Genomic DNA, 140,753 nt, shown 5'->3' on the forward strand with positions numbered 1-140,753 from the left:
TTTAGAATGAGATGAACAGGCCAGATCATCTTGGCCTCAATCAGGAAATCTTTTTTTGCCTTCTGTTCAAGATCTGCTCATCAATTTAACATTCAAGAAAAATAAATTGGTTAAGGGAAGTGATTGTCCCACTCCGATCTGCACTGGTGCAGCCTCACCTCAAGCACTGTGTGCAGGTTTGGGCACCATAGCATAAGAAGGACATAAAACTGTTAGAGAATGTCCAAGGAGCATAACAAATGTGGTGAAGGCTTTAGAGGGCAAGGTAGAGGGCAAGGAGAGGCTGAGGTCACTTGGTTTGTTTGGCACAGAGCAGAGTAGGCTGAGGGGAGGCCTCATGGCAGCCTGCAGCTCCCTCACGAGGGCAGCGAAGGCGCAGGCACTGAGCTCTGCTCTCTGGGGACAGCGACAGGACCCGAGGGAACGGCATGGAGCTGGGACAGGGGAGGGTCAGGCTGGGGGTTAGGGAGAGGTTCTGCACCCAGAGGTGGTCGGGCACTGGCACAGACTCCTCAGGGCAGTGGTCACAGCACCAAGCCTGCTGGAGGTGTTTGGACAGCACTCTAAAATACAGTTTGATTTTTGTGTGGTCCTGTGTGGAGCCAGGATGATGATCTCTCAATGATCCTCATGGGTCCCCTCCAACTCAGGATATTCTGTGATTCTGTGATTCTAATTAATAAATTCCACATGCTTGTTATCAAAAAATACCCTGAACTTAGACTTTGCATGTATTTTTGGTGTTAATATCTACCATGAATGTAATTGTTCTGGAAAATCTTGCTAGGGTATCAATAAAGAAAAAATGAAACAATATAATACAGAGAAAATGGTGGAGTTCTGATCCTGTAAAGTGTTAAAGTAGATCTAGAAAACTAGTTTTAGGTAGTAAACTTCAAAGCAAGTGTTCTGAGGAGCAACCAAGGGAACCGGGGCTGTTTAGTATGAAGAAGGGGAGCCTGAGAGGAGATGCCATCACACTCTACAAATACCTGAAAGGAGGCTGCAGTGTTTATCTCTTCTGTTAGGTGACAACTGATAGGATGCAAGGAAATGGCCTGAAGTTACACCAGGAGAGGCTTAGTTTGGACATATGATATTGGGAGTGTGCTATGGGCCACATGATTAAGAAGATCAAGCAAATGCAAACCTATATCGACAGATGGAAGCAGCCTCGCACTCACAAGCCCGGGTCCTTCATGGGGGACTTCAGCCACCCAGATTCCTGTTGGAGGGACAGCATGGCAGGGCATAAGCAATCCAGGAGACGAGACTCCACAACCTCTCTGGGCAACCTGTCCCAGTGCTCTGTCACCCTCACAGCAAAGAAGTGCCCCCTCATATTGAAATGGAACCTCCTTTGCTTCAGTTTGTGCCCATTGTCTCTTGTTCTGTTGCTGGGAACAACTGAAAAAAGCCTCGTTCCATCCTCTTGACACCTTCCCCTCAGATATTCATATACACTGATGAGGTCTCTGCTTAGTTCTCTTTTCCAAGCTAAAAAGGCCCGGTTCTCTCAGCCTGTCCTCATACAACAGGTGCTCTAGTCCCCTAATCACTTTTGTAGCCCTAATTTGTAAATTGCCTGTAGGAAGCTTCTTCTGTACTTCAGAAGTAATTTGAGACCCTCGAATGGGCAGTGAGCCCCCCAGGGACACAAGAGCACAATCTCTGATGGTGCTGCAGGACAGTATTCCTGTCTGAATAGGGCCTTGTCTCCTTTCACTGCAGAAGCTACAGCTGCCTCACCTGGGGAAGTATAACTGAGTACCTAAATTGAAACCATTAACATGTATGGAGGTAAAGGAGTGCCCTGATTTTCATGGACACAAGGAAAAAACTCATGTTTGGAAGTTTTGCATTAGTAATTGGGTTGCACAATTAGATTCTAACACTCTCTGGTCTGGAAGATGCCACCTTCCTCCAGGATTCCTCCTTAATCAGACCTCACACTGAACAGCAGACAGATCAGGTAGCACAGCTCACATCTGTGCTAGGTGATGGAGAACCCCAAGTGTGAATCGTGAAGAATCGAGTAGCTTCTGGCCTGGCCTCCACAGCATTTATTTAGAAGCCTTTCCACTCTTTGGCTTGTTGATGTGTCCGGGCCTAGGACAACTGCTCTCCCTGAAATGTTTCAGCCCTAGGGCCCAGACCAGGACAAGCAGCCGTGCTTTGGGCGCTACTGAGGGAACACCGACGGGGCCAGGAGCCCCCCCCGAGACCCTCCCGCCCCGCGACTGCGCCGTGCGGTGCCGGGCGTTCTCCGCGCCCCGTGACGCGGCGGGGAGGGGCCTCGCGCCCATTGGCGGCCGGCGGCGGCGGAGGAGCAGAGCCCGGCGGCAGCCTCGGCAGCGGCGGAGCGGAGCGGGGCAGGGCAGGGCAGGGCGCGGCGCGGCGCTCGCAGGCCGGCAGGATGCTGGAGATCCAGCTGGACGATGGCGGCGTGGGGGGGTACCCGGGCGACGACTACTGCTCGGGCTCGGTGATGTCGGAGCGGGTGTCGGGCCTGGCCAACAGCATCTACCGCGAGTTCGAGCGGCTCATCCACTGCTACGACGAGGAGGTGGTGAAGGAGCTGATGCCGCTGGTGGTGACGGTGCTGGAGAACCTGGACTCGGTGCTGACCGACAACCAGGAGCACGAGGTGGAGCTGGAGCTACTGCGGGAGGACAACGAGCAGCTCCTCACGCAGTACGAGCGCGAGAAGGCGCTGCGCAAGCAGGCCGAGGAGGTGAGCGCGGCCCCGCCGAGCCCCCCCCCCCCCGCCGGGCTCGGCCTAACGGGCCCGGCCCAGCCCCGCCCCGCGCCGCCTCCTCGGCGCCCCCCGGCCCCCGCTCGGCCCCGCCGCCGGGCATCCAGCGCCCAGCGGGGGCCTCCCCCCGGGGGGCGGCGCTCGAGGGCGGGCCGGGGGTCCCGGGGGGCCTCCCGTGAGGCGGCGGCCGGCGGGGCCGCGCATCCTCGGAGGGGGGAGGCCGGGGCCGTGAGGGGGAGCGGGGCGCTTCTAGAAGGGCCGGCGGGGCCCGGCCGGGGAGAGCGCGGCCCCCTGGGCCCCGGTGGTGCCGGGCAGCGCCGCCAGCCCGCCCGGGGGGGGCCCCCTGCCCCCTGCCTCCTGCGGGAGCGGCCATCGCCCCGCCGCCGGCTGCGCGCACAGCCGGGCTCTTTTTCCCCTGCATCACCGTGCGCCTGGAGCCAAGCGGGCAGGGACGGGGGCTGCCCAGCCGCCCGCTCGGAAGGGGGAAGGAGAATGAATCAGAAATAGCTGCGGCGCTGTCAGTTTGAAGAATGCACTCTACAGCACCGGCAGCAAATAGGTGGCTTGAAATTTCGTACTAGTTTGTGGTTTAAAAAAAATTATTCTTGTTAATTTCTTGAGCCATGTCAAGCTGATGTGAAAATGGTGGCCTGCCTCACTGTAGCAGTCTAGTGCAGACAAACATCCCTTTCAATGCCAGCAGTAAGCTGTTTGGAGCAAAAATTATATTTAAAGATCTGATTTTTGAAACTCTTTTTTTTTTTTTTTTCCAAAACCATACATTGGGAAACAATAGTTTTCCGAGTTAGAGTCTGCAGTTCCCTGGAGCACAGGTTTACCTCCTGTGAGCACTGCGCTCATCTGGGCCAGGGGATGGCCAAGTGGATGGTGGGGAGAACAACCCTGCCGATGGAAGGTGACAGATCCTTGGTCTGCAGAGACTTTGGCATAGGCGCAAAAGAGAGGGGAGATGACTTGCACTGTCTCCCCTCGCTACACATGTGCCTGTCTCTGCCGAAATCAAGAGCATCTTGTTGGCCATAAATGAGGTCTGCCAGCCTGAGGTGTGCTATTTAGCCTGCTAAAGTAATAGTAATTGGCTGTGAGATGGGTTAAAGCACTGTTGGTAGAAAAAGTCCATCGCCTGCCATATCATTTACACTTCTCCAAAAAACTAGTTGCAAAGTCATCTTTTGCCATCTTTTAAACTGCAAGCAAAAGATTTAAACTTCAGTAGTCATCATTATGAATCATATTCTGATTTGCTGAGAGGTAATTAATGAAATAGCTTCTGAACTCCGGAACTGTAAAACACTGTAAAAGTGTTTTTGTTCCTTAATAATGACTTGCAAGAATCTTGCTAACATAAAGATGAGGGGGGCACCAATGGTCCGTTACTAATGCCAAAGACTAGAATCAGGCAAATAAAGTTTTACTCCTTATTTTAATTATGTATTAATGGTCTGATATTTTAATTAATAAAATCAATAAACAATCTTTACAGTTCTTATGAAAGCATGTAAGGATTTAAAAGTGACGGAGTACTTGGAACTTGACTTATTAAATATTCCACAGAGCCAGTATTTTGCTGCTTCTGAGAAACAAAAATGTTTGAAAGCCCAGTATTTATTGGATGAAGGGGGGAGGGAATGGGACTTCAGATGGGAAATGGAACAGCACATTTGGGATGATCTTGCATCTTTGGACTTGGGTAGATTTCTACTCTCAAGCATCTCTCTAGCGTTTTCTTCATGTGTTCCAAGTCCCTGGAAAAAAATGAAGTGACAACAGTTGCAGTCCCTGCAAGCGATGCTCAGGAACCAGAGCAGAATGCCATTTGCCAAGATTTAAAAAGTATTCCGTCATTCTTATGCACAGTTGAACTGAAGTGGGCAAAAGTGTCTGCAAAGAGACTTTTTAACAAAACAAAAACAGACAAACAAAAAAAAACAGCGAATAGATAATGTACTTCTTATGAGAACAAGTGAGTGTTCTCCTACGTTATCCCTGCACATTCCAGTGCCTAAAGGGGGCTACAGGAAAGCTGTGGAGGGACTCTGTCAGGGATCGTAGCAATAGGACAAGGGGTGCTGGCTTTAAAAGGGGGTAGGTTTAGATTGGATATGAGGAAGTAATTATTCACTCAGAGAGTGGAGAGCCACTGGGGCAGGTTGCCCAGAGATGTGGTTGCCCCACACATGGCATCGTTCAGGGACGGGCTGGATGGGGCTTTGGGCAACCTGGTCTGGCGGGAGGTGCCCCTGCCCATGGCAGGGGGTTGGAGCTGGGTGATCTTTAAGGTCCCTTCCAACCCAAACCATTTTGTAAGTCTGTGAGTCTTTTTTAATATTTTTTTTTTTTGCGACGAAGTTTATGTGAGCAGTGTGAGGCAGTTACCCCAATAACTCACATGGTGCTAACCACTTTCAGCAATATTTGGGGAAAACAGAAAGGCTCAGTATCTTTTTCTTGTGAAAATCATTTGGCGTTTCTCCAAAAGGCCTTTGAAGGCCCTACCTGCAGAAGAGGCTGGCAGAGCAGGGCTGCCGCTAAGCCATGTGGAGCGTTTAGCGTGTGGGACTGGGCACACATGGGTTTGGCTCCTCTCTGCCCTTACAGGGCTCCCATCCAGTCTCAGCAAATGTTGCTTGCCTGGTGTCTGGTCAGGAAGGGGCTGAGTTCCAACAGGGACAAGGAAGGGTCTAGGAGACACCAGCAAAGAAAACACAAGGAAAACAAGTTTTAATGAGTCCATCATTAATGAGACATTCTGTGTTATGTAAACCTCTTTTCTCTGTGCCCTAAGTATGGTCTTCTGCAGAGATTCACAGTCGTATGCGGAGTGTAACTCTTAGATGACTGGGCAAGTGTTAATGCACGTAAAAGCTTCCACAGCCTGTAAGATGTGAAGTGCAGGGTTGGTCGTGGTACATCAGCGTTGCTTCCTGGAGTGCAGAAGAGTGATGGGGATCTCTGTCAGGTGTGGCGCTGGTCTGCAGGCATCTCATTGCATGAAAACCGCTTCCAGTGTGATTTTACGTACTGCACGGGAAAGGTAGTGGCAGTCCAGGTGAACAAAGAGTGAGTTAGGAGCAAAGCCAATTAACGATTTGCAGCATGAGTTAATCTTCGTTAGAATTTTTTAAATGAATGTTCATTTGCCATGCACGTATGCGTGGTGTAAAAAGAAGTCCCTGGTGCTGCTTAGTAGGTCTGACCCCCTAATAAATGGCTTTTGTAGTTAGTGCTCTGCACAGGGGCACTCCGGTGCCTGGGAGCATTGGAAAATGGTTAAAGAAACCTTGGTCTCAGTAAATGCGGCTATGAGCTGTAAATAACTTTTCCTCCTGTGGTAGCAGGTCTGTTTCTAGGCGTGATGCGTTGGCGCTGCCTGAGTCAGTCCCTGGGCCTCTGTTCAGCTCCAGGAATGAGGAGACAGGCACTGGTGTGCTTGTTACAGCAGTCTGCCGTGCTGCAGCTGGCAAAGGCTTCTCTCGCTGTCAGTGTCCAGTCAGACCTGGCTGAGGCTGTGGAAGTGCTTTGATGGCATCGTTGCTGTGGAACGTGCAGGAGATCCGTGAGTGTCACTATCCCACTTCGAAGAAAAGCAACATACCTGTACTCCAACAGCACGTTGCCGTGGCCATCAGTTCCTATTGAAGGTTTGCTGGTTGCACTGTTATTTTACAGTAACACCGCTTTTGCTTACCAGTGTTTTGTATTTATGAAATAGTTGGAGATGCCTTTGGTGTTTTGTTAGCAAATCACTGTTTTGGCAAAAAGCGATCTTTGGAGAGCTGTGTGTTGTGATTTCCACAGGTTTCTGTGGGATGTGAGGTATTTAAAGAGCTCTTCAACTGGGTGGCAATACTGCAAGTTCACTAGCTTGTGTCATCATCTTAAGCAACAGAAAAACTTCTGAAAACTGCCCTCAGCCCAGTTTAAGGGACGCTTTAAATATGATCCCTCCCTCTTTGGCTAATTAACAAGATGGTGAGGTAAGGTGTTGAAAGTGAGGCTCTGTGCTCAAACTTCTGGTGTTCTCCACTGTGAATGCTTTCTCCCTTTCTGCCTCGTATTTTCTGTTTCTGGAACGATGGCAGTCTGGGAAGGCACTTCCCATTTCCATACCCTGAAATCGGAACTCCCGGATAGCTGGTTAAATGGGAGATCCTGCAGCCTGATGGTGACCTCATAGTGTCAGAAGGGGAAAAGCAGTCAGGAATAACAGATGTCAGAGAAAGAAAGGCTTTGCATATCACTTGGATGCTTTTCACGAAATGTAGTTGAAAGCAACTGGCAAGCGTGAAATGCAGACTAACTTCACAACCAGCCATGTGCAAGATCTGTCCTTACATCTTTCAAACTCCTGCTCTTCCATTCCCGATGCCTGCGGGCAGTGTCAGATTGTGGTAACAGAATGAGCAGCAGAATCTGTAAGGTTCTGTGTCTGTACCTATCTGTAGTGTTCTTCCAATTTAACTCAAGTCCACCTCTATTGTTGTGTTGATTTACTAATGTTGATCCTGAAGTAACTAGTTTCTTTGTTATCTTGAAAAATACTGTAAGATTGTACTGATGGTTTTCTACTGAGCCCGCTAATACTAGGTGTCACATCTGTGACACTTACCTCCCTCTTGTTACATGATTCCAAAAGAAATCCATTTAACTATTCAGAAGTAAAGGGCAATGCAAGTGTGAGCATCTGTCAAGTGATCACCTCTTCTGGGTGAGGCAAACCTGAAATCATTGGGGTATTAATAATCTTTTCTCATATTTATGTCTCTTGTCAGGGACAGGAGCTGAACATGATTCAGAATTTAATACAGTGTTGAAAATTATGACTCAAACATAACACTGAAGATGATAAAATTAACTCCATATATTTAAAATAAGCAACGACAAAAATTATTCCTGGAGAACTGTGTTCCAGATTCATACCTAGGTAGGCAAGCATTGGTTGTAAGTTCTCGTTTTTCTCCTTTCTTTCTTACCTGGTAAACTACTCTTACAAGCTATCCGTAGCAACAGCAATAACCTCGTCTGTGATTCAGCCTTCTGTCAGTGTGTGCGCTGTGTGCAAGGTGGAAGTCTTTTGATTCTGAACATGCTTTCCTTACAGAAAATTGTAGCAATAAAACCAAATAGGATTGTAAGCCAAGGATGTGATTTTGTGTTACCTGTCACCTGCTGCAGGACTGTGATTAATGCTAATGCAGATGATAATGGTACAGGGAAGGGATGAAGTATCTATAAGATGGCTTGGGGACGTTCACTGGGAAACAAGTAAATGGTGTCTCTTGTCTAGTCAGACGGGAGGGTAGAGAATTGCCTCCTTGCACTGAAGAACTACTTGCTGGACTTCTAGATTGCTCTTAAACTTCTGCAGGCAGGTCTTCCACTGTGTCAGGCTGAGGAAGGACAGGAGCAGGAAAGGAAGCAATGACCACTTTCCCATCTCCTGCAGTGTGATTTTAGTATTATGGACAGCAGTCTGCCATTATTCACTTCCCTGTTTGGGTGTCACTTGGTCAGAAATAGCAGCAGACATTTGACAGATTGTGGATCTGGGATAACAGAGTGAACTAAAGCCAGGCTGGCAGCAGAGAAGCATCTTGATAAATACACAGTGCTGGTCCTGGGACCTCATCTCCTGGGGGATCCTTCTCGGTGGCAGACCACTTGGCTCTGGTTTTGTGATGCAGGAGAGAGATGTCATTCTGTCGGTGATGAGCCAAGCTTGTCTGAAGTCTGATGTACAGGTACCAGAGGATTTAAGAATAAGAGTTTGCCAGCAGACATTCAAGCAAATATAGTCAAATCTTAACTACAAACGAGATCATTTGTTTTACAATCTCTTGGAAGGGTTTTGTTGGGGGTACACAGGAGGTGTGTTCTGAAGCTTGTGGGTGATTGTTTTATACTGGATGAGCTATGTAAATATCAAGTGGATCAAATGCTGATTAAAAGCTAAAATACAAAATGTATTTTTCCTCTGCCTAACTCCAAGGTATTACTTGTGTAAACACAGAAGTAGCGTGCCCTTCCCTCGCCTTTTTTGGTCTTTCCCCCATAACATGTTTTTGTACAGAATGTTTCTTCTATGCAAAAACTATATATATATATGTATTTAGCATATTAGAGGTATTTATAGCTGACAAATGGTTACTGGAACAATACTGACTAAAAACAGCTATTCTACTATTTTCTAATGTGTTATATGAATTTTACACTGATTATATGAAACGCATTTGGAGATCCTTCAGTTTACAAGTTTGATTAATCTTAAGAAGATTGTCAGAACAGTGATAGGCAATAGCACCTGACCATGAGGTACGTATTTCTGAATCAGTTCTTTATGAGGAATCAGGCTTTCAAATGCAGTGCCTGTTAGTCTTTGCCCTGCGGGAAGCTTGCTTGATTCTCAGTAATCTTTGAGGGGGGAAAAAAATACTATATCCAAACATAGATCCTCCACATAAACATAGATCCTTCATCCTCTTTCTGTCACTTAAGCATATGACGTTTATTAATATTCATAAATAGCAGTGTGTTATTAAAATTACTTTTCAAGTAAAATTATTCTGAGCAAACAATATGAGCTGTTACTTCTTTTTAAGATCCATTTGAGGGCTTTAAACCAGGGTTGCTGGGAGAGGGGAACCCCAATACATCCCGCTCCTCCCAGTTTGATGGTGGTGTCAGTGATAGTTGCCCAAAGCCTGGAAAAGGCTCATGGGTCACCAGGAGAGCACCTGAAGAGCAGGACAAAGGAATTTCAGCCACTCCAGCCAGTAAGTCAGCTTCATAGTAAGTTTGCAGACAGCACCAAGTTGGTGGGAAGTGTCAATCTGCCAGAGGGTAGGAAGGCCCTGCAGAGGGACCTGGACAGGATGGGTTGATGGGCAGAGACCAGTGGGATGAGGTTCAACAAGGCCAAGTGTTGGGTCCTGCACTTTGGCCACAACAACCCCATGCAGTGCTACAGGCCTGGGGCAGAGAGGCTGAAAAACTGCAGAGGAAAAGGATCTGGGGGTGCTGATTGATGCTCGCCTGAACATGAAGCGGCAGTGTGCTCAGGTGGCCAAGAAGGCCAACGTTATCCTGGTTTGTATCAGGAATAGTGGTGCCAGCAGGGCCAGGGGGGTGATCATCCCCTTGTACTCTGCTCTGGTGAGGCTGCACCTCAAGTGCTGTGTTCAGTTTTGGGCCCCTCAGAACAAGAAGAACATTGAGGCCCTGGAACATGTCCAGATAAGGGCTACGAAGCTGGTGAAGGGCCTGGAGCACAAGTCCTGTGAGGAGCGGCTGAGGGAACTGGGGGTGTTTGGTCTGGAGAAGAGGAGGCTCAGGGGAGACCTCATTGCTCTCTGCAACTACCTGAAGGAAGGTGTGGGGAGCTGGGGGTTGGCCTCTTCTCATGGGTAACTAGTGATAGGACTAGAGGGAATGGCCTCAAGTTGTGCCAGGGGAGGTTCAGGTTGGAAATGAGGAGACATTTCTTCTCAGCAAGAGCAGTCAGGCATTGGAATGGGTTGCCCAGGGAGGTGGTGGAGTCACCATCCCTGGGGGTGTTCAAGGAAGTGCTGAACGTGGTGCTTAGGGACATGGTTTAGTGGGTGACATCAGTAATAGAGTGATGGACCAAATCTAAGACCATTTAAGGAACCTGAAGGTGTACAGGTCCGTGGGACCTGATGAGATGCATCTGAGGGTACTGAGGGAACAGGCAGACGAAGTTGCTAAGCCATTATCAATCATATTTGAGAACTTGTGCCAGTCTGGTGGAGTTCCCACTGACTGGAAGAGGGGACACATAACCTCCGTATTTAAAAGAGAAGAAAGGAAGAGCTGGGGAGCTACAGGGCAGTCAGTGTCACCTGTGTGCCTGGTGAGATCATGGAGCAGATCGTCCTGGAAACTGCATGGAGGCCCATGGCAAATAAGGAGGTGACTGGTGGCAGTCAGCATGGCTTCACTGAGGGCAAATGGCGCCTTGGCAGATCTGGTAGCCTTTTGCGATGGGATTAGAGCATTGTTGGCTAGGGGAATAGCTGCTGGTGTCATCTACCTGGACTTGTGCAAAGCACTTGACACCATCCTGCATGCTATCCTGGTCTGAAAATTGGCGAGAGATGGATGTGACGGACGGACCGCTTGGTGTAAGGAAGTGGCTGGGTGGCCGCACTCAGAGAGTTGCGGTCAAAGGGCTTCGGTATGCAGGTGGAGCCCAGTGACGAGTGGTGCTCCTCTGGGGTCAGTACCGGGACCGGTGCTGTTGAACATCTTTGTTGGTGACATGGAGAGTGAAACTGAGTGCACCCTTGGCAAGTTTGCCCGTGACACCGAGCTGTGTGGTGGGGTCGGACACGCTGGAGGGAAGGTGCCATCCGGAGGGACCAGGACAGGCCTGAGAAGACTTAAGCTTTCAGTTTCTCTGAACTAAGCCCAAACAGCAGTAACAAATCCAGGAATCCTTTTAAAGATGACCTGTGTAGTGGGAATAAAATTGGTCTTGTACCTTCTTTTGCTTCCTAATTTACTGCCCAGAGATACATGATTATTTTCCTTAAAGTCAGTTAATTTTTATTGCCACTAAAAACATGATTCCTGCCTGAGCAGGGTGGCACAATCCTGGATGGAGAGTTAGGAAAAGGTGGGCATCTCGAGACAAAAGAGCTGAGCAAGAGTGAAAGCTGAAGACGTGAGATGTGATGTGGATTTAGAAATTGGTCGTAATTAAGTTTGTCAGCAGAGCTTTACCGTGGAGTAGTTCCAGCAAATCCCTGAGAGCAGGTGGAGGAAGATAGATTTTTTGGTATAGCTTAGACCAGTCATCCAAGCCCAGTTAAACTTCTTCGTTAGGTCTGTGCTCAGTGTAACTGTCTTGGTTATTTTTTTTTTCACTCGGTGTGAAATGATATAGTTATTCTGGAAAGAGTTTCAAGAAAAAATCTGCCCTTTTTAAAATCCCCAAAGCAGATCACTGGATATTTGTTAATGACTAAGTGGTTTCAATGTTGAATTGACATTTCAAAGAGAAAATGCTTTTACTTAAAAGTCTAAAACTTTGTACAGTCTTAAAATTTAATGAAAAAGTCTATGCGTAGCCTCTGAGATATCCAGTAACTCTTTTAAGAATATAGAGAGGAAAAAAAGGTATTAACATTTCTGGTGTTTCTAGAAAATACTGCATCAGAAAAGCTATGGGGAAAATAAAATGTGTTGTAATACATCTGGGCAGAATGGAAAAGAAACTTAAAAGCACCTTTAAGGATTAAAAGCACTGCAGAACAGCGAGTGCAGGAAAAATAAGACATGACCAAAGTGTTTTTGCATGTTTCTATAAATACAGGTTGTAGGAATAAAAACTGACTCATTGTTCAGATGAAGTTACTGAAGGGTTTTAAAGTCAACAGGAATGATAAATGATGGGACCTTTCAGTCACCTGAAGAGAGGATCCAGTTCACCAGCATCATGACGTCTCCGCTGTGGCTGCTAATTCCAGTAAAAGGAACGGAAAATATGCGCGTGGCTTACCTGAGAGTAGTCAATGGCTGTATTGCTTCATGTGATGGGTTTTAACAAACCCCAGAGAAAGAGTATTTCCCTATATTTAATTGCATTAATTTCTGTGGGAATCTTATTAAATGATTTTCAACCAGATTGTGTCTCCTGGAGTCCAGTGAGGTTTTACTCTTTAAAATTGTATTTGCCACGTCCCCTTCTGCTGCAGTCTCCAAAGAGACGGGCTGAGGGCTCTGCTGCTGCTCCATGGGACTGCTCTGCTCTGCAGGGAGTCGCTGTTTGTAGAGGGCAGTACTTGCCCTGTGCAGGGTACAGAGGAGGGTGAAAGCAATCTTACCTTCCCAGTGTTCATGGTTTTAAACAGAGATTTCAGCAGTTCACTGTACGCGTGTTGTGATGAGTCTGTCAGAACCCAACCTAAGGGGCATTTTGCAGGCATACCGAGAATAGGAGCTGTAGGGCTGGCAGCAAAGCGTGCTTCGGAGCTGTTTGCCCTTCATAATCCTGAGTTATCTCTCCCAAGGCCTGCTCTTTTCAAGAAAACATCTTAAATGTAGATTAGAGATCTCCCCTTTATTTTTTGTTCGCTCTCTTCCTATGCAGCTCTGAATAAGGGGCTGTAGGGCTGCTCCAGTGGTCTCTGCAGTTTGTCTAAATGGAAGACATGAAGTGAGAAAAAAGACACCCTGCAGCGTGGTATGATTATGTGCACATGTAATCTCTGAGAGGAGAGCTGGTGCTGTGGTTTTACCTCCCATGGATGTTGCTGTTTAGGAATAATGTAATGAGGCACAGTAGAGATGAAAGAGAAGTTTTGGATCCTCGAGGTCAGGAAAGGATTTGTTCTAAAGCTGGTTTGATAGCTTCAGTAACCTTCCTTGTAACTGTGGTGGTCCTGTGCTTTACATGTGGTTTGCTGTGGAGAGGGTGTGCATGGGTAACAGAACAAACGTCTTCTGAGCTGTATGGATTGTTCCATGTGCTTGTGGTGGGTAATGCTATCAGAACTAATTGAGTTTCCTAGTCTAGTAATACTGATGGTAAGTTATTGCAGCGGTACATGTTAGTTGGCTGTACAGAACCATTCATGGGCACACGTACAACATGAAAACTAGGCTTGCTTAAATATACTTAGAGATTTGAAGGTGGCATTTGCTTTCCAGGGGCCACGTTTAGTTTAAATGTGTCATGAAAGCAGCTGTGACTACAGCTCTAATCTAGAGTCACATACAGTATCAGTCCACTACAGTGGAGCTAAATGGAATATTTTGTGTGTTTTACTTTTCTAGCATTTTTTTCTCTGCTCTACATTGATAGCATCTGATATAGAGAATGACTAAAGTCCCTGGTTGAAAGTAACATTTTACAGAAATCTGAGCCTGATATTAGGTACTATTTTGTTGTGATTTCATAACGAGGTTAGTATGTGTGTAAAAATCCTTCCTTCAGCTCTTACTGCTTTGCAGTAAGTAACCTGTGTTGCTGTGTGTGCTGTTGACACTTTGTTGTTGCTAATCAGAGTTATCAGAGATGATCCCTTCCCTGCCTTCTTTGCCAAGAGTGGCAAGCCAAGCCTTTTCTTTCAAAATATAAATTCATCGAATTCTGCTGCGAGAATCTTTTCCTCCGCTTACTTGGTCATGTTTGGTTGGCTCCCACATATCAGAGCCTTTCTCCAGTTCATTGCTGGGGTATTTAACGATCACTGGGCACTGAGGTTACTCTGAGCTCCTTGCCTATGACTGGTTCCCCAATAAGGCAAGCATGGAAGAGGAGGAGTGGGGGAAGAGATGTCAGAAGTTCTGGGGTTAGTGGTGTCTGGCTGGGGGAAGGCTCCCTGGGATTTCCTTCCTGCAAGTTCTCATCAGGCTGGGAAGCTTTGCTTCCCAACAGCTACTTCTTCCTTTCTGCACTGATTCAGGCTGTAACACAACTTATGAAATTGTCAAAAGTAAGACTTCTTGGAATTTCTCAGTGACTCAAGAGTTACAGAATCACTTCATTCAACATTACTCTAATTTTTACAGTTTTAACTGTTAGTTTTCTTCTCTATATTTTATTTTACTTTTTCTAACCTCTGGTTAAAGCTCTGGGAAGTGGATTGCAAAGGCACTATGAAGTCTGACAGCTGTGGATAGGTTTTTCTACAAGACTTGCAGATTTCCTGCAAAACCTACGCACAGCAGGAATTACAGTCAGAGCTTTCTAAAACTGCACAAATACACAAATCACTCTGAAGAAGGTTTCTGACATACGTAGTCATTAATATATGACCATAGACATAGAATTTGTCTTCTCTGACATAAAATAAACAGGCATCAAAATTCCACCTGGCACGAGAAAGAAAAATGTTACTGAAGATGATAGAATTGCACTGGTTTACTGGTTTATGTTGGACCATAGTTTATATGTTAATTATACACAGAATGCATCTTTTACTTTCTCTTGTAAGATACCTTCTTCAGCTCAGTTAAATGCTATTGTACTACTTCCAGTACATAGAAATTCTTATCTCCTCTTCTAAAATTTATGCTTTTTTTTAATGAGGGAAGAGTGAAGGGGCAAAGTCATAAAGAGCAAATGTATTTTATGTTTATTTCTCATTCTTGCCTCCTGTTTTTTCCCTATACAGAAGTTTATAGAGTTTGAAGATGCACTGGAGCAGGAGAAGAAAGAACTACAAATCCAAGTGGAACACCTTGAATTTCAGACTCGACAGTTGGAGCTGAAGACCAAAAACTATGCAGATCAGAGTAAGCAAAGTTGTGCACCAGACGTTATTATACAGTTTGCCTTATATGACCATGCAACAGCTATTGTGCAAATATTTAATGTTTTTGTTTGTTTGTTTTAATGTAACTTACGCAAAAGCTGAAATCTCTGGCTACGCCTTTCTTAGGTATAAAATTGAGTCATCTAAAGGATGGGATATAGATACACTAATTTATCAGAGGATTCAGTGTTTCTCTGGCATGGAACGTGCTTAGTCTCTCCATCTGCAAGATTTGGGCCATTGGTAAAGCTTTTTGTACCTGGCTTCCAGTTTCTTCTTGCGCTTGAACAGCACCTCCTTTTTTTTTATGCACGTGCTTTCTTAACAGGTGCAGCTGCATTTTGTTGGTTGAAGTTCCCATCATGTTTTGTCTAATGCTTCTTGTACTCAAACAGCTGGGAGGCACCCACCCCAGAGGATAATTTAATTTGATAAACCACCACATTTATAGGGTACCTGGCTAGTGCTCTTTTTCTGCACTTCTATTGCACCGCCCAGTCTGCCTGTTTTGGGAACATGCTGGTACCCATGAAGTAAGTTTGTAATGAAAACCAGAGACTCTAATCTGCATTACTCTGTTTCGGTTTGTTTCATTCAGTAGATAAGAGTTCATTTCTAACAAAGTGTGCCTGTTTTGTAGTATAAGTTTTGAAACTTCTCTAGTTGCTCTGGGGAGACTGATCTGTATGTTAGCTAATGGTTGGAATCTTTTCTTGATAGTTTCACGACTGGAAGAGCGTGAATCAGAAATGAAGAAAGAGTATAATGCTTTACATCAGCGTCACACAGAGGTAGGCTATCATCTGATCATTTCTGAACAAACAAACTCTTAGCCTGCCCATAAAATCATGTCAAAAAATTCATCTTTACCATAGTGAACTAGAGCTTCTGAATCTTGAAGAACATCAGGTGTATCTAAAGAAAGGATGAAAAGACGATGGAGCTAGGATCTTTTCATTGGTGCCCAGTGACAGGATAAGAGGCAAAGGGCACAAAAGGGAACACAGGAGGCTCTGTCTGAACCTCAGGAAGCCCTTCTTTACTGTGCATTTGATGAAGTGCTGGCATAGTTTGTGCAGGGAGGTTATGGAGTCTCCATACTTGGAGATACCCAAAAACCATCTGGGTGTGGTCCTGGGCAACCTGCTTTGGATGGTCCTTCCTGAGTAGGGGGGTTGGACAAGATAACCTCTATAGGTCACTTGCAAAGTCACCAGGTTTTTATTCTATGAAGAGAGCCCCCCTGCCTCATCTCCTGCTACTAACCAGCCTCTAGGATACCTTTTACATTATTTTTGAGTATGTTTTTTCATGGTTCTTGGTTAATCCTAAGTCATTTCTGACATAATTTTCTGACAGATTTTCTGTCAATTTATTCCATTCAATTATGTCATCAGCTTAGAAGAAGAGCAAAGTTGAGGAGTGTCATCTTATTTCACCTGTTTTGTTTTGTTCTTTAAGAAAAAGGGAAATGAGAAACGGATGGTTGAGAAAATCAAACAAAAGCAGAAATTGAGTCTTTTCTTCTGTTGTGGTTGGCTCATGGATTTTTTTTCTCCTCGCAGATGATCCAGACTTACGTGGAGCACATTGAACGATCCAAGATGCAGCAGGTTGGCGGAAATAATCAAACTGAGAGCAGTGTACCTGGGAGAAGGTAGGGCCATAACCTCTCCATATAACATATGCCATCCAGGAACTTGTAAACTGAGTGCACGTATTTGACAGAGAAACAAACCAGAAGAAGGATCTTTCCCTCTGGGCATGGATTGTAGCTGAAGTTTTTTGTAATGGTTGTGGGTGAGTTGTAGGTAAGTTTTCTAAGGTTTGACAGAGGAGTTTTTTGTGTTCATTTAGAAACTTTAGACCTTATCACACTGCCATGGGTGGAGGACATCTGGAAAAATATGTTTGTATTCTCAGGTAGCATGTAAAAGGTTTATCTGTAAACTGAATGGAGGTGGCAGAGAGTATTTATTTGTGTGAATGCCTGTGTGCATGTGTGTGATAGCCAGCAAAACTGTGGCAATTAAATCCATTAGCCATTATAAAAGTTTTTCCTCAATTTCTTCAAGGGAAAATTTCTGCAGGTCAGTCACCCAATAGACCTACTTATGAGAAAGAAAGTGATTTTCCCCCATTTTCATAGAAACAGCCTTTGTTTAAAGAATGACAGTAGTAGTAATGAAGTTCAGTACACAAAAGCCCTAGTATTTTGTAGTCTTAGACCAAATTTAAAGCACAAAAGTTGCAACTGCATTGATTTCATTACAGATGTGTTTTATATACCAGTAATACTGCCCTTGGGGTGAGAAAGAAAAGAAAAAAAAAAACAAAAAAACAATGTTTCATAAGTACTGGTTAGAGAAGTAATAATCAAACAAAACATCGTATAAATCTACTCAGAATAAGCACAACCTATTGAGCCACTGAGACATAAAAAATACGTTTTCTGTGGCGATTTTTATGTCTCACAAATTATTATTTCTGTTAATGGGCTTTAAACTAGCCCACTCACTACCCTGGCCTTTGGGAAAACAGACTTTGGCCTCCTCAGGGATCTGCTTGATAGAGTACCATGGGACAAAGCCCTAGAGGTAAGAGAAAAGAAACCAAAAATATCAAATATGGTAATATACCAAAATATCAACCAAGAAAGCTGGTTGATATTTAAGGGTCACCTCCAAGCTCAGGAGCAATGCATACTGACAAAGAGGAACTCAGGCAAAAACACCTGGAGGCCTGCATGGATGAACAAGGAGGTTCTGGCCAAACACAAGCAGAAAAAGAAGGCCTACAGGAGGTGGAAGCAAGGGCGTGTAGCCTGGGAGGGATACAGTGACATCGTCCGAGCAGCCTAGGATCAGGTTTGGAAAGCTGAAGCATTGTTAGGATAAAATTTGGCCAGGGACATCAAGACCAACAGGATAGGCTTCTATAGGTACATTGGTGATAAAAGGAAGAGTAGGGAAAGTCTGGGCCTTCTCCAGAAGGAAATGGGAGACCTGGTTACCTGGAATATGGAGAAGGTTGAGGTACCCAATGACTTTCTGGCCAAAGTCTTAGACTTTTTGGCCAGCAAGAGATCCAGCCACATAACTTCGGCCCCAAAAGGTAAAGGCAGGACCTTGGAGAATGAAGGGCTGTCTGCTGTGGGAGAAGATCAGCATGGAGACCATTTACAGAACCTGAAGGTGCACAGATCCATGGGACCTGATGAGATGCATCTGAGGGTACTGAGGGAACAGGCAGACGAAGTTGCTAAGCCATTATCAATCATATTTGAGAACTTGTGCCAGTCTGGTGGAGTTCCCACTGACTGGAAGAGGGGACACATAACCTCCGTATTTAAAAGAGAAGAAAGGAAGAGCTGGGGAGCTACAGGGCAGTCAGTGTCACCTGTGTGCCTGGTGAGATCATGGAGCAGATCGTCCTGGAAACTGCGTGGAGGCCCATGGCAAATAAGGAGGTGACTGGTGGCAGTCAGCATGGCTTCACTGAGGGCAAATGGCGCCTTGGCAGATCTGGTAGCCTTTTGCGATGGGATTAGAGCATTGTTGGCTAGGGGAATAGCAGCTGCATGGGAGTACTCAAAAAAGACTGCCTGATAGGTGTGTCCTGTCTTGTGTCTTAGAAAATACGTCTGACTGGTCTTTCTTAATAACTCCGAACTTCATTTAGTTAATACTGCTGTGCTTCTCTCAAAAACCAGATCTTTGGAAAGCATTAGGCTAAGAAAAGGTATGGCATGTCAGACTATACACAAAGGACAGCCTGGGAGAAGACATGGATATGACAAAACTAGGAAAATTGATAAGCAGAAAGTCATGAACATTTTTGAAGGGAGAATGATATCATCCGTTTAGGGATAAGGAAATGTGAAAGAGGAGCAGTAAGCAGAATTCGGATGTGAAGAAAGAGCAAAATCACTAATGAAGAAAGATAGCAAGAATAAATGTCAGTTGGGTTTGAGGTAATGAAGAAGAAAGGAAATTTCAGGCTTTGTATGTAAGAAATACAAGTACCCTAGAAGCAGTGCCTTCCTTTTGCTGAATTGGACGGCTCTGGGGAAGGCTGAATTCAAACTGCCGAAATAGTATTGTAAGAATGAAAAAGGGAGAGGAAAAAGAGACAACCCCCTGCCTCCCCACATGAAGGAGGTTTGAAGGATGCAAGAAGGAAGTAGTAAAAACCATGAATTTTTAGAACATTTGGTAAATAGCCTGAGACTCCTTCCAGGTTCACTGCAGCCTTGATATTCCTTCCCCAGCTAGCACTCTGTTTTATGCGAGTGGTGTGTATGAATGGAAGGTGGGGCATCCTGCTGGGCTGGGGGGCTTATCTTCTGGTTCTGTACTGGTGGTATTGTTGATCTGTTCTCCCATGTGCCTGGTGACAGGACAAGGAGCTGAAGTTGCGCCAGGGGAGGTTTAGGTTGGATATTAGGAGGAACTTCTTTACCAAAAGGGTTGTGAGGCATTGGAATGTGCTGCCCAGGGAAGTGGTGGAGTCACCATCCCTGGAGGTCTTTAAAAGACGTTTAGGTGTAGAGCTTAGTGATACGGTGTAGTGGAGGACTGGTTAGTGTTAGGTCAGAGGTTGGACTCGGTGATCTTGGAGGTCTCTTCCAACCTAGATGGTTCTGTGACCCTGTGGTGTGCACACAAGTTTGATGGCGTTAATAGTTTTGTTCACAACTTTTGGCAATGTAACATCATTGCATATGTGGAAAATACGGTGCAAAGCCTTCCATAGACCTGTTGTTGGAAGGAAGGTAGGATGCAGAAGGAAAATGAGCTCAATTACTACAAAAACATACGTATTTGAGGCTTCTGCTGCACTGTGTGCCTTTGCTGTCAGATGACTTTACACAAGCTCTTAGACACTCTGTGGTAGAGGATAAACAGGGTAGGCTAGGTCTTGTTATGAGACTTAAAGTTGTCTTTTTGCAGTGGAAAATTCTACTAACCTTGCATATTCGAAAGTGATTGTGCAGGCGTAACAGTATGTGGCCAGGGTGTTAAGCACACAGTGGGACAGTGGAAGGTCCCACTGTTCCAAAATAAGGACAGCAAAGAAAAACAAGCAGCTGCAAAATCAGCAAAAACAAAGAATCACAGGCCCCTCCAGTCGTGAGAGAATTAAAAATAAAAAGGGAGAAAGGAAAAATTAAAGGTTGGCCAAATAAAATTGTACACACATAGCATAGTAAAAAGAGTCTAGTATGTTGTAGTACTCCACCAGTGAGGAAATGGGAGGAATCAAGCGTCAGGTAATAGGGGATATAAGGTTATGATGCATTCCTGCAGCACGCTCCTCCTTGCAGGATGCCTGCCATTGCAATTGCAAATAAAAATGCTTCTTCACTGAGATCCTCGCTCGAGCCTGTGTTATTGGCTGCTGATTGTTTCTCACATTTTCAGTCCAGCTGAGCTTGCCCATCTGAAATTCATGGACATTTTACAGAAAGAGCAGCTGTGCTGATGTCTGCATCTGTATCTTGCTACTCTTTCCATGTCTCAGGTGGAGACTGGGTAGGCTGTGAGCTGCTGAGCAGACATGGCACAATGTAGCTGGAAGTAAAGTGTCCACATGTGCTTCTGTTTCTTTTGTTGTGCAGAGAAGCACAGCTACCCTGCCATCCACTAGACAGAGAAGATTCAGCAACATCTTGGGGGAGCAAGATCATGGTTTTAAACAGCCTTTACCTCAACTTGAAAGGCAGACTGACTCATGTAGTTTTTCTTCTACATGTGCTCTCTGATTTATAGTGCAGTTCTTAATCAGATCTATAAGGAATTGGACCAGGAGCATTCTGGTCTGGATGAGCTCTTTCCATAGTCTTGGAAATCCCAAGCATTTCAAAACTTGAAATTTGGTCAACTGCACATGCCTTCTCTCTGGATCTGTTTTTCTAAAATGACAATTGTACTTAAATCACAATTGCTGCATGACTCAAGCTCCCCCAGGGGAAAACAAAAACAAACAACAGTGAGTAGTGTTACTTCATTACATTCGCTATCAATTAAAAATACTTTTGTAGGCTTGGCTGCAAGAATAATTTGCAGCGGGAGTACATGTATATTGGTACCTCAAAAAGAGATCCTTCATTTATTTGGTTGATAAGGTATTTATCATCTCATTTGTAAGGCTACCAAAACCTTTTTACAGTGTGTACGTAAAGGAAGGAAAGCCACAGTTAATTACCCTTCCTCTTCTGAGGATCAAATAGTCCTTTCAGAAAATAGGATCTTACAGTATTCCTTCTAGAGAGGATGAAATAAAGGTTGTGGTAGTTGTTCAGTGGTCTAAATAGTAAGTGCTCAGTACTATGTTTCTGCAAACCAATAAATCAGTGTCCCAACAGAGAATGGTTTAGAAGAACAAAAACAATTACAGAAGACAGTGTTTGGTGTCTGGCATCCTAGCCATTGCCTGATTGCAGATTATACTTAATATCCAAATGAACTGTCCAAAATATAAAAATCTATGTAGGAAAAATATCAAAAGACAGATAGTACCGTCTCTAGGTAAAAGAGATGGGTATGATGGGTCTCTTCTCCTCCTCTTCTAGAAAGAGGAGACATGGTATAAAAAGAGCCAGTAGATTATAGGTGCTCTTCTGAGTGTGAGAGCAGATGTTCATAAAGACATCCTCATCAGACTACTTTTTTTTGTTTACAACTGCCCCAGTCTAATCCTGGTCACAATTGTAATGGTATGAGTAGGTTAGGCTTGTTTCCCTTCCCACTTACCCTTCTGTAAATAAGAATACATCTGTGCAGTTACTTAGATGATAAAATCTAAAGGTGCTGTAGGCAAAAGCATGCTCAGGGCCTCCCTCCTTAAATAGGCACTATGCGTATGCACCTGCCAAGTTTGGATTGGAGTACGCAGTAGAAATTGGTTTTAATGAGATTTCCCTTCCTGAATTTTCAAATAAGCTAAAATTAATTGTGACTTTATGTCATCATTCAGTGAAAGAGATGGATAGCGAAAAGCATTGTTGGTTTTACCTGCAGGGCCACCATTCTAAGGGTTGAAGGGCAAAAGTTTCATTTTCAAGAATTTTCAGGAATTGCTTCTTTGTATTGGATGAATGCTTTGAAGTGTGGCATATTGCTAGTCTCTTGGAAGAGGGAAAAAAAAAAGCAGCACTGTATTTCTGTGAAAGTCCCTGACAGGCCTTTATCTGAGTTTGTAGGAACAACCAGTGGGAAGTGGGACTTGTTCCTTCATTTCAAGCTTTGCACTGTTCAAGCATGTGCTGCGTTTACCTGTTGGGCACAAGCATTTAAAGATGTGTTTTTGTGTCACCGCACAGCTGTGTGTGGACGAACACCACTATTTGTGTTTGTTGGTGCACTGATGTTTTGGGGAAGATACAGGTATCATTTCCTATTTTCATCCATGAATGTGCTTGGGTGTTTTATGTATGGTAGGCTCTGAAGGTGCATATTTGCGTAAGACCATACGTACCCAAAGTGTGTTTGTCTGTCACTTGAGAGAAGTTTGTGCGAGAACTTTTGGGGTATTTACTGCCACCTGAGAGGGTAAAGAGTGTATTGCACACCTTCACATAGCGCGATTTAGGGCGCATGCATACACTGCCTCTTTACACTGTCTCTTGTAGGGCTGCATGTTTGCATGACCTTTGTTCTCTAATAGTTGTTTTTCTTTCTTTCTTTTTTTTCTTTTTGTCTTGCTTTTTGTGTGATTGCTGCTGTGTTTTGGCTGTTATGTTTGTCACTGCAGTCATCGCCAGTCATGGAGGAAAAGGTAAATTCTATTGTTGCACCTTAATTTTGTTAATCGTGGTTTTGGAGGTTGCAGTTGAGTGGCAGTGGCGTGGTGCTGGAAATGTACTGTTCTGGCCTGTTTGCCCTCTTTGTTTACTGACATTTGCATTAGACTTGCTCATGTGTGCCACTTCCCTTAACTGATGCAAAGGGAGGGCAACAAGCTGCCACATCAAGAAGAAGCTTGTACCAAAACAGGATCAGCCTTGTGCGATTGGATATTTACACTTCACTTCCCAGAACTTATTTTCTCCCTTATTTTATTGAAAGAGTACAAAATACGCATATGTTCTAAGCAGGGCAGAAAATGTATGTCATTAGTAACTCTCAGAAAGCACATCTGACTCTGGGCTAGGCAGTGAGTTCTGTGCCCCCTTAGCCTACAAAGAGGGCAGTTCTTATTTTTAAATGTTGACAAACTTTGTTTTGTTAAGTTTTATAAGCTGTAGGATGTTACTGAAGGAGCATTCTCACCCAGGTTTTGGCTACTGCAAACCTCTGTAGAGGTGTTTGCTGTTTATCTTGTAACATGAAGTGGAACTAACCAAGTGTTGAGTCCCCCTGTACCAGAAAGGCTTAGGTGTGTAAAGGTACAAAGGGCTGTAGTGAGCACTCAGAATTTATGCCAACCTTGAGGATACTCTAAACTTCTTTGAAGACTGGCAAAGTCAGCCCCAGTACTGCAAAGCTTAAGTTAGCAGTTTTTGCTCTTCTCTGGGAGATGCAGAAGAGGCTGGAAAGTGTTTCCAACAAAATTCAGAAAGGAAATTTGGAATGCAGTTCTCCTAACAGTCTACATTAAAACTGATGCAACCTTCCTGAAGATCCTACAACTTCTGCTGCTGCTGGGACTTCATACCTCTGTTCTTTGTTTAGCATGGTGCTACATTTCCTAGCATTTTAAATGTGTTTTCATAAGAATGTAGAAACAAGCTGTGGGCTCGCAAAAGAAATCTAATAAAGCTTACCTGAAGAGGAAGTATAATTCAGTATCTGTGTCAGCATGTTTGGGATGGCTGGTATTTCTTATATGGCAGTGTTGCCACATTAGGACATACCACTCTAATCACAAAAGCGTTTATAGCATATTGTTAGATAGTCTAACTGTACCACTTGTTTTGTAGAAATAAATTATTTTAAATAATGTTTTAGAGCGTTAGGGACTTTTCTCCAATTACATACAGCTGTGAAGAATGAATCCCTTAGGACCACCCTTCTAACTTGAAGAAAGAAGGAAGATAAAAAACTAATAGTTAAAGCAGCTCAGAAAATGGCCTGAAATATATTTTTTTCTAACTGACAAAGGGTAGAATCTTTGGGACCCTTCAGAAGTTATGTCTTTAACTGTCAAAGTAGGAATTTTGTCTTTGTGGCATAAAGCTCTAATTTTTAATTTTGAGTTGTTTAACAATCTCTTGTGTATAATTGATGATACTTTTCATGGGTACAGTGCCAGCGTGAATATTTCATTTAAGGGTGTCCTGGTTTCAGTTAGCACAGAATTAATTTTCTTCCTAGTAGCTGGTGGAATGCTATGTTTTGGCTTAGAATGAGAAGAGTGCTGATAACACCCCGATGCTTTAATTGTTGCAGAGCAGTGCTTATACTAAGCCAAGGACATCTCAGCCTTTGCTCTGTCCTGCCAACGGGCAGGCTGGGGGGTGCAGTAAGAGCTGGGAGGGGACAGACCCAGGACAGGTGACCCAAACTAGCCAAAGGGGTATTCCATACCATCTGACGTCATGCTAAACAATATATAGGGGTGGCTAGCCGGGGGGAGGGGGCCGGACTGCTCGGGGTTAAGCTGGGCATCGGTCAGCGGGTGGTGAGCAATTGCATTGTGCATCACTTGTTTGTACATACTATTATTACTTTCGTATTATCACCATTGTATCATCATTATTATTATTGTTATTATTATTTTTATTTTTTTTTCCTGTCTTATTAAACTGTCTTTATCTCAACTCACAGGCTTCACTTTCCATTTCTCTCCCCCGTCCCAGAGAGGGAGGGGGGAGGGTGAGCGAACGGCTGCGTGGTGTTTAGCTGCCGGTCGGGTTAAACCACGACAAAGGGGAAAAATTTCCCTAGCATGTTATTTATAAATTTAAAACAGCTGTTTGAAACTGTTCGGAGTTTCAGTGTCAGAGGTAGGATAAGGAGAGATAAATGCAGGAAGCCATTCAGAGGTAAATGGGATTTGTCACAAATCTTGCATCCTGACTTATTAGGAGCAGGTGTAAATGGCAGGATGGAGGTGATAAATCAGTATTTGGGCAAACTGCAATAGTGTGTTCTCTATAAGCAAAAGTGAATACAGTCAGATAATGTCTGTGATCTGTGTTCCTTTAAAATTCACATACATTTCTGCTTTTGTAAGAGGGTTTATCTATGAAACTTCCGTATATGAACCTTTAGGATTTTCAGGAGAAAATGTTAATGGAGATTCTTAGGAAAAGTGCATTCCAAATATCCTTTCTGGACCACACTGAAAACACCTTTCTTCCTTCTCTTCCCTCCCAAGATGGGCCACGGCAAGCAGTTACTCCTCAGCAGAAGCTGCAGTGGCACAAGGGAGCAGCATGCTCTGTTGCTGAGAATGGAAAGGCTGGGCTATTTGGTTTCTCCACACGTTTCTATTCTGTTAGACATTTCACTTTCTTTCTTCATAAGTGCGCTGGCTTGTGCCCCAGCCTGTGTCAGTGTGTGTGAGTAAGCCCTGGGGTGGCCTTAGGTGCTGCTGCAGTCCTTTTGTCCACAGTCACAGATCACAATCACAGAGCAGGCTGGGTTGGAAGGGAGCTGTGGAAGTCATCCAGTCCCACCCTGTGATGAAGTGGTTGTGGCTTAGCTGAGTCTTAGCAAAAATTATTTCTGTGTCTAGGAACACCACTGCACAGCGTTGGCTTGGAGCCTGATGGGGAAGGGGAGCACATCTCTGTCTTTTGAGGAGATGCTCACTAGTACCCTGTTTCTGGAGTGTCAGTGCTGATTAGACACCTTCCTTCTTTGATTTCCAAGCCTTAACATTGGCAGTTGGGCAGTTTGAGCTGACTACTTTATGCACAGCCAAACATTTTTTGCATAGCAATTTAAACCAGTGCTGAGTATCGTTAAAGAAAGGTACATAAAGGTCTATTGTTAGAAATGCTGGTGTACAGAATGGCAGATTTCATCACTCTCTGCACCAGAAAGCAGAAACCTGCAGTGAAGTGTGAATAGTCCTATCCAGGAGTAGGTGACAAACCATCACTTAAACTCTTTTTGGGTTAATGCCACACAGGATCAGCTCAGTTCATCTCAAAGGCCACTAGTCCAGCTAGCAGAGGCTGCTGGGGCGATGCACTAAGCGGAGCTGTGGTCTGTCCCCACGGTCTTGCACCTCTGGCATGAAAGTGGATGCTGGTTTCAGCATGCTGTTTCAGCCTTTTCCACTTCTACTGATTGCTCTACGTTTTTTCCCACTAGAACTTGGTCTCAAAACGTGTACCAGCTTGTATATTCAGAATCAGATCCAAGCTAGCTAATCACCTACATTTGCAATAAAGGAGGGGGCTGAAGAGAATGCAGTTACAGACATCTGGCCATATGAATTCATTTATAACTTCCTTTAAATTCTGAATTTTCAGTGAGCTATAATTGGATATGGAGAGGGGATCAGAGAGTCCAAGTATTACTTGTCTTGCTTAATATTTGAAGTGATCCAAAACCCACTGATTTCTGCTGTTGGTGCAAATCAGATTTGGGGTGGAATATACAAAGTGACACGTAGATGTCTCACTTAAGCCTCTTTCCTGTTTCAGTGATGACATCTCTAGAATCTTTGGGATCTTCTTTTTTTTTTCTTTTTTTTTGTGGGAGTTGTCTACTGAAGCTCACAGCACCTCCATTTCTCAGAGGATACACTGGCTTAAATCAGCTCAGTTCTCTGCATTTTACATTTCCCCACAATATTTTATACTGATAGTGAAGTTGTTTTTGCCTGTTTTGGTCATTTGAATGCCTCTGCCTTCTTAGACTCTCCCCAGGAAGATTCATGGCTCTACCAATAGACACCCTGGGTCTGAACAGACAACCCTTTGGAGGTGTGGGGTTGGGAATCCACACAGCTGCTAAGTGAGGAGTGTGACTCAGTTTCTAATGATAATTATTTCACATAGGCTGGTGTGTTGTTTCTTTTGTGTAAGACCCTTGTAAGCAGCTAACAGATTGGCTTTCCCTCTCTCTCTGTTTCTCTGTTTAGCAGGAAGGAACGTCCTAACTCTCTGAATGTCTTCCCCCTCGCGGATGGCATGGTACGTGGGCAGATAGGGGCCAAGATCGTCCCAACACTGGACCACTGGCACCTGAGTGACCTCGGCCAGCTGCAGTCCAACTCCAGCTACAAGGTTTTATAGACCATCACGGAGCAAGGGTTTCCCACTCTTCCACTGTCAATAGCATCCCATGTTTTCATTAAGGTGGAGATAAATCCGTGTCCATAACCCTTTGCAGCCTCTTCCTGCTGTGCATTTACTCCAGTGGTAGCTGTACTGTAGGTGGGAGGATATCCTTTCACAGATCTGGCATACAGTATGGGAGGGATTTAATATAGCTCCTCATGCTTCTTTTTTCTCCTTGCATCAGTGTTAATCTCCTTTACTTGGCTGGCCCGAAGCTGAAAGGAATGTGTGGGGAGGCAGTTAGTAATTTAGAGAAGATAAATCCTACACCTTTTTTGTCTTAGTTGGGAGAGGAAATGATGAAACCTGACCCTTCTCTCCCCCTCAATAAGACCAGTGCTTTTGTACGTCAGCTGGGGCCAGGGACTGGGTTGCACTTGCTCTTCATTGTTTGTTCTTCTTGACTTATCGCTGTTCTGGCCTTCCTGTGTTTGGTAAAAAGGGATACTAAAAGCTCTGTATGCCCAGGTCCTGCACTGTGCTTAAAGCTCTTCGGTTTCTCACACATCTAGTCCATTGCTCTAGACTTACACTGTTTACATCCAAGTGGCCTCCTTGATGCATAGCTCAAGAAATTCTGACAAATTCAATTACATAGAACACGAAGCAGCAACTTTAGCAACTTCATTTCTTTTTTTTTTTTTTTTTTTTTTTTTTTTTTGACACAGGCAATGGAAAGTAGCCAGGCCCAGCGCAGCACAGAGCTTAGCACTGTGTCAAGCCTCTGCCGTTGCAGAAGTTGGAAATCCAAAATCAAGATCTTTGGATAGGACTTGAAACCGAACCCTTGCTGTAGTGTTAAAGGCACAGAGTCTTGGGAAATGTAGCAACTTGCAGAATGCTTGCTAGGTCCTACAGTCGTTTCTGAAGACTCTACCTATAATTAATAGGTAGCATTGCCATGGAGCAATAGCATAATCAAGGATGAGGAAATTAAGATATGGTATGAATGCGTTACTGCAGACAGACTAGTGCTGTGCCAACACACCACTGCTGCAGGGCTGCATGCAGCAACCAAAATGTACAGAGACCATACTTCTAGTTCTGGAAGGAGTCTGTTCCTTGGGGTCTCCAGTCAGTGCTATGGTATGGACATGCTCTTGAGCTCTCTAGTGATGAGGCATGTGTGGCAGTCATAAGTTTTTATAGGAGAGTTGGTAGGAAGCTGGGGTTAGATCCACCTTCCAGACTTCTGAAGGCATAATTCTTTAAGCCATGCCCTTGCAGAGCTTCTGGAAGCTTTTTAGTGAGAGTTGAGTGGATCTCATTGATAACTCGGCATCTCCATTGCAGGAGAATACAACAGGAATGCAAATAAATTGTAAGCTTTGATTTCCAAGTTCAGATAATGGAGGGTTACTGCTTTGATCATTTCGTAATTTATTCTTGGTGGTGTCAGACAAAAAGTCAATTTCTGGTTACAGGAAACTGTACTACCTACTGTACTAGGAGAGGTACTACCTCTGGTTGCAGAGGTAGTACTATGCTATTGAAGTCAGATACTACATGTGTCTGATGGGTAGTGCTGGGATTTTTTTTGGTGCTTGTTAAAAAAAAATCAGCAGGTCTGAAGGAGGACAGCTGGTAGTTTGCAGATAGAGAGCTTGGGCTATGGAAGACTTGGATGGTTAATGTGTTATGGTGGATTTCCTAAGAGTATGGAACAAACCTGTGAATAATTAAAGGGAGTGATTAACTGACTTGCTAGATTTGCAATTTGGAATGCAGAACTTTTCTTGTGCAAGCTACTTACTCTGACTGAAGTGCTATTTCTCAACTATTCTGCATGACTGAAATCTCAGCAGTAGTGCTCGTATACTCTTTGCCTCTTCAGCTGCTCTTGATATTTTGTTGACATTGACTGCACACATGTAACTCACCTTCCCAATCTGTATATCCTGACTCTTCTGACTAGTTTTTCTATTTCATGGGGCCATACTGTACTTATGTTTTAAGTGTCCTTTTCTACTTTTTATTACTATTTTCTGTTTAAGCTGCTGTTTTTATTACTTTACTTTTAGATTCAGTTGTACATTTATTTTATATAATAATTTGGAGTTGAAAGTCCTTAACGTTTTTGTTTTTATGTACTATGCTTTCAGTGTTATAACCATACAATTGTGGCTACTCATGGTGACATATGACTGCTATGAATGTTGGGCCTTTGCAATGCATTTTGGAGGTCACTACTACACATTTGATGTTTAGGAGGTTGACAGGTATGGCTGTAGGTAAGTGGTGGTTGTGGAGAGTATTCTTTGTGTGAGCTATGGGTTATGGAGAATGCCTCCTAGGCTGCAGAGGAGACCTGTATGGTTAGTGGAATATTTAGCATTAATGGAGCAATCAGGACAATAGAAGGAGGATACCAGTGAAGTTTAATAGACCTTCTGGACTGTGAAGAGGAGTGTCTTTGTAGTGTTTACATTTGAGATGAATTTCTCCAGGGCAGGCTGGTAGGCTGATAAAGAACGTACTTTAGATAAATATAAAATTCAGATGTATAACCAAAAATAAATGAAAGGCCAGGGTAATTACTCACTTGGGTGTATTCCGGGTAAGGGAAAGATTATGTCAATAAACAAGAAGTTACAGGATAAATATCCAGTATAAATAGCACTGTATATAGCATAGACAATAATAGTGTAGGATTTCTGAACAACATCTAGTTCTGAAGATCAAGGAATGACATGTTGACCCATCTGGGTGTCTCTTTTACAGTGCTAAGATCCTCAAGGACTTTGGTTATGCTTACAGACTTACAGTGCATACAAGGAGATCTCTGAATCCATTCATCCAAAAGAAGTTTTGTTTGGGGGGAGGGGAGGGAAGAGGTTTTATGATTACAGTTTACAATTGGTACTCTTTGTCCCTTTGTACAGTAGAAAGCACAACAGGCAAATAGCAGTTGAAGTATTATAAGGCTTACTGGATCATATTTTTTTCTTAAAAAACAAGTTTCCTATTATTTTCTTTACATATTAGAAAAGTAGCTCACAAAACAAGAATATGAAGTACATGTGGGAAGTGTGGTTTCCACCTGTAGCAGCCTAAGTAAAGTGTCTCAGTCACAGTTTTGACGGTAAAATCAGCAAATGTGCAGGGAGACGATTTGAACATCCATGTGGGAATATGGGGGCTATTCAGACTGACAGTGCAGAAACTAAACAAAACGTGGATAGTATTCAATGGTAGCATATTTTTTAAGAAACCTTAATTTCTGATACAAGTGTGCAAATGCAATGTAAATCCTCTACAGTACAATGTATAGAAGGCTATTTTAAGATCAGCATACAGAGGCCAGTCTGTAAAGGAAGATGTTAATAAGATTCCAGATTTTTTAAAAAAAAAAAAAAAAAAAAGGCTGCAAAGGGTTAATTTATTTCAGACCTCTCTCATCCCATTTTGAATTTGATTTTTTTTTTTGTCATGTTGTGCAGTTACTATTAGAACAGTAGAACAAGACTTACAAATGAGTGAAGCATCACAGCTCCAAGGTTTGTGAGGCCTTGAAGCAGGTTCTGAGCAGAGCCAGAATCTTTCTCATAGTTGCACAGGAGGGAAGAGACAAGCCATACAGATTATAGCTGAGTCTGGGTGTGCAGATACTGAATGTCACTGCACTCAATTGCAGTTCATTATCGCATATAGCTTTCAAAATTACTTTTGTCATCTCCCTGCAGGCAGTAATTAGAGCAGGCTACCGTGAAGAATGGGGAGATCTCATTGGGTTCTGGGAATGATCACTGCATTGGTTAAGACGTTAATTGGCTGATTTTGAAGCAGTGCTGCTTTAATTGACAAACAAGAGGCACAGTAATAAAATCCTCACAGAGCCTTAAGTCTCCCGTGTTTTTCAAGAGGTGTTAAACAAGAAATGGGGCTGTAATGTTTGTAGAGTTGAGACCCATTTGTGTACATTTCACACTGGAAATCCATCTCTTGTGTTGATTCGTCAGCTTTTGATTTTTGAATTCCTGAATCCTGTCTTGTCATTTGTAACTGGGGAGCCCACATCTGTTCCTATCGTGTTGTCAAGCTGAAGGCATGCTTGGCTAGCTTCCGCATAATGTGGTGTGGGGACATAGGTCTTCCCCCACTAATAAAGTGAGACTATCCCAGCTTGGTATTCACTTTGGTTCTGCAGTCTGGCATCAAAAATATGTTGGCATTGTCTCAACACTAGAGATTCTCATCCTGGTTGTGTTAGTTCAGTTGCTTACTGTCATGACAGCTTCCAAATCATCTAAGAGGTCACTTCAGATCTTTCCAAAGCAAAGTCCATTTTGCCTTCCAGTCTTGGGAAACACCGACCTAGCTTACTGCAAGTGCCAAAGGCCTTCAGCTTCCACAATAGTCAGTGGCAGTTGCAGGTGCTTTTCAGTTATGATAAAGCTATCTTCCTTGAGGTGCATGATGAAGAGGTCACATACTGATAAGACTTGTGAAGACCTGTCTTAAATGGTAAAAGAAGAAGGATATCAGTCCTTTCACAGGTAGGATTTGCTTCCTGAGTTCAGCATGGGAACTCACTCCTTCATTTTGGTTGCAGTGCTATGTGTCACCAGAGAATGATGGACATTTAGTTGGCACAGTGAGCAAGACTCATTTTCCGTAATACTTTAAGGCAGCCATATTCCAGCAAATAGGAGATTAATTGAAATATCTACCTGTGCTTTTCCCTTTTTATTCTTTCCCTGTCCTGGAATTTCTATAGTGCCCCCAAGATGAAATGTCTGAATCTGGGCAGTCCTCGGCAGCTGCCACACCGAGCACCACAGGAACCAAGTCCAACACTCCTACGTCATCTGTGCCCTCTGCTGCTGTCACGCCCCTGAACGAGAGCATCCAGCCCATCAGTGAATACAATGGCACAACCAAGGGCAACAAGAGGACACGAGAAAAGCGGAACAGTCGGAACATGGAAGTCCAGGTTACACAGGAGATGAGGAATGTCAGCATAGGTATGGAAGCTGGAGCTTGCTTAATTTGTCGTTAAAGTAATTGCCTTCACAGTGCTTGTGTCTGTCTGTTACGCGAAGAGGCTGGGAGACTGAAGGGTAATCAGCTTCACAGGTACAGAATTTGAGACAAGCTTACTTAGAAGGATATGTAGAGAAACCACTAATTGGATGTGAGTTATTTTCTGAGTCGCAAGTTTTGAAAAGTCAGTAATAAAAATAGTTTCACAAATAATACACAGGATGACAATGGATTACTGAGCTCAGTTCCCTGCAGTTGCTTTAATTCATGTCATTGAACGCCTTTCAGGAACGGGTAAGTCCCATCTCAGTCTGAGCTTTTGGAACACTATTTCTGGACCTCATCAGTATAGTAGTTAAAAACTTGCATTTAGTTTTCTCTCTGGATTTATTCACAAGTATTTTACATCCAGTTGTTCATATGCCAAAATTATCAGTTGGGTTAACTAATTATTTTCCCTTCCATGTGTTTACCCTACAGCTTTCTGTATTTCAGAATAGCAATTATATCCCTATCTAGCCACTTTTCTAAGCTAAATAAGCTGCTTTCTTTTAGTCTGTTTCTCATACAAGAAATCTTTGGAAGTTTCAGTTGTTTTCTTTCCACTTCCTGGAGTGCTTCAGTAAACTGAATTAATTATTTCTTGTGAAGAAAGCCATCACCTAAGCCTTTAGCACCAGACTGTTTAAAGAAAGAAGATGATGTAATAACATGATAAAAGCCACTTTCAGTGCTGTTCAATATAGCTGTACCAATGTAGTGTCAGAGCACCTCCCAGCTTGTATTGTATTTAGATTTGCAGCAACCTTCAGAAATGAGTAGTGGTCTGGTTTTTGCAGGTCATGAGCTTAAATACAAAGGGACTGTAAAATGAACAAGAAAGTCTGTGCAGGAGCATATGAAAAAATGGGTTTTGATGCTAGCATCATAGAATCATTTAGTCTGGAAAAGACCTCCAGGATCATCTGGGCCAACCTTTAACCTAGTACTAACAAGTCCACCATTGAGCAATGTCACTACCTCTACATGTTTTCTGAAGATCTCCAGGAGTGGTCAATCAACTACATCCCTTGGTAGCCTCTTCCAATACTTCATAACCCTTTCAGTGAAGAATTTTTTCCTAATATTCAGCCTAAACCTCCCATAGTATTCTCCTGGAGAACCTCCTTGTTATTTCCGGTGCATCCTGGCCAATGCAAGTCATTATGAGCATTATTAAAAGAGAAATTGAGTATGGATGTCTTTGGTGGCTGAAACCAGGAATTGTACCTAACAAGAATAAGCTAGAACAAGAAATGCAAGAAAGGAGAAATTTGAGAGATGAGTTTTAATTTTCTTCAGATAAAAGTTTGTCCTACAGTATTTCTCAGAGTTCAGAGGGCAGTAGTTCAAGTTCACTATAAATAATTATCCTTAATTTTACAGCTGGTGCTTATATGGTCATTTACCATCAATAGTTTTTTTGGGTCCAAGTCAGGTCTCTTTTATATGCATGCAACTCTAAAGTGGATGTGTATACGAAAGTTTAAATTTTCTTGCTGAAATTATCATATTGTGGAATCTGCTCAAAGCAGATAGGTGTATGTTTCTTATGTGCTCTGCATATTCAGTCTTTCAACTATTTTTCACGTGTGATGCAGAAGTATGTCTCCATGCTGAGAAGAAACTTAGATACTTGAATTTTAATTAGGTATTTCATCTGTAATTAAAATGTCTGTCAGTGATGCAGATGTCTAAGAGCAGAACCTACAAAAAAGGGATTTGCAGAAAAGCTTCCCAGGTTATAAAATAAAGAGAAGGAATCGTCTGTTTCTGTGAGGTGGGGAACCATTCGTGTATGGATGCCTAGTTTGTCAACAAATACACATTGGACTTTGTTTTCAACATGACATTTGTTGCCAGCAAGTCCACAATGCCAGCCTAAAACAGTAAAATCAACACTCAGGTTGTCATGGGCTAGGTATATTTGGCTGCTGAGGAAGTTTGGAAAGGTTAAAGATTTCATGTCTAACAGTTAAGGGACTAATATAGTTTACATATGAGGTCTTCAATACTTCGGGAATTTTATGTGTAAACAGACACTGTATTTATATTGCTTTTTTTAGAATAGGTGCAAGCCTGAGTTTTTGAACATTTTGGTTTCTAATATGAGTAACTTGACAACAGGATTCTTTTTTTTAATTTCTTATTTTTTTAGTTTCTTATTTTCCCTATGTTCTTCAAATATTGTCTTTAAGCTATAGATTATACAGAAAACAGACGATTTCAAATGTTGCACAACACATTTTTGAAGTAAAAATTCACTGTAATGGATATTTAAACTAGTTGTAGACTTGAGAAGTCGTCTTGACAAATTATTTCTATTAAAATAAGCCAGTGCCAATTCATAACTAGAGTAATCTCTGTGAAGCTATATAAAAAATAATTTTTTATTTTTTAAAATTTAAAATGAATCATGAAGGCACCTTCCCAGCCCTGTTGCATTTCTGTCTCAAGGTGATCAGCCACTTTCTGTTCCTATTTTAACACTTTGTACATTGAACCATGAAGTTTTGAAGCCTTGGTATTCAAAGCTGAAAAAGTGCCTTCAAGGAGCACTGATACTGTAAACCATATGTATTGTGTTCCTTAGGTATGGGAAGCAGTGATGAGTGGTCCGATGTTCAGGACATCATAGATTCGACACCAGAACTGGATATGTGTCAAGATCCCCGCCTGGAACGCACTGGTAACAGGTACAGATTGTGACTTTTTGCTGTTTGCTCTTTAGCTTGGTTTTGTGATGAGTGAAGAATGGATGCCATGGTTCACAGAGTTCAAGATGGAGCTTTTTGAGAAAATCCATATATTCTGCCTAGTGCAAATGTGTGGGGTCTTGATTATTTTTGATTTGTCCATGAAAGGCTAATATGAGCTGGTAATCTGTGGAAGGATCTGTGCAATCTGTGCAAACTGAATGAGGTTTGTTTGAGACAGGTTAGTTTGCCTTGCAGGATCAAGGAGCACAGAGAAATGTAGCAACAAAACATTTAAACAGGCAAAGGGGACAGAGGCGTAAGTTTTCAATGCGAGGAAAAAGATGCATTCATCTAATGAGATCAGATCTGAATTCAGTTTTGAAATCCCAGGACTTTTTCTTTTTTTCTTTTTTTTTATGTATATAAAAAAAAAAAGTGTTGGAAGAGGAGCAGGTCTGATCTGTGAAGGAGGACAAGCAGAAGTGACCCCAGCAGGGCAGTGACTGTGGTGCAATCCTGCAAGATTGGAGCAGGGAGAGCAGAGCAGGGCCCTGGTAATGGGCTTCATAAGCAGTCCCCTACAAAGGAAGGGGATGAATTAGGTGCAGGGACACAGGAGCAGCAGGACACAGGACTGAAGACAAGTACACCTACAGCATAGGTTAGATAAGGACAGTAGGCACAGGCCTGAGCTTGAAGGGAGCCCTTGGACTAGTGGACAGAAGGTGGCTGTGTTCAGGTCTAAGGTGAGGCTGGTCAGAGTAATTTTGGACCATCAGTGCACTCAGGACCATGACAGAGTCCTCTGAATTAGTGAACTTCTACCAAACTCCTATGCTGATACCCTTCCTGTCTAGCACTCTTTTTGTGCTCAGTGGGAGGCTCCCTAAAGGCTGTTAATTTTGGCACCACATTTCTGTGAGATATCATTAACCTAGAATGAACAAAGTCTAGGTTCCTTGTTTCAATTTTATGAAGGTCTAGAGATTAATTTTATGGAGTTCATTAATTTTACCCTGGTCCAGTGGGTAATTTAGCAGGACACCAGCAAAAATAACCCCCCAACTCTTGCAGGTATGCAGAAAATAATACGCTGATAAAGTTAAGGCAAAATTATCTCACAGACCAAATCTGGACTGGATTGCACTTGTTGAGCACCATCTTCTAGTCCTCTAAAAGCGCGTGTGAGCAGCAATAACAGATGCCTTTCTCACCTGTGAAACACAATTAAGTTCCCCTTAGAATACGTAGGGTACATGGACAATTTTTAGGGTCAGCAGCAGGAGGAATCTAGGTAGCCAAACAAGTAAAAGTGACTGATGTGATCAGATTGATAATTGGTCTGAACGTGAAGAAAAGAAAGGAGTGGAGAGTATTGCTGCACTGGAAGCTCTTCATGCAGATTGATCTTTGATCCACGTAGAGAGGCAGAAAACCAGAGGAGACACAAGATAACTCTGGAGCTGCTGAATTGTGGGCTTGCTGCTTTAAAAACAGAATCCTTTTGAGAGATGTATTGCTTCAGAAAGTGGAGTGCTGAAGCTGAATTATGTCTTCAAGTCAGACCTTGAATGCTGTTCGCTTCTTTTTGCTTGTACTGTCTATTAGACTGCATCAACTTTGTAATTCCTTAGTGTTCTCAGATTCCTGGGTAGCTCTGTAATTAAAACTTCTATTTTTTTCCTTTTATCTGCATTGTGTTTTACCTCTCAAATATCAGAGACAGCTAACACAACACATCTGTAATCTCCATGTTTGATCACAGAGACTTGATTTAGCTAAGAACAAAGCCACATGACTTGAGATAATATCCACTGGTACTGACCTTTATGTTAGAGTGCTGGAAAAATTGCGCAGCCTCACTACATATTGGCTGATTCCCCTTGTACAAGGCAGGGCACTTAGATGTGTCTATACCCACTTTAATCCCATTTTTTGTAGTAAGCACTGACAATCTTAGAGGATGCCTCGCTCCTGCTCACTGTGTCTTTCTGCAACAGTTGTATTCTGTTTAAGCCATGAGATTGTCAAAGAATATGAGAAGATTCTTGGTAGAGAAGACAGTAAGATGTGGAAATGCACTCCCATATGATGTGATTAGATAACATTAACTTTGATTTACGTTTAACGAAATACATTTTGCTGACATAGGAAGAAGCATTTGTGCACTTAGAACCCAAAGAAGAAACTAACCTTCAGGCTGATTTCACTTACTAGTTGGCAAAGAAAAAAGACCATTGCTGTTTTCAGCATCTGAGTCCTTATCTGATCTGCTTATCTTACCTGCTTTGAAGGTTGCTTTGAAGTTGATAGGAGTATGGGAACCATTGCACAGTGTTAAAAGTCAGAATTCAGAGCTGCTGTGAATTGAAAGGTTTCTGTGAGATACTGAGTTGTCATCAACTCTCATGATGTAAAAAGAAATCAACCAGGCAAGCTTTGAGGTTGTGCATGGTAGGTACTTGTACTTGATATAGGAAATAAAATATGTTTTTTTTCTTTACTTACTAATTTCCCTGTGTCAGCCTATGGTGAACAGGCAGAATGTACTCTCAGAGTTTTGACTTCAATGTTCTGTAATGCTCAGTATTTCAGAGAGTTATGTGATAGCTCAAATGTTGTCAAGTAACAAGTGTCCTTACTTTTTCTTCTTCCAACAACAGCCCAACACAGGGGATTGTGAACAAAGCATTCGGCATCAACACGGACTCTCTGTATCATGAACTTTCCACAGCAGGGTCCGAGGTTATTGGGGATGTTGATGAAGGAGCAGATCTGCTAGGTAAAAACTTGTTAGAACCGTTCTGTTTTCTCTGATACAATGACAATTCTATTAAGCTTCTAGAAGCATCTAAATTCTCTTTTTTTTTTTTTTTTTTTTTTTCGGGACTTGGATGTCTGTCCTTAGCATGGAATGGCATGGAATTTGGGACATACTGTGCCTGAAATATGTGCCTGTAGTACAGTAATGCTTATCCAACAATTTAAGTTAGTATCTAAGTAACTTTTATTTAGTCTGTCTGTAGGTGTGTTTTTTTCTCCATAGGATTCTCCCACATGAACAGTTTGGAGAGAAAATTTGCTCCTTCCACTTCCTCCCCTAAATTTTCACTTCGATAATTTTGCACACTAGCAACTTCACTTGGAATAAAGGTTTTGTTTGAAATATGCAAGAAAGTAACTCCTTTTGTTAAGTTTTTGAAATTTAAAGGAACAATTATCTGAATTTAAGAAGCGATTGGACTGTGCACTTAGTCACATGGTCTAAACTTTTGGGCAGACCTGTGCAGTGCCAGGAGTTGGACTTGATGATCCTTATGGGTCCCTTCCAACTCAGGATATTCTATGATTCTATAGATTTTCTTTATTTTAAAATGAGAATATCATGGTCTATATTGCAGTTTTTACCCTTTTATAGACAATCTAAGAGAAATTTTAATTCATCTTTAAAGCTAATTTTGAAGGAGGTTTTAATATCTGAAGTCTGGTTATATTCTGTATTCCCGACTAGGACTTTGAGGCAGTCAGAGGAACAGCTCTGTCTCAGGTAGCAGTCTGAGCCCTTGTCATGCTTTCTGGTGTTGGATGCTGAGTTTGTAGACCTTAATTCATAACAAAATTTAAGCATGTTCTTAATTCCTTCTGAATATTTTTCTGAATCAGGAAGATATGAATGGTCTTTGAATATCCAGACAGCGCAAGCACCTGACAAAGTTTATAACAGTTTAGCTCACTTTCAATTTTGCTGTTTCACTTAAGGAGACGTAAGAGACATGAGGACTCCTACAGTATGTCATTTATGCTTTGAATAGCAAGAGATATGATCTGAAAGTGAACGTTATCTTCCTGGTAGTTACTGACCAGAGTGTTTGGATAATCTTACTACTTTGGTTCTGGAAAAAGTTTTTATCAAAGAACTTCTGGATATATATCTAGAACAGAATCAGTTGAATCATGTCACAGAATTCCAGCAGCACATCTTTGTAAGACTTAAATTAGGGAGATATTTGTATCACCTTTGAATGAATCTTGTACTATGACCCTCTGAAAGAGTATGTTTCTGCAGAGAGGATCGAATTTAACCTATTCACTGTAGACTTAACTATGAAGAAGAGGACTGAAGACTCAAAAGTTAGGTTAGCATAACACTTCTTGCTTTATCTAAGGCAAAATCTCTGAAAGTGGTACTGTTATAGGCAAATATGTGACTGGAATTTAAAAGTGAGATCCAGGCTCTTATCAGAACTCTTGCAATAGCTATTTGATATAGCTAGATTTTTATTTTTTAGAAAGCATGGTGTAAGCTCTGCAGCATGCAAGATAGCTCTTGTGCATGGAGTGATGACTAAAACAAATCACTCCACTAAATCATGTATATCCTCTGTGCCACCTGCTGCTTTCTACCTCTCCCTGAAATGGCTGTGGCTTCAGGGAGTGTCAACTTCTAAGAGATATTTTTCAGGAAAATGACTAACTGTATTAACTGCTTGGGACAACCTGCTTCCTACTTCTGGAAATTTGTCGTCTGGTAATCCACTCCCCACTTGGCTTACATCCTGAACCCAGTGATCAGTGAGAAATACAGGCTGTTGTTTTCAAAGGGCCAAAGTTTTTCGTTGCCCAATTGGAGACCATGCTAGTTATATCACTACATTTCCAGTTAGTCAAAGGTGCTTCTTCTCTTCCAGTAGTAAGACTGCCTAAAGATCAATGACTGATTCCGGATCTTGGGTCATCAGTTATTTGGCAGTTAACACTTGTATAATAAACAGCGTACAGAAACTTTGAACACTGCCTTTGTAAGTATGGCTTGTGAAGATCAGATTTGTTTCCACCTAAAATCTGAACCATGAATATGTACAGAGCTAATTTTTAAATTTAAGAATAATGTTATTCCATAGAAAGGAATTCTTTAGTCATTGTGGTCAGGCACTAGAACAGGTTGCCCACGGGAGTTGTGGATGCCCCATCCCTAGAAATGCTCAAGACCAGGCTGGATACGGCTTGCAGCAACCTGGTCTAGTGGATGGTGTACCATGGCACAGGGGTTGGAACTAGATGATATTTAAGGACCCTTCCAACCCAAATATATCTGTGATTCTAAAGTTTGTCCTTTTTCACCTTACCAAATACATGTGGGGAAAAAAAAAAAAAAAAAGGATTGCTTAATATTCACATTTCTTTTGCTAAGGAAATAGAAATTTCTTGTTCTCTTTTCATTAAGCACAAAAATAAAGGTTTGTTTCCTGGATAATGCTATTATTATTAGGAGTAGTTTTTTTCTGCAGGGCAGCAAAACTCTTGCAGCTGATAGCATGGCATGCTAACAGAATAGGAAGGATTCATCCAGTTCCTTTCCAGACCTGGGAGGTGATATGTGATGAAATCAGTTCGCTGAGTGAGTTTCGTGACAGAAATGTAAATCTAATTACTCCTTTTGTTGAGTTCTGGCTACCAGCTTTGCCCACATGAAAGTTTTCTTTGAAATGAACAGACATCAGACATGCTAGGATTGTATAAAGGAAGGAAGGCAGAGAGATCCGAGAGGCTGTATTTCTCTGACTTAGAAATGAGATTTAAACACTTTTTTTTTTGTCTTTTCACAGTAGAAAGCACCAAGAATGTCTCATAAAATTGGAGGGAAAAAGTCTAGATCTCAGTACTGACAGATTTGTCAACATTATACAAAACTTTGCCATTCTTGTTAGGTAAATTGTTCCCTTTTCTGTAACTTTTTGCCTGAAGAGCCACAGACGAAATTGTGCTCTATGGACATGATATAAGAAACAAGATCCACAATCTGAAAGATTTCTTTCTTTCTGGGTCTTATTTAGAGAATTGGTAAACTTCATTTACACTTAAAAGTGAAAATTTCATTCTTCCTCTAGTCTTTCTCAAAGCTTGGAAATCAGCCTTCAAGAATATTCTTTCCTTTTGGACTCAGTTTCTTAAAGAAAGAGAAACATCTTTAAAGAGGACCTCAGAGTAGAATGATCTTGGAAAAATTACCCTTGAACAATAGCTGGCAGACAGGTCTGTTTCTTCAGTGGAAAATCTCACTCTTGCCTTCAGAATATCTTCTAAACTACTTCTAATCTCTTCGTACAAAAGCAGCACTCCTCATCGCAATTTTGGAATACAAAACCTGTTTTTTTCCCCATGTTGTAATACCATTGTACACACATTAGTTTGTATAGGGTATATTCTGGAGTAATATGTGGAACAAGAACAATTATTTAGCAGTGGTAATTGTTCTCCTAATTCCCTTCTTTCTCACTGCAGCCTTAGGAACGCTGCCACCACCTAGTTGGCTGTTTGCCTCCCTGCTCACTTGTTAGTTGCTTGTTCTTTCCTACCAATCCTGGGTGGGCTCACTCTCTTTTCTCATGTACTCTTCCCTTGCTCTTCACTGTCCCGAGCGACTCTGGATGTGGAAGAGGACTAGTGGTTCAGTTGTGGACCGTGTGAAGTCCTTTCAGTTTTAGGACTCCAACTGTGCTTTGGAGATTAAAACCTCACTTCAAATAACAGGGATTTTGAGGTGAAGACAGAAATTCAGCTATATATATATGTAAACTTACCACTAATATGTTCTTTTAAACAAAAGTTGAATTATCAAACCAAGTCCTTGCACTGCACTGGGGGAAAAAAAGGTGTTCTGAAATAAAACTGATTGTCTTTTGCATACTGATGGATCACTGAAGTGCACATTTAATTTCAGCAAATCTGGTTGCTAAAAAGAGATGTATTGCAAGGGGAGGGGAAAGGAGAAGACAGTGGAAAATAGCTGTTCTGCATTTACTACTACATTAGAGAGAAAATAAAGGTTTACCCAGACCAATATGGGATTGCCTGAGATTCATGCGTAGAAAACTGGGGGTAGCTAAGGCCTGTGGTTGCAGTTGTACCCTGGGTTATCTTCCCTTAGTTTTTTTGTCCTGTATGTAGAGTCATGCCATCTACAGACATGGCAGGTCCTGTCCTTACTATTTCATGCCTTTTGACATTGAAATGGCTGAATCATTGTCAATTTTTTTTTTAAACAAAATTTTTCTTTTGTTGTTTTTAGTCAGTGATTGATCATTTTTTCACTTCCTTTTTTCCCTTGTCTCTCTGTGCTTCGCTGGACATGGCCCATAGGGGAGTTCTCAGGTGTGTATCTCTCCTCCACTCAGTTTCCTTTCTTGTTTCTTTTTTTCTTGTTGAGACTGAATGACATGGTATACACGTGTGATACTCCCCTGCTCTTGTCCAATCACGGTTGGCTTCGCAGACTTTCTCCCACCTTTGCCTTGCTTGGTTCCTTGCACTGACAGGTCTCTGGACAGTAGGACACCCCTGCTTTGTGCTCACACGCCTGCTGCATTTTGATCTGCTTTTTTTTGGTGTGGCTTTCTGCAGGTTTGCTCCACTATATTACACTGGCCTGTCTCTCAAGGTCTTCAGAAAACTCTGCTGTCCTTTTTTTTGGGGTGCAAAGTGCCTTTTTTCTGCACGAGTGCTGTGCTCTGAGCAGAGCTCAAGTGGGTACAGAATTAAGTTTGCTTCCTGCTTTTCTTCAAGTGAACAAGGCTGTGAGGAGTCCCTCTGCTTGGATGAAGGCCGCTCACTAGCAGTAATCTCACCAGCAGTGGAAGCAGATACTTTTTGAAAATGCCTTTTTGAATCTCTCATAATGTATGCACAATGGCCCTCTTCTGACACGGCTGTTATGAAAACAAAGGCTTACTTGAGGGATAAGAGAGTGACAGAGCCTCTGTCTTCTTTTTTTTTTTTTTTTTTTTTTTTAAGCTTTGTCTTTCTGGTAGGAGTTGAAGTGATATCTCTCTTCCATTTTTGTAAAGAAGGTTTGCTGCATTAGAGCCATGCTCTTATCATCAGGAGGTCAGCAGGCCCTAGACTTGCAGAATTTTCACCTTTCCATAAAATGCAGTTGGGCCCTGATAAAATTTCAGATGAAGTCAATGGGATCTCTCGTGATTTCAGTACAAACTGAATGAAGTTTCCCTACAATAAAGGCAGGTGACTTATGAACACACAACACAAAATACTGTGCAGTGTTGAGCTGTCATGTTCCTCTGCACAACACCTCTTGATGTTGGGTCTGTAAGGTTACAAAAGGAAGAATGGCATTATTCTTTCTTTTAGTATGAATTGCTTTTACTCTTTTACTGTAAGCCACTTTTTCTATTTTTTTTTTCCTCAGAAAGCATCACACTGAAGTTGAGTAAGAATTTATCTCAGTAACAAAGTGGGTTTGGCCCTGTCAAAAAGGACAGAGCTTTGATATTCCCCCTACCCCCTTTTTTTTTTCCCTCCTGCCCCTATCCTTCCTGCACCCTATTTGTAATGTATGTTGAATTACCTCTGTCGTGGGGATGGGAAACCTGAAGATGTTTAGTCCAGGTGAAATTATTAAGATGGAAGAAAAAAATGAGTTCATCTTGAGCTTGTCCTAAAATCTTAGGTGTAAAACTGCTTAGGCTATGCTGCAGAAGAACAAGGTGTAGACTAGTTTACATTCAGCATCACTTACACTGGCACCACACACGTTTACACATGCTGATGAGCTGCTCTGTTTGCTGTTTACAGATTCGTATTTAATGGCTGCTTTTTTCTCTTCCTTTTCTCCCTTTGTCCCCATATCTTTCTGTTCCCTTTCTCGTATGGGATGGCTCTCATAGTACGGGATGATTTCTTTGGTAAGGCGAAGGCCTTTTTTCTTTTTTTTTTTTTTTTTTTTTTAACTGTATTTTTATTTCTAAATTTCTTCCATTCACCCAACATCTCTCCATGTGTCTTGCATTACCTTGCATTATTTTTTTGTGATGGTGGTATCACCTCTCCAAAAAGCAGGACGCAGCTGGTCATTGAGTGGTGATTTGAGGTTTCTCTTCTTTTTCTTGATGTGGTTGATTACCCACTTTGATGCTTCACACTGTTTGCCCGACTCTAAGAATGTGGAATGGCTCTCCCCTTTTCTCCACATCACAAAGGAGTAAAGACTTCTCCTTTTGGTCACTCCACAGTGGTGTTTTTTCCCCATGAGTAAGGCTTTCTCATTACAGCCTGCATGAAGTTATCTCATAGTATCCACTCTGTGGCTGTGGGATGGCTTCACCCATTTCTTTATTGCAAAGCAAGCCCTTCATACCTCTCCCTGGTTAAAGCATCAGGCTGTGACTGTGTCACACAAAATAGGTAGTTGTGAAGGCACTGATGGCTGGCGCACTGTATGACTTCAGTTCTCTGATAATAGCTCACCCTCTTCACCGGAATTCCTTTCTCTCCCTGTGACAGACTCAAGGAGTGATAACTAACTCATGAACAGAAGGAAAACAGTCCAAAAAAAAAAACAAAAAAAACAAAATACAAGGAGGAATGCTTTCCTCTTATGTTCCTCAGCACCCATAACATCTTTGTACCATTTTAATGTCTAACTGGCTAAATATTTGTTTGATCATTTGCTAAAAAGGAATGAGAGAAACATTTAATAAATGTTGTCTATATCCTGTGACCTCTGGATTTTCTGAACAACATAAATGTCTTGAAAGAAAAGGCTATACCTTACTGTACCAAACCAAAAATGCACTTCAGTTCACAGTGCAGTTACTGCTTGTCACATCTTGTTTGTGATATTGCTTGACACTATCCAAAGAACATATTGCCTGAAACATCAAAGTGATTAATTATCTGTCCACTGATTTAAAATAAATAAATAAATAAAATGCTGCTTTTTACTCATTCCTGCTAGGAATTTGCTTTTGCCATCATAAATTCATCCCATCTAACTGTGGGAGGAGGATCTGTTTGTTGGGGTGTTGTGATGTGTTCTCACTTCTTGTATGCTTCCATGTTTCTCTAACTTCCATTTACTTAAAGTTTGTTGTTTTTCTTTTATTGTAAATATTAATGAGCAAATAACAGTTGTGAAAAATGCTGATGCCTTTACTGGAAAGGAAGAGATAGTTCAGAAGGCTGAACAAGGAGCACTTCAGCACAAACACTGATTGTTGTGATACCTCTTAATGCTCTAGGACTTGTGTTGAGAAATAAGCTGTAACCCTCAGCACTGTCCCCTGAAAGGAAGAGGTCTTTGTGTCTTATATGCTCAGGTAGCCTCTGTTTCCTATTGTAAAATAGAAGCTGATTCTGGGATTCGGCAAGTCCCCGGTAGCAGTAAACAGTCCAGTTATGGTTTTGGTCCCTAAATTCTTTTCCATTAGGTTTTACAAAATATTGAATTCAATCTTTGCTCTTAGCTGCAGACTTTTCAAAGTCCTTTGAACCTAACCTGCACGTTGCAGCTATTGTACATTCGTGCCCAAGTGGAAGTGCAGTGCATCTGATCTAGGTGCTTTCTTGAATTTGGTTCTTAAGTGATGGGCCTGAGACTCCAAATTGTAAACACTTATGGGAGAACTGTTAAATAGTGGAGCAGCGGACAATTCAAAGTCCTTTTAAAAGTGTAGTGGTGGAAGGTTGATAATGGGAAGCCTTTCATGTGTATCAGACCGGCCACATCCATGATCCCAAATCTGTTCTGGGAAGCAGGATATTTGACTTAACTAAGACAGGAAGAAGAGCACTGCTGTGCAGATCTGGCCAGCAGTTTGGGCAGTGTTCTGCTGTACTCTGAAGAACCCATGAGCTTCTAGCTTTCTCCTGTATGAGTGAACAAAATGTTTGTAATAGCTCATGGCTGTACCAGGAGTTATTGACTTAATTTCCCCTGACTAGTACTAGTGAAGGTCTCTGCTCTGTCCCTCTCTGGGGATTCTATTAAAGTTGAGGTAAGAAGCTAGGTGTGCATTTTTGCTGTTAGCTGAAGGACATGTGGATATCTTTGTGCTGCATGGTCTTCCAGCAAGAGGCACTCCACTCTCCATAGCAGGACACAGAAGTGTAGGAAAGCCTAACAAAAACAAATGCTCTTCCTCAAGTCTGAGTCAGTCAGTGCCATACAAGCTTCATATTTCTAGGAAAGCAGATGAAACCTGCCTGACCATTTTATTTATTTATTTATTTTATTTATTTATTTATTTTTCAGGAATGGGCAAAGAAGTGGGGAATTTGCTGTTGGAAAACTCGCAGCTACTGGAGACCAAGTAAGGAACTGTTGCATGCTCTGAACTGTCTGCCTAGTTGTAAATGAGGTATCATCCTGAAGTAGGTCTTGGCGAGAACCCCAGCCTCACTGGGGCTTGCTTGTTTATCTAGCAGGCTCTCTTGAATACGTGTTGTATCTTGAATTGCAGAAGAGAAGTTCCTCTTCTGAGTGACTTTTGTAGCTGTTTTCTTTCTTGTAGGCACTTGGGTGATGTCTCTGGACATGTGCCTGTAGGGTCTGATTCCACCTGTGAAATCAGTGGCAAGCGTTTCATTAACTTCAGTGGGAGTCTAGATGGGTCTGGGCCTCTGTGAGGATATTGCAATTTTTAAGTTATTACTTGCAAGGTTTGGTATTTTGAAAGAAAACTTTCTTACTGTTGAGAAGAGTTTTCAGAGATTTAATAGTTGATAAAGACGAGCTAGACAATGTAATTGGTTCATCCTGTGCGAAAGGTTGGCAAACTAGATAGTAAAGAAGCTAAGCAACAGGGGAGAGGAAGCCAAAGTAATCCTAAGGGTAACAGTTGAATTATGGTGGGAAGCTGCTAATTTTAAAGATTTTAAGATATTTCAGAATTGATCAGAAGTGCTTATGTTTGTCACCTTCACCCACAGTTATCAACAACTACAGATAATATAAGTTCTGAAAGGCGTTTTTTGAATCTTAATCCTATTAAAATAGACTTGAACCTCCTGCACCTGATGTTGGTCTGTCAGTCAGAATGCAGGACTACACAAACCTCATCATGACCAACTATGGTGACTTCTGTTTTCTTCTGCACCTCTTTGTTGCCAGAATGTGCTTTTTCGTGACTTATAGACTGACAGTTATTTCAATGTGCTCATTTCAACTCTCCTTGTAGTGCCTGTGAGTTTAGTTTCAAGTCTCTCTTATGGACGGCTGCTGTTTTTGGGCATTTTTGCTTATTGTCCCTTTCACACCTTTAAGAAATGCTTTGAACGTTGTGAAGAATGATTTGATTGCCAAGGTGGACCAGCTGTCTGGAGAGCAAGAGGTGCTGAAGGGAGAACTTGAGGCAACAAAGCAGGCCAAAGCCAAAATGGAAACCAGAGTCAAAGAGTTGGAGGAAGAGCTGAAAAGGTGAGTGATTCACTGCTGCCCCAGGGAACTGGGAGAACCTGAGCTCTATCATCAGGTAGAGGTAAATCTACCTGCTCTTTTAGTTTTACTGTATTTCCCTCATGGACACTAGTATTGGAATTCAAAGGTACCTTACAGAGCATTTCAAGGTTTATGGCATGCGGCTGAGCTATTTCTAATGTTTTTAGATTTTTTATTATTGGTTTGAAAGATTATTGAACCTTAGAAAACCTGCAGAATTTTCTCCCCAACATTAGGATTCCATCGCAGTGATTACTAATGTAGGCTCCCCAGACTGCAGCGTTCATAATTTCAATTTGCAATATTTTATTTTATTTTTTTCAAAGGAACTTCTCAAACAGTTGTTTTGAAGGAAACTGTTAAAAGTTCGATGCTGGCAGTGGCCAAGACAGTTTTGAGAGGGATGAATGCCCACTAATTTAATGAAAGAGCTCATGCAGATTCCCACAAACAATGATTAAATGTCAGTATTTAATTGTTTCAGTGTTCAAGTCAAAAGTAAGAAGAGGGAGAAGAGATTTTAGAGCCCTATGCAGGTAGCATTTGGAGACATGCCATTTCTAATTTTCCACTTGAACTAGAGAAACCTCAGCCTGTATGCCTAGCAAAGCCTGTGAAGATTTCATATCCATAAGGCTATGCATGCCCCGTGGGGCTCGAAGATAAATAATTACATTTTAACTAGCTGTACTATCAGCACTGTGGTATCTCAGATTCAGTGGACAGTGCTTAGTTTGCATCTGGAATCTGGAAGGTTATCTCTGTTACTTTGTAATTTGAGCACGGAGTCACTAAGAATAACACAGACTGGTCTCTTCCAACTGTCTGAAGTGAAGGCAATCTCACTAGCAGTGGAAGTAGATCAGATTTTTTTGAAAATGCCTTTTTGAATCTCTCATAATGTATGTAATATATTATGCAGTATGGACATGGACTTCTAATTGTCCAGTGTGCTTTTTTTTAGGAGATAGAGATGGCATTTCCACACTGTCTTTCTTGCTAATAGAAGTTCTTGTAATTCAAATGGGACTGAACTTCAGTATGGGGTTTAAAGTAATTAGAAACATTCAGATAAATACTTTAAATAGTTTATTAACATATTTGGTGTTCTCTTCCTTACCATTATGGCAAACTGATCTTCATATTAGAGGCTTTTTCACTGCACTGAAAAGAAAAGCAGCCTAGACAAGCTTAAGCTAGCATTAGCTGTTATGATGGCTCAGTTTTACGTGATTAAGATCTCATCAAACATTTGAATATAGATTACGGTTCAGAAATAGCAATTGACAGTTCTGTTCTGGTGGTCAGTGTTTTGGGGCCTGGTGCTTAAATCAAGTGTTCCAAAGAAAGGGGCTGATGTCAATGGAGCTGTTCAGAGTAACAAGCTGCAAGGGGGAGGAATCGTATCAGAGAAGCATCTCAGAATGGGTGCCTTGTGATGCATCCAGTTCTCCCTCCACATGATTTCTCATTGTGAACAGATGATTCTTTCCCCAAAACACCTCACAGAGAGCCCACCAGTTGTAGTCACAGTGTTACTTGCTGGTTTGATCATTTCTTCCTGTTTCCTAGAGTGAAATCTGAAGCGATTGTTGCACGACGAGAACCCAAAGAGGAGGTGGAGGATGTAAGCAGCTATCTCTGTACAGAATTGGTATATTACATTACTAAAATGGCTGTGGGGAAAGGGGGTTTATGTACTACTACGCTATTCATGTGTGATACCTGAGATGCAGACTGATCCCTCTTTGTTAACAATGAGAGCAAAGCTGGTGAACTGCAGGTTGTTGCCATGAGATTACCTTTCCATATGACTTGCAAACTGTAGACTGGCAAAGATGAACAGCTGACACAGTGACAATAAAGTGCACGGTGTGCTTTCAGCAGAACAGTTTTTGAGCAACACCCTGCTCAGCACCTTCCCGTTTTACCTGGTTTTCATCACTTTTGAATGACAGTCTAGTATTTTCTCACAGGGTCTTGTGATAGTCAGCCTTCTTGAGAAGACCTTATCTCATGTTGGCAGGGAAGCTGTAAACTGTGAGGACTTTGTGCAGTGAAACTTGGGTTTTATAGGCAGCTTTGCAGCAGTAACTGTCTTCTTTTAACAGTTCTGTAATCTCCAGTCTTGCAAATTGTTTTTCCTCATTATTTTATATATATAAGCCAGTACTGCCTATTTCAGAGTACAGGCAGAGAAGGCTCATAACAGCTGTTTAGGGTGTTTTGGCTGAGATAGAGGCTTTTCAGCAAACTCCACTGTAGCCAAAAAAGAAGCAAACCAGAGGGTAAGAGAGAGATCCCCTGTAATTGTCTCCTTTGCTAGGACAGGAAATTAGATACACCTCTTTTCAATATTACCATGTTCTTCCTGTCCAGGAGGTATTGAACAAAGTTTAATTTTAGTCTAACTCTCCTGACTTAACTGGGATGCAATTAGTCTGTTGATAATTTAGGTAGGTAGTAAAGTTTTCAAGTTGTTCTTGTGAAATGCTGAAGAGAACTGGATTCTATTTAATACAAGCTGATAGGAGGTTTGTTTATTTATATTTTTTAATGAGATGATGTTTGTAAAATTCCTCTTCATGTGTATAATTCTTGATTTAAGTGGCCATACAGATTTATTCCAAGTCCAGGGAGGCTGAGGAGGGACTTAGTTATTTTGTGTTGGTCCAGCTCTCTGCACTACTGCATCAACCAAGGTGTGACTGGGAGTTGCCACAGTTTAGACACAACCCAGTGCCACTTGTAGTAAAGAGTTCCCAAAATTGTTAGAATTTCTTTTGGGGCAGATATTTTACCCACTTTAGTAGTCTTATTCTCACTTTCCACTCCTTAGAAGAGGCATTTAGAATCTCTTTGCTGTTGCCTTCTAAGCCAGAGTGACACGTGCCTTCGCTGGAAGGCTAAATTGTGTCACCAAAAAGGAAAAGCCTTTCTGTAATTTCTTGTGCCCTGTACCTTTATCAGTGTGTACTAACAAAATGCCTTCTTCCTAGTCCTCGTGAAGGGAAAGAGAACATAACCTGGTGTTCCCTGCTGCTTCTAACTGAATGTGCTACTGAATCTTTTTCACTAAATCCTTGTTTTCCAAACTTTATGAACCAAGGGACCACTGTCAGTTCTCAAAATCCCTTGCAGATTACCAAAACACCTTAATGTCAATAGGCCTTGGGTAGGGCTTTCAGTTTGGTGATGATTCTAATTCTACTTTCAATGGGTTTTCAGAACACCCAGAGGTCCGTGGGCCATGGTTTGGAGATCACTTGTCTAGAATTAGCACCTGAAATGGGAAAGGCAGGAGGGGGTAATCAAGCAAACAAGGAAGAGCACTAACAAGTATTTCTTTCCATCTCCTGACTTGCCCTATACTAACATCAATCCCCTTCCATCTTTTGTTGGCTGAAGCAGTGCTCCTCCCCTCTGCAGGACAACATTCCCATAGCTCAGCGACGTCGCTTCACCCGCGTAGAAATGGCAAGGGTTCTGATGGAGCGCAACCAATACAAAGAGAGATTGATGGAGCTCCAGGAAGCTGTCAGGTGGACAGAGATGATCAGGTGAGGCTGGATATTGGTGAACATTCCCATTTAGGACAAAACCTGGCCATGTTGGACTTCGAGCTTTTAGCCTTGAAGCTCTTACCAAGATATGGGAGAAGTTCTGAAAGTTTTCCAAATAATAAATTCTTCTGTCCTAATACCTGATTCTTTCTCTCGTATTCCTGAATGTGGGCTGCAAATCAAGAGTTGCCACTGTTATTTGGAGATACCGGGCAGCTGTTTGTCTTGCTAGTTTCTTGTGTGCTAATTAAGCTAGAAGCTAGAGGGAACAGGGTTACTTCTAATTAATTAATTCCTTTGGCAGTGGCTTAAAATGAATGTGATGCTGGGGTTTGTAATTACCAGACTAATACTGTGGCAGTGATACTGTTGGAGGGAGTTAATAAAGGAGATTGCCCAGAGAAGTTGTGGGTGTCCTGTCTTTGGAGGTGTTCAAGACCAGGTTGGACGAGGCCTTAGGCAACCTGATCTAGTGGAAGGAATGGGAGGGAGGTTGGAACTAGATGATCTCTAAGGTTCCTTCCAACCCAAAATGTTATATGATTCTATGATAAATCATTGAACACTCTTATTTGCACTAAATATTAGTATTGAAATATAAAGTAGCTGGGTGTGCTTTCATAAAAATGACTGCATGTCAATTCCTCTGCGTTTTAAACGTTGTTAGAAAGTTTCTAGAATGAATTCTGAGTTTTGGCATGGTTTCTTTAATGGAAATGGCCTGCTGGTTGGCAGAAATTTGGGCAAAAGGTGCTGAAATTAACTTGATTCTGTTATATTTATCCTTAGAGCTTCCCGTGAGCACCCATCCGTCCAGGAGAAGAAGAAGTCTACCATCTGGCAGTTGTAAGTTCTTTGGTGGCCTGTGTAAGATTAAGAAAAGGGCAAGTGTTGTCATTTCTACTTCATGTAGCATCTTAACAGATTCTTCCTCTGATGTTAATGAGAGGTCAACTAAAGTTATTCTTAGCTGAAGCCTTTTGCCTTCAAGGGATTCCTTTGCCCTTTAGTGAAATTAAAATCAGATCTGAACATCCCTATCATTTTGTTTTACAAGCTGGAAGGGCTTGTGAGTGCCCTGGGATGGAAACTTAAGTATGCTCAGAATCAGTTTGAATAAAGGGGTGTTTTCAGAAGGACTTTGGTTTTGGAAGCTAAAAGTGCAGTTTTCATGAAGGGCTTAAAGTACCTTAAAGCACCTACCTTGGTAGCACGCATTGTGCTTTCCCTGTTGTGAATCTCTGCTCTGTTTCTAATATTTGTTGGCCTTTTCCTGTCCCTAGCTTCAGCCGTCTATTCAGTTCCTCTTCAAGTCCCCCACCAGCAAAGAGGACCTACCCATCTGTGAACATCCACTACAAGTCTCCGACGACAGCAGGGTTCAGCCAGCGTCGCAGTCACACCATGTGCCAGATCTCCTCTGGCAGCCGCACCCTGGAGTTCTTCCCTGAAGAGTGAGTCACATGCTGTAACCAAGACAGGCTCCCCCATAGCTCTCTCAGATAGCACCTTTTCTTAAAATAAGCTACTTTCCACTGCAAAAATAGTTTATGTGCTGTTAAAATGTTTCGTGTGTTTAACACCCTGATCTTTCACTCATCAGTTACTGTACTGCATGGATAAGCTTAGCTAACTCACAGCAAGTTTACTCTCCCCAAGTATGGCTACTATGGCTTCCTAGACCTCTCTAGGTTCATCTCAGCAGGGATTGCTGTTGGCCTTCGGGTCGGCCTCAACACTAGTTCTGTCCTCATGTTTGCAGACTGTGTGAAAGAATGAAGTAGGACTTTTGTGGTAGTTTGGCAGTGCAGAGGCAGTGTTTTGGAGAGTGTCTTGCCCAACCCTGTTGACAGAGACTTAGGTAAAGTCAAAAAGTTCTTCAGGTAAAGACAAAAGTTCTCTCAACATCACATTTGTGACACAGTATTTGATTTTAATTTTAAGTATGCTAAAAAGAGCCTCTAAATATTGCTACTGCAGAGTTTTCTCCCTGTCATTTATGTCTCTGACATGAAGGGGAAAACTATTCTGTGCTTTACTTGACTTCAGAGTGTCTGTGTCCTACAGCTGTGAGGTTGTACAGTCTGTAGGTGCTGTGTTTTTGTGGAAGGACTTTGGAGGATGTGATGGTAAAGTAGTATAACTTCTGCAATGTCAGGTGTTTGCTGGAAAGTCAATAAATTATGAGTACACAGATTTTCTTTAGAAAAATGGTTACCATAGTGTAACCATTGCGTGTGCTGTCTCAGGCATTTCAAAACTGCATGAAATGGTGTGTCTAACAGCTGTCAGAAGCTGTTTTCTCATCCTCTCCCCAAGGGAAAAAGCATGTGCTGGAGAGTGTTTTGTTTTAGGGGTTTGGTTTAAGTATATTTTTAAATTTTATTTTAGGTATAATAATTTAAATATAATTTTTAAGTATATGGTTTAGGGGTTTTGTTTTAAGTATGTGTGTCATTACATGTGTGCAGAGGTGTTTTTGTTTTGGCTTGGATTTTTTTCTGATGTTCATACCTTGGAGTGATTCTTTAAAAACCTATTGAGAGATAGAACTGATATTCAATCAGCATTTTTTTATATTAAATTGTATCCTAAGAGCTCACAGATCAATATTTCATCTTACTTGTGCCACAGCTGGCTTCATTGTGTTGAAAGCTGCAGTTTCAATAGTAATTAGTACATATTTTCCCTGTCAGCAGTGAAAGCTTAAAAATGGACAGAAATATAATTAGTTGACTATAATAAAGAAGAACTCAAAATGCCTACCTCATGGAGACCTTAGATAAGGAAACTGTAGCAGCTAAACAAAAGTTGCTATCTCATAAATGGTCACATGGAAAGTTGATTCTGTTTCTGAAGGGCTCTTGGAAGATTGAAGTGGAGATGATCATGATTTGGCCTGCCACATTATTCAGGTAACAGGGAATTAGAGATTATGATTGCCTATGTCTGCTTCATAACAGAGTTTTCCTTTCATTTCCTGCGTCTCCTTTTCACCTTGTGCAAAGATGGATTTTTACTGCTTTGTATTAAACCCTTTTGTCTGAGTTTACTCTCCCCATGATGACAAAGTCCCTTAACCTACTGCCTGTGTTTTTAACCACAGACTGAAAAGTAACGCTGTTGCTTCTCTCCTCAGTGACTGCACATCCTCAGCACGTCGTGAACAGAAGCGGGAGCAGTACCGCCAGGTCCGGGAGCACGTGCGGAATGATGACGGGCGATTGCAGGCCTGTGGCTGGAGTCTCCCTGCCAAGTACAAACAGGTAGATACCATTCCCTAGAGAGGCTGAGGGGACACTGTCCTTCTCAGTTATACCAGTGAAAACCTAACTCTCCCACTGGTGACTGTAGCCATAGTTGTTAAATACCTCCAGTTAGAGGTATTATGTGCATGTCTTTTCTGTATGATATAATTGCAGGCACTGAATAAATTAATCTTTTCTGTATGTCCACTGCAGTCAATAGGGGAGCATTCTTCTTTGTGAAGGTGCTGAAAGAACCTAGTCTAAAACAGAAGTAATCGGTCTTTGTCCAGAGCCCAGTCCTTTTTTTTATTTCCTTCATTATTATCATTGGAAGTCAACATCAGATATTTAATTTATACTCTGAGAACTCTACTAGTTGTTTAGTATAAAAAAAACAAACATAGTGCAGTTTGCACCCTATTCTCCCCAGCAGTAACACAAAATAAAATGTCACCAGCCTCATTTGTTGGCCTATGGCTCCTTTAACTCTGGTCAAAGATCATCTAAAAAGAAGGAGTCTTGTAGTGTGGCTTGAAAGTGGAGGAGTTTCAGAACATGGTGGAACAGAGTGCCAGTGTTCTGGCTTCTGCGCACTTCAGCACAGGGAGTATCCTTTAACAACCCTTTGTCTGTTGCTAGTGCAGCGGATAGCCTCAGCTGACCACACCTGGTACACCATATAATGGTGAGAGAAACAGTCTCTCAAGTTCCCATTCCTGTAGGGACTTTTTCATGCAAGATGACAGATGAAGCATCAACTGCTATTGGCACCCACCCATGAGGCTAAGAAGTTTGTTTTTGCCATATTGGTTGCACTGCAGTTAGCATAGCCTAGTGGTTATGCCTTGGTACTGTCTTTTCCATTTCCTCTTCCCCACAGCTGAGCCCCAATGGTGGTCAGGAAGATAATCGGATGAAAAATGTCCCTGTGCCTGTATATTGTCGCCCACTAGTAGAGAAGGATCCAACAATGAAGGTATGTTGCCTCTGCACACAATTGCAGTCCAGAAGTGGACATGGAATAAACAGAACTTGGTTGCTAAATACACAGTTTTTACAACAGTCTGCATTTTTTATTCATTCCAAATCCTACCTTCCGCTTCCCATTTAGGAATGGTGGTTTCTAGTGTACGTAGGGAAAAGTACCACTCGTACATAATTCTCAGCTGATTCTGGATGCCAGCTCCCATGTCTGTCATACAGGTTTTGCTTATTTTGAGACATACATAATATTAGCAACATCTTATACTATTTAAAGCTTTTATTAAGACTCCTTAGGGTATAAGGCTCTGGGGCAGATGTGTTCTACAGCAGAGTGGGGAATCACACATTTCATCATCATTCCTTTGGGTTTCACTCTTGACTGGGAATAAAGTTAACAGTTAAAAGGCTAAAAGAAGCTAGAGAAGATTTTTGTGAAGCTGTGTCTATCAATACATTGGGTTTACATGGCAAGTGTTTAGGAGCAGGGGGGCTGCAGGGAGCAGAGCCCAGAAGCTGCCCCGTGTTATATAAGAGCCAGCTTCAGTCAGCTCCAAAAGGGACTCGCTGCTGGCCAGAGTCAAGCATGGATGGGGGGAAAGTGGTTTTAGTTTGTCACTGTTCTAGTTTGTTAGTGATAGGCAATAAATTATATTCATCTCCCTCCATTGAGTCTCTTCTGCCTGTGACAATAATTGGCGAGTGATCTCCCTGTCCTTATCTCAACCTCTGAGCCATCATATTTTCTTCCCCTTTTCCTTTGAGGAGGGGGAGTGAGACAGTGTTTGTGGTGGAGTTTAGCTTCCTAGCAGGGTAAAACCACCCCAGTCAATACTAGAATATTTTCAGTAGAATTGCAGTTGAGAATAAGTGATCCTTTCTCTGCAGGTAGCACATTTATCTGCCATAACTAATTGTTTCTAACTAAGCAGTCTACCATTAACTTCACCAAAATTTAGTGCTGATTTTAGACTTCATTGTGATATTTAAGTTGTAAGAAAATTTGTAATGTTTTTAGAAGGTTGATGTGATCTTTAGATAATATTCTGTTCAGTATATTTCTTTTATGATTATTTTAGGACAATTTTTGCTGGCTTAGTTCCTTGAATAGGTCTCTAAGATCAGGCAAGCACTGATTTTGGGCTAAGGGATATGTGAGGAGACAGAAGAGTACAAGGGTGGGAGGAGAACTGAGGATCAGAAGTGCACTGGGTGTGCAGTCACTGTCAGCTTAGGTTGAGTATAATGCTTCTTATTGTACCCCAGACTAGTAGCAGCTTCCATCTTGCTTTGCTACAATCACTTAGGAATGCTCAGAAAAACTGAGGACATTTCAGAAAACTGTTTCCAGTTATGTACCTGATTTATTATTTTTATTTTTAAATATTTGACACATCTGTTAAAAACTTGGTGATTTTTGCTAGATTGCAGAGATCCCTTTTCTTACCTACATCAAGTGTGACTATGTCCTCTAGTAGAAATCAACAGGATCTATTGTTTCTACCTAAATGTTTTAGTTGTTTGGTATGTTTACACAGTCTGCTTCAGATTTCTGTTTCTGTTGTTTAGCTGTGGTGTGCAGCTGGAGTCAATCTCATGGGGTGGAGACCTTTGGAGCAGGAGTCTGGGAATGGGCAGAAACTGGATCCTGGACGTGATCCCCTCACTTGTGATCGGGAAGTAGAGAGCGAGAACAATAAAAGTAACCATACCTCTCCTGAAAAGAAAAAGGTCAGAAAAGAGAATTGACTTTTTTTTTCCTCCAGTGTTCTTTCTCATTCCATCTCTTACATGTCCTCTCTTCTCAGTACCTTTGTACTTACTACATATATAGCAAAGTCATTTCTACTGTCACTACTGTTGCAGTATTTCTGAGATTCTTTCTTGTGGGGGAAGGTTTGTGGTAAGGTTCTGTCAGGAACCCTATGTAATTGGGATCAATTATCCAGGATAGAACTTTCCAGCTTCAGCTTTTGAAACACCTGGAATATTTGAAAAAATTGCTTATAATGGGGACAGTTAAGGACTGACAAGTTTGCTAGGAAGACTGTGGAGTCCTCATCACTGTAAATTTAAACAAAGAAATAGAAAAAAACAACATCATCAAAAAACTTTAAGAAGAGTATAGACATGAAGAGTATAGACAAGTCTGTAAGTTCATTTTGTTCAGAAATTGAAGCTCTTGAGATATATTCTGGCTCTGCTTTTAGTATAAGAATACAGATACTTATACAGATAATACAGCATTTTATCCTTCCTGATTTGTGGAGTTGTTCATGGCTGTCTCACACTGCTGTCATATAGTCTTTCGGTGATCAGCATGCTTAAGCTGATAGTTCGAGTGCATCCCAGCTTCATGGTATTCTGTCCAAAGTGAGTGTTCAGTGGTATTAGTCAGATATCTCAGAATACAAATTAATGGCCAAATTTCCCTGGCCCTAGGGAGCCAGACAGGCTTTTGGCCTCTGTTCCAGATAGAAGTGCAGCAATGTGAAGGCAATTGATGTTGCTCATATTGTTTATCTGCACTGGCTAGAGATAGAGTTGGATCTTTGGAGCTGGTATTGTTGTCTTTGCATCTGCAAATGTTGCCAAGTGATAATATGCTCAGTCTGATCTGGGAGGAGCGCTGATTCTGCCCATGTGTTTGCTCTCCTGAAGGCAAAGGAGTTCCATGAAATGGATGCCACATCCAGTCGTGTCTGGATTCTCACCAGTACACTGTCAACAAGTAAAGTTGTAATCATTGATGCCAATCAGCCTGGCACAGTAGTGGACCAGTTCACTGTCTGCAATGCTCATGTGCTCTGCATCTCCAGCATCCCTGGTAAGTATGGTCCATACACTGTCTGTGATCTGCACAAGGTCACCTTCTCCACTTAAGGAGTGACAAATGTAGCATCATCACTTCAGAATGAACCCTTGGATGCTGCTGCATTCTGTAATTTTCCCTCAAAACTGTAACTCAAGATCTTGCCTTCTTGTTAGGACACTTCTATGGAGATCCTTCACTCCTGAGCATTTATTAAGTGGTTTCTTTGGCATGTAAAGGATGTCTCTTGGGAGCAAGAGTGAGCCTTGCCCAGGTTTGGGAGGGCTCTGTAGCTGTCCTGGATTAGGGATGAGGGGATTCGCCACAGTGTTGACTGATGTTGTGGTGCCTCCATGGGGCTAGTGAACCTCGAGGATCAGTGTCTTCCCTCCAAGTGGTGATCTCAGGAGTACTGCTACATTTAAATTAGCAGTGGCTGCTAGATTCATGGGAGAATCTGTTCTTTGCCCTTCAGCGGCCAGTGAGAGTGATTATCCTCCAGGCGAGATCTTTCTGGAGGGAGATGTAAATCCTGAAGAATCATCTGGAACAGATGGTGTCTTGGCAGGAATCACTCTGGTGGGCTGTGCAACCCGCTGCAATGTGCCACGAAGCAACTGTTCCTCGCGTGGTGACACACCTGTGCTGGACAAGGGACAGAGTGAGTTCTGGGATATAAAACTTAATGGCAGTCAAATTACAGCTAGTTCCATATGACCTTCTAGTGTTATAGCTGCATCCTTCTGCCCCTGACTGAACTACTTCAGAGATCTCAAGAAGTTTCTTAATGCAGTACATGAAGACCAAAGTCCCTTTGGTACTTTTATCTTTAGAGCCCTTCTTTTCTCTCCAAGCGAATCCCCATCCTGCAACCTGGCTGTGGGGCTAATATAGCAGAGTATTTTGGACAGGTTATATGTTTGCCCTGTTAAATTTGTTACTGTTCTTCTCTCAGCTGTGGCTTTTCCTCTCAACCATGGCTTCATGTTAAGTCAATTAAACCTGTATGGAAAACATAATAATGCTCTTGCTGATTCCATACTGCAGTGGTAGCCTTGGAGAACTCCTGATGTTTTACTAGCCACAGATGGTGTTTTACTTGAAAACTACCTCTGTTTTCCCATCAGAGCAGCAAACACTCTGGATAAACTGCTATCTGTGATGCAGGCTCTGGGGTTGATTGTATCTGGCAAAGAAGGATAAATAAATAAATAAATAAAAAGATGATTTTAACAAGCTTACAGCTCAGTCCTCAGCCCTTTGTACAGTTCCCGCTGTTCTTTGTCTCTTAGGTGAAGTGGCTGCTGTCTGCAATGGGAAAATCAACCAGTCCCAGTCCACAGAGGAGGCAACAGAAGCTACAGAGGTACCAGAGAATGGTACAAGTGAAGCAGACCCTATTCAAGCCCGGCCTGGGCCCCTCACAGAGCACGTGTTTACGGATCCAGTCCCTGTGCAGGCACCTCTTAGGCAGAATGGGTAGGCGCTCTGGGGCCAATGTGTCAGTACAGTTCTTTACAAGCTCTGTTTTTATAAGCTGTTTATGAGAATAAGCCTGATCTTCTGATAAAGTGTCAAACTTTTTTTTTTCAATTTTGTGTCCAAATAGTATTGCAGGTGAGATGATAAGGAGAGGAAGAAAACAAAATGAAAATAAGCATGGTTTAGACAGCAGCAGATTATGTATCAGCTGTTAAAGAGCAAAAATTTTGATCTCTTTGAGTTTAAATGCACGTGCACTTAATGTTCTTACCAAAGGACCTTATTGATCGACATGTGAAAATGATCCTGTGTTCATTCCAGTAGTAACTCTAATGTGCTGTAAAGATAATGAAGAAAGAACAAATAACTATTATGTGCTGTAAAGATGATGAAGAAAGTCATTGCCCAAAAATTCTTAAGATAAATGTGTCTGATGTGATGGACTGAGGAGTAAGGTGGAAATCTGGGATGAAAGTCATTCCTAAGTCATTCCTTGTTCCAGTTATTCCTGAAAGTCATTCTCAGTTGTTTCTGTTGAAGTTAGAAATGAACAGAGAAATTATTGAACAGAGAAAATTACTGCTAAACACTAAGTTAACTTCTATGGCTGTAAAGCACTGGCTATTTGCTTTGGGGGAGAAAAAAGTTTTGCATGTTCAGGAGTCAAGCAATTGAAAAACACTGAAGTGTTTTTGTGGATGTGATGTGTATACACAAATGCCCTTATCTGCCTGTGCAGTGCCAGCCTGTGAGTGCAGATGGGCATTCTGTGCATTGCTGTTCATAAACAATTCTAACAATGTTCTTTTGTCTCTTAAGGGAGAATGGTCAGCTGAAGACAGAGTCGAGCACAGTACTGCCAGATCAGGAACCGAATGGGGATGCTGCTGGGACTTGCACCAGTGCTGCCCCCACCATGTGGCTGGGAGCACAGAATGGCTGGTAGGTTCCCCTTAGGCTGGCAGGTTTCTGTCTCAGTTGTCCTCTGGCCTCTACTCATCCTCATACATCTAGCTTGCTTTTCATTTCTGCAGTAGGGATTCGTTACGAGTTCTGAGCCCTCAGCTCATCATGGACACTGTGATTTCACCTCACATTGCACATTCGTGTCCTACTTTTATCAGGCTGAAGATGTGGGACCTTGCTGCTAATCCTCCCTGATTTGTCCTTTCTTACAGGTTGTATGTGCACTCTGCGGTGTCTAACTGGAAGAAGTGTCTGCACTCAATAAAGCTGAAAGACTCCGTACTGAGTCTAGTGTAAGTGTGCACTCCAAGGGATGCTGAAGGAGGAGGTTTGGTGACTGAGTGATGTCTTTGTTGGGGTGATAGTTTTTTGTCAGTCTTTTTCCTTACACTTCTAAGTACATCAATTTGTGAGGAAAGTTTCCTGAGGATTTTGTTATTAGAAAGCCTTGTACTGATCCACTACCCCATTCAATTGCAGACCTGACCCAATACTGTGAATGAGGTGCTACAGGACAAGTGCACTATTGGGAAGAAAGAAGTGGGAAAGAGAAAAGCAAAATTTCAAAAGGGTGTAAATTGGGTGGAATTTGTTGAAATTGTTGGGAATTTAAAGTGTGAAAGAGAAGTTAAACTAAACAGGAAATTGTTGGTTAATCCTACTATACATAAGTAAGAACAATCCTCTGCCATTACAGGATGTTCCTGCAAGTGCTTAACTGAATGGGAATTGTAGAAAGAATATGAAGAAGGTTTGCGTGGAAGTTAGAAAGGATTTGTTAAGTTCTTTATTTCCACAGACTTTGTAAAAAGTACTTTCCTGTGATTTCAGGCATGTGAAGGGAAGGGTCCTTGTTGCTCTGGCAGATGGAACACTAGCCATATTCCACCGAGGAGAAGGTAAAGATCAATATAATAAAAGAAAAATAAGCTGGCCAAGAGTGCAGCAGTGAATTAAATGCTATAGTTAGTCAAGAAGGAAAGGTGCTGGCTTGCTAGAGTACAAACATGTGGTTAAGATGCATACATGTAGCTATTATACACATGTAACCCTTAACCTGAAACGCCCAAGACATACTTTAGCATAGTTTCCTGAGGTTTTCTGGGGGAAAAGCAAGTGTGTGTATGTGCTGTGTAAGCACATGTGGAGTGATTGTAACATGTCTAGGAACACACGTGCGATACAGTTGTTTGAGGCATGTTTGGCAAGATTAATGCATTTGGGCCATAATCAGTGTTACTGGGCGTTCACAAATCAACTGTACAGTGCACACACGGGGAGCTCCAAACAGCTCAGGTGAGCGGTACCTGAGCAGATCACCTGTGCAGTACAAACAGCCCTGCTGCTTTCCAGGTGAGATGGATCTCTCTGTAAACAGTGGAATTGGTCTCTGCATATGCAGAAGACAGAGCTGGATTTTTTTGGAAGTCTGTAAATCCCAAACAAATAGAACCTTCATATTGCACTTGGCATTTCACTTTTCTTGTGGAAAAAAAAAAAAGATGTCTGAGTAACCTGACATGCCTTAATCGTGTCATTTCAAGACGCTTTTTTGAATTCTTTATTTCTTGTCCTCTTCACTGTTGGAGATTGTGTTTTCCCTTTAACCTCAGCAGTTCTTAAGCTATATTCATACCCTGAGGCTCATGGGAATTTGCTAATTGGGAATAATATTTGTATATTAAGAATATATTACTCAGTTGTTCACTGAGTAGCAGTTTATCAGCTAGGGTGAAATGCAGAGATTTTCTGGTTTTGTGCAATCTAATTTTCAATTCAGCCTGTCTCCTGAGTTCAGTCCTGGCCACTGGCACATACAAAATGTTCCCATCAGAAATATGATAATGCTTCATCACCTAGAGGCAATCTGTCTGCAAAAGACAAAGTATCTGCCTGATTAGGTAGCAAATAAAACCAAGGGAAGGAAGATCTGATTCCTCAGCCTGGACCTGACACTTCAGGGAAATAACGATGTCTGTCTGTGATATGAGAAAGCCTTACCATAAAGACTGTATGCTTCTTTTCCTTTTAAGTTTCCACATAGTCTTGTTAACTTGTCTTTCTTCTTTCCCTGCTGTTTTTGTTGTACTTGTTATGGAAGGGTGTTTACTTCATTACAGTCAAGGGATGTTTAAATTAGCCTGAGTTGTGGAGCCTACTAAACTATGTGCTATTGGCATGTGCTTGGTAACTATAAGGCTGTGCCTGAAGTGGTTTTGTGGGTTGATGGGAAGTTCACAGACATAAGCAAGGTCAGCTTTTCAGTATCAGCTAGGCTTGTTTTCCTAGATATAAATAGAAAGGCAAGAGGATTCTGTTAAATACTGCCATGTCATGAAGGAGCTGCATTGTTTTTCACCCTTGTTTTTTCACCTTAGATGGTCAGTGGGATCTCAGTAATTACCACCTCATGGACCTTGGCCATACTCACCATTCTATCCGCTGCATGGCTGTTGTGTATGACAGAGTCTGGTGTGGCTACAAGAACAAAATCCACGTTATTCAACCTAAGACAATGCAGATTGAGGTATGAGAGCAAATGTGTTTGTATGCACATACTTGTGTTGTATTTATTCTTCTCGCTGTTTTCTGCTATGGAAATACAGAACATTTTTATTGTCCATTGCTGACTGTAGGATGAAAATTGTCAAACTGTCAGTCTGGGTCATCTTATGACACAATCTGCCAGAGAGGCATTTATTCCTTCCTCCCTTTGCAGAGCTTAAATCTTTAGATAAGTCTGAACTGAGGACTTTCTTTGTCTTTACTAATGCTATGGGATCACAGACTGTACAAATGTATGCCTGTGCTTTACAGCTCTCCTTCATGTATGGTCTAAGACTTCTCCATCTGTAGGTGATGAGGCACAAATGATGGATGTAGTTAGCAAGTCCTTACCTTCTCTGCCAATCACATTGAAAGCAGTTGGTTTCTAAATGTTCCTGCTCCCAAAGTGCTCTGCAAAGCCCATGTCCTCTGAGAAGCTGCAACTCTGTGCCATGCAACTCCTCATTTCAAACAAGGGATTTTCGGTATACTATAGTTAACTTCTGCCATTAATACATTTTCTTCCAAGGGCTTTGAAACCCAAATATGCAATCTCAGTCGAGGAAAATAGAATATATGTGCAGATAACTGCACATCTTTTGTGAACTCACACCAGCCCACCTATTTTGCATTTCAGAAATCCTTTGATGCCCACCCTCGGCGCGAGAGCCAGGTGCGACAGCTGGCATGGATTGGAGATGGAGTATGGGTTTCCATCCGCCTGGACTCCACCCTGAGGCTTTACCATGCTCACAGCCATCAACATCTGCAGGATGTTGACATCGAGCCTTATGTCAGCAAGATGCTAGGTGAGGCAGTAGGGACTGTCAGTAAATAGTCTGTTGCTTACTGAGATCAGAGAGAAATGAAAATTCAGTAGAAGACCTTGCTCAAAGTCCTGCAGTCTTAACTAACTACAATTCTTATGCACATTTACCTAGGTACTGGAAAACTGGGCTTCTCCTTTGTACGGATTACAGCTCTGCTCATTGCTGGCAATCGTCTCTGGGTGGGGACAGGGAATGGTGTTGTTATCTCCATTCCACTGACTGAGAGTAAGTGATCTTTATCAGAGACTGTTCCATGTTGCCCTGAAAAGAACAGTGCTTTTGCATGTTATTTGTGCAGTGTGGCAGATGGCCCTGGCAGGCTAATATTTTCTGTATGTTTTTCCTCTGAACCTGACACACCGTTGATCATAGCCACATTCAGAGAGAAGCGTCCTGAGTACGAGTTACCTTGCCCTTGGTTTAACTGTTTCTTAATTATGGAACTAAGCGTGCATTTAAATGTTTTTAGCCTATTTAAAACCAGATGGAGATTTGTTACTGTTCCTTTCAGTTCAGTTGAAGCTGTATTTTTCTTGGGGCACCAATGATGTCTCTACAATCTCTATGGTCTTCTCTTTTGACAGAGCAGACTGATGTGAGCTGATTTTGTAGCTACTGGAAAAAAGGAGAAACAAAGCCTTGGAAATTGTAGCAAGCCTCCAAAAGGAGGCTCTTGAGTCACCAGGAAGATTTCCCTGGAAATTTTAATTTGCTGTAGACATCTCCATGACAGTATTTTTCAGAAGCTGACCTTAGAAAAGCTGCGTTTACTCATATTAGGGTTCAGTTTTTATCAGTCAAGTAGAAATCAGTATCCTAACACAAATTAAACCTGGTGAAGAGACCTAGCAGTAGTAGTTAACAGGCACATATCTAAAGCTGAAAGTTGAATTGAAGCTCTCAGTAATTCTGTTCTGTACCTTCTGGTCAGCATCTAATTTCCTTGGTGGAACATTTGTTCCAAAATATATTGAGGGAGTAGGATTTGAGGTTGACTGCAGTTGCTTTCAACAGACAGCAGTGAAATGTACATTTTCTCACCACTGGTGACAGGAAGGCTGAGAAGCAAATAGCTCTTGTGTAAGAGGAGCAAATCTGTTGTAATTTTCCTGGAAGTCAGAGATGAAGTTGTCTCCTCTAGGGCTGCTGAAGACCCTGGGACTGACACCAGGAAGCCAGTGACAGAGTCCTCTGTACATTGTAAACTCTGTCTCATTTCTGAATCACTACATTAGATCCCATTCTTTCTTGGTACTGTTGTCATAATTCTGAATTAAGCTTATTCCGTGCTGTAAATCAGTTGCATTATCTTTTGGTGCTTCTGTAAAAATGTGGTAAGCTGTAAACTTTCACTAAGAACTTTAGCAATGGATCTTTGTGACCATGGACCCTCTTCTGTCTCGGATACTATATTTATCCTCGTATGATAAGAGCAAAATGAGCAAGAACAGTGTTGGTATAAGCTGATCAAACCTGTAGCTCTTGTTGTGGTTTCTCCAAGTTTATACATTTCTGTTGCTCCCTGAATTTTCTCCCAGTAACCACCTTTTTCTTCTCTCCCATCCTGCCTATCTCTTCCTGTGCCCCTGTGTGTTCCCACTCCCTCCCTGTACCTAGCTGTAGTCCTCCACCGAGGCCAACTTCTTGGGCTCCGGGGTAAGTCCACTGCCTCCTTCCTTCAGCTTGCACTCCTTTTACACCCGCTCACCTTAGCATTCGTATTTTTCTACCCTTCCATCCTGACATCCTACCTCTCCACCCATTTTTCCTCATCACTCTTTCATTTTAAGCTAGTCATCTGAGAAAAGTGAACAGAGACAATAATGTAAATGTCATCATTTCCCATAGCCAAAACGTTTTTATCCATCTCATCAGCCATTGCTCCTTTTTTGTGTGTCAAAGGTACTTTCCTCTGATCAGAATCAGTTCCCTTGTTCTGGTAGGTCAGGTCTGAGATGGAGATTGTAAAGATTCAGTCAGTCAGCTCCAAGAAGCAGGAGTAGAATGTTCTTCCAAGGTCTTCCATGGTCATCCTTTGTTTTCCAAGGATGCTTCTCTTAATCAGTTTCCAGGCCAGTGGTAGTAGGTGCTGTGGCACCTGACAGCTGCAGATAATCAACCAAGACTTTTAACAAGAGAGACTTGGATAAATACTGAAGATTGTTTGGTTTTGTGCCAGTTAAGGCAGGGTCTGAGTTCGCCATTCAGATTCATACTTCAGCCTTTCCACAGTCAGAAAAGAGGATTTTTTCCCATTGTAGGATGTTTCTGTGGCTGTCCAGAAACATTATCAGCATGTCTCTCTTCCTTTTAAAGCATCTGGTATTGGTCACTGTGAGAAGCCAGATATTGAGCTTGAAGCTTGAAGCACGAGTACCAGCCCTGTCCCTCAGTCAGAGGAGCTGAGCCAGTTGTAGATGCTTACAGTAAACCAAACCACAGAGATGTGCAGAGAGCTTTCATCTTAGGGATATTCTTGTCCCTGCACACATTGATTCTCATTCTTCTGTCCAAATATTTGTATTTACCTCAGCATCCTATCATGAACCTGCTAGGTAAAAATCTCCTTTGTTCCTGAGCCACTTACCAGCTGAAATTCAGCCCAAGCCAACACAGAGAGCTAAAGATGATTAACTAAGCAATTCAGTTCTGCCTGGAAATAGAGAAAGTGAAGCCTTATGATTTTAGTACTGTTTTTGGTTTACTAATATGGGTACCTGCAGAAGGAAAGCATCTCCTGTCCTGACCTCTGAGCACTGTTCTCTGTTCCTTGGTGAGTGGAAACATCCGCATCCTGAGAGCTCAGACCTGCAAGGTGCAGGCCTCTGAGCTGACTTTGAAATCCTTGGAAGCTGTGGGTGGTGAACATCTATCTTTCTGATGTTCATTGCTTGAGTAGCTGATCTTCTGTTTAAGAGCTAACTCAAGGACAAAGGAAGGCTCGTACTCTGCTGCTGTGACCTTGACTGGGCTGAGAGGCCTGCAGCCAGACACCGAGGCTGCTTTCAGCAGCCTGTGTGCTCAGAGCTTGGCATGAGCAAAGGACTTGACTTGAAAACCGTGAAAGTATTAGAATGAGGCAAGAGGAGGGCCACAAAGATGATCACAGGGCTGAAGCACCTCTCCTATGAAGACAGGCTGTGGGAGTTAGGGTTGTTCAGCCTGGAGAAGAGAAGGCCCCAGGGAGTCTTTATAGTGGCTTTCCAGTGCCTGAAAGGGGCTACAGGAAAGCTGGGGAGGGACTCTGTCAGGGATTGTAATGATAGGGCAAGGGGTACTGGCTTTAAACTAAAAGAGGGTAGGTTTAGAAATTCTGTACTCATAGGCAGTGGAACAGGTTTCCCAGAGAAGCTGTGGATGCCCCATCCCTGCTCAAGGCCAAGCTGGATGGGGCTTTGGGCAACCTGGTCTGGAGGGAGGTGTCCCTGCCCATGGCAGAGGGGTTGGAACTAGATGATCTTTAAGGTCCCTTCCTTAAGTTTAGTGTTGGTGTAACCCCACCTTGAGTATCTTGTGCAGTTTGGGTGGGCTCCATGATACAAAAAGGGTGTTAAGGTCCTAGAGAGTGTCCAGAGGAGAACAAAGCTGGTAAAAGGGCTGGAAGGCCTCCCCTATGAGGAGAGGCTGAGGACACCTGAGTTGTCTAGCCTGGAGAAAAGGAGGCCAGGAGGTGACCTCCTTTGTCTCTGCAGCTTCCTGAGGAGGGGAAGTGCAAAGTGAGGTGCTGGTCTCTGTGCCCTGTAACTGAGGATAGGACATGCAAGAACAGCACAGAGCTGTGCCAGGGGAGGTTCACATTGGACGTGAACCTCCCCTGTACTGTAAGGGTGGTGAAACACTGGAACAGGCTTCCTAAGGTTCCATGGCTGTCAGTGCTCAAGAGGCATTGCGATAATGACCTCATTAATATGGTTTAACTTTTGGTTAGCCCTGAAGTGGTTAGGCAGTTGGACTTGATGATCTTTGAAAGTCCCTTCCACCTGAACTATTCTATTCTATGAGACCTTTAAAGAGACTTGAACTTTAAGGTTTTCCTTCATGGCTCATGAGTTTTCTCTTTCACTGAGCCCCTTTTGTAAATGGGACCAAAACTATCATTAACGATGTTCCTTCTCCCTGTCCCCAGCCAACAAGACATCACCCACTTCTGGAGAGGGCAGCCGCTCTGGTGGGGTCATCCACGTGTATGGCGATGACAACAGCGACAAATCTGCCAGCAGTTTTATTCCCTACTGCTCCATGGCTCAGGCACAACTCTGTTTCCATGGTCACCGTGATGCTGTCAAGTTCTTTGTCTCTGTGCCTGGTAAGGATGAGCACTGCCCTTCCTCAGGAGGGCCTTGTGCCTGCTGTTCATTCTATGGCAGGAGCTTGAGCTGATCTGCAGCAAAAGCTTATCTGTGCGATTTCTTAGCACAATCAGTGCCACACAGATGTCACTGTGGCTCAGACATTAGTTGTTTAAACTGCAGTGTCTCCCAGAGTTCACCAGCAGAAGGAGTTGTCCTGTGCAATTGTATCTGTGTGTGTTAAATACATGAGGGTTGAGCAGAGGCACTAACGGTACCTCTGTCCTGACCCAGGGAACGTCCTCGCAACCTTGAATGGGAGTGTGTTGGACAGCCCTTCAGAGAACCCCAGCACAGCAACCACAGAGACCGAGGGGCAGAAGCTGAAGAATGTCCTAGTGCTGAGTGGAGGAGAAGGGTACATCGATTTCCGGATCGGTGAGTGCCTGCAGTGGGAGACATCTGGAACAGGAAGGGGTGCGGGGCTATGATCACAGAGAGAAGGATCGCTGCTGTGGGGAGAGACATCTGGAAAGCAAGGCTGTTTTTCTCCTACCTTCTGCAGTGGGAGCAGATAGCAAGCATTTTCCTTGCACAGCACAAGGCTGCCAGACCCTGCCCCTGCCTGAGCTTGTAGTGCCATGCAGTCAGCATGAATGAAAAAAATAAAACCATCTGTGCCACAGGCTCCAAACGTTGCTGTCTCACTGTGGTCACCTATGCTGGTCTGTGGCACTGTGTCATAAACATTGGCTTCCCCAAACAGAAGGGCAGTTTACCCTACTGCTACAGATAGTTTGTTCCATTCATATGGGCCTGCTTCAGAAAAACACCTTGTTGTTATAGATGTTCTATATGCATACAGGAAGGTCTGCACTCATGCTGCCTGTCATCAGGCTGCAGAGACTGTAGCAGTGATACTCACCTCTTCTGAAGAATTCCAGGGCAGCATAACTTGGGATTTTGTGTCCTGCCTTTCTTACTCTGCTTTCTCTCTTCAGGGGATGGAGAAGATGATGAGACAGAAGAGAACGCAGGAGATGCCACCCAGGTGAAGCCAGTACTTTCTAAGGCAGAAAGGAGCCACATTATTGTGTGGCAGGTATCATATATCCCTGAGTGAGAATTTCTCCTTTCCTACCAACGTAAGTGTCCCTCCTCCCACCTGAATGCCAAGATGTACATACAGAACGTCTGCATTATACCTACTGCTGGAAACCGACCCCAGACAACTGCAGCGGCTCCTGCCTCGGACTGTCACCCCCTTCTAACCTCTGAACTTGCAGCTTTCATCTTGGGCCTGTGCGCTTTCTGCGTGGTTGGGTTATTGTTCTGCTCTGGAGCTGGCGTCTACAAGGAAGAGAAATGGCAGCGCATTGATAAAGTGAAGCCTGGAGCCAGAGCTGTGCAAAGACTTTGCCTGGGGCTGGGGAGATGGACTGGTGGTGGCTGTGGTTGTCCAGCAGGTTGCCTTGCTCCCACCTGCATGAGAAGTAGTATGTCACCCTGGTGTCCCCCGCCAAAGCAGTGGTGGTAAATCACAACTCCTACAACACTAGAAGAAATCCTTTCTAGTTCACCAGTGGACTTTTCACCTTATCCACTATGCACAGAGTACACTTAAGCACAGAATAATATCCCCCAGACTGACAGCTGCCAGGTCCAAGGAGCCTTCAATAGAAAGGAGCACTTCTGCTTGTTGGCTGGAAAAGGTGGCAGGGCCATTACTGTGGGGAACACATCCTCCATACGAGCGGATGCAAAGTCTCCCTCCTCTTCTGCTGCTGTCGTCGTAGCAGTAGTGCGCTGGGTGACTGTATGTGTCCAGAGAGAATTGTGTGGTAGCCTCCGATGGGTGGCAAGTGTTTGATTGTGGAGGCCATGGGGCCTTTGGAAGCTATGGTAACAAAGAGGTACTGGAACCTTGTTATTTGAGAGCAGAGAAGTCAGCAATACTTTTAACTCCCTTTTCTAGAAATGCCAGGCAAAAAAGAACTCTTGAGTTCATTATTTTTGAGCCTGAAAGGTTTAGGATAAATTTGTCTCTATATAGCATTCGTTGGCTTTTAAACTCTGTAGGGCAGATAACGTTGGTGTACTGTGGATTCTGCATTAACACGGTGAGGTTACCTTGACTCATGAGGATGTGTCCCATCCTAGGAACTGCAGGCATCCTGCTGGAAGGGGGTGGCTGTTTTCACACGGTGACTGTCAGGTTCGGGAAGTGTGTAGATGCAGTCCAGGTGTACAGGCTGTCTCTCACCTGAGGTCACATGGAAAAGAGAAATGAGGCCAGATCTCCCAGCATCTTTTACATCACAAGCACTGACTGACTTTTTTATTAAGTAGCTTGAAAAGCTGTACATTTCTGACTCCTGAAAAGAATGACAACCCCGAGAGAAATTTTGACTGCCCTCCTTGTGTAAGCTGTGCTGTGGGATTGTAAGTGTGTGTCCTGCTTATAGGAGAAGCAGCAAAAATCGGGGTCAGGGAGAGCAGTTTTAAGCTCCGTATTCAGAGCATGGCAGCTCCAGATGTGGAGGTTTGTCCTTCCTTTCTGACAGTGGAGACAGACCTGCCTCCAAAGGGCATGTTGTTAGCGATGAATTGAGAAGATCCTGGTGGTCGTCTTGATTTTTCTGAGCTGTGCAGCACTCTCGGTCTCACAGGGATGTTCGCCTCCATCTCTGGGGAATATGTCCCAGGTGTGTCCTGCGCTTGTTGCCATGACCCAGGCTGCTCCCAAGGCTTGTGGTCTACAGCTATTTGTGTGCTGCAGGGACACAGTATTCACTGGGGAAGCTCTAACATGTAACATCTGTCCTGATTCAGCAGCACTGAAATGCTTTTTGAATCCACAGTTCAGAAAAGGCAGGGGCACACAGTTCCTCTCCACAAGGAACTAAGAGGACACATCCAGAGAACAGAGACCTCAAGTACCAAAGCACAGGGCCACAGCGGTGCCTGCACTGCCTGTGAGCACTGCTCGTGATGCATGGACCTGCACCACTCCTCACAGAGGCAGGAAACCAGCTGGATAACATCCTCCAGCCATCAACACACTGGAATCTCTGCCTTGCCTTTGGCTAAGGGATTCTTGGAACAGACACCCGCATGCAGAATGGGAACGTTTCACCAGGAACATCTCACTGGGGTACTGCTGACCATGCTAGACTTCTTGTTCGCTTTCCCCAAATGTTTTCTGCTAGGACAAGTTCTTTGGGTCACGGCGCAGAATGCATTAAAGTTAACAAGAAGATAGACATTTAGCTAGCAGATTCCACAGACATCTAACAGTTAATTAGGGCCCAGAAAAATTCATAATTTGGCCTAATTTAAGGTAAAAACAAGGCATAGTAAGTCCAGTTTATTAGCTCTGTTGAACCTCCAACATGAAAATAGAGAATTGCAATGTTCTTACCTGTTTGTTCTGTATTTGGTTTTATCAGTAAAAGTGACTCGGTCTTCTGTTACCCACTGATCCCTGGCAACATAAGGAAACTGGTCTTGAGTCTCCAGCAACAGGTTCCTTTCCAGTTGGATGCATGTCTTCCTCCAAGAGAAGCACATGCGTAAGAGGGGTAGCTACAGCTAAGTAGAACCATTTTCTACTGTCAGCTTCTGTTATTTGGTGGCTGCTGGGCAGCAAGGTGAGAACTGACTGGCTTCACCACACTTCCCTGTCATATCTCCACTGTGATGTATGTAAAGTATCTTGTATGTTACAAAAGGATTTTAAGAAGTGTCTTAAGGCCTGTAAACTCCGCTGTTTGGTCAGAAGATGGCATTCTGTAAAGAGACCGCTGTATGAATACGTTCCCATGCTTTTTCCCCTATGCTATCAAACAACAAACCATATCTGTTCTGTATGTAATAAATGTGTTAACATCAGCAAGTGCCTGTATATCGTGTTCATATAAAGGCACTGGGACTTCTACTCAGCCTTTAATAACATCATGATATTTAAATGGGCTCCCCCATTTAGCAATTTATTAGCAAGAAATGAGATGTTTATTACTCACTGTACTTGAGCAGGAGGTGCTGATCCTCCAAGCCGCATGCCCTTGAGGCAAGTGCAATGTGTTGCTTCTCCCAGAGTCCGATATAAAAGGTAGAAAAGGACTGTTCAGCTGCTGGCTATCTACAGCAGCCCTTGTGGAGTCCCCTTCTGGTGAGATAGTAGGGTTAACATGGCAAGTCTCAGCTTTCAGCGCTCAAGTTACCAATGTCCTGTCAGTACAGGGTGGTGGTTCACAAAGTGCAGTAGGCATTAGTGACATTCAACACTGCAGAAAGTTTACCACACTTGTCTGCTCCTCTTAGTCTCAGCAGCATTTATACAAGTTTGTATTTATTTTTTAGAGTTGAATTCATTCAAAGGATATGCGTAGCAGTAATAGATAAGAAGTGACAGAAAAGTAGTAAAAATTAGTGAGTAGGATTATGAATCCTGACTCTGCCAATTACCACCTGTCAGGCCGTAGAGTGAACTGCATGAAGCAGGATCCTTGCTGCTGGCCTCCCGGACAATTACATGAATCTACTTCCTCATTAACTGCCTATGCATCCTTAGGGCACGTGTGTGAAACTGTAAACAGTAGCACACTGTAGTATCAGTGACACGAATAGTTTGGTGCAGTAGCTTGAGAACAGAGCACTTGGAACATGGTCACTTGCCTTGCAACTAACTGCTCTGCCCATGGTGGCCTATTTAGGCCTCCCACCTGCAATCCCTATGAAGACCAGTGGAAGAGTCCAAAGCTTTACAAGACCCAAGTGAATCTGTAGCATGTTGGAAGCAGTAAACAAGTTCTTGGAAAAGGCCCTGAGGGCAGGAGCCCTGCCTGATAAGGGCTGCCAGGGTGCTGCGTGCTTTAAGCAGGTAGGCGAGGCAGCTCCTCTGTCCCCTCTACTGCATGTCCCAGGATTTCCCTGCTCTGCCCTGCGGTGGCTCCAGCCCAGCCTGGAGCTGGAAATGATGTTTGAGTTTATTCTTTCCTCCCCCATGGAGCAGCAGCTGTTCCCTAGAGAGAGCAAGAGAGGGAGAGCCTGGTTTTAAGCATATTCTCTTGGTTTTACTCCATGACACATCCTCATGCTGTTGTCCCCGTCCTGGAGTGCTGTCAAGGCCGAGCATAAATTCTGGAAGCAGTCAGGGGCATGAAGAGCTGCAGGAGCAGCAGGCAGAGGAACACTGGGGCAAAAGCACCCAAGACACCTGTTAATCCCAGAGAAGCTGAGGACCCCCTGCAATGATCCCACTGTCACGGGACCTGAAAGCTCTGCCCTCCTGAAGGCAGAGGAGCCCCAGCAGGAGTTGTGCTGGAGGCCTTTAACCTCAGGAGCCAGCCCTGCCTTGAGCAGCAGTGCCTGACGGGAGCCTCCTCCACAGGGGAGCTGTGCTGCACGCGCTGTACCCAAATGCATTCATGGTTAAGGAGGCTACAGAAAACAAACAAGCTGTTCTCCATCCGCAGCAAGCTGCAGCTGGAGGTCTCACAGCCTGTAACAGTATTTGTGCATTTATCACCACTGAATTTTCCACTCCCCTTGCTTCTAAAGCCAGGGAACCAGCACTAGTATGTACCCTTCACAGCTCCTGCCATGGGCTGAGGAATGAGAGCTCAGTTCTTCCCAGCTTTTGGGCCTTGCCATAGGACCAGCTTTTAGCCCATGAGAAAACCCTCATCCCATGGCAGCTTAAAGTTTCAGAAGCCTTTGGTGAGGAACCCCATGCTAGTGCAGGTGGCTGATGTTGACCCATTTGCTCCTGGCTGTTGACAACCCCCTTCTGGTAGCTGTGGACACATCACTCTGTGCTATCCTGGCCTTCCATACACACTGGAAAGGGCACAGAGTCCAGTTTTTACTTGCTTTCAGTAAATTCCTTGGTGATTTTAGGATGCTGCTGCAAATAGAACAGCAACTCTCAAGTATTTACTGCAGCAGACAAAAGTGCCAAATAGCTCCTACTGCAGGAAGCTGGGTTCCTAACCTGAGCAACTTCTGTGATACCTTCACCACACCCAGAACAGAACCACTCCCCAGCACCCTAACAGCTCCTGACACTGCAGCAGAAGCCACAAACACTGTGAGAAAAAGTGAAATTCTGAGCACTGCACTGAAGAGTTGCATTTTTGCAACTTTTACCATGACCGGAATATGTGCTAGTTTGTTATTAGCTGTTACTGTTTGAAGCCAATCCCAGCTACCTTGTACCTCCAGAACTGATTCTCTCATCTCAGGACAGTCATCACTGGGAATAAAGCTCAGTATCCAAAAAAAGTTGTGTTCCTCCCACATTGTTCATTGCTATAATATTTAAGCAACTCAGATACTCCGCCCTGGGTAAAAGGAGTCTGATGCCCCTCTTGTATTTGGTAAACTAAAGGTTCTGCATTTGTACCTCAACTAATCATGATGACCTCCAGGCATTGGAAAAAAATATCAAGTTTTCTTAGAAATGTACTGTGGAAATAAGAAATCATTTATTTAATCAGAGAGATACATTTACACACAGCTCTGGGAAACAAAGTGATATCCTTAGTTATTTTTCTGTGATTTACAAAGGTACTTAAACTACCTGAAAAACGTTCTTTAAAAAGAAATATACTTTTTCAGGCTGTAAGGGAAACTGTACTTCAAGGAACTGTAGCTGGGTGACAGGAGCTACAAATTCAGAGAATATACAGGGAACCAAGAAGGTTTCCTCTGCTGACTGAAACTGAAGTTATGGAAAAAAAAAAATCTGAGTGTTTCTGCACCTTTCCTTTTAGATGAGGTTACCATACAGTCCTGTGGAGAAAAATACGAAACCTGGATCCACCATACCACAGTGGGCAGTGGGTCTTCGTTAAGGTGATGTGCTGTTCACACGCAGCAAAAACATGGGGGAAGCTCAGGTGACAGAACAAGACTTTACACGGATGTCCCTGTAGTTTTTTTCTTTGATTCCTGAAGGTGAGAGGCCACGGCCTTCTTCAGATCAATCAGTGGCTCCTCTGTGATTGCTCTTCCCTCTTTCTGCCACTGAGCAAGGATCATGGCTCGGAGCAGAGGTGGGTATGGAAGGTACCGAACGGTTTCCTCTGGCACTGGGGTGAATTTCTTGAAGGTCTCCTCCTCATGCTTGGGCACCATACGCCAGTCATGGTACATGGCTTGGTCGATCTCTTTCATTACTTTTTCGGTTTTGCCTGAGAAAAGATGACGAACACCAGTGGTCAGTGCTCTCAACAACAGACTCCTTCCACGAAACACAGCAAGCGTCAACTTTCCTGTATCACAGATGGTACAAGAGGCAAGAGTAAAGGAAACTTTGGAAAGATCACACAGTGTGTTCAGCCTATACTATGAGGTCCCACTTCTGTCCTTGGAAATCAGAACACGAACAAAGTGAAAAGGTATCAGGCAAATTGTTCTGTGCTGACCAGAAGTCATGACTTGTAATATAAAAATCACTTTGCCTCTCTCTGTTTTGTTTACCGTGAGTAAGAATGAAAGCAATTTATCTCTACAGTGATGAAGGCTCCCTGGGAAGTTTCATGTTAAAAATAACCAACAACTTTAAAAGCTTCGGGTGACAAGTGTTTCAGAAACTCCAATAAGTTACGTTTCTAAAGCAGCTTTAAAAATTGGAAAATTCACTCATACAACTCTACGTATTATTTTAAAATCCTGGTAATGTAAGTTTACTTGCCAGCGCTCCTGCTTCACTGATGATTTTACCTGGGGTGTCCCCACGCGTTCATCCCGTGTCTCGCTTCTGAAGCCTGAAAGCAGTCTGGCACCTCACCTAGTGCCTTGTCAGTGCGGTACCTTTCCCCATGCCCAAGGTGCACTGGCTTTCCTATAACATTCCTTAGAATGGGAACACGAGGGCTAGACCCCAACATTTGAAACTAAAAAAATGAAAACTTTTTTGTTACCGATAAATTTGAGAAAAATAAAACACAAACAAACTGCGGCTTTCCTGCAGCTCCCCCAGCCCCACACGCTCGGTTCCCCGGCGCTGCCAGAGCCCGCAGGACAGCGGGGAGCCCCTACCTCTGAAGGTCAGGTACCCCCAGGCCCTGCCGTGGTCCATGTTCTGCAAAGGAAGCGAGAGGCGCTCAGCGCGGGGCCGGCCTCGGGGGCTGCCGCCCGGAGCCCCCCCGCCCGCAGGCGGCCCGGCGCCGTTACCTCGGCCGTGTAGTCCGCCCGGACCTTGGCGACGACCCAGTAGCAGGGCTCGTCGTGCGCCCAGAGCCAGGACTTGCGGGTGACCGTGCGGCCCACGCCGAAGCGCGGCAGGCGGCAGAGCAGCGCCAGCAGCCGGCTCTCGCTGCGCGCGTCCCGCCAGGCCAGCGCCGGCAGCCGCTTCTGCGTCAGCGGCCGCCGCATGCTCTCGTAGTCCAGGGCGAAGCGCTGCGAGTCCCGCGGCCGCTCCTTCAGCGCCCGGTACTGCCGGATCTTCTCGGCCATGGCGGCGATGGGCCGCTGCAGCTTCTTGCGCGCCATGGCCCCTCGCGGCCCCGGCCCGGCCCCGCCCGCCGCTTCCTGCCGGCCCGGAAGGCGCCGCGGCGGAGCGCTCGGCGGGCGGGGCTCGGGAGGCGCCCGGCTGGGCCCCGCTGCCGCCGAAGCGCCCGGCCCAGCGGCAGGCGGGGTGCGCTGAGCGCGGCTCCTGCCGGCCGGAGCCCCGGCAGGGCTGGGGCAGGGCCGCGGCGCGGAGCGGTCAGACCCGCCCGGGGCCCCCCAGGCTCTCGCCCGCTGTGGGCGGCGGTCAGGGCCCAAACACCCGGGCTGTCGCAGGCAGCGCCCTGACGCTGTAATGTACCGCAGTCCCTTTGCACGTCACACTTGTCAGAAGGGGTTCGGGTAATCACTTAGTGAGGTTTCAGCAAGATGAGGCCAAGTTGTGACCTGCTTCCCCGAGTCCAGACCAAGTCCCCCACAGCAACGACCGCTCTGACAGCAGCGACTGTAACGGGGCCGGGCCCCACCGTGTGCCTTGGGGAAGCAGAACACTGCTTGGGTCTGGCCATGTTAGCCCGTGGACTGCGGCTGCAGACTGGCAAATTAAACCTGACAGAGGTGTTTCTTTTCGGTTTCGTTTTCTTTTTTTTTTTTTTTTAAACGTATCTTATATTGAAGGAAATGCATCCATCCTGGTAATTCTGTCAGTCCTTTACTGAAGGCATTCAGACACAGACACCAGTCTTGTCAGCGAGCAGACGAGAGGTGTGCACAGGAAAGGGACGTGTGTGGAGGTTACAGAATAAAACTCCGTGTCAAACGACGCTAATGTTCATAAAGCACACACTGGCCGGTCGGCCATGCAGCTCACCGGGGATACGAGTGCAGCGCACGGGCACCTGCTGGCACCCGGGCACACTTCGCTCTGGACATCCTGACAGGGTTTTCTCGGGTAGCGCTGTCACGCCTTGCCTGTCCTTCCTTACGGCGAGCTCTCCCCGCCGCCCCGGTAGCCCCACAGGGACCTTTGCTGCAGACGCTCAGGTGGCCGCGTCCCTCAGCAGCACCGGCAGACCGCGGGACGGCCGCGGGCACGGCGCAGGCCGGGCACGCAGCGCCCACCCCTGGCGGCCCGGCAGAGCGGCCGTGACCCGTGGGCGCCCGCCGCCCGCCCCGCCGAGCTCAGCGCGAAGCTCTCCTGCCTGGGCCGCCCCCTGCCCCCGCGGGGCCCGGGCCCAGGCTGAGCGCGGCGGGCACGGCGCAGCCCGAGGCCGCCGGGGGGTGCCCGGGGGGTGCCCGGGGGGTGCCCGGGGGGTGCCCGCGGCCCCGCCCCGCCCCGCCCGGCCCCGCCCCGCCGCAGCCGCGGCCCCGCCCCCGAGGAGCGTCCCGGCCCCGCCCCTCCGCTCCCGGCCCGGCCCCTCCCGCCCCGCCCCGGCCGGCCCCGTGACAGCGGCCGCCCAATCCCCGCGGCCGCGGCCCCCCGGCGGGCGCCGTCCTGTCCCGGCAGGCCCCGCGCGGTGCGGCTGGTGGCGGTGTCGGTAAGATGGCGGCCGTGAGCCTGAGGCTCGGAGACCTGGTGTGGTGAGTGGCGGCGGGCGCCGGGCGGGCGGGGGGACGCGGCCCGGCACTGCCCGGCACGGCCCGGCCCGGCGGGGAAGGCGCCGCCTGAGGGAACGGGGCTGCGGCTCCGCCCGTGGCGGCGGCGGGGCCGCGGCCGAGGCCGGGCCGGGCCGAGCGCCGTCACCCGCCGGCCGCGGGGAAGGAGGGGCCCGGCGGGGCGGCGCGGGCCCTGCTCGCCGGGGGCGGCCTGAGGAGGGACCGGGGGCGGCCGCGGCCGGAGCGGGCCGAGGGGAGGCGGGCTCGGCCCCGGGGGCTGGCGCGGGGAGGCGGCGGGTGGGGGAGCGGGGCTGCGGGCGGGCGGCGGGGGTCGCTCCGGGGTGCGGGGTCCTCGGGGGAGGCGAGAAGGAGCGGGAGTGAGCGAGAGAGGCGGCCGGTGAGGACGGAGGTGCTGCTCCCTGGGAGTGCTCCAATAAAGCAGCGCAGTAACGTGGGAAAGCACCTTTTTTTCTGTTTTCGCAGGTTAGGATGCTTCCTTTGAAGCTCACGGAAGCTACTTCCCTTTGTCACTCCAGTTTTACCTTCAAATAGTTGGAGAGCTGTGGTTTTGTATTTCCTGCTCAGGAGAACTGAGGGGATTCCATCAAGGCCTGTAAGCACTGATTGTTAAGTGCATAGGCTCTGCTTCACTCGACAGGCTAGGGCTTCTTGCTAGGGCTTGCAAGAAATAGCTAATCCCCTACACGCAGGTGTATGCGTTTATATTTATATCTCAGATAAAAAGAAGTGTGCGCTCCAGGCTGTGACAACTGCAGTTTCTCATCCGAAAAATTGAAAGTGCTGTGAAGTTATCTAATATTTATAGCAAAGTAAGTAAAGGTTCCTTTCAGTAAAATTTCTTTCAAATAAGCATTTGGGCCGTGCAGTGCTCGTGGTGTTGGAATGCAGATTATCCTGCTTTACTTTTGTATGTGACAGCCTAGACAGCTACTGTCCCTCGAGTGGCTGTAGGAGAGCTCTAACAGTAAAACAGTACCATATGAAAGGTTTTGATGAACATGCTGTTCAGCACGAGGATGCAAGCATCAGATATGAGACGTGGTTGTGGTTATAACTCTTGGCAGTTTTCCTGCCTGACCATCACTACTGAATCTTCTCCGTGGAATTACCGTCTCAGGAGGGACTGGAATGCCTCTTGTTGAGGATTTTTTGTTCAGGAGCTGGCAGGCTTTGCAGATTCTCTGCTCCTCTCTGTCAAGACAATGACTGATCAGCTTCTGTGAGAGTACTGCAGCCTCTGTAAGTGGCAAGGGTAAGGTGATAATAAAGCTGGTGTGCTGTGGGCTAAGGCTAATGTCTTTTCTCCTCTGTGGAAAAAATAGTTTTATGTAGTTCTTGTAATGGACACATTTGCAAGTATAGGAAATAAACTTTTCTGCGTTTCTTTTGGCTCTTTTATATCTTTAGCACACCACTACGTGCAGTGGCAAGCATCTGAAGAAAGTGATAATGGAACACCTATTGCGGGTGTCCTGACATTACTGTCCTGCCAGTAGAGCTTTTCTATCAGAACTTCTATCAATCTCAGCTGCCTGAGCTGGAAATCTGCAGCTGATATGCTTATCTTACTGGACTGTTCTGTCCTGATGGAAATAAGCTACCGAACTGATCTTTGGTTTGATTGCCCGAATCGGCACTTAGTTTCTTGCATGGAATATCCAGTTTTACAAGAAGAATAAAGGCTATGTCGCTCCTTCTTCCAGGCAGTCGCTCTGCTGCTGTTCTTTTGACTTAAATTCTGATAGTGCACCGAGTTCATGGAGACTTTATAGGGACTTTGTCTAGGTACAGGTATCTACCAATAATGATGCTTATGTGTCAAGTGCTTGTGCCTTGCCCATCACGGTAGGTTTTGTCTGTAAATGGTAATTCTCTTCATATGAGAATATGATGTAATGAGATAAGATAGAAATGGAATAGCTGGTGGTGGCGTGTGTGGTTTGTTCTGGGTTGCTTGTTTCCCCCCCCCCCCTCCCCCCATCTCTGATCTTAGTGCCTAATGCTTTAATTTGTCCTTAGGGGGAAGCTGGGCCGGTATCCACCATGGCCGGGAAAGGTGAGTTAGGTTTTTACTTATTCACTTTTTTTTTTTTTTTCCTTCTGTACAGGGAAAGCTTTACCTGAAAGCTTTTCAGTTAAAGATTAGTATTAGTTGGTTTTTTTTTGTTTTTTTTTTTTTTTTTTAATGTACCAAACCCTCAAGTCTAAGCTGTGAACCAGTTTCAGGGTTTTAATTGATCTGGAAGTTCAGCCTGTCACTAACAGCTGTTAGCTCAGATGGGATGAAAAGCAATTCATCCAGCTCTAGAACTGATTGTGTTCCTCAGATTTAGCTATTTAATCACTATTGCTTTCTGCAGCTCAGATTTCTTTCCTCCTCTGGTGACTTAGTTAAATCCACTGGTTTAAATAATAGAAATAAAGAGTTTGCCTTCTCAAGATACTGTTTAGAGCTATGTTTTTTGAGGAACTCTAGGCATTGAACTTCTGGTTCAGTTGGTTTTTGCTGATGAAAGACCCAAAAGATTTTAGGAAATTAAATTCTACATGCCATGGGTTTCCATGAAAAAACTCAGGGGCAGTTCAGGCTGGATATCAGGAAAAGGTTCTTCACCAAGAGGGTGGTTGGGCACTGGAACAGGATTCCCAAGGAAGCCATGGCACCGAGCCTGCCGGAGAGCAAGAAGTGTTTGGACAGTGCTCTCAGATGCATGGTCTGATCTTTATTTTTTATTTTTTTGGTGGTCCTTTGGGGCCCCAGGAGTTGAACTCGATGATCCTTGTGGGTCCTTTCCAGCTCAGGATATTCTGTGCTTCTGTGAACTTTGTTTTTATTTTTGGTGTAGGTATGAGGACTGGAAATGCTGAGATAAAAGCATGCCACAGGGGGAAAAGTGTTGTTAATGTGGCTGACAGCTATAAATATTTGGTTTCACTCTGGTTGTTGAATCGGGTTAAAACCAGGCTCGCCTGCAGTCTTTCAGGTGTCATCTCTGTAAGAGAAGGACTGATTTTCTCTTCTGTAATACTTTAAACTTCATGAGTAAACTATTTTGGGAGCAAGGACAATATTTTGAATATGAATTTTAAACTTAACTAAGTGGAACAAATGTTTATGAATACCATTTGGCTTTATAAATTTTAATAAGATTGCTGTCTTATTGGGGAGAGGGAACCTCACTAAGAACGTAGTGATGTATCAGTGGAGTTTGGGTATTTTTTCAATCTGCTGCTGCATAAGCATATCTAAAGAAATATATGGGCTACATATTTAATTGAAAGACTTGTAACAGTTTTAAGTTCTCTTCCTTGTTAGGTTTAAAAATAAAAATCTACAAGAGTTCTAATGCCGGATAATGAAGTCACAGAGTTTCACCTTTTTTTATGTGCTTTTTAACTTTCACTTTTAATTGCCTTTAGATCGTTAATCCACCTAAAGATCTGAAGAAACCTCGTGGAAAAAAGTGCTTCTTTGTGAAGTTTTTTGGAACAGAAGATCAGTATGTACTGCTTGTTTTCATCTGTTGAAAGTGCTGTTCCCTATAACGTGTTTTTTCATGGAAGAAACTTTTGCTAACACGGCAAAGTGTGAATTTGTAGAAGTTTTTAGTTTATATGCAATAAAAATCCATCTGTTACTGCATGCTATAGCCATGCAAGTGGCTGTATGAAGACTTGAAAGACTTCTATACTCAGTTACACCAGGATTTTAGTTGCTGCTGTGAAGGAAACTTCTTGGTAGCTTGCCATTTGTAAGGGAGTAGGTGTGATGGTCCTGGGTTAGGTTTTAGCTTGCAACTGTTTGAGACAGGTACAGTGAAGAGCATTCATTTATTTTTGTGCTGGAAGAATAGCATGGCTTTATGCTTGCCACTCATAATAAAGAACGTATTTTTATGCCTGAAGACTGAAAACGTTCTTGCTGCACCTTTGGAAGACTTTGTAGCATAGGGCAGCAAAAACTTGTAGACTCTCTTTTTGCAAGGCAGAATTTATTGGTTCCAAATAAGCATGCAAGATCATAGTTGTCTTGGACTTAGATGTTTACAATCTGGAGAGAAAAAACACAACATTTTTTGAAGACGAATGTTATGTTTCCAGTTTTTCTGTTCTTTTCTTTGTTGCTATTTGGTGTTCAGTCATGCAATAAGTGAGAAACCTGCAGGAGATTAGCAAACACATTTACTTCTGGTAAGGACAGGAGTAACAAGAACCAAGAAATGGATGTTGCTTAAGAGAACTGTTTTCAACCATGTTCTTGCTTATTTAAAAAAAAAAAAAAATCCATTAAGAACTGATATCTAAACTTGATGAGGTAGAAATGAATGCTGCACACTAATAGGAAGGTTTGTAGGATCTCTAGTAACATACGGTAGGTGAATGTTGATTTGAGGGCAAAGGATTTTTTTTTTCTTGTTAGCCAATGGATATTCGAGCTAATCAGGCTCTAAAAGCTGAGATCTGTCTCTTTCTATCCTAATCATTTGCTCTTGTTTCTTCAATTTCATGTTTTTGGATCAAATACAGAGGTGTTTTGTATTAAGACAAGTTTAGAAGAAGTGGTTGTGTGTTTGTGGTACTGAAGCTGAGGTCAGCAACATAATTGCAAGTGTAGAGTTCAGATCTACAAAATAATTGGGGTCTGTTGTGTGATTCTGTATTCTTACTAGGGAAAATCCAATCATGTAACACAGGAAGGTAGTGCTTGTGCATACACCTGCCTGCCTTCTTCCCACTCTCCCTGCTGCTTGTGAAATTTTATCATTTCCTGCTAGATGATCACAGTTCAGAAGCTTGCTCGTTTTGACTTGCGTGTGCTATCTGAAAACTAAATAGAAATAAATACTGTCCTCTTTGGTGCTCTTATAAAGTAACATTGATAGACAGGAGAGAGAATCTTGTGTGCCTGCCCTCTCCTGAGTTATGGTGGTGGTAGAACTGTGAGAAATCCTTGTCTTTGAGCATAGTCAAAGAATCAAATCATGAAAATTTTAAGTGCTTTCACTTAACATATGAGCATCAAGGGGAAACCCTTTTATTTTTTGTAAGTAAACTAATGCATTTTACAAATACCTTTTTTTAAAGACATATATAAACAGTGGAAATAACAAATTAAGAAAATCTCTATCTAATGAACAGGATTACAAATGGGAGCATGCAGAGCTCCTTTCACTGACTGTAGTTCACAGTGTGATGAATCCACACTGGCTCATACTGGTATTCTAGTGCATGTTGCTCCTGTTTTCGTGTGCTTTGCTTTTTCCATACCTTTCAAGGTTGCAGGGTGACATTATCATTGATCCAATTTTACAGCTCTTCTGTTACTGCTTTATTCTGTCCAGATTTAATGTTTGGACCTTTTGGTTATTGGCCGGTTTGTGTAAGGTGAAGGCAATGTTAGTTAATGGGTAGAGTCCTTCTTGGACACTTCTGAGGGTGGTTGACAGCCAGTTTGTCAGTGGTTAGGCAACCTCAGAATATGGATAGACTATTTTCTTCTGAGGAATTCCAAAATGCTAGTGAAAAGCTATTTCTTTCTGACCTATGTGGCTCCAGTTTCCCATACCAAAGGTTAAGGAGAAAGCTGCTTAAAGGTAAGAATGGCTTTGCAGTCATTTTATTGCTTTAATGTGGAAGAGGAATTTGCTGATTAATTTAAACTGATGTACACCTGTGCTCTAGCATAGTTAGAGGCAGCTTGGTGTTCATAGTGGTAATATAATATCCATGTCCTATTCTAAGTGGTTTCCTTGATTGTGATGCACATGCTCACGTAATGCCTCTTATTGACTTGTTCTCTAAATTCTTCTCTTATAGTGAGACTTTCCTAGTCTGCCCAGGACTTTTTTTCTGAGTATTTGTCCTCAAAGTAAGTCACATCAAAATGATTCTTCATCCAAAATCAAGAAGAGTTGATGTTTCCTTCCCACAGAACTGACAAGCATGTAGCAGCATATAGTGGATGCATTATAAACTACAATTCTCTTTTAGCCTTTCTAAATAGCAATGGAAGATTGACCTCTTACCTTTGTTTTTAACTGTGCTTCTTAAATAGATTTTCAGATCGCCTTTTATTTTCTATTTCCTATGACAAGCTACAGGCATGTCTTAGGAAATACTCGTACGTCATTCTAGTAATCAAGGGCAGCAGCTGCAAGAATTGCTGTATGCATTTATTTTTTGCTGTTAGTAGTTACTAGGCTGGCAGGCCCATAGCCTACCAGTCTTACAGAAATTCTTAGAGTACTCCATCCAGTTCAAAATGTTCTGACATTTCATGGCCTGTTAGGAGATTCATTATGACATTTTCAGAACTGGAAAAAAAAATCATTGCTTTTTATTATGAAGCTGTCACTCTACTTCATGGAAGGTACACTCATCAGGGAGAGTTCTGCAGTCATCAGGGCTATGGACGTGTGTGCATGTACGTCCACTGCAGCTATACTGTCATAGTCATGGTCTTGCAAGTCATGTGCATCGGTCTTAATAGGAAGCTGGAGCAGCTTGTTCTTAACATACAGCATCTTTTTGAAGCATCGGTAGGAAAACTAAATAGTGTCAGTAAATGCCATGGGGTCAGGGGTCACTTCCTGGCTTGATATACTAAGGAAAAATGAAAGAAGCTTGTAATCTAAGATAACTAATGATCTGCAACCTATTTGCATTAGGCCTGACAATCTTGGCACAGCATTTAGTGTCTTCCCATCTCTCATATACTGTTGTGATGCCAGCACGTACCCTCTTCTTATGCCACTGTCCTCCCTGGTTTTCAGGGAGAAAGAAGTTTATGGAAGTAGTCTTTGTAAAACATCATATGAGATCCTGACGTCAGAAAACATGTGATTAGTTTGCCAGGTGTTGAATGTGATACTTTTTGGGAATCCTCAAAGACTCAGAGGCTGTGGGCTGAGCTGATGCAGGGTTAGCTTACACTGCTGCTGTTTTTTTGGTTGGGCATATCCCATGCAGAGCTCGGCTGTTGTTGAGCTGCTGTATGCCAGAGCCAGCTGGGATGTTGTTGGACATCTCTGTAGGCAGAGTGCCATAGATGAAAGTTACTGTAGTCAAAACTTGTTCTTGTCTTGTTGATATTTTTGAATTTAAGTACTCTGTAATATTTTTGTTATTGCATAAATTTGAAGAATTTAACACAACTTTTATCAATGTTGAACTTCTGCTTGTTCTTCTGCAAAATATCCCTTCCTTTCAGTTGCATGGATGTTTGCTTTAACCTGTGATCATTTTTGTGCTGTTTTCCATTAAAATCTTTACATACCAAATTAGAGAGTTCTGCCGTTTGAGTTGTCATACTGATGAAAATTGGGGCTTTGCCTTTTGATGTCAGGAACCCTGTCCTTATTTCTGCATTGTGTTTCTTGGTCGTCTGCTCACTAACACAGATCTTGCAAATAGCCAGGCAGTTTTGTTTTGACTTCAGACTGCTTGTGTTAACGTTTAGTGTGGGCCTTTGAACTGGTGCTCTGTAAACTTGAACATTTCCAGGCTTTACTAAGTAAAAGAACCTTGGAGATACAGTGCCACCATTTTGCAGACCTAAGTGTAAGGCTTGCAAAAAGTATTTGTGGAGTTTCTGCTGCTTCCCTTTCTCCGATCTTTCTAGTTTTTTTTTCAAGGTATCATTAAGAACTGGTATCTTTAGACTGGAAGAGTGGTTAGAAAATGGTGAGCTTTAAGGTCATCTTACCTGTCCTAAGCTCCCCTCACGGATTTGAATCTGCTGTCTCTGGTTGTATCTCTTCTATGGCACTGTTTTTCATGCAGCTCTAAGTCACATTTGTACAGAAGAGTATGAAGAAGTTAGCAGAGAAGCCCATTACTAAAATGTATCTCATATGTAAAAATGTGTTAATGCTCTCAGACACACGAACTGATTTTTTTTGCGGGGACCCGGGTGTTGGACGTGATGATCCTTGTGGGTCCCTTGAAACTTGGATATTCTATGATCTTTTTAACGTCTTTTCACTTTCTATTTAATCCATTCTTTATGGATATTGGATGACGCTGTGCGGCAATATAAATGCAATCTCATTTTAAATATGACAGCTTCAGTAATGTAATGTCACTAATTCCTTTTCTGGGGGTATTAATGCATTGCCAAGTTAGGAGAAAAATAGTTCCTTGTACGTTGCATCCTAGTGCACTGGGTTTACCTGGCAAGGGCTTGTTAGCAGGGAGCCTGCAGGGTGATCTCTGTGAGCAGAGCCCAGAAGCTGCCCCATCGTAGACAAGAGCCAAATTCAGTCAGCTCCAAAAGAGACCCGCTGCTGGCCAGAGCTGAGCCAGCAAGTGATGCTGGTCGCACCTCTGGGAGAGCAGGTTTAAGAAAGGGGCTGTGGGGGTGGCAGGGGGCAGAACTGCTGTGCAACAGGAGTTGGAGGAGAGAAGAGTGAGAACCAGCCCTGCAAGCAGCCAGGGCAGTGCAGGAGGTGGAGCAGGCTGTCCCCCTGCAGCCCATGGGTTCCGTGGCAGAGCAGGGGGAAAAAAGCACACAGGTTGAGATAAAGATAATTTCCTTGAAGGAAAAAGGAGTGAAAAACAAGCAAAGGCTGTGCAGAAGTACAGAGAGAGGAAAAAAACATTGCTTGTTGATGGGAAGTAGAGAATGATGTTTGACCACGTCCTGAGGCGCTGCTTCCCAATACTGTTACCAGTTGTTTGGGAGGACAGACATCTTCATAATGAGAGCCCCTCCTCTCCGTCCCCTTCCCCACCTCTTAGTGCTGGATGTGACATCATATAGTATGGAATATCCCTTTGGTCTGTTTAGGTCAGCTGCCGTGATGCTACCCTGTTCCCACTCCTTGCTCACCTGTGGCCTACTGGTTTTGGCAGGGTTTGTAGAGTCGTGATGCTTTGTCAGCACTGCTCAGTAACAGGCACAGCCCTGGTGTGATACCAGTGCTGCTCTAGCTACAAGTGCGGAGCCCGGTGCTGTATGGGCTGCTGCTGGGAAAGCGAACTCCATCCCAGCCAGAGCCAGCACACCTAGAGGAGACCTATCTGAGTATTGGCCGTGAGGTTATTGCTTAACAGAGATCTGGTCTGTAAACAACTTCCCAGCAAACACATCTATTCATTAGTTTTCAGGTGTCTGAAACACACACATGCTTTCTGGACATCCAGTGTCAAAAGCCATGTCTGTGTCTTACAGAAGGTTATCCAAGGTGTGACACACAAAGGGTAAACTGGAAAGGAAAAGACCCTTCTCAGTTATGTTACCCTGAGGCAGCTCTTAAGACTGTTTTTCACTTTCTAATTTGTCTCTGAGATCTCTAGCTCTTTGTCCCCTGTGAGCATGAGTACCAAAATTTACCTTCAGTGCCTGGAAGAGGAAAGCTTCAGCCTTTCTCTACCCCAAAGGAGAAGTAATGGGGAAAATAAACTAATGAGCATGTACAGCAAAGAGGGATAGCATGTGCAGGCTGAAGGAGACCTAAAAGAACAACATGAAAGAAAAAACTGTTCTTACTTTTAAATTTAAATCTGGGAACAGTGCTTAATGTGCCTTATTGTAATGTACCCCCAAAGTTTGTTTCCTTTGTATGCACAAAGGAAAGACTTAGTGCTGATGCTGTGTAGCACCTCGTCCTGCTTTGTCCCTCAGTGTCCCACAGAAAGGCTTTGCATCAAAGTGAGTGTTTCACTGATAGCTGGGCAGCTGTGGAGGGGTTCTCTGAACAGCTGCTAAACTGTAGGCTCTAGGCTGAAAGCAATGATATGACTTGTTCTGGTATGTTAAGTCAGGTGTTCTGAAGATGATGTGAACTAAGCAAAACGATTCGGCTTCGTGTGCAGGAGAGTACTGGGTTCTGCTTCCAGGCTATGACTGGTAGTATGGAAAGGATGCTGGTGCTACTGCAGTCAGTTTTAGCAGGAGACCTTATCTTTCCCTGTATGGGATACAAAAAAGTTTAAGTCTAGATTCAGGAAGCTGTGCTCTAACTACAAAAAGTGGTTAATGCCAGTGAGGCGCTCTGTGAAGTTTTAAAGGCTTTACTCATGAGGAGTAAACTTTGCTGGCTTTACTCATGAAGAGAGGGCAAGCAGGATCCAGAAAAGCAATTGACTTATTATTTTTTTAAATAACTTTTAAGTAGTTGCTTTTATAATTTTTTCACTTTATGTTAAGCTTAATTGCATGATGTGATTTCTAAAGAGGCATCTGTTAAACCATTTCACCTGCTTACAGGAGCTAGACAGTACTGGAGAATGTTTAAAATGTATAATCAAGATTATGTTTGTAACACAGGGATGTTTGGTGACCAGAGAAAATCAATTCAACTGGATCATACTCTGTGCTGGGCTGCTATATGCTAAAAAAAAAAAAATAAAAAATAAAAAAAAATCCTAGTTCAAACAGGTTTTCTAAAACTTAGATATATTTTCAGTAAGGTGGAAGTAGCTTTTTAACAGTGTGGCTAATAAGTCTAGGCTTGAGTCTGAGGAGGGAGAAAAGTAGTCGAATCCCTGTGAAAGCCACAAGGAATAATGAAAGCAAAGGTATTCCCTTAAGCTGCAGTGAATGAGTTGTGGAAGAGCTTCCCAATAAGAAGGGAAGGGAAGTTGTCGTCCTGTAGTTGAACACTTACCCATTTGAGAAATGTCAAGAGGTCCTATTCAGCAGCAGTGCTCTTCTGAGTTTCTTCTTCAACTGCGATCAAGTGAATGCTCTGCTACTGTCCCAGTTTACCTTAAGTCAGATAGTAACAATGAAGAAAACAGTTATTTTTCCTCAAAAGTGAAAACGTTATTGTGCAGAATGTCAAGGTACGTTAGAAATGCACCTGGCAATGAGCTGTGGTGTTTGTACTTCATTTGTGATGTATCTAATTTTGTTCTTTCTCCAGTTTTTGCAGACACTTCTGCACTGTTTGAGCAAGGGCTTGATTACTTTGAATTGTTATGTGACCTCCACTTTTAACAGCCTTACGAACAGATTCGTGTTGGGGGCTACCTAATATGGAGACGTGATTGGGGGTGTTTCTACTGGTGATACAAGAACAGCCACTAGACTGCCTTTGTACTGAACAAGTGCCTATGGCCATGTCCAAAGGCTGGTCTGCTGACAGTATGTGAATAGTGCTTAGAAGGGAGCAGTGCTAGTACAGGAGGATGTGAAACCTGAGGGAGAAACCCAAGTAAAAGTGCCAGAAGTAAGTTCTCAGTGAATGCAGACATTACAGTCCTCCAAGCTGTAGAAATTCACAAACATGTGAATTTGGGTTGCTATCATCAATTGCTCTTGGGAAGAAAGTGCATCTGTATTTCTAGAAGTAGAGTGGTGGAGGAGTTTGCTGTTTGGAGAATATAACTTATTTTTTCTGATTTCTAGTGCTTGGATCAAAGTGGAGCAGCTGAAGCCGTATCACCCTCACAAAGAGGAAATGATAAAGATTAACAAGGGTAAGCGCTTCCAGCAAGCCGTGGATGCTGTAGAGGAGTTCCTTAGAAAAACCAAAGGCAAGGATCAGGTGAGTGGGTGGTTCTTTACCGTGTGCATCAAAACAAGACTTGGTATGAATGATGGTGAAATGTATCTTTTATCTGATAGGAGTTCATTGCTTCTCTCAAGTTTGGGGAGGGAGGGGGATATGGTTTTCATTCCTGTGTCTTTTTTTCCCCCCATCCTCTCTTCTTCCCCACTCAGTCTTGTTTGAGGAGGAGGGGGAAAAAGTATTCTAATACTGATGGAGAAACTGAAGAGGCTAATTGATCTGCTTATGATGAATTTATAAATCAGTCTTAAGTCTTAGGCTAGAATTTGATATCTACTGATCTTGTCTTAAGTACAGTAGAAGTGCATATATCTGCACGCACTCCCAGGGAATCTTCGTAGCCTGTTCTATTACTCAGTTACTTAAACTGATGTGTTTTTGCAGGTGAACTGACCAGCAACTTCACTCACTGACTTCAAGGGGCTAACAAATACCTAGTTTTCATGTTACCGTGCTGTTGGTTTGCCTGATAATAATCAGCACTGGGTTCTTCGCATCCTTGGTTTTACATAAAAGTCATTCAAGCTCTTCTCTTCTTTCCTTACCATCTTCTATTCTGTAATCTCTCAGGCATCTTCCCATAACTCCAGTGAAGAGAAGAATCGACGTAATTCCAGTGAAGAGAGAGGCAAGCAATCTGCTGGTGAAGAGAAACGCAAAGCCAGCTTGTCTGAAGGGAAGTTGAAGAAGGGCACAGGGGAAGGAAAAAAGAGGGTTTCTTCTGTATCGTCAGAGAGAGGATCAAAGTCACCTTTGAAAAGAGCCCAGGATCAGAGCCCCCGAAAGAGGGGGCGTCCGCCCAAGGATGAGAAGGTTTGTGTTGTGCATGTCCGCCAGAGCCCTGTGGACTTTGCAGGTGGACTCTAGGAATGACTGGCACCTTAAGTATCAGGCCAGCAGGAAGAGTCAATTCAGTATCAGGTGGTTTAAGTTGCTCCATGTTGCTTCTTCTAGACCGATTGGTTGTCGGATACCTTTGGCAAGCACATTGTTGATTCTTTCTGTGAATTTATTGCAGTTACTAAATGGCTCTGTTCAAATCTTGGAGAGGGCTTTGAGAGCTGTCTCCTGAGATTCCACCTTCCATCTTGCCATCCCTCAAATTCAGTTTACGTGGGAAGGATTAGTGAGGAGATGTGGGTCTTCATCTGATTCCTGACTTGTCCCATTTCATCTGCTTTGTGCGATTAAGTGATTTATAGTCACTTAACACACTCTTAGTAAGCACTGAGGATGAAGGTGTTCTTAAGAGCAAAGGCTTAAAGAAGAAATTCTTGTAGCATGGAGAGAATACACCAGAAGAATTATTTCTATTTGTGTCAGCTTCTGTGCTATAGGATCTATTTCCTTCCTCCATTACAAAAGTCCAGTATAAGAGTGTTATTTTATCCTTGTTACTTCCCTTTTACGTCTGGATGTCGTGACAGCAACAGTAGCCAGCAGTCATCTAGAGTTCCAGCCTTTTTCTTTATTGTGGAACTCCGTGTTGAGGTCCAGATCTTCCTTTTCTGAAAGGATAAGTATTTCAGTGGATTTTTTTTACAATGCGTATGTTCCATCGGAGACTGCAGATGAAGACTGTTGGGAGACTTCAGCTGATAACACTCTGCATCAGCCTGCTTGCTCACCAGTGCTTCAAAGGGATCATGTTTTCTTGTGCTTCACAATCTTTACTTTCAGCATACCTCAGGATGCAACTCAAGGTGGTAGTCTTTGATCTCCAAAATTATTACTGAATTGGCCCTAACAGGTTGAACAGCAAACTCTGTCTTGATGCCTTGGTAGTAAAATGAAGCTGATGAAATAAATACTGTTTTTTTTTTTTTTTCTTGAGCCAGGTTCTGTTAAATCAGACCATGCAGAAGACACCATCAGTTTCTCCTTTTGGAGGGAATTGGAAGAGGGGAGGAATGGTTGCATACTTGTGAATTCTTACTCATAATTAGAGTGACTCAGGCAGGAATACACTTTATTGGAACTTACTTTCTCCTTCCTAAGTGTCACATTGTATCTTCAAATTACAATAAGCCCCTTGGCCTTTTTTTCTGATGCAAAATGCTTTTGTCTTTGAGATAAGTTCATTCCAAAATTGATCAAAACTGATGGCTGTGAGAATTCCGATAGTGCTGACGTGCTACATGCTTAGTTTTTACTTTATTAGCTGCTTTGGGTTATCAGAGAGAATGCTGAGTGACTTAATTGTGGCACCAGAATTTTTACTGGGGAATTAGAAGTGTGGTGGGTTTAAACAGCTTGTCACAAAGTGATGGCCAGCTAGCTGATAAATGTTTGGCCACAGACCATAGAAGTGAGTGAGTTTCTCTAGGAAAGTAACTTTTACAAGTTCAGAAAAGTAATGTACTGACAATTAGAGAAATCACTATAAAATTATGTCATAACACTATTTTTCAGCCTGTGAAATAACTTTAAAATCTTGTATTCTGCTTGCCTTATTCTCATAACTTCCCCAATATATTAGTCCTAAAAGGAGAAAACGTTTGTTACTGTTCTGAATTACTGCAATGTTGGGATCTGGGTTTTTTGTTCATAGTCCAAATCCTTGTTTTCCAAGCACTTAGTGTGCACAAAATTCAAGGATCCAGTTGTTGCTGAGGTGTGCTCTATCTAGAAATGCTCTTTAGGCATACGTGATCATTCACATACTCTCATTTTCGAGTGTATATGGATATTTTCAAAGGACCAGCACGATCATATGTTATCAGAGTAGTCTTCACCCATGCTCTGCCAGTTGAAGCAGCAGTGTGGTCTCTAAAGAGAGAATTTTAGTGTGCAAAAGGTGTCCCTTAGACTGAAATGGCGCTTCGAGGTTGGAGGCTGAAGTCTAAATTGTCCCTGCTATCAGCTGAAACAGTTGTATCAGTATGAGTTACCTACAGCTGTCTTGCTCTTACATGTTTTGCAAAGTGCTCTTCTCTCATGGTTCTGTGTGGGCACCAAGATACACCATGCATTTTCCCAAAGGGTGTTTCATTTCTGAGTCCTCATTGCAGGAAGATAACACCCAGTACATAGAAGTCTTGCACACTCTCTTCATATAGTGTGAGAACATATTTCCAAAGATAAAGGTTAAAACATGAGAATGCATATATTAAAACTTACAGTAGAGTAATGATGCATTAATATCATCATGACATGACAAATTGGGGTCTGTTAATGAATGGGAGTAGTCCACATACCAGTTCCTGTCTCATGCGTTCTGCAAACTTGAGCAGACATGACTGTATCAGATACACACTTAGAAGCTTCTGCTAGCAGGTAGGCCACTTTCTTTGGTTTTGTGACAGTAGAAGATTAGAACAGTTCAAAGCTGTGCTTGATTGTGGTGGTGTTCTTTACCCATTTGTTAGCTTTTTGCATCCACCAGAGGGAAATGCTGGATCAAGTGTGTTTGTTTCTCTGCTCACTGCATGATTACACAAGTGCAATGATTACTGTTGCAGCTGCTGGACAATCCATTCTTCATATGTAACTGGTTGAATTCCATTCTTGGCAGTTCATGTTTTGTTTTTTTTTTTTTAACATCACCTGCATTGGTAATACCATGTGCTTTCAATATTACCTCTTCATGGAAGAGCATGTGTAGTGCTTTTCAAAACTGTGTATGATTTTATGATCAACATGCTGTTACCAGCTACTGAGCCAGGTTGTAAACTCTCTGATCTTCCTCATATCTTCTCAGGACCTCACAATTCCAGAGTCAAGTACAGTGAAGAGAGTGATGACTGGAACAGTAGCTGGATTTAAATGGCCACCAAGCGTCAGTGAGGTGAGAAGCTCTAGGTTTTCTTCACAGTGTAATTGATCTAGGAACTGAGCTTGTAGAAGATGGTTTAGAACCTTTTATCTCAGCTGTGGTAGAGATTTTCCCTTTCTCCAGTAGGACCAAGAAGATGCTTTCTTTATGTCATTCTGTATTGTAGCAAAGCTTGACAGTCTCCTGGGCAACTAGTAAGTATGTTGAAAAGTGATATTTCAGTCATTGTGGAATCATCTGCAAATTCACACCTCAGCTACTGCACATGTTTTTTGTACTTCTGGATTCAAAAATATTTCTGTGACTGGCTTCCCAAAACTGGAAGGGAAGATGTGGATAGTCTCTCCTGCATGGATACTGTGGTATAGGGTAGTTTACTTCAATTTCACTCTTAACTAGCTTTTGGAAACCTTCCATTTTGTACATAATTAAATAATAAGGTGGAGTAAGAAGAGCATGATTCTACAATAGTGCTTACGATGCTCATTGGGCAGATAAAATACATGGGCTCTAGTCCTTGTTGCTGTTAATATGGGTTTGCCTACCATATGACTGCTAGGATTAGTGTCCAGCCAACTCCCAGAATACTGTTTTAAGAAATTTCTTGGAAGCTGGAAAATAATTGTTTTGGGAGGAGCTGTTGCCTCTGTAAAGGATGGAAAGGCCTTGCAGAGAGACCTGGACAGATTGGAGAGCTGGGCGATCACCAGCCACATGAAGTTTAACAAAGGCAAGTGCTGGGTCCTGCACCTGGTACGGGGCAACCCTGGCTATACGTACAGACTGGGTGACAAGATGCTGGAGAGCAGCCCCACAGAGAGGGATCTGGGGGTTGTGGTAGACAGCAAGTTGAATATGAGCCAGCAGTGTGCCCTGGCAGCCAGGAGGGCCAACCCTATCCTGGGGTGCATCAAGCACGGCATCGCTAGTTGGTCAAGGGAGGTGATTGTCCCGCTCTACTCTGCGCTGGTGCGGCCTCACCTTGAGTACTGTGTGCAGTTCTGGGCACCACAGTACAAAAAGGGTGTAAAACTGTTGGAGAGTGTCCAGAGGAGGGTGATGAAGATGGTGAAAAGGGACCTAGAGGGGAAAACATATGAGGAGCGGCTGAGGACACTGGGCCTGTTCAGCCTGGAGAAGAGGAGGCTGAGGGGGGACCTCATCACAGCCTACAGCTTCCTCACGAGGGGGAGTGGAGGGGCAGGTGCCGATTTCTTCTCTCTGGTGACCAGAGGTAGGACCCAAGGGAATGGAGTCAAGCTGTGATAGGGGAGGCTTTACTTTTGAGAATGAAACAGTGTAAACTGCTTAATTGAAACAGGCTGCTTGATACAGCTGTTATATAGTGAATGTTTTACACCTTAAGTTATTGTTGTCATGCAGCTTGGGAGAGCAAGGGAATAGTGCTATGGTTGCTCAGTGACTCTGGGAGGTTTCTGAGTCTGTGTTTTTTGTGTTTTTGTTTTGTTTTTGTAGCCTGTGAAGGACAGTGATCCACACTTCCATCACTTCCTGCTGAGCCAGACAGAGAAGGTGAGGATTTGGCAGACAGAATCATTCTGCTAATCTGTCTATCTTGGCATCCTGCCCTTTGCTGGGATGAAGGGCTAAGTACAAGGAGTAGGCGTAACCAGCTCTGAAATTCTGTTCTTTGGGGCCTAGTAGCAATGAGATTGTCACATGCAGTCTAATAGTTTGATTACTTCCTAACATCTAGGTTTAGAATGATTTAGAAGTGAAGACAGCAAATAGTTCAAGTCATTAAAGATTTTCTAGCACCAGGATTTGGCAGGCTTGTTCTATTAAATTCTGCAGATTGAACATGAGGGCTAGGTAAAGCTGTTTTTCTGTTTAAAAACACTTTTTTGATTGTCTTTGATAGTTGTTCTTCCAGTTTCTTCATTTGGATAAACTTGTTACTTAGCTTAATATGGGAGGAGAACTTCCTGTGACCAGAAAAACAGCCAATTTATCTCATAAGAGTCAGAAGTCTTGCAGGATTTTATCTTCAGCCAGTGAAAATCTGGAGGAAAAGAGAAGATTAAATGAAATAGAAAAAAACCATATTTGGCTGAGGATCTGGGCAGAGACAGATTAAGAGTAGCTGAAAATAAGGAGCCAAGGTAGGGGCAGCCTTCACCATGCGATTTGTTGTAAGCCATGTGCTGCCTTAGCTTAATGAAAAGGCTTCCACAGCTGCCTTGACATAATGAGCACAGGTATGAGACGAGGTGCTCTGTGTCAGGCTCTGGAGTTCTATTTTCTTTGGCTCAAATGTGCCAAAGAGTAGGGATGCCCTGAGTCCTTGCCTCTAGGGGAGCCTGTCCTGTGAACTGCGGAAAGGAGGTCCTAGTCCCTGCTTCAGACAAAAGTCTGAATTGTTGGAGTAGGGTAGGAAGGGAATGACTTGGTATGTTACAGTGGGTTTTTGTTTTTATTTTCACCCGTTGAAGGAAGCCTGAGAGTTTTCCTGTGTTGTAGATGGTGTGTGGGTGAGCTGCCTGTTTTCTTTGTAGCAAGGATGTAGTCTGTTTACTCAGCAGAGCAAATCAGCACTGTCCTTCCTCTGAATGCTTTGTCTTCTTCATACAGCCAGCTGTGTGCTATCAAGCCATCACAAAGAAGCTGAAGGTTTGTGAAGAGGTGAGGCAAATCTTGGCTTTGATGGATCTTCCTTATTGTCATAAGGATTTACAGTTCCTCCAGAGCTGTGTGCTTTTCATTGTTTTCAGGAAACGGGATCAACCTCCATCCAGGCAGCAGACAGCACAGCAGTCAATGGCAGTATCACGCCCACAGACAAAAAGTAAGATCTCCAACACACTTCAGCCATTTCCCTTCCTTTTTCTCCTTCCCACTTTATACATGCAGCCATATTCAGCTTGTGAGAATAAATAAACCTAACATTTCTCTGTAACTAGAGACCTCTTCTGTCATTGTGTGAAACTCTAATTTGGGGGGAGGTGGGAGGGAAGCAGCTGGAAACAAAACAGGAGCTGTACTGTAGAAAAATTATAAACAAGGTCTGGCCTGGGTATATTTGCAGTTCAGTGCTTTCGTGCAGTTGCCCTATTTCTGTAGGGTATATTGCAGAATGTGAAGAAGCAGTATTTCTGTGTGCTGCATGATGCAGAAGGATAAAAGATGTTTTTTTCTGGTAGCGTGTGGCAGTTGACTGGGGTTGTTTAATCGCTATCCTGCATATATAGAAGGCAAGCGGAAGAGGGAGGTGTGTTCTCCCAGCCCAGGAGCTTTGCTACGTAGCATATGAGACTTCTGGTTTCTTCTAACGCCCCCCCCTTCTCCTTTCTAGAGTGAGAGCAGCTTCACTTGAGCTTCCTGTGTCACTCTGTAACTTCCGCTCTGTTCTAACAGAGTTCAGGCCACAGCTTGCTCTTTGCCGTTGGGGTCGTTCTCAATGGGATATCATTTCTCAACTGTACTCAAGGGGAACCAAAATAATAATGAAGCTGTTCAGGTAAAACAGTCTCTCAGGAAAGTGTGGTTCAGACGTGGGCTGGGAAAGAAAGATGACGACTGTTCCAGAGCCTTGAAAACAGGTGGACCGTGGTCGATCTGTTTAAGGAGCCTGTAGTGTCTTGCTCTGAATTGTCTAAAGTAGTTTGCTCTAACAGAAAATAGCGTGACTAGATGGGAGAGCATGGGTGGCTTGCGAAAGCTACAGTGCGACTGTAGCGTGGCTAGTGGTAAAGAACTAACTGTTGGGAGCTGCGAGGCTGATTTCAGTTTGAAGTTACATCAGCCATGTAACTGAACGCTTCAGAATTTCCTGCCAGATTGTGGTTTTGGTGTGAAGCGAGCTGCATGATATATAAAAGGATCCTTGCAGCAATGACTGCAAAACAATTCAAATTGCGGGGTAATGGCAGGGATGGAACTTAGTGCATTGTCTTTTTCTTGAAGTGGGGGGAGCAAAACTTTTGCCAGCTTAGGGGAGGAAAGGCAGCTGATGTCAGGGATTGTCTCACTCATGTTGACCTGTACTGGGCTATTAGTTCCTTTCTTTGTGAAATCACAGCTGTGGAGCAGGGACTAGATCTCTGGTATGTCTGTGTGCTGCATAGTGCAGTAGTTCTTGCTGGATTTTACTGAAATAAAAATAGTAATGTATCTTTCAATAGTATAAGCCAGCCATTGTACACACGAACTTGTTCAAAAAAAAAATAGAGAAGCACCTGCTAATTAACACATCCTCTCTCCAGCATAGCAATAGCTAGCTACAGAAAGCACAAGCAACAAAATGTAATAACTAAAAACAACGAATCTAGCCTCCTATTATTTTAATATTTTCCTACTCTTCTGAAGCGGGCTTAAGACTTTCTGCCGGAAATTGTCAGGGTTGCTTACGAAGGAAAACAAATACCAGCTTGCTGTTAAAGCACAATATTTGCCTATTTGAAACGTGTGGCTTAAAAATCCTGTAGTTCTGTCTGTGTAGTGTGATTTTTTTTTTATTTTTTTTTTTTTTTTGCCGGTGATGCTTCAGGGTTTGCTCTTCATCACTTCCAAGACCACAAGAGGCTCACAACCATTGTTTTCTGTTACATAATCCCTTTTCTTCATTAATGTTTGTCTTCCCCTCAGGATAGGATTTCTGGGACTTGGTCTGATGGGGAGCGGCATTGTTTCCAATTTACTGAAGATGGGTCACACCGTTACTGTGTGGAACCGGACTGCTGAGAAGGTAGGTAGGCGTGGGCTTTAGGTAGGCATCAGTACTTAACTCTTTTAAACATGTAGTTACTGGCTGTGGTCACCAGTTGCTGGTGCTTGGGAGAGGACACCAAGGAAACACAGGTGTATGCTTGGCACCTTGTTCTGTTATTTCTTCCATAGTGCTTGTTGATGGCCTAGAAGCTGTGAACAGTCACCCACCACGTTGCTATTTTGTATTAAATTATGAGGTTGCTTGTATCCTTGTTGAGGACTACAAAGTTCTGGGAATATTGCTGATCTAAATATCTAAGTCCTTAGGTTTCAGAGATTGACCAAAAGACCAGGTGCTGGGGAGCTGATCCTAGGAGTGGTGTGGTGAGATTGCTCTGCTTGACTGCAGCTTCATCTACACATACATTGTGCTGCTCACGTTGCAGTGGCAAAAGGTTTTCTTGCAGCCATTGTGTGTCACAATACAAGATGAGGATGGGAAGGGTTGACTTCAAAGTGGAAATGAAGCTGAATGTTTACGCACATTCTAGCTGCTTATTCTGTGTAGCGGAGGTGAAAATGTGGGTACATTGGTATACAGATTATATTGTAAAATATCAAAGGCAATAAGGGTGCTCTGGCTACTTTGTTGAAAGGGACTAAAAGTTTTTTCTGATCACAAAACGTGGACAGTATAAGGGGATGTGGTGGGAAGGAGCTAAGATTTTGAAACAGCAGCCCACTAAAACCTGTGTCAGTCTCGGCTGTGCATATTCCTGGTTACAGTCCAGCAACACCTTTTGCTATGTCCACTTACCAATTCTTTTGCTCTTATCTCTCCTAAAAAACGCAGTACTCAGTCTCTTATGATTTCACTGAAGAATTCTCTTTTCTTGTGCCTTTCTTTTGAATTTTTTCACTTGGGGTTTCAGAAAAGCTGCAACAGAGTCCCTTGTATGTTGGGAGATGAACCAACAAAGAACAATCCAAATAACCCAGTTGCTAAGTAGTTAATATGCCTGACTTTTTTGGTTGGGTCCAGCAGTAGAGTTTGTTTCAGCAAAATGCTAGAGACCTCATTTGCTTTGTACTTATTTTTTCTTACGTTTGGATTTGTGACTTTTGCAGTGTGATTTGTTCATCCAGGAGGGGGCACGTCTGGGAAGAACCCCTGCTGAAGTTGTCTCCACCTGTGACATCACCTTTGCCTGTGTATCAGATCCAAAAGCAGCAAAGGATGTAAGGATTAGCTCTTGCTTTTCCTCCACCAGCTAGACTGGAACATACAGTCACTGAATGCTAGCTCTGACTCCTACTGACAATGGTAGCCTGGGTATTCATAGATGCTGGGTAGGACAGCTATGTAAAAATAAGTCTACCAACAAAATCAAGCTTCTTCCACCCCCAAATAATCCATGGGGGTTAGATATTGACATCCCTCTAATGGACTACCATTGCAGTGCCAGACTAGCTTGGGCTTTTAGGATTGGAGTTTCTTTGCAGACACCCTATTGCTTTACCGCTTTTCTGTTCCTCACAGCTGGTACTTGGTCCGAGTGGAGTGTTGCAGGGAATTCGGCCAGGGAAGTGTTACGTGGATATGTCTACCGTGGATGCAGATACAGTCACAGAGCTGGCCCAGGTAATCACATCAACTGAACTTCTAACACTTGTGACTCAGCAGCAGTGTGGCAGTTCTTGTTGTTCCAGGCTGTAAGCCTTTAGCAGTGTTTCTTGGCCACTAGGGGTTGACAAGGTAAAAGCATGCAAGCTCAGCTGCTGAAAATACGCACAGTAACGATGGGTGCAGGAAGTGTTGCTGAGTACGAGGGCAACTTTTGTGTTTAGGTTCCCTTTGCAGGGTGCAGTGCACTGTCTTAGGTGCATTACAGTGCTTCCCTGTCCTGTTTGTGTGTCTAAGCTATTTGTGCTTTAAAATCCTCTCCTTAAGGACAGGGAAACCCTAAACAATGCTTGTTTGCTGTTCTGTGTACTCAAGATCCTTGTGTGCTGTTTATCCACTGCTAACCAGAGATATTCTTTTTCCAGGTGATAGTGTCCCGTGGTGGTCGCTTTTTGGAAGCACCGGTCTCGGGAAATCAGCAGCTATCAAACGATGGGATGCTTGTGATCCTGGCAGCTGGTGACAGGGGTTTATATGAGGACTGCAGTAGCTGTTTCCAAGCAATGGGGAAGACCTCTTTTTTTCTAGGTAACTTAAACACCAAGGGCCTGATCATGGCTTCTTAGTGCAAGGACTGGGGTATACAGCAAGGAGTCTGAGAGGCATATATGTTATCTTTGTACGCTGTTGGTGAGAGGGTTTGGTTGTTTCCTGTCTCCGTGGGCAGTATGGGAAACTGGCATGTTCTTCTGGAATTTGGCCAATTCCAGAGCCCCCAGCCTAATTTTTCTTTTTTTTTTTTTTTTTGGGAGTACTGGTTCATTTTGGAGACTTTGTTGCATTTTATTTTTAAATCATGCGTTTATGATTTTCCCCCCTTCCTTTGAGTGCTTGGGAAATGGCTAAATTTTCCAAAGTCTTTTATGGAAAGAGGAAGCTGTTGTGTGTTTGGGATCAATACGAAGAGTCTAGCAGTGTTATACTGTGTGGGGTTGGGGAGAAAGGCTGCTGCATCTCTTGTGGAGGAATGCCCAATGGTGTGTCTCACTCCCAGGTGAAGTAGGCAATGCTGCCAAGATGATGCTGATTGTGAACATGGTCCAAGGCAGCTTCATGGCTACGATAGCAGAAGGACTGACTTTGGCTCAAGTGACTGGTCAGTCCCAACAGACCCTTCTGGATATCCTCAATCAGGGACAACTTGCCAGCATCTTCCTGGACCAGAAGTGCCAAAGTAAAGTTCTCTTACGTTGTTTTATTATAGAACATTTCCCACAACCTACTAGCATTTCAATTAATGGCAGAAGGGAGAAAACCATCCCATCTTCATCAGCCTGGGACTCTAGGTATTTTAAGCGTGCTAGGAATGAAGACCTGAGATCTGTTCCTTATCCTTTATAGCCAGGGATTGTGAGAATACAGCCCAAGCTCTGCATTGTTTACTGCCTGCTTAGGACTTGACTTGACAGTGAGGATTTCATTGGGGCAGGGTAATAAGTGAAATGGAGAGCAACTGCTTAGAAATCTTAACTAACTTTGTCAGTGGGTGATAGTGACGTTATTTGCCTAATGAAGATAGAAGGAGAAACAGAACATCTAAAAGCAGTGTTCTTGGCCATCAGCATGGGGAAGGAAAGCTTAGCATTAGGCTTGATTTACTTTTGTCGTGCTTATATTTTGCATGCATTCCTCTCAACAGATATCTTGCAAGGAAACTTTAAACCTGATTTTTACCTGAAATACATACAGAAGGATCTTAGATTAGCTATTGCACTGGGCGATTCTGTCAACCACCCAACTCCTATGGCAGCTGCTGCCAATGAGGTGAGAGTTGTTCAGATGTGTGTTACTCAGTGTTTCTTCAATAGGTAGAGTTGGAGCCGTTTGTCAACAGGGACAAAAATCTAAGAATGTGGTGGCCTCTAAGACGAGGGAACAGCAAGTGAAATATATTTGGAGTAGGATGGAATAATGGAATTGGATTTGATTCAATGGTAGAAGCCCTTACAGTATCACATCAATAAAAACAGATGGTCTAAACAAAATCTGGTTTGTTCTGACCTGTGATGCTGTAATTATTTGAAGTAACATGCAGTATTCTGGTTTGTAGTAGTCAGCAAGTACTTTTTCTAGGGAAAGGTTTCTTAGTAAAGCAGACACTGATCCTTTTCTAATTTCTCTTCTCTAGGTCTATAAACGGGCAAAAGCATTGGACCAATCAGACAACGACATGTCTGCAGTGTACAGGGCCTACATCCACTAGGCTGCACCATTCTTACTGTTAAATACTATGATTATTGATTAATATTATTATGATACTGGGTTTTAACTCTGGACCAGTCCATCTCTGTCTCTCCATTTCCTTTTATACACAGACTTTGAGATCTGCCATGGAGGCAGCTGCTGCGGTCAGCCTTCCCCTGGCAGAAGGGGGGGGGGGGAGGAGGGGGCTCGGATTGTTGCAGTCTAATTAGAAAATCCATGCCATGCACTGACAGTCGTGGAACAGAACAGTGGCGGCTTGTTCAGAAGCTCTGAGGCAACTCTGCCAGAAATCTGCTGCTTGGCTGATTTTATTTTCCTCTTTGTACGCTTGTCCAAGATGCTGTTTCTAACGATCCCTTTTCTCCTTTGCTGTGAAATAACGTGTGTGTTGGACTTTTTGCATCAAGGGGACAGGTGAATTACATCCCATCTACCTGTGAGTATCTGTAAAGTCCTTGGTCCCAAGTAAGGTGAGGAGCATTTCTGTTTATCACCCACTGTTTGAGAACAAAGCACCTCCTGTGGAGGAGAATGGCAGTTCCAGAAGGTAATGGGGTTGCATGCAACACTGTCTAGATTCTGTTTCTTTTTAAACTTCCACCTCCCCAGTACCCTGATGGAGGAATTCTTCATACTGTTGAGAAGAACAGATTGCATCCATGTCTTCCCCTGCACAGATAACTCTAGCTTAGGGAACACAAACTTTACTGAAAATGAGAATACCAGTGTAAATGTGGCCTCCTAAAAGGCTAATCACAGCTGCCTATCCCACAAACAGCATGGGAGCTTAACACAGATATTCACAGAAAGCTGCAAGAGAAATGTTTAGTTTAAAACTAGGCCAGAGGTATTTTATTTGGTGAAGGAACAAACCTTGGAGTTGCTTCTGGCCTTAGTTTATGTTGCTTCACTATTTGCTTTACTTTTTTGTACCCTAGTAGTCAGTAATTACAAAGGCGTCTTGGATTGTAGCAGTGTCACAAGGAGAGTCTGAAAGGGGTGAGAGGAATGATCATAGAGCCCAGAGATGGAGGATCTTGAGTTCCTTTCCATGTTCTCTCTCTGGCCTTCTCATGGTCATTTTATCTATAAGCCTGATTGCCCATCTTTCAAGGTGGGTGATAATTACCTACCTCACAGGGATATTTTGTGTACTGATTAGTGAGTGATCTTTATACATGTCAGATTTTCCATACATGTTCTTAGTGTTACTACTCTGAGTACAACACTAGCACAGCATGAGAATTTTCCCTGTTATTTGTGACTCTGCTTGTGGCCAGATAACTTCAAGAAAGACTGGTAGATAAAATGGGAGGCTAAGGTTGCTGCTGAGCTTTACTTTAAAAATGCGGGACTTGAACTGCAGAGGCCAAAGCTAAAAAGCTGAGATGATCTCATTGTTGGTTATCAGAGCAGCCCAGAGTCCAAAGGATGCCTGTCTCTAAAAATGCACAGGGCATGGTTGTTTGTTTTTCTTTTTTTATTCTCAGTATTAGCCTTTTAGGAGGACTTTTGCATTTTAGAATTGAGAGTTAGTAAAATGCCAGTAAGAAACATTGGCCAAAATCGCTTCTCAGTGGCACAATCTCCTCCCTTGGGTTGGGATTCTGAAAGGAAAGAAAGCACATTCAAATTAGACCGTGTTCTTTTAAATCCTGAGGTCTGCCCCTCCCACCATCTTATTTTTCTAGGAACTTAATGGCTGTTTAAAGAAATTTTCCTGTGGCTTAGGATTTCTTACCAATCCTGCTTTGTGCAACGTGTATATGGTTCAGGGGCACCTTATTAAGAAACAGAGAAAGCATCAGATGCTCATTATGAAACATGACATCTAACTCTTAATGTTGTAAATGTTATTTTAGTGAATATTTCACCTGCTATCACTGTTATTTGTAGGCTAATGTTGTGTTATGCTTCATGTCCTGTGGCAAACATCTAGTAAGAGATCTGTTAGACATCACTTTGCCCATTTGTCAGTAGTATGTGTGAGCAGTATTAGTTACACATCTGTATTTCTTTGTCAATACAACTGTCATCCCACATGTAGATACTTGTATTAAAGGCACATGTAACTACCCAGGATAACCAGCCATCAGCCTGCTTTTGCTTTCCCTCATCCAGAAAAACACAGCAATTAGCACTGGAAGTCCTTGATTAAACATGCTGCAGTTAAGAAATGACATTATGAATTGCATTTTGAGGGCATCTGGGAGAAGTTGTATTTTGGGGACAGGAGATAAGACCAGAGGTCTTGTAAGATGTATTTTGGAAGGAAGAGGGGAAGGGAGGTACTGTCCCAGATTCTGCTGAGAGTGGAACAGTTCCAGGTCAGTGCAGCAAAGCCTCTTGGACTAGATTGAAGGTGAATGGGTCTGGGCCAGTTTAATCAAGGATCTCCCTCTTTTTTACTTGGCGGTGCCTCTGGAAGCTGTGGGAATGCAAAAGGAGCTCTCAAGTCTCATGACATATTTCATAGTGAATTCAAAGAACCATACTTACAAAAGGGTCCCTAGGCATCTCTGCTGCAGGTCTTGTTTTCCAGAAATAGTGCATTTCTCAAAACGGATATCACTCTTTCTGTGGGAGTTGCAGGTGCAGACTGGTTGAACACTGTAACTTTTCCCGGAAAAGCCTGACTGCAGCTTTCTGCCTGGATAGGTACGTGGGTGGAGGGTGCAGCGCTGCCCAGCCAGCTCTGTGGTCACAGGAAGGCCAGACAGAGCTGAAGTGGATGTGAAGTGAGGAGGAAGGGTGGAAATGGTGGAAACTGGACTGTTTCAGATGCTGTCTGAGGCTGACTTGTGATAGTCTCACTTGGATTCTTCTATTTATATCTGTAGCCTCTGAACATAGATCTCACTCTGTTCCTAGGCCTGGTATTTGGGGGAGGGAAGGGGCAGAGGGGGGAAAGGTGTGGATTGAGAGATGCTCTAATAAAACTGGCTAGTCAATGTTGTCTTAATATTGTTGACAATTCTGTAAAGTTCCTTTTTATGAAGATTTCTGTTTTAGCCATTTGCTTTTCTGACTCCCTCCTTTTTAAAGAAAAAATGTGACACTTGTGAAAAGCTTGTAAGAAAAGCCGTTTCTTTTCCTCAATGATAGAACCTATAGTTAAGGTTGTGAATTTTTAATTTTTGCCTTGTTTTTAATTAACATTTGTCATTCATAGGATGTGTGAAAATGTTTAAATGGCAAAACAAAAAATTTTTTTTGTGCAATTAACAAAGCTACTGGCAAAAAGAATAAAACCTTTCTTGGTAACACAGTGTTCTTGTGGCAGTTTCTGAACCTTTCAAACTGGTATTCTAATGTTTAAAAAACCAAAAAGAAACAACATGTGCTCCTCAAACAACTTGAGCTGCTGCAGAACAGCAGTGTACCTGGGAGCCTTTTGGTGGCTGTGGCCTCCTCAGAGGCACTAAGACGGATGATTAAGGCTAAATTCCCGTTCTGCTTGCAGGGAGGGCTGTGTACATCCTCCCGAGGAGGATGGTGAAGGCTCCGTTTTAACAAACAGCTGAGGTCTGTTGGTTCGTGGGCTTTGCCGCAACTATACCTATGACTTGTGGTGTCTGAGCAGAGGGATCTTGCCGTGTTGGGAGCATTCTTCCTTCTAGCAGCCGGGGCTGTTTGAGCATTGCCTCACGGCCTCAGCACCGAGTCAGGCTTTCCATGCTGCTGAAGCCAAGCTCCCCGAGCCGAGGCTTTTGCAGGTGCAGGAACGTTGCTTTGTGCTGATCTAGGCCGTGGCTCAAGGTAACGGGCTCGTACTGCTTGCTGCTGACTGTGCTGTGCTTCAGGTACTGCTAAAATTAAGTTTTGTTTTTTTTTTTTCGTTTGCGGTTCTTTGGGCTGGTTCCTCGAGCCGCTGTGCCGGCGCTGAGGGCCGTGGGGCAGCCTGAGGCGAGCGCTGGGGGAGCCGGGCGGGGCGGGGCGGGGCGGGGGCCGGGCTGAGCGCGGCGCCGGCAGCCGGCAGGGGGCGGGGCGAGGAGGGGCGGGCTGGCGGCAGGATGGCGGTGGCCATGGCGAGCGCGGCGGAGCGCGCAGTGCTGGTGAGTGCGGGCGGCGCCGGGGGCTCCAGGGCGGCCCGGGAGGCGGCCGGGGCTCGGCGCTGCCGTGGCCGCTCGTGACCGGCGGGGCCCCCCCCGCGGCTCGCAGCCGGGCCCTGCCTGCGCCCGGGCCGGGGCGCCGCGTGCGGCTGCGGCCGGGTGGGTGCGAGCCCCCCGCAGCCGCCCCTCGGAGGCGCCGGGACGGGGCCGGCCGGGCAGAGGGGTCCCCGGGGGCCGCGAGGGGGGCGGCGGTGGCCGCGGGGCCGAGGGACCCGGTGGCGGAGGCCGCCGTGTTTACGGGTAAATAACCGCCAGCCTCGGCCTGCCCGCCGGGGGGGCGAGGCCTCGGAGCTGGCGGGCACGGCGGGGCTGCCGGGGGGGGGAGCCTGGGGATCACCCGGGGTAGGTGGGGAGTCACGGGGTTCAAAACGTGAAAGCGCAGAAAATTAAGGATTTTCTGAAATGAAGGCGGTCTGTGGTGTGCCCTGGGGGGACGGACAGAATCCTACCTGGTGCCGCTGTGTGCACCTCCTGGGTGGGCGTGTGTTCAAACACGGAGGGCCTTGTTCTAATCCTGGTTCATACAACTCTTGCATAAGTACATGTAAGTAAATCCATCAGCAGTCATTTCGCGTTTCTCGTGGTAAACAGGAGCAGAGAAACCTTAGGCCTGGGGCTTGGATAACTTGGCTTAAAATTCTGTGTTGGCCACAGCTTTCTGACTTTCTGGGGGCAGTGTGCTCACTTCATTCCCTTCTAGTACTTTCCACATGGAAAATTTCCCATGTCTTACAAGGTAGCAAGCATAAATTTCTTCCCTATACCTTACTTGCTTCTTTCCCTGCTTTTTCCAATGATTTTCTGAATGCTCTTGGGCTTTAGCAGAAATGCTCGGCTGTGTTCCGGGGATCTGTTTTATCCAGGCTTTACTGTAGCAGACAGCTGACCGACACCTGAGGTGTTGTATCAACAGATACAAACTTGTTTGTTACTGAATTTTGCCCAAATGATGGGAATCTTCAGTCTTTTTCTCCCCTGGACACTTTTTAATTTAGCTTGTTTTATTTTTAGGCTGCTGTTGCTTGGTAAAATGTATTTCAAGACAGGATTAGGGTGGGGATGTTTTAGTTTTTGTCTTTGTTTCTCAACGTCTATTTGGCAATAAGTTAACTTCACCCAAGCTATACTGTAGTTGTCTCTGATGGTAACTGATAAGAGATCTCCATGTCTTTGTCTCGATCCACAAGCTTTTAGTCTTGTCTTCTCCCTGCATCCTGTTGAGGAGGAGCAGGAGATGTGGTGTCAGCCCAACACAGCAGTTTAAAAAAAGGCCTCAGGGTGTGAAGCAGCAGAATCTGAACTTTCATCTGAAACCCACACACTGTGCTGTCTGTTATCTCCTAATGCTGTGGTTATCAATGCAGTGACTAGTACAAATGCTGTTTTGTTAAAACAAAAATGAGGACAACTCACTTGGCTGGGGTGGAAAAGTGGGGAATAAGGCCTCTGAATACAACTGAGACATTTTTCTTCTACTAGCATGTGATATAAACATCACACACAACAGTATGCTTACAACTTAAATAATTCCATATGTCTGAGATTTATTTCCAGTACTTGGTGAACATTTCTGATGATTCCACTGCTATCTTTCCACAACGTAGGAAGAAGAGTTTAAATGGCTTTTACAAGAAGAGGTCCATGCTGTTCTGAAACAGCTGCAGGATATTTTGAAGGTGAGGGTAACATGCTTAATCTGTTTTTGTGCTGTGGGTTTGTTTGTTGGCTCATCAATGTGAGGAGTGGTGGTAGATTTCTCTTAGAGGCGAAAAAAAATCTGAGTTGATAGTACACAAAAAGTGCCATCAGGCATGTCCAGTGTTTGCCAGTCCTCTGGTTTTGAGGATTCCTAGTGAAGCTGTTTTCTCCCAGATTGCTCTGTTTTTGACTCTTTGCTGAGAGAACTGCTTAGGAAAGCCATGTGGAGGCAGCCAGGCATGTGTGACAAGTGTTTGCCTTAAATGTGAATATTTTCTGGAACAGAGAATGTGGATCTTCATAGAAATTTGTCATGTGAGGGTGGAAAGGAGTATGTTAATCTTAACTATCAAGCTTCTACCTGTTCAGCAACTCACAGCACATGCCTTCCTCATCTGAAATCATCCTCCCCTCAGTACACCACCTTCTCTGCAAGTTCCTGCCCCTTCCAGAGGCGTGAAGCGCGCAGCTGAGCTCAGCCTGTGGCACTTCAGCCAGCCTGAGTATGGGCTGTTCTCAGCTGTGTGTGGGCAGCCATAAAGTGAGCTGGTTAAAGGAGGGAATGCTCACAGGAGCACTGCTCTTCTGCTTGATTGGTCTTCAATAGGCCCAGCCCGTTAACACCCTTATGGTGGGGTAGTGTGTGATGGAAGAGCAGGGGCAAAAATGTGGAGGCGAGGGGAGGTTGCCAAATGAGGGAAGAGTGCAGTAGTTCTGACTCAGCATGTGGCTTAATAGCAGGTGATGATAACCTGCATTATCTGTACAGAAAGTAACTGTATTGAAGAATTTCTTAGTTCTAAAGGTGAAATGTGGTTAAAAGATAGCAGCCAGTATAACCAGTCAGGAGGGCTGATCTTTACGGGCTGATGTGAGAGAGGTCGTGGGCAGCCCCTGGGCACATCCGCACTGGCCGAAGTCTCTGTGCTCCTGTCTGCGCTGGGCAGTGTGCTGGAGTCACAGAAGTGGCTGTGCTGTGCCAGGACCCCACCGGCACCTCCCCTCTGCTCCTGCCTCGCCTTTCTCCCTGTGCTGTGGGTGGGCCAGGCCTGGTAGGCTCTCTGGCACTGACCGCTCTGCTTTCTCTCCTGAGCAGGAGGCCTCGCACAGGTTCGCCCTGCCCGCCAGCGGTGCAGAAGCTGCGGCCAAGCAGGAAAGCTTCGTGCTGAGCACGGCGGGGTGAGTGGCTGGCACTGCTGGGTCACGGCTGCTCTGCTGGGCCGCCGAGGGTGGGTGCTGCGTGCCTGGCCTGCGCCGTGCCAGCGTCTGTCCCGGGATCTGCCGGTGCTGCTAAGGGATGCGGTCACCTGAGCATCTGCAGTAAAGGTCCCTGTGGGGCTACCAGAGCGAAGGAGCTTCCTTCAGTGTGAGAGCTTGCCCTAAGGAAAAACAAACTCTTGTGGCAGGTTCCCTACAAGTCGTAGCTGTGTTCCAGGGGCTGCCATAGCCAGACATGTGCAGTTCCCTGCTGAACTCTATAATACAGACATTGACTCCTGACCACGTGCTGATGTGTTGCACCAGTGCACTGTTGTCAGCCATTCTTGCCAAGGTGTGTTTGTTGGATTCTGGGCTTTGGGAATTGGAGTTACAAGACTTGAGTTCTGCTCTTGACTCAGTTTCTGACAGACCTTGGACAAATCTTGATCTTTGCCTTTTCTCCCTAAGATAGCAATTGTAAATCTCTTAGGCACAGAACGAAGTGAGATCTGTGCATAAGCCGCTATAGAAATGCAGTCCTTCTGAAATAGCTGTCCAGTTTTTCATCTTCAGCATAGTCCTCTGTCTGAATACCTGTGCCCTGATGGAGCTTTCAAGCTTGCTGAAAAGTAGCACACCTTAGTTCTTAGAAACAGCATGGTGAGCACTAAAGAAGGGTGCACTGTTACTGCATTGCTTTTGGAAGTTGTGTTCTTCAAATCTTAAAGCATTAAAACTGAGTCCAGTTCTTATTCACTGTTGTTGCAAGGTGGATCTTAAAGAGCTTATCTGAAGAGTTTAATATATTGAAATGTCAGGTATGGCTAAACTAAGTTCTTGATGGCCCAGGTGCTTCAGTCTTCCCCCACTGTTTGCTGTAGATAAGAGCCATCTTACCGGACTTTTGGATTTTTTTTTTTGTTAGCTTTCAGCTCCCATGTGATTCATTGACACTGCAGTGTCAGTAATCCATATACTATCTTGTGATTATGCCTTTTAGAGCTGTTTGTAACAGCAACCAAATTGTTAGTATTTAATACATGAAATAAGCCTGGTTCAGAACAGAACATAATGTTTTAGGCAGGGCGGGTAGGGCGTGGTGGACTGGACTGGGGATCTGGAAGTGTGTGTAGAGTACACCTGCATCCTCCAGCTGACCCCTGGCAGGAGATGACCTTGACTGGCTGCATGGGATGGGGAGGGACAGTGCACTGCTGGCAGTTTCTGTAGGTGTCTATTGCTTCTTGTGACCTGCATTGCTCAGATCTTTCTTCTCATTTCAGCACAGACCAGGTAAAAGGTGTGTTGACACTGCAGGGAGATGCCCTTTGTCAAGCTGTGAGTACTTCCATGCTTCCTGCATTGTACCATAAGTCATCCTTACATTTTGCAAGTGATCAACAAGTATTCTTTGTCTTCCTTAACAGGCCTTAAATCCTTAATGTTTCAACAACTGTTGAAATTTGTCAAGATCCAGCATCCTGAGCCCTCTTCCTCAATTGTATTGACGTACCACTGCAGTGCCAATGCAGTTTTACCACAGCTTTGGTGCCAATTGAACTAGGCAGTGGATATGAGATGCCTTTGAGTTATTTATATGATAGCAACCTCTGAGCCACTGTCATGCTGCCTAGATTTAGGATTCCAACTGTTGAATTCTGTTAAAAACTTCATTGCAGAGCTGACATCTGACTTTGCCTGCATGTGCTGCTCTGCTGTGGTATCGTCTTCAGCAAGGAGGAAGGGCTGCTAGATGAGGCAGTCTGTAGTCTTAACTATGTAAACCTTTGGACTTGCTTGTTTTGCAAAAATTTTACTAGCTTGTCCACAAGAAAGAAGTGTAACTGTCAGGGGTATGCGTTGGTAGTAATACCAACTGATACTAAAATTCCTATGGCGAGTGGTGACATTGACTTTTCTGGGGTTTCCTCACCTTTATTGCCTGTATTGTTGTACTTTCAAACTTCATCGGGGACCTTCCGAGTTGAGATGGTACGTCCTGCCTGCCTCTTGATACACTAAATGCCTTTCAGCTTATCCTTGGTATTAACATCTTCCTTGAAGAGGGCTGAGGTTCTGGTCGTGCCAGAACTTCTTTCAGCAGCTTGTCAAAGTGGTGTGGGAGGCAGAACGGAGTGGGACTGGCAGCGTCCGTGTTTGGCTTATGGGGATTGCTTGCTCTTATGTTTTCTTTCTTTCTTCAAGGACGTTAATCTGAAAATGCCCAGAAGTAATCAGCTTCTGCACTTCGCGTTTCGGGAAGACAAGCAGTGGAAACTGCAGCAGGTACTGTTAACTTCAGATGTCTAGCCCTTTGCAGAATGTGTGCCCTCCTCGCTTTCAGTGAAGGCTGCGTGAAGTCCTGCGTTACCTAGTTCCAGTGGTAAAAGCTGAGGGAGGAAACGTGCATTTAAATTGAGTTATAGTGCTAGGAGAGAGAAGTGGGTTCTGCTTGTTCCTGAAAACCAGCAAGCTGAAGGCTGTCGACATCGCAGTCGTGATCTTTTAAAAGGAGTGCCAAGGGTGTGTGTGTCGTACGTGACTAGTTGTAAACTCCAGGCTAGCAGGACAAAGAGCAACTTCAGTGGCTTGGAGCTAGTTCAGTAGCTTGCTTTCGTTGTCTTACAGAAGCGTTTCTTTATGATGAGAACAGATCTCACGGCATTGTGCTCTTGTAGCATAGCTGAATTTCTTCCTTAAGGAGTCGATGGATGTTGAATACTGAATCTCTTCCCCATTCTGCTGAGAGATCTGTTTCCAGGACCTGATCTAGTGGATGATCTTGAAGACAGTTTCCCACAGTTACTTTGTTATAGCTGAGTAAATTGAAGAAAGGTGTATTCTGTGTATTTTCCTCTGCCGTAGCCTGGATTTTTCTAGGTGATCAGTGCATTTGTTCCTTGAATGCAGTTTGCAATGGCTGTTTTGGCAGTGGAGTGAAAACTCTACTGGGTAACTTTGTAGAAATCTAGAAAATTGTGTGCTTGAATTCTTAATGGCAAATTGAGGTGGGCCTTGTCTTTGAATTGCAAACAATCAAAGTGTAGATGAAGTGGGTTTGTGCCTTACAAGGCAAGGGAACTTTTGTGCTAAGACTGCACAGCCCATATGGTATTTTGGCTGTCGTGTACCAGTGCTCAGCTGATGGGCTTCTGCCAGCTTTTATGCAGAACACCTTTATTTACTTGGAAAAATTGTTGCAACGTTGTTCAGATGTGGAATGTGAGTACCTAAAGGACTCTGTGTAGAAGCATTTACTGTGACTGTGGAGATCCTTGTCCTGTCTGAATTGAAAAGGACCATCTCGAATCCTTCATTGCATCTTTCCATAGTGCATGGTGCCAGTTGGCTTCTTCTTTTTCTTTGTGCAAAATAGGTCAAAGTCATAAGTAAGAAACTGTAGTATAGGCACACTTCTGAGGAACACAGGTACAGGCACAGAAGTTCTTAGTAACTTGATTAGAAAAGACAGCAAATTCAAGGGGAAATACATGTCCTTATAATAGCAGCATGAGCAAGTTTGCCAGCACTGCCAGGAACCGCATAGTTTTTCCAAAAGCATCTGGAAGATGTAAGGACTGGAGGTGATGGTGTTTAGAGATGTTATAGCCCCGGTACCTGCAGAATCTGTGCAAGCTGTCAGTGGGTTTTATCATCTTTCCTTTCTGTAACCTCCAGAGCAGCAGGACTCTTCTAGTATCCGTGAGCCCATGGTGAGAAGGAAACAGTGACTAGATCTGTGCGAGGGAGGCCACTGCAAATTTGAGCTCAGATCTCATGTTGCTGAGGAGCAGTGTAGATGCATTGAACTACAAATAGCCCAAGCTGTGTTAACCGTCTCCCAGCGGTCACCTGTCATACAAACTTGCCTTTCCATCTATTTCTCCACGTGCCTTACCTCTTTTTTTTTTTTTCTTTCTTTTGTTGCTTCCCGGAACTGAATACAAGTCCATTTCCTCCTCCTCTGGTTTGCCTTTGTGTGAAAGCGCTGGGCTGCACCTATCAAGCTTGCTTTCGTAGTTGTCTCTTGGCTGCAAGCAGTCTTGCTTAAGAGGAACTTGGCTAGCTGTGTCCTGAGTCTGGTCATGTTCCACACAAGGAATGCAGTGGCAGCTTCTTGAGGATGGTGACAACACTCAACCCCAACAAGTACAGGACTCTGGCATGATGCCATAGACACTGTGGGAGAGATCAGTGTTTGCTGCTCATTTCTTCTATTGATACAATTTGTCATTTGTTTTTATCTCTAAGGAATAAATCATCGTGTGTGTTGCTAGACCTGACCACCATATGCCATCAGCAGTGAGAATTCCTACCTGAATAGTCATCATTGGAGTTCTCACAGGATGAGAATGCCTGATGTCACTGTTCCTTTGGGGCAGCAGCAGTATTTTTGCTGACAATTCATGCTGTAGCTTTCAAACTGTTTAGAATCTCCGGTCCTTGGGTGAAGAACCTGGTAATGGATCTGGACAGCACTGGTAGATTTGTGTCGGCAAATATCTGGTACTCATAGAAAAATGTCCTTAATGTCTGAGAAGTCACCATTTTCTTAAAAATTTTCTTAGAAAAGAAAAAGTCACCATTTTCTTAGGGCCAATGAGATAGAGTACCCTCTGCTTTCTTGCATGTATTATAGACAGTGCTTCTATAATGGTGCTGCATTTGTACCTTTGCAGATACAGGATGCTAGAAACCATGTTAACCAAGCAATTTACCTGCTTATGAAGAGAGATGTAAACTACCACTTCAAAACAGGCTCAGAGGTTCTCAAGGTGAGGAGAAAGCACTCTCTAGTTGAGTTGGAACATACATGTTTCTTTCCTTCATTTGTTTTTTGACACTTAATGCATGTCGCCGTCTTGACTGGAAATGGATTCCTCAGTTGTACCTGGTATATGTGTGCGTCAAGGAGTATCCATGAAACTTCATATTTGACATGAATCTATTATCAATCTAGCATCAGTAACAGTGTTGCAAATCACAGTGAATGGTAAACTGAGCAGTGAGTGCCCTGTTGTACAGCAGTGGTGTTTTGAGAGAACCTCCCTTAATCTTTCCTGGATGGTGTAGTTATGTAGATCATGGTCTTCCCTGTCACTCAGTGCTCTTGAGAGAAGAAATGATGCAGTCATTGGCAAAGAAAAAATGACATATCATGCTTACAATTTACTGATGAAAATGAGTTGCTGAACAGTGACTTGTTGATGCTGTCTGATACAGGCCAGCTGTTGTGTGGCGTAAAGCCCAGCCCTCTGCTTGGTTGTGCTCTCTGGACCAGAGCTGGGATTTACTCAGAACCCGCCACGATATCAGACATGAAAAAGCCACATCTTTTAAATCTCTGTATGCACAAGGGCTGCCAAATTTTTACTACCAATCTCCTTTTTAATTTTGGGTGAAGGGGGGGGGGGTAATTAGACATCATTTCTAATGCCTTTATCTTAGCAGTCGTGAGCTCTATAACAGACATACGTTGATTCCCATGTCTGGAAAAACAAGTCTTCCTGAATAGAGCATTTGAACTGTGGTGTTCCGGGCAGGATTGGACCAACGATGAGCTGGTTCTGTAGTGCCCTAGTTCATATGTGGTTATGGATGGGGCAGGGGCCATTCAGTAGTTGCTGTATCTATGATGTGGTAGTGGGGAGAACTAGGGCATAGGTTGTTTTCCTTGAATACCTGCTCTTCAGAAGAGCTCACGATATATTTGTCAATGCTTCTGTGGCATCAGTAATTCATCTCATCTTCTCTGCTTTTTCTTGTAATGAGTTCTCTCTTCAGATGATGTTCTCTTCAGTTTGTGGTAACAGTTACACTACATTTGTCATAGAATTGTAGAATCACAGGATGCTTTGGGTTGGAAGAGACCTTAAGGACCATCTGGTTCCAACCCCTCTGCTCTAGGCAGGGACACCTCCCACTAGATCAAGTTGCCCAAAGCCCCATCCAACCTGGTCTTGAACACTGCCAGGGACGTGGCATCCACAGCTTCTCTGGGCAACCTGTTCCAGTGCCTCACTACCCTCACAGTGAGGAATTTCTTACTAATATCTGATCTAAATCTCTCTTCTTTTGCTTCAAACCATTACCCCTTGTCCCATCACTACACTTCCTGATGAAGAATCCCTCCCTATCTTTCCTACAGGCCCCCTTTAGGTACTTGAAGGCTGCTCTAAGTTCTCCCCAGAGCCTTCTCTTCTCCAGGCTGAACATCCCAGCTCTCTCAGCCTGTCTTCATAGAAGGGATGCTCCAGCCCTCTGGTCATCATTGTGGCCCTCTTATGGACCTTCCCCAACAGGTCCATGTCCTTGTGCTGGGAGCCCCAGATCTGGATTTGGTATTCCAAGTGGGGTCTCATGAGAGTGGAATAGAGGCATTCACCTCCCTTGTCCTGCTAGCTATACTTCTTTTGATGCAGTCAAGAATACAATTGACTTTCTGGGTTGCAAGTGTGCATTGCCAGCTCATACTCAGTTTCTCACCCACCTATAGTCCCAAGTTCTTCTCCAGAGGGCTGCAGTCAGTCCACTCATTTCCAAGCCTTTATTCATGTTTGGAATTAACTGGACATGAGTGCAAGAGGTTCAACAGCGCTTGTCCTCTAGTTGGGCTCTCTACCACCTGTACTAGGAAGTTAACCTCAGTGCACACCAGTAGTTTCCTGGATGGCTTGTGGTTTGTTTTGCTGCTTTTCCAGCAGGTGTCTTCATGGTTGAAGTTACCCAGCAGGATCAAGGTCTTGCATGTTTGGTGCTTCCTGGAACTGAAGCAAGAACTCTTCATCAACATCCTCTCGTTGATTGTGTGGACTATAATAGATGCCAGCCACAGTTCCCTTTGTCTTTATTTTTCACCCAAAAGTGTATTGTTGTTCTTTAAAGATGGCTCTGTGCAATCAATCCTCTTTTTTTGCATGCAGGACAATTCTTTCACCTTTCCTTCCTTGTCTGTCTCTTCTGAACAGTTTATAGCCATCAGTTGGAACGCTCCAATCATGTGGTTCATCCCACCAAGTTTTGTGATAGTAGTCAGGTTGTAGTTTTCCAGCTGGGCAGTGGCTGTCAGTTCTTCCTGTTTGTTACTTATACCACGTGTGTTTGTGTAGAAACATTTCATTTGGGTCTTAAACTGTCTAACCTTTTTGGCAGAACCTTTCTGGAGGGTTGGGCTAGGGTGTTCCTTGCTACTCTGAGAGATGTGCTTTTTCTCTCTGTTGCTCATGAGCATGTAGCTGGATGTTAACTTGCATGGTGCATTGACTTCTGCCCATGCCCCTGTCTCTGACTGGCAAGATAGAGGAGATGATCTGGTCCCCTGTCCCTTTCACTTGTGACCTCAGGACCCTGAAGTCTTGCTTGATCTTGCTCAGGCTGTGCTGTACCATATTGTTGGTACCCATTTGGAAAAGAAGTAGGAAGTGGTTTGTGCCTTTTACCAATTTTGGCAATCTCTGCAGCATCCTGGACCTTAGCTCCTGGCAAGTAGCAGACTTCCCTTGACTGCATAACGGACTGACAGATGAGTGTCTCAGTGCCTCTCAGTTGGGAGCTACTACTAGCACTTTCCATCTTCTTCTGCAACTTCTGACAGGCATAGCTGGTGCAGTTTCACTGTGTGAGTCTTGCTCTTTGATTTCTTCTGCTGCCAAAGTTTCATATTTGTTACTGGTTGGTATTTTTGCAGAAATGATTGTCATGGTCTCTTATAACTCATGGCAACAGGTTGACACCTTTTCCAGGGTCCTATCTGTGTCTAGGTGATGTTTTTCTGTCTGCTAGTCTTTGTGGTACTAGCAAGTCCATTCGCAAGTCCCTAAATCCTGAGTGGAAGGGGTAGTGGTTGTTGCAAAATCCTACAGCCTTGCTATCAAGAGCTATCCAGGGGTTGTCACTCAGCAGTGTACTGTACGTTATCTTACAGCTTATGGATGCTGTGATGTTACAGCTCTCAAGAGCACGGAATCGTCTTACCACTCCAGCCACTCTGACTCTACCAGAAATTGCCTCCAGTGGTCTCACAGTAAGTGCGTGGTAGTCTAGGACTCATATACTCTGCGTCAGGATGTTACGCTACAGCTTGATGAAAGTGGATTTTTGAAACCCCTCCTGAGGCAGAGAGAGGTGAAGGAAGCGCAAGCCCTGAGCTCAATGGTTTTGGCTGTTTCTGTATCTTCCTGTGGGAGAGCACATGACTTTGGCATGAGGACTCTGGTTCTCAGAGAAGTTCTGTTCCCTTCCCTGGAAGGTTGTTCAGGGATGATTTCCCCATATGAATACTGCTCCATCCTATTTTGTCACCAGCACTCATGCCAACTCAACTTGATCAAGTGCAGCAAGAGGAACAACCACTGCATGTGTGTTGCTCAATCTGTTTCTTTCTTAACATGTCTCTCACTGTGGGATAATTGCAGTATAGCTTATAAAAAGCTAGTGATTGCCTAGCATTAGAAATAATGGTCAGTTCACTGTTAACCAACTTACTTTCTTGCCAGAGAATGTTCGCTCCTGCTCTGCCTCCAGACATCCTTGTGAATTTCTACATTAACCTCAATAAGCTGTGCCTGACCATCTACCAACTCCATGTGCTGCAGCCCAGCACAACTAAGGTGATGCTTGCTATCTCTTCAGCCTTGTTTATTTACCCCCTTCTTACTCATCACTATGAGGAGATCACGCTGTTATTTCGTGCACTATTATAAGCATAAGATAATGCAGAAGTGACTGACTGACACTGTGTCTATGTTTAGATCTGCTCCAGTCAGAGCATTGGCTCTAAATGTAGTTCAGGTCATGGCCACTTAGCCAAGAAGAAAATAATAGTACTCTGAATAAAATAATAGTACTCTGAAGAAAGTCAGAAACTATTTTTTTTTGCCAAATAATGTTTTATCTTACAGTATAGTTTGATAACTTTACATGCTTTTGGAAGGGTATAATTGTAGTAATCCAGTTCACATTGAAGTAGCATCTGGGGTTTTTTGAATAGAGTTTTGATGGTTACTTTTCTGCTTCACGTGTTGCATTTGAGTCAACTTAATGTCCCCTAAAAACAGACTTAAACCCTTAAGGTTTCTGAGATGCAGTCCTTCCACACAGATATTTTTCCTAAAATCAATTTCCTATTTTTCTTCTGGTCAGTGGAAACTTACTTTTCTTGTTCTCAAATCTGGATCTTAATTGCACTCAGCTACTATGTAGAATGTGCTTTTTCTGAAGGAGCAAGATGGGATCAACTGGCTTGTATTCAATATGAATGGAATATTCAGGCATATGTATCAGGTGTTTCTTGTCAGGCTACTGTGAGTGCAAATAATAGGGTCTTCTAAATGATTAATTTGCTAACTTTTAAAGTCCTAATGACCCTTTTCTTCTCCTCTAGAACTTCAAGCCTGCTGGAGGATCCATTCTACACAACCCTGGAGCCATGTTGTAAGTACAATTACTACAAGGCTGTGTATAAGGGATAGCAGGATGCTGAGGATGAGATCCAAATGAGATCTCAAGACAATCCACACGCTCCCTGCCATAAAAGGCTACCCCACCACTTCTTCATGGCCTATCGCTTTTGAAGAATTTGTGGCCATCCATGGCAGCACTCTGGTCGTGCAAGCCATCCCACCATGGAGGTGTGGCTTTTCAGGATTCCAGTCGCTCATAGAGTGCCTTGAGTTTTGCAAGAGATCAGAGCTGTCAGCCAAACTGAACATCAGGCTGTTGGTATTGCCATCTACATTTCCTGTGTTATGTCTCTCTGGAAAGTGGCAGTGTTTCTACTTGAACCTTGTTATATTTTTTTTGTAATTCTGAATCCAGTCAGAGATAAACTGAGAGTTCGCATTCTGTAACTTTGCCAGATGCTGTTTTAATCGTAGAAGTCATTCTGATCCCTTGGGTGAGAATGGAGGATGGTTGAGTTCTGTTTTGGTGCTGTTTTGTGTGAAACTGCTTTTTTTCCTCTCCAGTGAGTTTGGCAACCAGCGGTATGAAGTCAGCCATGTCCATAAAGTGGAATGTGTTGTCCCATGGTTAAACGATGCCCTCGTCTTCTTCACAGTTTCACTGCAGCTTTGCCAGCAACTTAAGGACAAGGTAACACCCTTAGAGAAAGGTCTTTGTTTTTTAACTCTGGATTTTGAGAGGATCTCAGGTTTAAAAATCTGATGTGATGTTAATTTGTGTGAGTGGTACGTGAACTGAAAACAAGCAATGAGTCAGTGCTCCGGAGCCTTGTAGCTGGCAGGCAGCGCCCAGCAGGCGGTAATCTGGGATAAATGCAGCATGGCAGATGTTTGCTGAACAAGGCTGAAAGGAGCAGGTAGAAGCTTTTGTGTTCTCAGTCATGAGATGGATGTTAGGAAACGCCAGGGTGCTGAAGAGGAGGCATGGAGAGGTTCAGTGAACTAGATTCCAGGGGAACAAAGTTCAATTCCAGCTCTGCAGCTGACCTGGCTGTCACCTTGAGCAAGTATCAATGTGCTCTGAGCATCTTTAGTGACAACAGTAACAAGTCTGCCCTTTTGCTGTGCAGTGCTGGATAATGCTGTAAAGCTTAATCTTTACACACTCGTTACGCGTTCGTTCTTCTATGGCTGAGGGGATCCAGGAACTTAACTGCTTATCTTCTTGTTTTCCAGATCTCTGTTTTCTCCAGTTACTGGAACTACAAGCCATATTAATTCTCTGTGGATTGTCCAAATGCTTAAGGCACTTCGAGCATCTCCCTGTTTGTTTTCCATTTGCCTGTTGAGTCCAGGTCAATGTGAGAAGTGCTGTGTGGTTTGTTTACCCTGTGGCCCTTCGTAGGGTAGGGTTGATGCATCTGGAAACACATATCTAGTGTCTTTGTCTGGGACCAGTACGTGAGCAGGGCACCAAGCAATGCAGTGTGGATGGTGGGAGCTCCCGCCTGTCTTCTTTCTCATGTGTTTTTTGTGGTTTACACTTTGCAAGCCTAGTCCCTTACAAGGGACAGGGAGCTGTGGAACACTCTCAGTAACTGTATTTACACACAGTGCTGTAACTAACTGCTGGACTGCGAGCTGGTTGGGAAGGGATGAAGTTAGACTAATGCAACATACCACAAAAAAGTGCTGGGCATGTTTCTCCATATAGTAAAGTATGTTGCTGTGGCCTCATCCAGTTGCCGTTATGACTAGCTCAGAGCTCTTCTCTCTAATCTGTTCTGGTCATGCCCACGTTATTGTTTCCCCTTTGAGGAAATTCTTATTTGCTACTATTTGAACTATTTTTTTTCCCCTGGCATCAATGTGATCATTTGTGTTATTTATTTTTCCTAAGCCTTAGTTGAGCCACTTGCTTTTTGGTTTTGTTTTTTTGGTTTTGATTTTTTCCTGATGTAGTGTATAATTTTCATTTGCCAGCCTTTGAAGCTGCCCTTGTACCTTCAGCACAGTTGTACAGTCTCACATTCTGTCATTAAACTCCAAGTGAGTACCATGTTACCATGATTTGCTGCCTACCTATGAATGCTCCAGTATGTAAATCTCTTGCTATTGATAATTGTGAAATAAAGAACCTCATTCCTGCCATACGTCTGTGGAGTGTCAGTGCTGAGAATGAATGTTGCCAAAAATTCTGTGCTATTTTACAAGTGAATGCTTTAGTTTTGCTTGCTGTTTTAGTGCTTGGAGAAGGGAGGACAGTAGCGGTCTCTCAGGGTGGAGCTGTGCAGCCCTTCAAAAGGCCAGGGTTGGTTCAGCCTGTAGCTCTTAGGCCAGTGCTGTCTGACACCTGAGTACTACCTGAAGCACTTCGCCAAAAATCCCTTGATGGTCATGTTTGGAAGAAGCTGTAGCTACTGTGGCTGGGCTGGATCAGCACATGGAGCTGATTGTCAAGTGATGAGGAAGCATTGCCTGGATCCAGTTTGACCTATCCAGCCTGTTTTCGATGGCCTTAATTGCTGGAGGACCTTACCCGTAAGCCTACATTTGTACTCAGGAGAAGACTGCAGGCTCATGGTAGTCCCTGCAAGAAATCAGGGGCATTGGGGGCTGTCCTGACAGCATACAGGATCCTGTTGCTTTCCAAGCGCTATCCAGAGTGCCCTGCTCAGAAGGGAGAGAGAGATCACAGAATGGCCGTGGTCGGAAGGGACCTCTTGAAGTAATCTGGTCCAACACCCCTGCTCAAGCAGAGCCACTTGCCCAGAGCCATGTCCAGATGTCTTTTGAATAGCTCCAAGGATGGAGACTAGTAATAGGTACATGTATGTCACATAGGTATGTCACTTCTTTGTTTTTCCTTTATAGATACTTGCTCCAGGCATGTGTGGCCTACTTTGTCTATTACTTCCCTTTCTGTTCCTTTTTTGAGGTCCATGGGAACCTGAGTGGGTTGGTGCTTCCTTGTTACTGCTGCTGCCTCCCTTGTCTGAGGACTTGACACCTGGTACTGTGCTTCTCTGATGTGTTAATGCTGCAGGTTGCAGACAGAGCTCCTGTAAATAAGTATCAGGCTGTGACCAATGGATGTGTACATGTATGCTAGTAATGAAAGGTGTAAAGTAGAGAGGCCTGGATCAGCTAATTCAATAGCAGATGCATTACTGACTCCAGTCCATTATCCTTGTAACTAATGTAACTAACTGTGGTGATGACCCAGGGTATGCATTTACCAGTCCTTGTTCTGTTCCAGACTTTTTTTTTGCTTAGAAAATGATTATACATTTGGGGAACTGCTCACTGTTAACAAGTTCTTGCATTAGAGTATTTTTATAGTTAATCACCTCGCTGGAGCTGTCTGAGCTTCTCTTTAACCCTCCCTGTACGTGGGTGGAGGCTCCTCTTCTAATTCATCCTGGTGTATGAAATCCAATCAATGTTGCCACATCCTTTCCTGCTTAGCTTCCTGCTGTCGGGGACGTGATGTGAAACCCAGCGTGTTGTTTTCTTCTGATGAAAAGGGTCTCCTTTAGAACTGGAGGGCAGGAGTGGGCAGAGAGGAATGGCTGTCCTGATTCCAGCTCTGATGCACAGCAGCTGTGCTGTGAGGCCATGCTTCATCAACCTAACCCTTAAAGCCCAGAGTGGCAGGGATTGGACTCATGTGTCCAGCAACACGAGACTGGATTGCAATTAACTGTATCATAAGGAAATAAAGGAGTCTGGGTCTGGGGTGGGGGTGTGGGGAGAGCTCTGCGTTTGCCTGCATAGACTTGTATGCTGCTTCTTTTTACTTTGTCAGGAAGAAATTCCGTTCCCAGCAAACCCTGCTGCTAACTAACTCTTTTCTGCCACAGCCCCGTTCTGCTGGAGCAGGGTTTGCAGAGCTCATCTGTTCTCAGAGGTCACCCCACTGGGCTTTCCTGCCCTTTTTCAGAGGCTCCAGACCTCCTGGTCCTACTGCCCGGCTGGGAGCAGCCAGGCAGTACCAGTGGTTCACAAACCCCACAGGGAAATCCCTGTGGGCTGGTGTTGCCAGGGTCTGGCTGGAGGCACCGTGTTCGATCGGAGCAGACCTGAAGGCTCGTGGAAGCCAGGGCACCTCTCTACAGCTTTCCCTGCTTGCCTCCACCCAACGCACAACGTGAGGTTTGCATCCCACTGCGCAGTGGTGATGGCCCCCCGGCCACGGTGCTGACCTGACTTCCATTTTTGTGGTCCCCATTGTAGGGGGATTGAAGTACCTGGGCAAATATCTTCTCCGGACCTTGGCTCTCTGCCTTTGAAAATGTTTATGACGCAGGTTCCACGGAGGCACTTTTTCTAGTACGTGTTTGGATTATTGGTAGCGTAAAGTAAGGGGCTAGGCTGGAGGCCCCGATCCAGCTGGTGGGCTCCTGTACCCCCATGTGCATTCTCTTGCAGGGTCAGAGAGCAGCACCCACAGGACATGCTGTAATTTATTTTCTCCTTTCTTGACAATGTTTTCTGCCGTTACTTGTGCTCCATGTTGTTTAGTATTGAGAGGTGCCAAACTAGTTTTGAAATTCAGACCACGGTGCTTGACTTGACCGAGGCCATAAAAATCAATTCCTTAGGAGAACCTTCAACACATTACTGAGAGGTGCAGTAGTGCTGAGGGAATGCTCTGCCGCTCCAATGTTGTGCCACTGCAGGGAAGGTCAACTGCGTCCCGAGCTGCATCAGCAGAGGAATGGCCAACAGCACCTCTCCTGTGAAGACAGGCTCAGAGAGCTGGGATGTTCAGCATGGAGAAGAGAAGGCTCCAGGGAGATCTTGGAGCAGCCTTCAAGTACCTAAAGGGGGCCTGTGGGAAAGATAGGGAGGGATTCTTCATCAGGATGTGTAGTGATGGGACAAGGGGTAATGGTTTTAAACTAAAAGAGGGGAGATTGAGATCAGATATTAGAAAGAAATTCCTCACTATGAGGGTGGTGAGGCAGTTTGCCCAGAGAAGCTGTGGATGCCACATCCCTGACAGTGTTCAAGGCCAGGATGGTTGGGACTTTGGGCAACCTGATCTAGTGGGTGGCATCCCTGCCCATGGCTGGGGGTTGGAACTGGATGGACTTCCAGGTCTCTTCCAACACAAACCATTCTATGAATGCTGCTCATACAGAAAATCTAATGAGATGTGCTTCTCGTTTTTGCATTAAAAAAAAAAAAAAAAAATCACGTAAAATTAATTTGTCAGAACAAACCATCCTGGTGGTGCAAGGGGAGGGCAATCACCGTGAGGCAAAGATGCAGGCTGCAGCCACGCTGACCAAGATGCATGGTCTTACAGTTGTGTGAATTTAGAGCAAGATTTGACTCCAGTTTATAAGGGCTGGATGTTCAGCTGCTGGTAACTGTCACAGCCTTCGTTAATGGAGTTGAAAATGGTTTTGGCTTGATTCTTCAGATGCATGGCCCAGAGAGCCGGTGATGCGTGGTGCACCTGTACAGAGGAAGGCGGAGTGGGGCCACAGGCTGCGTTTCGGTTCAGAAGCTGTGTTAGAACAGTTCTGTGCATGGCGTTGTGGAAGTACGAGCAGCATGATGCCTCCCAGCAGTGTGCACGGGTCTGATGCTGAAGAGGAGAGGCATCCAGCAGCTCTGCCCGCACGTCACAAAGTCATATTGCATGGGCACTGTCTTCAGTGTCACCTGGGACAGGCTTCGTGCCTCCCCATGAAAAGCCCTGCTCTCTAAATGCAGAGACAGGGATTTTGTTGACGTGTGCCCCAGGTTTGACAGCACTTGTGCTATCTGAAATGATAGCTCGCAAGCTGACCTGGCAGTCAGGTTTTTGCTCCGTGGAGTCACAAACAAGTAAGTGATGTTTCATGCCTGTCTGGTCCCATCTCCTTGATGTTGTTCAGGAGAGGAGGTGGTGCAGAGGCTGATGCTGGGTCATGGTGAGACTCCTGCTTCTGAAGCTGACTTGAATTGGCGGAGCCAATGCCCAGTCCTCGGGGTGTTTGCTCTAGCAGAACTGCTGTACCTCCTCGTGTCCCCTGTTTTCACAGCCTCTCTCCTTCCTGGGATGGGGCATGGGGGACATAAACCTTGGTTTGTTCTTCATTTCCAGAAGACCATCCCTGCCCACTTCTTGTAGCGCAGGCAGTGGGGGGAGGCGTTGTGGCAGGGCTCTGTAATGAGCTTCAGGATACAGGTAAGGGCGCAGGTTGGTCCCTAGGGACTTCCATTGCTGGGCTGCTGGTTGTGAAAGCTGGGATGGGGTAGTGGCAGTAGAGGAGAGGGATAAATTTGCCCACATGGCTGGCTAGAGGACGGAGTGGATTACAGACAGATAGAAAGTTAGTTGTGGAGGTTGAAAGCCTAAGTGGGCAAGAGACAAAAGAATGCATTTATTTGCTGACGGGCTAGGTAGGTACAAACAGACATGAGCAAGAACTTGTTTAAGCAGCTGGTGAAAATGGAGGTGTTGTGTCTCACATACCCCTGGGAGCAAAAATGACTTGTGGTCCAAGAGGAAGCGGACTCCAAAATGCTGGAGCCAGCGTAGGAGATGCTTGGCACTTTAACTCCGAAATCACTTATCATCTTGCTGAATCCCCTCATCCTGCTTGTTCTGCTCTCTCCTTGCCTTCCTGCTGCTGATTCAACTTTTCTCACTGTCCCAGACCTTCCCTCTTCCCCCTAACATGTTGGGATTGGGACTCCCTCTTGCTGGGCATCCCCAGAAGAGTATGGAGTGCTTTCAGCAGCTGTGATTGTCGAGTGTTAGGAGGCGCAAGAGAGGTGCGAGAGCAATTTATACTTTTTTTTTTTTAAATTAGATCCCTGGGTTCTGTATACTTTATAGTGGTATCGGCAATGTTGCTCAGGTTATCAGTATGGTCAGCCCACAAGTGACAGAGATTTGGGAGTCAAATCCTGCATAGGGAGGCAGGCCATGTGTGAAGCAGAGGGGGAGGCAATGCAAACACTGCTACCAGTACATGAAAGGGGCCAAGGAGCTACTCAGTGACTTTCTGCTCAGGTTAGCTGCCCACCAGGTGGTATTTCTAGACCTCATCTCACTCCAGAGAACCTGTGTGCTCAGACAGTGGGCCCTGCTCCCCTGCAAACCTAGGATTACCCAAGCTTCTGCAGGCTCCCATCTCTGGGGCTGTCCTTTAATTTGTTTTAATTTGAGACAGCCTTTGATGTGAGCCGCTTCCATTGGCAGGGTGGAGGTCTTGCTGCCAATCCTTAATGACTGTCACCTTGCCTGGTAAAAGAACTGCACAACCATTCTGAGCATGTACAAGTCCTGTTCCCAGCCAGGTCTGAGATCCCAGCCTGCAAATTGGGCTTCTCATTGTTCCCTGGCACAAGCAGGCAGCATCCAGCCAGACTGAAATGCCAAACTCCTGCTTTCTCCCAGCCTGCCAAGTGAGCTGGCTGTGATGAAGGATCCCACGTCACTAGCAGTACTCACTCAGCACTGATTCTCCCTTTCTAGCAGCGATCTGTGGCACAGTCATCCTAATGGGGTTTTAACCCACTTAGTGTGCATTATTCTGGTTCTGTATTGTTCTCATATGCTAATCGAGCATTCAGGGATGATCTGGTAGACAGTGCCAATCAAAGCGGGTTATAGAAAATAGTTCTCATCAATGTCACTTGATTTTTTTCAATAGAACTGGATATTTTACAGAAGAAGAGAGACATCTGTAAAACCTCTGTTCTACCATAGTGTGACATGGTAATTAATGAATCTTATGTCCATTTTTCCATCATTTTCCTGATGCCTGTAGAAAATAGGCTAGCCAGACCCTGTGCTACCCGGAGAGAGTTCGACACACCTGAGCTGGGTGTCCTTCCATGTCCTTGTTCCTGGGGCCTGGAGGGGGCTCTCAGGACCACAAGCAGGGTGCTAGGTGTGAGCAGGCTGTGGCCATCCTGGGCAATTCCATCTGAGGCCTCTCCCCACCTCTGCCTCATGCCAGGGGCTGTATTTATCTGGGCAGTCAGACCTGGGCTGAGCAGTGCTGTGCTTGTGCTCGTGTCTGACCCTGTCCCTCCAACTGCTCTTCCTGAGCACAATGTGTGCCTGTGTTGTAGGTAGCTTGTCTCCAGGGGGCTGGAGCACCTCTCCTACGGAGATAGGCTGAGAGAGCTGGGGCTGTTCCGCATGGAGAAGAGAAAGATCCGGGGAGACCTCATTGCAACTTTTCAATACTTAAAGGGAGCTTATTAAAAAGATGGAGAGCAACTTCTTGCTCAGGCAGATTATGACAGGACAAGGGGAGATAGTTTTAAACTGAAAGAGGGGAGATTGAGATCAGATATTAGGAAGAAATTCCTCACTATGAGGGTGGTGAGGCACTGACACAGGCTGCCCAGAGAAGCTGTGGATGCCCCATCAGTGGAAGAGTTCAAAACGAGGTTGGAAGTGTTCCTGGGCAACCTGATCTAGTGGATGGCATCCCTGCCCATGGCAGGGGGGTTGGAACTGGATGGTCTTTAAGCTCCCTTCCAACCCTGGTTGGAAGGTGCTGGTCTATGAGTCTATGCCAGGTAGGGTTTGGGATGCAGACATCACTCAGTGATGATGTTCGCGGTACACTGATTTACACCAGTTAGGAGAAAGGCCCCACTGAGGTATGGGTAGCCCATCCCCACCCCAGATGACTACCACAGCTCCTGCTATTGCCTGGATTAATAAAGTGCATTTATTTGCTTTGGGTTAGAAAGATGTCTCCCTAGTATGTACAGCAGCAACATCCCCCACACAGAGAGCCTGTGGCCCACCCCGTGCCCCAGGGAAGGACCTGGTCACTGGGAGAGCAGAACATCCAGTGCAAAAGCCATCATTGCAACCATCCACGGGCTGTGGCAGTTGCTTTCCCTACTACCTTTGCTCACCTGGCCCTGCTCACACTGCCTGCCTCCCCTGACACTCCATGGGGACCACTGGCTAGATGGGACAGTGGGAGGCAGAAGAGACTGTGACAACAAGCCGATGTGTCCAGAGCAGTGGGAGCACTGAGTAGACAACTTGGAAGGATGAGAGCCAACAGAGGAGCTGGAGATTTAGTCCTTGAACTTCAGGTGGGCTGAGGATCTGGTGCAAATCTGGGTCCATTGCATGTAGTACGTTGCTTAGGAGAACAGTTGACACACAGAAAGAAAAGGAATGGCAAAGCCAGAAGCAGGAGACATCAGGGTTTCTGGCTTGCCTTTCCCAGCATCCTCATTCATCGGGTGGGAGAGGGTGGCCTGAGGCTGGCAACGCAGCTGGGGGGCAGGTGGTGCAGAGCTTGGCCACTAACAAACTTGAAGGTGCTTGGAGGGACGGGAGGGGGCTGCCGGGGAGTCTGGGTTCAGCTCACACCGGTTATTGTCCCCGTGCATCTGGGACACTTCCGTCGATGCTGCCTCGAAGCGCGGCACAGCATGAGCAGCGTGCAGCACGTGCACCTTGTTGCGGTGCTTCTTCCTCAGGAGGCAGCTGAAGACTTTTTTGAAGCCCTTACGGAAGTGCTTGGAGACCAGGGCGTAGACGATGGGGTTGAGGCAGGAGTTGGCATAGGCCATGCAGTGGGAAAGCAGGCGGAAGGCATAGGTGGCCTGGTTGAAGGGGAAGTCTCCATAGAGGTATCGGAGGATGACTACGTGGTAGGGCAGCCAGCACAGGCAGAAAAGGATGGTTACAATGATGATCATCTTGGTGACTTTCCGTTTGGCCTTCTTGGACTCTGACACGTCCTCCAGGGGTTCCACTGCTGTCCACAGGTACTTGATGGTCCTAGTGTAGGAGAGGCTGATGACCAGCACTGGGATGACATAGCCAAAGGCAAATGTGCTGGTGTCCATGACCTTGCGTCTCCACTCCTCCCAGTCAGGCATGCAGATGTAGCTGGCCTCCCACTCGATCAGGTTGTAGTAGCTTAGGTAGGGGCCTGCAAAGACCACGGAGAGGCCCCAGATCACAGCCATAGCAGCCATGGCATTGCAGGGGGTCCGCAGCTCCCGGGAGCGCAGCGGGTAGCAAATGGCCAGGTACCTGGGGGGAGAGCAAAGCAACCGCAGCTGATGGTTCAGCCAAGCTGTAGCTGGCCACATAAAGGGAACAAGAAGGTTTCCTTTGTTCTCCTGAAGATCCCTGAGTAGGGGCCCTATGTACTATCTCATGCCCCATCTGAGATACAGTCCTGGGTGAAACAGCTTTTATCTTTACAGCAGGGATGCCTGGGCTGGCTGACACCTCTGTGCAGGGAGGGTAGTCACGTCCCTGTGCTAGGATCAGAAACGGGGCTGTCACGAGCATGCAGATATTCGCTGCTTGGCAGAAACTACACAGCAGGAGAAAGGTCTGAGCTGAGGTTATGGGACCTGGGCAAGCTTCACTGGATGGTGGATGCAGTGCAGGCTTCTGCCCACTCAGGGCCTATTTTCAGCCTGCTCCAGTTTTCACATCAGGCTGGCAGGGAAAAGGTTTGCTCACTGTGTCTGTGTGTGCCTCAGTCTGGCTACTGGGGGGGGGGCAGGTGGGCCCTTGCCTTTGGGTGCTTGTCCCTCTTCCAGCACATGGTGTCCAGAGGCAGCGTGACGGCCAGCTCTGCTTCCCCAGCCCCAGACAACTCTAAAGAGCAAAGCTGGCAGAACTCTGCTGCATGCTCAGGCAGGAGGGGGAACAAGCAGCAAAGGGGAATCCCTTTTCCCACGTTTGTCTTGGCAGTCCAGCAGGAGCTGCAAGATGTCAGAAAGGAGAGAAAATGGCTCGGTGCTCGTGCGTAAGGGATGGAGAAAAGTTGTGAGCACAGACAACTTGTTTTAGTACCCTTAGGGACAAGGACAATGAGCGAGATAGACCAGGACATGTTTTCTCTATGGCAGGCAAGGCTGGGAGCTTACCCCAGACGGGTAAGCTCCCACCATCAGGGTGGGAGCTCCCACCATCAGGCTTCCTCCTCCTGCACCGTCAGTGTAGGCTCAGCCAAAAGTGGAGCTCAGCACAGCAATCCTACACTGAGGGGAAACAAGGCAGAGCCCTTAGGAACAATTCAGATGGATGGAGCAGGGCCTGGGTGATCTCCCAAGAAGAAACTTGGCTCACGGTGTGGGTGCCTTTCTGTACAGGCTGCTGTGGGGCCCAGGAGGGCTCGGGAGAGGTGAGGGAGCAGAGTTGTTAGGTAACAGCTTCTGTGCTGGGCCGGCAGCTCTAGGGGAACGAGAGATTTGTTACAGGACTGGGATCTCTCCTGTATATTTATATGGCTTCTCCTTTAGTGCTCTTTGGTTACCTTGCTGCCCTCATGTGATGCTTTGATGCTTTCCTGCAGTGGTGGCTTGGGGATAGCCACTGCCCCTGGCATGCCATCTGTAACGTGGAGCTGGGTGAGGGGGAGTCCCTGGTACAGTGTGGAGCTCAGCCTGGGTCTCAGGTGTCCTACCTACAAGGCAGGTCTTCCCTATAGAAAATGCAGGCAGGAGCAGCACCAGCTTTGCACAGAGGAGAGCTGGAAGTGCTGCTTGGGGGTTGGTAGGGAAAAGGAGCTAAAAGTGGTCCCCAAGCTGCCTTTGGCATGGACCAGCACCACTGGGGGTTGAATGATTTGCCTGTTGGCGATGGGCTATGGCCTTCCCATGCCCTCACTCCACCCAGCTTCTCAAACTGCCCTCCTTCCCCAGCCTGGGGGCGTCGCCAGACCATTACCTGTCCACAGAGACGGCAGCCAGTGTGAAGCTGCTGGCATACATGGTGAGGTAGATGAAAAAGTGGACAGCCTTGCAGATGAAGGAGCCGAAGACCCAGCCTTCAAGGCAGTAGATGGTGGCCTGGAAGGGCACGCAGAAGACAATGAAGAAGAAGTCAGCCAGGCTGAGGTTGAGGATGAAGAGGTTGGTGGTATTGTGGCCCATTTGTCTATTGCGCAGCAGCACTGCCAGCACCAGGCTATTGCCCACTGTGCCCAGGAGGAAGATGAGGGAGAAAACCACAGGGACAATGATGCTAGCAGGACTGAACTGGTAACTGTCAGAGGGGTTCCAGTACCCAGCCAAGCTGGTGAAGTCCTCATACTCCATCATTCTGTGCCGTGGTGAGGTGCTAAAGCCTGTGGTGACACAGGGAAAGGTGTGAGAGACTGCAGAAACACTGCAATTAAACACTTAGATTGTCTGATCGGCCTGCTGGCTGGCTGGAGACAGACAGAGCCTTGTTCTCAGTTCTGCCACCCACATGCTTTTCAGCAGGCTCCCCTGGACACAGCCGGCATGCAGGACAGGTAGGGTTAGGCTGGCAGTAAGGAGGACCCTGCTCCCCCCTTCTGACCCTGGAGTGAACCCATACCCCAGATTTAGATGCCACCTTGGGCTGATGATGCTGAAGGTGAGGTTTGGGAGAGAGGAGAGAATATCATCCCCATGGGTGGAACAGCCTCCTCCTCTCTGGGAGAATGGAGCCAGGATTTTCCCTTCCCAGCTGATGGCAGGCAGAGGTGTGATGGCAGCAGGGCTTCAGCCCTGAACCAACACGTTGGGTGAGCTAAGGTGGTTGCTCCTCCTGTACTGATGTGCGGTTTGATAGTACCCCCGGCCCCAGCCCTTTTGGTTTGGTTCTACAATAAACATCGCACGCTAGACACAGGCTGGAAATGCCTTTGGCAGTGACAGCTACTACACAGTTCTGTGTTGTGCCCAAGTGAGGACTTTCTGGGGAGGACAGCTGATGGGACTGCCTGTGATTTGGACTCAGTGACCCAGATATATGCTCTCTGTTTCATAGGGCAGCTCTCCTCAGGACTTGGGCTTCCTTTATCATTCTCTTGCCCCAAAAATAAGCATTTGTATTGAAAGCAGGTGAGTTTGTGTGGGGAAACATGAATTTCTCTGTCACACACACAGAAATCTGCCTGCATGTATTTAACTTCTGGAGCTGGTGGAATATCAGATGTACACATAGGCACAGATCCCCTTGGGGAAAACAAAACAAAACAAAAACACATAATTTGGGTTCCTTCTCCTCTTCAGTGTTTGTATGGATGTGCTGTGGTTATTAGAGCGTGGCCCAACAGTGGCTCACTGTGACTATGGAGACTGCAGCAGCTCTGAAAGAAATGGAGCTTTAGCTGGTGCCTTTGCCTTCAGGTAGGGGATGGGGCAAGGGCTCCCTGTGAGCACTGACAGGGTGAGCACCTGAAGCAGAAGCACTGCAAGGGGCATGTGAGCATGGGTCCCCTACTGCAGGCGTTCCTGGATGCCTGACTATGTAGCCTTGCCACAGCTTTGAGGTTCTGCTTGGTTGCCCATGGCTCATGGCCTGTCTACATGAAGGCCAAGCAGTGTTTCAATTTCCCTTTACAGATGGGAATTGAGACATGGTGAGTGTAAAGAGGTGGCTGGTCTGACAGGGCTGTCACTAATGTAGCAGACAAATGAATATTCCTCTCAATTTCTGATTCCCACCTCTGTGTACAGTCCTGCCTGCAGACAGGAGAGTGACAGGAACAGGCACAGAGTAAAAGCAGTGCTACCCTTTCTGATCTCAAAAGTGATATATACCACCTGTCATATTGCCATGGCTCTGAGATTGTGAGTGACTCTCAAGGAGTCATACAGAACATCTCTCGCAGAGTGGGACCTGGATGCAGTCCCAGTTCAGCGTCTGCTCACGAGGTGGCCAGTACCTCCCACTGCTCTGTTGTCCCTTGGAAGCATTTTGCAAACATTTCACTCCCTACACTTTTGTGAACGGGTTTAGGGCAATGGTCCTGAGTCTCAGTTGGTTCTGAACAGCCTTGACTAGCAGTGACTGAGAGAGGGACAAGTGCTGAACACGGAGAAAAAAGGAGACCATGAGCAATGAATTTCCTCTTCCGCATATGCTATTCAGGGTTAGGAGGGGCAAAGGTGATGCATTAGGGGAGGTAAAATTGCGAGGCATGAGAACTGAATCAATGGCAAAGTTGGGAATGGAACCCAAGAGACCTGGCTTCTCCAAGAAGGGTTCAGTAAGGGATCTGTAGGGAGAATGGTTCTCAGTGCCTGACTGTTGGGGGCAAAACACAGACAAAAAACACCAACAGAGGTGGGGGCAGGCAGCAGGTCAAACCAGAGCTGCCTGGGAACCAGCACAGGCAGCTCTTACATCCAGGGAAGGCCAAGAAGGGCAGGGGCTGAAAGGGCAAGGGCACAGATACAGGAGCGATGGGAAGAGGGAGGTACAGGCTGGATGGTCTGGACAGAGAGCAGCACAGGGAGGAGAGGAGGAGCAGGCAGTTAGAGCTTCCTCTCCCAGTGGGCTCAGGAGCCAGCGTTTCTGGGCTCGTTCTGCTGGTGGCACTGCCAACCCCAGCAGCGTGCCTCTATTTCCCCATTTGTGCAGCAGCTCCGCAAAAAGCTGCCTCATCTGCTCTGCTGGGGGACAAGGCAGAGCCCATTTGCTCGGCAACCTCAGGGGCTCAGCCCGGGAGCGCAGCAGCCCCCCAGCACCCTGGCACCCTTCCTGTGCCCAGCCCGGGTCGGGCAGCCTCGGTGCTCCCCGCCTCCTACGGCAGGCACGGCCACGGCTGGGGCTGTCTGGCCCCGGGAGCCTCTCCTTTCGCTGCCCTGCCCGCAGAAGGCAGCGGTCAGGTTCCCGCACCGCCCGCCCCCGTGCCCTGCCCCGCTCCCGGTGGCACATGCGGTACCGGGGGGGCCCTACCTGCTCCGCTCCGCTCCGCCGCCCGCTGCGGCTGCTGCCGGTGCTGCTCGGGCACAGCTCGCTCCGCCCCTGCTCCAGCACCCCCGGGCACACACGCACGGGTACGAGTGCCCCCGCTCCCGCGTGCACGCACACCTACAAACGCATCCTGGCAGCCACGCACGCCCCAGGCACTCGTGTGTCCCCCGGGAAAACAACACGGAGCGTTTGCTCCTCCCTTGTGCACAGCCCACAGCACGCTACGAAACCCGGCAGCAAGCACAAGCCCCTCTGCTGGCACCGAGCACGCACAGCCCTACACACCTGTGCACCTGCTTACATCCATGCACCCATCCATAGCCACCTCCCTGGCGCTCTTCTGTGTGAGTCCATGCTTTGTGCACACACGGTGAAACCCCTGTGCATCAGTCCTGCTGTGCCCTGCAGCCAGGGCACACTGGCAGGATCTCTGGAGATGGGTATGGGGTAATTATGAGGATTCAGGGGGATCTGGGAGCTCTCAACCCTTGTCTCTTTGCTTTGCTCAAACCCCAACATTTCATTGGGTTAGAAACTGGCTGGGTAGCCAGGTCCAAAGAGTCATGGTGAATGCAGTCAAATCCAGTTGGAGGCCAGTCACTAGTGGCGTCCCCCAGGGCTCGGTGCTGGGGCCGGTCCTCTTTAATATCTTCATCGATGATCTGGATGAGGGCATCGAGTGCACCCTCAGTAAGTTTGCAGATGACACCAAGTTAGGTGCGTGTGTCGATCTGCTCAAGGGCAGGAAGGCTCTGCAGGAGGATCTGGATAGGCTGCACCGATGGGCTGACGCCAACTGTATGAAGTTCAACAAGGCCAAGTGCCGGGTCCTGCACCTGGGCCACAACAACCCCAAGCAGAGCTACAGGCTGGGAGATGAGTGGTGAGAAAGCTGCCAGGCAGAGAAGGACCTGGGAGTATTGGTGGCTAGTTGGCTGAATATGAGCCAGCAGTGTGCTCAGGTGGCCAAGAAGGCCAAGAGCATCCTGGCTCATATAAGAAGCAGCGTGGCCAGCAGGGCTAGGGAAGTGTACTCGGCTCTGTACTCGGCTCTGGTGAGGCCGCACCTCGAGTACTGTGTTCAGTTTTGGGCCCCTTGCTTGCTACAAGAAGGACATGGAGGTGCTCGAGCAAGTCCAGAGAAGGGCAACAAAGCTGGTGAGGGGTCTGGAGAACAAGTCTTATGAGGAGCGGCTGAGGGAGCTGGCATTGTTCAGCCTGGAGAAAAGGAGGCTCAGTGAACCAGAACCAAAAGAGTGACCTTATCGCACTCTACAGGTACCTTAAAGGAGGCAGTAGAGAGGTGGGGGTTGGTCTGTTCTCCCACGTGCCTGGCAACAGGACAAGGGTGAATGGGCTAAAGTTGCACCAAGGGAGGTTTAGGTTGGATATTAGGAAGAACTTCTTTACTCAAAGGGTTGTTAGGCATTGGAATGGGCTGCCCAGGGAGTCACTCAGGTGGAGTCACCATCCCTGGAGGTCTTTAAAAGACGTTTAGATGTAGAGCTTAGTGATTTGGTTTAGTGGAGGACTTGCTAGTTTTAGGTCAGAGGTTGGACTCAGTGATCTTGGAGGTCTCTTCCAACCTAGATGATTCTGTGATTCTGCTCTGTCTCATGGGCTTCCTCTCCTTTTTCCGCTTCTCTGCCCTGCTTCTTCTATTTTCTTAAATTTGCATTGTCCCTCTGTCCCTAACAATATCTCTTCATCTCCGTGCTGCTCCCTGTCCCTGCTGTTCTCTGACAATCCTGGTGTTCTGCTCCCTGTTCTTCTTTTCCTCTCTCTGTCCCCCTCACACTTCTTTGTGTATTTCTTTCTTTTCCCCTCTGCCCCTGATGCTTCTTTCTCTCTCTGTGCTCTCTACAGCGTCCTTCTCTGCCTGTTCCTATGTCATGCTTCTGCTCTCTAATTTTTCTGTCTGTCTTTCTGTTCCACTGCCCTTTCCTTCATTTCTCACTGTATCTCCTCATCCAGCTGTCGTTTTTTTTTTTTCCCTCTCTGTGCCTCTATCCTGACACCTGTTCCTTTTTGTTCTTCCTCTGTCTCCAACCTGCAACTCATCAGTTTTATCCTTTTCCTTCCTTTTTTTTTTTCCTGATCTGCAGCCCTTCCTTGCACCTTGCCCCTACACAATGCCTGTGTCCTCCTCCCTGTCTTCCCCTAAGTATGTTCTTCTCTCCCACCCATCTTCATCTATTCTTCCTCCCTCTCCTTCTGTTTTGTTCTCTATCCCTCTGCCCTTCCCCTATTCCCTTTTCACTCTGCCTCTCTGTCTGTTCTTTCTCTGCCTTTATTCTTAGCCAGTCTGTCCTGCTCCTTTGTTCCTGGCTTTCCGTGTAAAAAGAAAGAATCTTCCTATACTTCTGATTTCTGTCAATTCATCTATCCTGCTCATTGTCACTTTTTTTCCTTCTTTTTATTTTTCTTTCTGCATCCCACTGCCCTGCTTCCTGTTCATCTCATTCTCTCATTCTTTCTCTGTCCAGCTCCCCACGAGTACATTTTCTTACAGCTAGGTCTTGCTTCCTATCCCCGACCATCCACTCCCACCTTCCCTTCCCCTGCTAACTATCCTAGGACTTTTTATTCTCCCCTGTCCCGCACCCTGTCCTTTTTCCCTGTTGCTGCTTCCCTGCCCTCCTTCCACTCCCTGTCCTTTCTGCCTTCATCCTTCTGTCAGTGGGGCAGCCTGCCCCACCATTTCCTGTTCTCTGCCTCCTGTTCAGATGGCTCACCCTTTTTCCATTTGTCTGTGCCACTGCCCTTCTGTTTTTTTCTCTTTCCTGGTCTCACTACAGCTGGTCTCACTTCACACTACAGCTTTCTCTCCATCTCTCTCCTGCTCTGTGCCCCTCCCTTTCTCTATCCCAGTGTCCTGTCCTGTTACTCTCCCACTCTGTCCCATTCCCTATAAGTGCTTTTTTAATTCTCCATCGCTCACTTCTGCTGCCCATCACTAATTTCTTTCTCAAGCTTTCTTCCTTCCCTTTCGTCCCTTTCTTCTTCTAGCATTTTTCCCCACTTCATCTACCTCTGCTTTTCTATATTTTTGTGTCCCACTCCACTCCCTTATCACACTTTTTCTTCACCCCTTCTTCTTTCAATCCATCTGTTGTATTCCCTGTCCTCCCTCCATGCCAATCTTTCTCTGTCCCTCTGTCATTTTGCTCTTTTCTCTTTGTCTGTCTTTCTGCCTATTGCTGTTTTGCCCTTCTCCATCCCCTGGTCATGCTTCTTGTCTCTCCTTGTCTCTCTGCCTCTAAGCCTAACGCTTTTCCTTTGTTGAACTTTGTCCTGATGCCCCTGTTCTGTATCCCTCTGCTTTGCTCCCTGTCCCTATTTTTCTTCCAGCTATATATCTGCTCTGTTTCCCCTCCCTATTTTTGCAGTCTTTCTCTCCATCTGATTCCCTGTCCCATCGTGTCTTGCTCTATCACCTTGGGCTGTCCTTTCTTTCAGTATCCTTTATTCTGTCTTTCCCATCCTTTCTTCTTTAGTATTTTAACTCTCTCGATCTCTCTTCTCTGCCTTGCATCATTTTTTCCCCTCCAGTGCTGTCCTTTGCTCCTTGTCCCTGTCCCGCTCTCTAACAAGTCCTGTCCCGTTCCCTGTCTCACCGCCCTACTGGTGGTCCATTTTCTCTCTCTGCTTGTGTCCTTCTGCCCTTTCCTCAGTTTCAGTTCCTCTATCTCTGACCTGCAGGCCATGGCTAAAGGAGGTGGCCGTTCCCCACGGGACAGACTATCGGATGCCTGAGCACTGCGGTGCCCCAGGCCAACAACCCTTTCTTTACCGAAAGGGTTGTTAGACATTGGAACAGGCTTCCCAGGGAAGTGGTGGAGTCACCATCCCTGGAAGTCTTTAAAAGACGTTTAGATGTAGAGCTTAGGGATATGGTTTAGTGGGGACTGCTAGCGTTAGGTCAGAGGTTGGACTCGATGATCTTGAGGTCTCTTCCAACCTAGAAATTCTGTGATTCTGTGATTCTATAACATGCCGGGCCGGGCAGCCCCCGGCCGCGGGCCGCCATCTTGTTGCCCTGCCCGGCGGCCGCGCTGCCTGTGCCTCTGCTGCCGCCCGCTGACCGGCACCGCGACCGGCCCCGGAGGCCTTGCAGTGACTGCAGACAGCGCGAGTCCAGTACATCGGGACAATGTGCTCCGTCACAAGCCTCTCGGATCTGACGCTTCCTCCTGCTAGAACTGCCTATGAAAGTTTGAGTAGCCACCGCAAAGTGAGTCTTTCTCTTAGAGAAAAGCTCCCTCTCCCCTTTAAAAAGAGAGGAACAGGTGTGTGTGCAGGGGGGCTTTACGGAATTTGTTGGCCAAACCTGGAAGGTCATTTGTTTGTTTGTTTGTTTGTTTGTTTAAACTTTGTATCCTTTGGTTGTTGTTGCCTGTAAGAAAGTGTCCTCAAACATCAAAGTACTACCTTAAAAACACAATTTCAGTTGTCTTACTTGAGCCACTGTAACTTCCAGACCTTTAATTATTGCTTCTGTGTTACTTTTTTGGGGGTTGGGGTAGAGTTATAAAGGCAAGTAGAGCAGCATGTTTTGACCTCATGAAAAGGGTTGTGATGGGAAGAGAAAGGGTTTTCATATTTTCCATGATATTTCCTGATGCCACACAACCACGGCATAAAAAATAATGAGTTAAGTGTTGAGCTCATTTCTCTTGAAATTACACTGTTTCTCTTTTTGCTTGGAAAATTATTTGTTGTGATGGATGAGAAGGAATACAAAGATTTTTCGAGTGTGTTGCCAGCTCATTACTTACAGAACAATCTGGTGGTAAAAAGAGAGTTGACAGATGAGAATTCAAATGGATCTGTGAATGAATTATTGAATAATGCCCCAGTTCCAGAGGTTGAAAGACTTATTTTCAGACTTCTTTTTATAATTACTGACTGCTTTTCCTGCTCCCAATGACAGATCCTATATGAGAATCTAATGCAGCTAAAAATCACTAAATTCACTTCTGTGTTACATAATTGAGACTTCATTGAAATGGCTGGAGCTACAATGGTATAAAACTACAGTGGTTACTCAGTGGTGAATCAGATCTATCCAATTTCATGTCTCTTAACAGGTATAGCAGCTTAATAGCTAGTTAAATAATTCAAGATATTTTCATTAAGCTGAATGATTGTGACTTTTGTTCTTAAATCTCATCAAGCAACCAGTTATGACTGTGGAGCTACAAAAACATAACTGAACAAATGACTGTTGGGAAGCTTTAGGAGGTCATCGAACTGCTAACTGGATTCTAGAGGTGTATACATGGGATAGGATTCTGCTCTTTTTGTCTCTTTTCTTATGTGCCTTGTCTAAGTGCTATACTATTTCTTTATTTGGTTTTGTAACCTTCCCCTAGGCTAGGCTATTGTAAAATCTCTTTCCTGCTTATTTAAAGGTTTGCCTTTTACTAAAATAGCTTTGCTTTATCCTCAGGCTCCATTTCTTAAAATTCATGCCTATATTTCAATAACAAATATCATGTATTGTTTTTAATGCAGAGATGAGAAAAGGTACTGGGAGTAAAATAGCAAACAAACATGAACAAATGCAAATAGCGTCCCTGTATTCCTTCCATGTTGCCTGACCCTGCTTCCAGCAGCCGTACACTTTCTTTTTCTGCCCAAGCTCCAGCAGAAGATCCCTGGTCAGCCAGGCCGGCCTTCTGCCTCACCTGTGTGACTTCCAATATTTTTGAATTGTCTGATCCTGCACTTTTAGGAGGCAGTGCTTAAAGACTGACCAGCACTGATGGACACCAACGCCTTCAAAAGCAATTTCCCAAGGGGCCTTGCTGACTAGTTCCCTGAGCAGCCTGAAGTCTGCTCTCCCCATATCCAGGGCTGAAGTTTTGGTGGCAGTTTTCCTCGTGTCACCAAAAATTTTAAACTCATCTGCTTCATGGTCACCATGACCAAGATGTCCACCGATTACCACATCCCCCCCAAGACCCTCTCTGTTCTCCAGCAACAGATCTAGGAGGGCTCCTTTCCTAGTTGGCTCCCATAGCACTTGCACCAAGAAGTTATCATCGAGGTGCTTTAGGAACCTCCTGGACCTGCTCATGTCAGCTGTGTGGCAATCCCAGTTGATGTCTGGCAAGTTGAAGTACCCCAAAAGCACAAGGGCATTTGATCTCGAGGTATCTCTTAGTTCCTCAAAGAATAATTCATCGGCACTGTCATCCTTGCCAGGTAGTTTATAATATACTCCCACAACGACATCCCCTTTATTTGTTCATCTCTTAATCCTTACCCAAAGGCTCTCAATTTTGCCATTGCCAATTTCAAGTTCCACATGGTCCAGCCCCTCCTTCACATATATTGCAACCCCTCACTTCACCTGCCTTGCCTGTAACCATCTACTGCAACACACCAGCCACAGGACTATTCCCATGAGGTTTTGCTTATGCCAATAATGTTGTAGCTGTGGGACTGGGCCAAAACTTCTAGCTCATCGATTTTATTCCTCATACTGCGTGCATTTGTGTAGAAGCACTTCAAATGTGCCTCATTGCACACAGCACCTTGTGGAGCAGACTGAAGGACCTCACCGGTACGCAGTCCCTCTGATTCTAGCGCGCCATAACTTAGCTTATCACCGGCAGGCCTGGTTTTATTCCCTTCCCCCTTTGTCTCTAGTTTAAAGCCCTATCTATCAGCTCCGCTAACTTCTGGGCAAAAATCCTTTTCCCATTCTGAGAGAGGCGCATCCCATCTGGTGCCAACAACCCTGATGTCATGTAGACCTTCCCACGATCAACAAACCCAAAGTTCTGCTGGTTGCACCAGTCTTGAAGCCATGTGTTAATAAGATGAGTCTGCTTGTCAACATCGATCCCCCCTATCAGAAGGTCAGTGTGAGAAACACTCTGTAGCCAATAACATAGGCTCAGGTGAGGATCTCAGTGAAGCAGCAGTTTTATTTGCAATTGCAATGGCTGGCATCCCACACGCAAGAGCACACCTGCTAGTTCCGTAACACAGTTTACATACTTTTTGATGACTAGGACCATGCCCTGATTCCCAACTGAGTGGGTAATCCAGGTTCACAATTTATTTGATGCTTCACAGACAATACATGGCCTTCAGTTGCTGGCCTGTTAAATTTCAAATTTATTTTGACTTTTTTACTGTTTGAAGTGGTAATGTTTCTTCACTTATCTGACTTGACTTGACACTGTGATTTTCACCTAATTGCCCTAAGGAGTTTAGTTGTCTGCATTTTACAAGGTCGCCTGCTAAGCTTTCTTATCACTGCAAGCATACCTCAATACCACATCCCCTCCCTCTAAACGATACAACTCTGCAAAAACAACATTTTTATTCCCACAAGAGGCAAACAGAATCTGTGCCCCTGATCCTTTAACTATTTGCCCCAAAGTCTTAAAGTCCCTTTTGATTGCTCTCGGACTTCTCCTTGCTACTTCATCATTACCAGCCTGAAATACCAGTAGTGGGTAGTAGTCAGTGGGCCATACCAGGCAAATGACTTTCCTAGCAATGTCTCTCACCTGAGCCCCAGGGAGGCAGCAGACCTCCTTGTGGGTTGGGTCCGGTCAACATATTGGGCCCTCTGTCCCTTTCAGGAGGGAGTCCCCCATGATGATAACCCTTTTTTCTTTTTTGACAGAAGATATAGTGATGCAAGGGATACGTTGCCTTGCCTTAGGCACCCCTTCCAACTGGGTTGGGCTTTCATCTACATCTTTGTTTTGACTATTGTTTCTAGACCCTCATACCTGTTATA

The 140,753-nt window shown here is 44.8% G+C and overlaps 5 protein-coding genes across 13 annotated transcripts; 3 read left to right on the forward strand and 2 right to left on the reverse strand.

Moving 5' to 3' along the window:
• Positions 1-2,346: 2,346 nt before the first annotated feature.
• On the forward strand, positions 2,347-71,863 carry MAPK8IP3 (mitogen-activated protein kinase 8 interacting protein 3). The gene is made up of 31 exons (XM_082772213.1): positions 2,347-2,734; positions 14,917-15,037; positions 15,778-15,848; positions 16,623-16,714; positions 27,100-27,151; positions 32,016-32,262; positions 34,914-35,016; positions 37,683-37,801; positions 42,160-42,171; positions 46,070-46,127; positions 47,081-47,233; positions 48,827-48,908; positions 50,684-50,814; positions 51,607-51,663; positions 52,101-52,271; positions 53,957-54,083; positions 54,946-55,041; positions 56,616-56,777; positions 57,708-57,873; positions 58,334-58,519; positions 59,151-59,337; positions 60,160-60,282; positions 60,519-60,599; positions 61,138-61,205; positions 62,685-62,833; positions 63,491-63,662; positions 63,795-63,908; positions 65,301-65,339; positions 67,810-67,989; positions 68,267-68,410; positions 68,974-71,863. Exons 1-31 carry the CDS (start codon positions 2,417-2,419, stop codon positions 69,093-69,095), a joined length of 3,903 nt encoding a protein of 1,300 aa, XP_082628339.1. The 5' UTR covers positions 2,347-2,416; the 3' UTR covers positions 69,096-71,863.
• Positions 71,864-74,442: 2,579 nt separating this feature from the next.
• Positions 74,443-76,510, reverse strand: MRPS34 (mitochondrial ribosomal protein S34). Its single transcript, XM_082772005.1, has 3 exons — positions 76,154-76,510; positions 76,019-76,061; positions 74,443-75,168 (listed from the first exon to the last, which is right to left on the reverse strand). Exons 1-3 carry the CDS (start codon positions 76,469-76,471, stop codon positions 74,891-74,893), a joined length of 639 nt encoding a protein of 212 aa, XP_082628131.1. The 5' UTR covers positions 76,472-76,510; the 3' UTR covers positions 74,443-74,890.
• A 1,390-nt stretch (positions 76,511-77,900) lies between these two features.
• GLYR1 (glyoxylate reductase 1 homolog) lies at positions 77,901-105,154 on the forward strand. Of its 7 annotated transcripts, XM_082772422.1 has the most exons (18): positions 77,901-78,007; positions 78,506-78,635; positions 78,760-78,852; positions 80,063-80,099; positions 81,464-81,543; positions 89,397-89,535; positions 90,130-90,372; positions 93,260-93,346; positions 94,811-94,867; positions 95,927-95,977; positions 96,067-96,140; positions 97,940-98,039; positions 99,131-99,241; positions 99,543-99,644; positions 100,052-100,214; positions 100,681-100,860; positions 101,326-101,450; positions 101,815-105,154. In XM_082772422.1, exons 6-18 carry the CDS (start codon positions 89,449-89,451, stop codon positions 101,887-101,889), a joined length of 1,455 nt encoding a protein of 484 aa, XP_082628548.1. In that variant the 5' UTR covers positions 77,901-78,007; positions 78,506-78,635; positions 78,760-78,852; positions 80,063-80,099; positions 81,464-81,543; positions 89,397-89,448; the 3' UTR covers positions 101,890-105,154. The 7 variants fall into 7 exon arrangements, with proteins under 7 accessions (XP_082628548.1, XP_082628545.1, XP_082628546.1 ...); XM_082772423.1 differs by lacking the exon at positions 78,506-78,635 and having other exon boundaries at positions 77,984-78,007; XM_082772419.1 differs by lacking the exons at positions 78,506-78,635; positions 78,760-78,852 and having other exon boundaries at positions 77,904-78,007.
• Positions 105,155-105,898: 744 nt separating this feature from the next.
• On the forward strand, positions 105,899-120,453 carry ROGDI (rogdi atypical leucine zipper). 3 transcript variants are annotated; one of them, XM_082772427.1, is made up of 11 exons: positions 105,899-105,946; positions 107,608-107,679; positions 108,798-108,880; positions 110,185-110,239; positions 111,107-111,187; positions 113,581-113,676; positions 116,826-116,924; positions 117,397-117,510; positions 118,284-118,333; positions 118,867-118,993; positions 119,539-120,453. In XM_082772427.1, the coding sequence occupies exons 1-11, from the start codon at positions 105,905-105,907 to the stop codon at positions 119,578-119,580; spliced, it is 861 nt and encodes a 286-aa protein (XP_082628553.1). In that variant the 5' UTR covers positions 105,899-105,904; the 3' UTR covers positions 119,581-120,453. The 3 variants fall into 3 exon arrangements, with proteins under 3 accessions (XP_082628553.1, XP_082628555.1, XP_082628554.1); XM_082772429.1 differs by lacking the exon at positions 117,397-117,510; XM_082772428.1 differs by lacking the exon at positions 113,581-113,676.
• Positions 120,454-127,590: 7,137 nt separating this feature from the next.
• On the reverse strand, positions 127,591-130,407 carry LOC309883996 (galanin receptor 2b-like; the record flags this gene model as incomplete). The annotated part of the gene is made up of 2 exons (XM_082772607.1): positions 129,983-130,407; positions 127,591-128,329 (listed from the first exon to the last, which is right to left on the reverse strand). The coding sequence occupies exons 1-2, from the start codon at positions 130,354-130,356 to the stop codon at positions 127,591-127,593; spliced, it is 1,113 nt and encodes a 370-aa protein (XP_082628733.1). The 5' UTR covers positions 130,357-130,407.
• Between the last annotated feature and the right edge of the window lie 10,346 nt (positions 130,408-140,753).

The sequence above is a fragment of the Aythya marila genome (assembly GCF_965140915.1).
Source record: "Aythya marila genome assembly, chromosome: 15".
NCBI lineage: Eukaryota > Metazoa > Chordata > Aves > Anseriformes > Anatidae > Aythya > Aythya marila.

Bases quoted from the DNA above. Each gene is read 5' to 3' on its own strand.
- MAPK8IP3 (XM_082772213.1), top strand. From the start codon at position 2,417: ATGCTGGAGATCCAGCTGGACGATGGCGGCGTGGGGGGGTACCCGGGC. The intron at 56,778-57,707 runs GTCAGAAAAGAG...GCTCTCCTGAAG, and splicing joins CCTCTCCTGAAAAGAAAAAG to GCAAAGGAGTTCCATGAAAT. The intron at 60,283-60,518 runs GTAGGTTCCCCT...CCTTTCTTACAG, and splicing joins CTGGGAGCACAGAATGGCTG to GTTGTATGTGCACTCTGCGG.
- MRPS34 (XM_082772005.1), bottom strand. From the start codon at position 76,471: ATGGCGCGCAAGAAGCTGCAGCGGCCCATCGCCGCCATGGCCGAGAAG. The intron at 76,062-76,153 runs GTAACGGCGCCG...CTTCCTTTGCAG, and splicing joins GGGCGGACTACACGGCCGAG to AACATGGACCACGGCAGGGC. The intron at 75,169-76,018 runs GTAGGGGCTCCC...ATCTTTTCTCAG, and splicing joins GGGGTACCTGACCTTCAGAG to GCAAAACCGAAAAAGTAATG.
- ROGDI (XM_082772427.1), top strand. From the start codon at position 105,905: ATGGCGGTGGCCATGGCGAGCGCGGCGGAGCGCGCAGTGCTG. The intron at 108,881-110,184 runs GTGAGTGGCTGG...TTCTCATTTCAG, and splicing joins TTCGTGCTGAGCACGGCGGG to CACAGACCAGGTAAAAGGTG. The intron at 110,240-111,106 runs GTGAGTACTTCC...TCTTTCTTCAAG, and splicing joins GAGATGCCCTTTGTCAAGCT to GACGTTAATCTGAAAATGCC.
- GLYR1 (XM_082772419.1), top strand. From the start codon at position 77,970: ATGGCGGCCGTGAGCCTGAGGCTCGGAGACCTGGTGTG. The intron at 78,008-80,062 runs GTGAGTGGCGGC...ATTTGTCCTTAG, and splicing joins AGGCTCGGAGACCTGGTGTG to GGGGAAGCTGGGCCGGTATC. The intron at 96,141-97,939 runs GTAAGATCTCCA...TCTTCCCCTCAG, and splicing joins ATCACGCCCACAGACAAAAA to GATAGGATTTCTGGGACTTG.